The following is a 131,079-nucleotide window of genomic DNA, read 5'->3' as shown; positions in this document are numbered from 1 at the left end:
TTGTATGAGCTGTTAGGGTTTATTTTTGACATTTATATCTTATATTTAGAGTGGAAAGTGTAAGGAGACAGACCTTCTACTGCAGAGAGAGGAGAGAACCCCAGAGCAGAGAGAGGAGAGAACTTGCAAGAAGAGACTTGCGAGAATTGCAAGTTGGATTCAAGCTCGAATCTTTGGGATTCACAAAGCATGCTCTAGCTGTGTGAGCCACCAGGTACTGATGCACAGAATTAACATGATATTGCAATTGTATAACATCTGCAGGGCTCTTTTTACACAACTAACACGACTAACAAAAGTGTAATCTCTGGATCTATTGTACTTAGTAGAATCCTTCATCTTTCATTTGTAATTTTTATGCCATTCAGGAGATTGCCCATTCTGCTCACCCTTGGCCTGAACAGTATGAGCAGTGGCTCCAGTTTCAGCGCCAACAAGATTAAGTCTTCAGCCCGGCTTTCCTGCGTAAGGGAAGCAGGTCCAAGAGTGAGTATCCATAAAAAACTCAATCGACTATTCCACATTTTTCACATCTTTTGAAGTTAAAAAAATTAATAATAGACAATCTACAAGCTCACAATGTTTCACATCGCGGCGCGTTGTGACATTGTAGATCGGCTATTTTCAAATGTCTTAATTGATTGATTTAAAGTGGTTGAACAGATTTTTATGCTATATTAACAAGTTTTGCTGGGGTCCCACTCATCTCTGTAGGCTCAAAGTACTTCAGTACGTCTGAAGAGAACCTGCTGACGGCCCAGTGTGACATAAGTGCCCTCCGAACCTCATGGAGCAGCCAGACGTCCGACGGAGCCCAGGAGTTCAGCGGAGGATCCTCCAGAGCATCTACTACTCCTCTGAGCCTGCCATCATAGTGGCCAAGCCTCCGTTGGGGGTCAGCCTTCCTTCCCAAAACGCTGTGATGTGCCTCCAGAGCAGCGAGGCCTCCATCACCGAAGTGCACCCCCGGAACGGTCCGACTCTTCTAAAGATCAAGGTGGCCTTGACACAACCCGCTGGGGACCTGCGAGCTGTCACACAGGACCACAACGGCCGCTGTGGGAGGAAACATACTGTACCAAACCCTCTGAGACTGTATTAATGCCACCGCCAGAGACTCCTATACAGTACAGTTCAGTCTGTGGACACAGAGACGTCTGCTGTCCCTACACGACAGAAGCAAATACCAAAACATCACATTTGGCCAAATTGAAATTGCCCAGTTGTCCCCTTTGCATATGGACAGTGCACTATTCCACATGGGCGCATTTTGCAGTACGTTTATGAATGGCGATCAATCCTCCCTCTGCGCTGTTGTTGTCAGCAGCCATAATGATAATGACTCTGTAGCCGGACAGACGGGGGATGAGATTGAGAATGTGAACAGCAGCAGACTGATAGATGCCTTGGATATCCAGAGTCCTGCTCACTTCATACTGGCCGTCTCGGTCAGGCCAGTCCACTCCATGCAGGCCGGGCCCGGAACTCGCCGATGACCTTGCCACGCCTTCTCCTCTGAACCCTCTCAGTCAAACGAGACTGCTGTCTGCCATGATGCTCAACAAGATGATGCCCTGTCTGAAGGCCTCTGTCTGAAGGATTACCAAACACTTGCTGAACAATCCTCAGTAGAAACTACAGGACAACTCTCAGTGCATGACGATGTTTCATCAGAGAATCAACTCATTACGAGCACCAGGATACAGGGAGAGTGGGCACCGAAACATTGTGGGCACCTTAATGTTAAATTGGATTTTTTTTGCTAAATGTTAAAATAAAGAATTTGGAAAATGGTCTAAAGTAATGTAAAGTATAGAGGATCTGAACATGCTTGAACATTTGACATTTAAGGCCTAATACTTCTATAATTGCAACAAACCTGTGACCAGCCAATCACATGGGCAAAAACCAGAAGACTTTAGGTCTGATAATGATGTACCGTGCATGTTCAAATCATGTATACTTCACATTACTTTCAGACCATTTTCCAAATTCTTCATTTTATACATTTTGGAAAAAGATAGTCAATTTAATATTGAGGTGCCCACAATGTTAGATGCCTACTCATCCTGTTACCCTTCTTCATGCTCGTCTGGACTGATTTACAGTCATATAAATCAGTCCATTTCTTTTTTCTTATAAATATCTTTATTTTGTATCACGTATCACATTGTTTCTTTTTCTCCCCTTCCCCTATCTCTCCCCCACATTGTTATTGCTGTCATATTTTCCTTTCCAAAAAGAAATCAGTCCATTTCTAATCAGTTGTATGTATATATTGTTGTGTATATATATATTATCTATTATTGTATTGTATATAGTTTTCTCTTTCATTAAATATAGAACTGACATTTTGGAGTCATAGTGAATTTATTCACATTAATATATCCCAACATAATTAATATATTGTAAGATCTAAGATACAAGCAATCAGTGAAGTAAAAAAGATCTAGCATACCTCACAGCATGTGAATTGCAAAAATCGTAGTAGGAGAGATCAGACATACTCTTCCATACTAGTGAAATAGAGAAGGCCAGATTACAATGGAACCTTATGACAATCTATTACTGGCCTTTATAGGTTGCAATTCAGTTAAACGTACACAAATTGTTTTGGGTACATTCATACTGAGAATATAAGTTTTGCAAAGAAATAATAATGCAGAACAATCATACAAGTACTAAGGGAACATTACAAAATGAGAGGAGTAGAGGGGAATGAGTTTGAATGACCAACTATAAACATTAAGCTCTACAAGCTGTCAAAGAAAAGGTCTCAAATCTAAATCTATGTTAAGGCCATTAGGGGCAAGGGTGTTGAGAGTGGAGATCCAGTAGGCCTCTCTCTTCAGAAGTGCTCTGTCAAGATCCTCACCCGCTCTTCTGTTATGTTGTTAAAATTATTCACACATTTTCAAAGAACTTTGTAGATCAGCTATTTTCAAATAGCTGACAAAAGTGGATAAACTGATTTTGATGCTACATTAACTAATTTTGCTGCAGGACCCCCAATGGTCCCCACTTTGAGAACCACTGATGTACAGGATATATGCATACAATACCAATTGGTATGATTGAAGGAGAGGAATAATCGACCGAAATAATATTTCTGAACCTTTTTGAGGAGTTTATAACAACACTGTAGATAAAGTGTAGTATAGTGTTATACTGGTATTCAAATAAGATAGCTTGCTGATAAATGGGTAGATTTGTAAGGAGTCTATTTCCTTATTCTAAATCACAGGAGACCTGAGGCATACATTGGATTTGTCTGTTTTGGAATTCCTCTCAAATTTGACTAAACATACAGAACAAATGATATTACTTTCCTTTTCACACAGTAATCTGGCCAGGCCAATCTGAGCTTTGTACTGTGAAAATGTGGAGCTATTGAGAGATCATAATTATGTTATTATCTGAACAAAGTTAATTTACTGTTGGACAAACAATGCTATCACCTGACATAAATAAAATATATGTGCTTTAATATGAGACAGTTGGAATTAAATGTTTCACTTTCATTGCATCATAGTAGCCAACTTACTGTATGTCATAGATTGGCCTCACAATATTCTGACATTACATGTACCAACGATCAGAAGAGCTAATTGTTGCCATCTTGAGTTGTATTTATTTTTTTTTTATTATTTATCTAGATTGTTTTAATAGATTTGGGTCCAGATACCATTGTTTTGCTCTCCTCCCACTCAACACTCTGAGGCTTTGCAAAGACTATGTCATATGTCCAAATGTTAAATGTAAGTTTGTTAACACATAATTAACTTACCAAGTATTAAGAATAAATAAGGCAAGAACCTTATCATGGTGTCGTTGGTCAGAACACTGTGTGTCTGTGTTCAACAACTTTCCCCATCCAGTCTAGACTTTAAGTTAACTCAGCAGCCATATTGGACAGAAATAGGGCCTTTTCTTACTTCCTTCACAGATGTTACCGATACAATTGAGAGGGCTCTGTTCCATTCTGGTCAAACAGAGTCAGGGTGCTGATATTGTGCATGTTGGCTCACTGGAAACACTCTGCTACATCGGTTAACTTTGTCTCAAAATGTGGTCCAGGGACCTCATGGTTCCTGAGGGGGTTACATGGCCTCTTGCGGGTCCATTTGGTTCCATTTGTACACTCTCAGAGTTATGGGGGTCCTATCATGTCAGTATCATGATCAGTGCCATGGTCACTCAGTATCATGTCTGTGTCTAGCCTGGAAACCAGACGAATCTGAAATTGCAAAAAAAATAATTGCCCTCGGCCGATTTGGTCTGGCACCGCTCAGTTGGGATTTCGCTCCCTCTGGCAAATATTGTACTTTTACTCCACTACAATTATTTGAAAACTTGAGTTATACTAGTTACTTTGAAGATTTTGAATAGTATTACAAAACGTACATCAACCCTATATAATACTGGCTTGTAGATCTGCTATTTTCAAAATATTTTTGTATACATATTGAACTTGTGAAATGGAACATTCTGCATAATGAGTACTTTTACTTTTGGTACTTTAAGTATATTTGAATGCCAATACCTTTTTACTTTTACTCAAGTATGTTTTGGATACCAGACTTTTACTCGCAACAAAGTTGCCACATTGTGGTATTGATACTTTTACTTAAGTAAAATACTTCTTCCACCACTGTCTATTCTATAAAGTTGAAGTTGTCTCTCTGAGGGTCTGTCTGGATAAAATGGCCATATATGGACATGCCTGACATCACAGTACTACCATCGCAGTACTGACGTCATAGCTGACTGACATAGACTGGCCCCAAACTGCTGTCCACTACCCAGACAAACATGGATACTCACACATTAGTATGTTTCACATAGCCTGCTATTGTATGTTTGCACTGCATATTTTCACATAAATAGTTTGCAGGGGGCATCAGTGCTATATAGAATAGCACTAGGCCTATATACAATAGCACTAGGCCTATATGTGTGATTTCTATTTATGTTAGTAAGTAATAATAATGGATGACAGATGTATTGTATGTCTTTGGAAACCTATTAAGCACACGTTTAGATTATTTCTCGTTATGACCACAAGGCGGCAGTGTTGGTTAGGCCACTTTCTTCCACAGGCTGTCTTTGCTTGATATTTATATTCCTTCAGTCAACACAACTTCACATTCTATCTCTTTCTTTGATAAACCATCTTAACACTTCAGTTATTCGGGTGTCAAAGGGAGTATATGGTAGTCAGCTGACACTGACATCAATCTTGACCTTCACACTTCTGCTTCAAAACCTCACATTAACATATTAATTTAATTTGTAACATGTAGTCTATTCCACTATTTCACTCCCATACCCAGGCCTGCATGGAGGCAGTATGGTTAATAGTTGTTTTGTGTCATCAGTCAAACCTCAAGCCTGAAATAAAACCTTTCTAAATCTCAGACAGATATTTTTCTACACTTGATATCGCCAATCTTCAGTTACAGGAATGAAGAGCTTTGCATAGCTTATATTTCAACACTAAAGCCAAAGAGAAGAAAATAAAGAGATGAAGCTTGATATATGATTATCATATAAAATGCATTATTTATTACACAAGCTAGAACAAACTTAAACTGCTTCTTAAACATAGGTAAAAAAAACTTAACACTACAACAGTTATGGTCTATTTTAAAGAAAACATTGATCTATAAAACAATAAAACACTTAAGTAAGAAATAAAAGCTCAAACCATAGTCAATGTACAACAATATTATTTACAGAAATGATAAAAAAACGAAAAATAATTAATAATACTCAATTTGCAAAACAACACTTTCCCATTTACAAACAAAGATCATGAAAGCATTTTCTGTACAAAATAACATGACTATACCGTTGAAGTTTATTTAAAACAAAATATGAAAGCATTACTGTAAAATAAAACTACTCAAAGTAAAGGGTGACTGGTTGTCTAAGACTAGGACCCATCTCGCAGTGGCGTCCGATAAGAGCTTAACCGAAATATCTAACCTGTGTACTGAAGTAAATACTGAAGTATACAAAAGTGCAAATTACAAAGTAGATTCTCTTTTTAATACCAAAGCATGGCTGTATTTAAATATAGAACATCTCCCCAAAAAATGTAAAGAAACCAAAAAATACATTTTCAGAAATAGTGAAAATAGCAGATCAAAAGCTCCCAACGCGTTGTGAGCTTGTAGATCAGCCATTTTCACTAAGATTGAAAAAGGGCATAAATTGTCAATTCATAATATATTTTTGTATGATTGCTTCCTAGAAATGTAAAGGTATTGTAAAATTTCTATTTGAAATGTAGTGCAGTGAAAGTCAAGTGCTGGCAAATAAAAACGACTCCAAAAAAATGTATTGGGTACACTACTCAAGTAAAAGTCCTTTGTTACTGTCCATCAATGCCAGTGTGGCTGAAAAGTCCTGAAGTTCGCAGAAACGGTAGCTAGTTGGGAGATTCTGGAGGCACTTGGCAGACGACCTTCATCGTTGGCCGGGTCCAGGTCTCTTGGTGGCGAATCTGGCGATGCCTGATGGTCTCTGTGCATGGAGAAGAAACACAGGTGTTAGTATCAATGTCCAGCCCTTTCTCAACTACAACACGTAAATATCTTACTAATCAAAACCATATGAAAAAAGCATACATAGAGTAAGCATACATCGCCATAACTAAGATAGTTACTAGTTACATATTACGTATTCAAACAATATGTCACGAAATAAATAAATAATTATTCATTGATAACTGCAACACAACATTTATTTCACAACATTGTATCCTTGTTTTTATTTATTTTAATTTCATCAAGGTGGGAGCTTACCAATATGTACATATTGTACATAAGACTTGTGCAGATACAAGATGCAATACCCAACTATGATACTTATGGCTATCATATAATGATTTTGAGTTCAAATTAAGCTCGGTTTGATGCTTGTATACGTCAGTAAGCTCCCTCCTTAATTAAATTAAAATATAAAAATAAAAACAAGAATAATATTTCGCAATTTAATCTCGAGTTGTAGTGAATAACAAATTAGAACATTTGGTGATTTACACATTGTTTGAATACATAATTTGTGTACAATATAACAAGTTACTATATGTCACTTAAGGTGAAGTTACTATATGAACGTTTTGCCAACCCACCTTCCTCCGGATCATCCTGCGGTTGGTGGGAGCATCAACGACGATGCACGTCCTTCTGCTGGAGATGTAATCTTCATCGATCTGTTGGAGAAAATGTAGTGATTTGTAACTTGAGCTGATTTGCTTCATAAATTAAACAAAATAAACTTCAGACATAGTTTTAAGTGGAGGTAAATGTACACACATGCCACATCACTGGTCAATCGCTTTAATTCAACAGGCAACACTGTTTTTAACTATTTCACAATTACAGACAAACTCATGGATGCTTTTTTCCATGTCTCTGCTTGCCGCTTAACCACACATGAACTAAATTCAGAAACACAACAAATAGCGTTTGGGGCAACTGGGCAAGCATTCGGCAAAAATAGAAATTGTACATGCTCACAACGTGTCGCGTTGGGAACTTGTAGATTGGCTATTTTTGGCAAAGAGATTTAGTGCTTTAGAGGAGGAAAAGGAGGGGGGGGGGGGGGGGGGGGGGGGGGAGTACAGACCCCTAACTCCAACGTACGGTTGGTTAAAGGTTTGTTGAATGTGAGCTTAGCCTAGTTTAGCTCAACTCTTGGACTTGAGACCAAGAACCAACTCCAATCAATAGTAAGAAAATGCAACCTTAAAAGAGATAGTTCACCCAAAAATGACTTATTTTCTATCAATTACACACCCCATGAAGCCTTGAATTCATGAAGATTTTTTTGTCGCATTCCTAAGCTAATAATTTGATGACTGGCGGAAAGATGCTAATGTCTCGGTAGTTGACACTTTGAGTCTCCTAAATCTCCATGAATTCAAGTCTCCATGGCGTGTGTAACTATACCTTTAATTTTCTTCAAAGATGGATGACTGGTCTAACTAGACTAAACCATGTAACTGATGTATTTATCAATTAATTAATTTCTCTATTGTAGAGATCTGTAGTAAAGGTGTACTTACCAGAAGGTGGTGTCTGGCTAGTGGCCTTTCGCCTCTGCAGGCTACTCCTTGGCCGCAGTCTCCTTTGCAGTCTTCTCTTCCTCCGCAAATCCCTTCTGGCCTCGTGTTGTTGCCCGTGTTCTGAGAGTTGCATTTCTGCCGGAGGAAGCTTTGCATGCTCCTGCAAAAAGTGTGAGATGGGAATAAGCAGAGTAAGAACGAACTCCAGTCAATAAACAACAAGGTCACATACATAGAGTGCAGAGAGAACAATGTACTGTAGTGCCTCAAAGAAACTAGGATTCCAGGTAAACAATGAACCTAGCATCTGTGTATACCAAGGGTTCCCAAACCTTTCAGGCCACGACCCCCCCAAAATAATCATATTTGAACAGCCCACCCCACCCTGACAAGCACTTGGAATTGTAGGCAGTATACATTTAGTTTGACTAGGTTCCACAGATAAACTTTGTGAAAATAGCCGAACTATAAGCTCACAACGCCTCGCAGTGTGAGCTTGTAGATCGGCTATTTTCATAATGTTTGCCTCTTTCTTAGGTAATATTTGACAATTTGGCCAATTTCGTATTAGAAAGGTCTTAAAAGTCATTAAATAGAAACGTGCAGATACACTGTATATACTTATACTGCATGTTGGTTTGTTTACTGTTGAGTGAGAAAACAATGTTGCACATTAAGATAATCGGGGTCCCGACCCCCAGTTTGGGAACCACTGGTCTATACAACATGCTATAGTATCTAGATAACATTCTTAAACATTTGTGGTCAAGAAAAACAAATGTATTAAAAATAAAACAACAAAACCATGAGAACAAGTGACCAAAATGTATCTACATACTTGAACCAACCAGATCCAGTTCCTTGCTTCTTCTTGGCAACGGTAACCCTCTTCCTGGCGGTGACCTGTGGGGGAGGAGAAACAGAGGAGTCAGTTTCCGTGTCTGAATCGTCGGTTAAACACGGAAACCAACTCACCTGTGGCTGAGTGGTTGCTTCTCCCGGTGAGGCATCCTTCACTGGCACCCTCCTCAGTATCGCCCTGGGATTCTGGTCATCGACCACGGTGCACGTCCAGTTGTATTGAGCGTCCTGTGTGAGGAAATGCATACATTGGTAACTTGAGCTAATTTTCTTCAGGAAATTGAAGCCCATTGAATTTTGTTTTAAATAATAGTGTTTTTTGTGTAATGTTTCTTTCTACAGTTAAACTCGTGGATGCTTTCTTCAAGTCTCTGCTTATAGAGTTCCAAAAATAGGCAGTCTACAAGCTAATGTATACATTTTGTAATAATCTAAATCTACAAAGTAGTAACTAAAATGTAATAATTGTAGTAGAGTAAATATTATTTGGCTGTGAAACATGGTGGAGTAGAAGTATTAAAAAATGGACATACTCAAGTAAAGTAAAAAAGATTCCTCTGGGGCGCTGTTGAGCAAACCATGGAGTAAGACGTGGATTTGCGAGCTCCGCAGAACGTGTAATTAAATAATGATTTGAACGGCACAAAACTTAGTTCACTGCGACATACTAACTTTGTAAGCTTGAATAAGTACTTGGATTGTTTCTCAACCGAAAATATGGCTCAGAAGAGCACCAGACGACAGACTACACAGTCTACACTCATGGCGTCGCTGAGGCCTACTTCACCAGCTGTAGCCTCAGTCTCGAGTGATAAGGATGCCGGCTCGGGAGTCGCGGCTGCGGCTCTCAGCACGGAGGATTTCAAACGTGAGCTACTCTCTTCTCTTCGCTCAGACTTTGTAGATATGATGAAAACAGAGTTCAGAACGGTCTTAGAGAGCGAAATGGCGACGATTCGAAATGATGTTCATGCAATTAAGACAGGATTTGAAGAGTTTAAATCGGTAATTAATACTGATCTAGCCTCAGTGCGCAACACCCTTGGCGACGCTGAGCACAGCTGGTCAGGCTGCTCTGATGACATCACAGCACTGCAGGGTGAGATTAAACGACTGAATTCTGTGACTGACTCCTTGCTGAATAAATGTGACGACCTTGAGTCAAGGTCAAGACGACAGAACGTGAGGATACTGGGGGTACCAGAGGGTCCCCACAATAGCTCTCCTATCTTCGTGGCAGATCTACTACAGAAAGCATTCCAATTGGGGGACAAGGTGATGGTGGACCGCTCACACAGGACCTTCCAGCCGGTACCCAAGCCAGGTCAGCCGCCTAGAACCATCATAGCACGCCTCCACTACGCCGCTGACTGTGTTGAGATACTACGTCTTGCCAAGACACATCAGAGGCTTAAGGTAAATGACATGACTATTTCTGTCTTCCCTGACCTTCCTGCTCGGGTGGCCAAAGCCCGCGCTGCCTTCAATGATGTGAGGAATCTACTCAAAGGTCTACCCGGGGTCCGGTATGGCATCACCCATCCCGCCCGATTCCACATCACCTTCAACGGCGTGGAGAAGGTCTTCCTGGACTCCAGGGAGGCCCAGTCCTACACCATACAGACCATCATTCCTCAGACAACTCGAGCAGGCAACACTTCACCCCGAGCGAGCAGCACGTCACCTCGAGCGAGCAACACGTCACCCCGACCGGGCAACACGTCACCTCGAGCGAGCAACACATCACCCCGACCGGGAAGCACATCATCTCGAGCAGGCAACACGTCACCTGAGCCACCTCCATAGCTTATTTAGGCTTACATAAGAATAACCAGCACAAGCTGACTTTATTATTATTCCTTCATTCACCCCTTTTGCTACTTTGATACAGGTCTACTCAGTTAAGCCTCATACAGGAGAGGGGGCTCTTTAATATTGTAAATTTCCAAGGCTATTGTGTGTGTGTGTGTGTGTGTGTGTGTGTGTGTGTGTGTGTGTGTGTGTGTGTGTGTGTGTGTGTGTGTGTGTGTGTGTGTGTGTGTGTGTGTGTGTGTGTGTGTGTGTGTGTGTGTGTGTGTGTGTGTTGTGGTGTACTTTTTGTCTAGAATAGGCTTTTGTTTATTTTCATTTATATTATTTTGATCTCTATTTAGATATCTATCTTACTAGTTATGACCCTACAGCCAGTGGCTTTGTTATAAATATCTCATTTATCATAATTCTATTTTATTTGTATTATTCCTCTCCACTTCGGATGGTTGTATAATATACAATCTGAGAGCACTGTACACGACTTTCTTTTTTGAAAAGTTCCTACTCTTTTCCTTTATTTTAAAATATTTGGACATTGATCATTAGCGGTGCTCTCTAATGCTGTGAGTGGACATACATTTTTAGATATTTCTAAATCCTGATCATTGGACTGTCATTGTTCACGGCTTAATGCTCATCTTAAGGGTCTTTTATTTTATTCTATTTATTTATTTTCCTCCCTTCTGGGTGAGGCTGAGATCTCTGTATAGGGGTTGATTTTGTATTTATTTTTGTATTCATTTTTCTACTCAATGTTGACATTTTTCAGCTTTGTGATCTAATAGTTTTTGTGATCTATCTAAGATATATTCACCAATGTTTATCGCAGATTGGGCCTTTACAGTTTAATAAGAATTGTTCTTCGGACCGCGGTGGGTTCAGCAATCCTCCAGTTTTGCATAGCGGTTTCCCTGTTTTTCTAGCACTCATTATGTGCTTTTCCTTCTCTAGTGTAGAGAGGGATAGTGCGATCTCCCACGGATTGGGAGACCAGCACAGGGGTTTAGGTTCCCCTTTTTCCACCCGTTTTTTCTTTTTCTCCTTTTTGTCTTTTGCTAAATGTGTTTTTATTTTTTATATATGCCTTTTCACTTTTGAACGATTAAGCTTGAGGGTTACAGTCTATCTAGATTTGATGCACCTGATTTTATTACATAATTTAGAAACGCATTATGGTGTCTCCTAATGTTGGTACTCTAGGTTCAATTCGATTTATTAGTTGGAATATTAAGGGGATCCACCATCCAATTAAACGTACTCGTGTATTTACACATTTGAAATCTCTGGGTGCAGAAATTATGTTTTTGCAAGAAACCCATCTCCGTACATGTGATAACTCTAAACTTGAGAGGGGTTGGATAGGACAGATTTTTTGTTCTAAATATGGTGATAGATCTAGGGGTGCAGCCATACTGATTAAGAAGGGAGTTCCTTTTGTTCCAACTTCAGTGATTGCAGACAATAACGGCAGATACATAATTGTTTCTGGGAATCTTTTTGGCTCACAGGTTGTACTGGCTAATGTTTATGGACCCAATTGGGACAATCCACAGTTTTTCTCTCGTTTTATAGCAAAGCTACCAGACCTTCACACGCACTATCTGATCCAGGCCGGGGACTGGAACCTCGTGCAGAACCCAGGTTTAGATAAATCCAGACCTAGGCCCGGCAGTACAATTTCCAAATCCGGTAAGGTTGTTTTGTCATTTATGGACTCGTATAAACTTACAGATCCTTGGAGGAAGGCTAATCCCACAGCTAAACAATACTCATTTTTTTCACATGTTCACCGTTCATTCAGCCGAATCGATTTCTTTCTTCTCGATTGTGGGTCTCTCCCGTTTGTCACAAACTGCCAATATCACAATATAGTAATCTCTGATCATAGTCCAGTTCAAATGGATATGTGTTTCCCCAACAGTATAGCGCCACAGCGTACCTGGCGATTGGATCCTTTAATGCTGGCCAGTGATAATTTCATAAAATTTTTGACTGACCAAATAGATACCTATCTGAATATTAATACTACCCTGGGGATGTCTTTTACTGTTATATGGGAATCTCTGAAAGCTTATCTCAGAGGACAGATCATTTCTTATTCGGCTTATGACAAAAAGAAACGCACAAAACGTATTACAGAACTGACCACTCAAATGGCTGAATTAGACCAAACATTTTCTATTGACCCTGATCCTGAATTATATAAAGAACGTTTACTGCTCCAAACTGAATTTGACAACTTATCGATAAGACACACTGAACAGCTTTTATTTAAATCTAGGCAAACTTTTTATGAACATGGCGATAAGTCAGGTAAACTCCTATCCCACCAACTTAAACAGGCAGCGGCGAGTAGAGCTATTCCAGAGATACGTGTAGCACCTGGTGAGACTTCCACAAATCCCAAAATCATTAATGATCAGTTCAGAGAGTTCTACAGTAATCTTTATACATCAGAGTCCAATGTTGACTCGTCAGAGATTAATGCCTTTCTTGACAAAATTAACATTCCAGTAATTGATCCAGTGGCTCAAGTTGGCTTTGAGGCTGCCATATCGAATGAAGAAATCACTCTAGCTATTAATTCAATGCATAATGGCAAGGCAGCGGGGCCAGATGGGTTTCCCATAGAATTTTATAAAGCTTTTTCCACAAAATTGGCCCCCATACTAAGTTCAGTATACCAAGAAGCGCTCCTAGCCAAGAGGCTGCCAGAGACCATGACACAAGCAACTATTTCGGTTTTGCTTAAAAAGGGCAGAGATCCTCTGGACTGTGGTGCCTATCGGCCTATTAGTATTTTATGTTCTGATTACAAAATTCTCACCAAGATCCTCTCTCAAAGGATCGACACAGTGATCCCTAATATTATCGCACCCGATCAAACCGGTTTTGTACCAGGCAGACAATCCTTTTACAATATGCGGCGACTTTTCAATGTGCTCTACTCTTCTCATTCAACCCTCCGGGCGGAAGCGGTGCTCTCGCTCGATTGTGAGAAAGCTTTTGATAGAATTGAGTGGAAATACCTTATGGCGGTACTAGAAAAGTTTGGATTCGGCCCATCATTTATTGATTGGATCAGATTACTTTATACCGCTCCTAAAGCTTCAGTGATAACCAATTCTATACGCTCAGATTACTTCTCGCTTCACCGCTCTGTCAGGCAGGGTTGCAGTCTTTCGCCATATTTATTTAATATCGCTATTGAACCATTAGCTATAGCACTCAGAGAAGAGGACAGGGTGTCTGGTATTGAGAGAGGGGGCGCTATACACAAGGTTTCGCTTTATGCTGATGACCTGCTCATATATGTTTCGAGCCCAATTGAATCCGTCCCTCCGCTCATAGACATACTCAATCATTTTGGCAAACTTTCAGGCTATAAATTAAATTTTTCCAAAAGTTTGTTCTTCCCTATTAACCAATTGGCCCTAGATCTCAGTTATAACAACCTCCCGTTTAAGTTGGAACTTCAGTCTTTTACCTACCTGGGGGTCATTGTCACTCGATCCTATAAGGACCTATATGTGCGTAATTTTAAACAGCTGTTAGACCGCACCAAATCAGATCTTGAGAGATGGGCTTCATTACCCGTCTCTTTAGCAGGGAGGGTTAACACAATTAAAATGACAGTTTTACCCCGTTTTCTGTATCTATTCCAAATGATTCCATTGTTCTTACCTAAATCCATGTTCCGGGATCTCAACAGCTGTATCTCTACCTTTATTTGGAATAAAGCCCGTCCTCGAGCCAAAAAAGCTCTTCTAGAGTTACCAAGGTCATCAGGAGGACTGGGGTTGCCTAACTTTATGTTTTATTACTGGTCAGCAAATATCAAAAAAATGATTTACTGGGTATCAGTTCATGAAAACAAACGTGGCCCGACTTGGGCCCTCATGGAATCACTTTCTGATCCTAGGGTTTCTCCGGTGTCCATGCTGAGCTCTGCACTTCCGGGTGGTACTATTACACACATTAGTAATCAGGTGATAAAAAGCTCTCTCAAAATCTGGCGCCAATTTAGAAATCATTTTGGTTTTAAAAACATGTGTGGCCATATGCCCCTGACTAACAATCATCTTTTTCCTCCCTCCCGGACGGACACAGCTTTTAAGACATGGCACTCCAATGGCTTGATATTTTTTTGCGATTTATTTGTAGATGGTACATTTGCCTCTTTTGAAATCCTTCAACAGGACCACGAGTTACCAAAATCTCACTTTTTTAGATACCTCCAAGTACGTAGTTTTGCTAGGGAACATTTTCCATTTCCGACAATGCCAGATAAGAGTATACTAGACACCATACTAGATTGGGACCCATACACCAAAGGAAGCGTATCTAATATATATAAGGCCATACAGGAGATTAAACCGCCTCTCTTGGACAGAACAAAACTAGCCTGGGAACAGGACCTAGGTATTGAGCTGGATGAGGATATCTGGGAGCGCTCTTTAAGACGCATTAATACCACCTCCCTGTGTCTCAGACACTGCTTGATCCAATTTAAAATACTTCATCGTTTGCATTTCTCGAGAGAAAAACTGTCCAAAATTTATCCTGATATAGATTCTACCTGTATTAGATGTAATCTGGAACCAGCCACTGTTGGCCATATGTTTTGGGGATGCACATCCTTGACTCAGTTTTGGAATAATATCTTTAATGCCTTCTCAACCATTTGTCATATTATAATTGAGCCCAATCCAATAACTGCTATATTTGGAGTTCCCAATGATGATGTACCAATTACCTCTCCTCAGGCCAACTTCATAGCATTCTCTTCACTTATAGCTCGGAGGCTTATTCTCCGCAATTGGAAATCAGATAAACCTCCAACATTTACGAGTTGGGTCAAGGATGTGCTGTCCTTTATACCATTAGAAAAGCTCAGGTACAACAGATACAAGTCTCGCCGAAAATTCATAAAGGCCTGGTCCCCTTTTATTGAGTTCACCCTTACTCTGTCTTTTCCTACAACTACTGAAAGTGATACTGTATTTTGACTCAATAAGTGTTTTCATTTTGTTCCTGTTTACTGTGGTTTCTAGAAATGCTGGTCGCTTCTCTAACTGTACTTGGATGTGTGGTACCCTATATTTGCCAAATGCATTGCTAACTGTCTGGTCTGGTTATGCTAAACCCCCTTAAGCTTATTAAGAACTTTTCCTTTTAATTTCAATTTTATTTATTTTTTGTCTATTTTGTTTTCAACTCGAACTTCAATTATTTACTGCTCTCGTATTTATTTATTTTTTCTCCCCCATTTATAAATGTTGTTTTATTGTTGTAATTTTATTTTTGTGAGGGAACCAGGGAGGGTGGGGTATATGTGGGGTTGTATGTCCTTAAAACTGAAAATACCATAAATAAAGTTGTAAAAAAAAAAAAAAAAAGATTCCTCTAAATTGTGCTCAAGTACAGTAGCCTACTTGAATAAATGTACTTAGTTACTTTCCACCACTGGTAGTAAGGATGTACTTACTTGAAGGCGCTCGGTCCGAACCGTCTTCAGAACCACCCTGGTGTTCCAGGGGTTGTTGGGGTCCTGGATCAGGACAGAAGTCCAGGTGAAGCTGGCAGCTGCAGCATTCTGTGGGAGAAAATGTAGACATTTGTAAATTAAGCTTATTTCCTTCATACATTGAAGTGCAAGAAATAGAAGGCCGTTGCATATATCATATCGGTTTTTTTTAACAATTGATTTGAAAAATTGATAAATGAAACTTAGCCAGGAGCCACTGCTCCTTAACGTGGAAAAGGTTCAGGCATCTCGTACGGACGCTTCCTCTCTCCCAAGGGTGCTCCTCTGGGAACGTCCCACTGGGAGGAGGCCGAGAACCAGATATCCCCACGCTGGCCTTGGAACGCCTTAGGAAACCCCAGGATGAAGTGGCTAATGTTACTAGTAGGGAAAGGAAAGTCTGGAACTCTCTGCTGCTGGAGCTGTTGCCCCCTCAACCAGACTCCAGATAAGCGGTTGAAGATGTATGGATGGAAGATAATACAGTTATTTATTTCATATTTACACAGTAAAATCCTCAGTGTTCATTTGTAACTCTGAGAGTGAATGATTATACTGTTTATGGTCCCCAGCACAATATAGTATCAAAATCAGTTTAACCACTTTAACCCTATATACATTACATCAGCTTATTAAAATAGCCGATGTACAAGCTCACAATGTGTCACGGTGCAACGCGTGGTGAGCATGTAGATCAACTATTAAAAATAAACTATTTTAACAACACAAATCTTGTATGGGGGAAATAATTGGGGATCCCTCCTTGTCACAAAATATTTTCAGATGGGGGGTCCGTAGCCAAAGACATTAATTTGGAGGTCATTGACCAAAAAAATGTTTGAGAAGCACTTGAGCAGCATTTAAACAGTAACATCCTCAGTGTTAAATGGCCGTTTGTACGTATCTCTGTGAGTCAGCGAATGTAACCGTTTAACATTTGGGTACATAATATTTGAACCACTCTATTTGGCTAAATGTGTACAGTATCAGAGTTAAATTAACACCGAGTAATATAGGCCTATGGAACGAACAGCAACTCGTTTGAAAGATGCAGGACAATATAAAACGACTCCCATTATTACAATTTACATGAAGGCATTTAGCAGACGCTCATAATGTATCCACAGGCACAGCGACTCGAAAAAAGTGCAAAGTAAATGAATCCTATAGTCCAGTGGTTCTCAAAGTGGGGTCCGGGGACACCCTGGGGTCCTTGAGGGAGTTCCAGGGGGTCCCCAGCTAAATGATAGATAGTGACCAAATGAACCCTTATGGTTCTGTAACTCAGACAGTGTACAAATGGAACCAAATGGACCCTAACGGCTCCATTTGTACACTCTCAAGAGTTAAATTAACATTGATTTTACAATATAAATTGGGGTCCCAGAGATATAAATGTCATCACATGGGGGTCCGTAGTCTAATGGATGCATTTCAAACTGGGGGTCCTTGAAATTAAAACGGTTGAGAATCACTGCTAGAGAGCCGTAAAAAAATTCTCTTATGGGGGTCCCTGACACATCTTTTCAAATGGGGGTCCGCGGGCTAATAAGTGTCAATTTGAGGGTCCTTGACATGAAAACGTTTGAGAACCACATACGACATCGAACGAAACAATGCTAACTAGCGCTAACTGCTAACTAACGTTCAGATGAGCCTTCACCAGACAGGGCCTCAACAAACCGTCTTAAACGACGTGCTCTCAAGAACATTATAACACATTCACAGCCTCCATATTATATTAATAAAGATGTTAACATACCGTCTCCATGGTCTCAAGTAACGTCGTTGGTGTTGAAGTGAAGAAGAAGTTAGAAGTTAGTAGTCAGTCAACTGTCTGCTTGTGTCAGAAGGTCTCTCTCAACAAACGTCCAGCTCTCAGAGAAGATGTGACAGACTGAATGATGAACGTTACAGCATCATCACATCATCTGAGACACCTGCTGTCATACGTCACAGTCACAGCTGAAGACCCGCTGTGATTGGCCAGTCAAAACCCGTAACCGCCCTCTCGCATGCCGCGAGAACAGACGAGAGCAGATCTACAAGCTCGCAATGCGTAGCACCTGCAACGTGCTGTGAGTTTGTAGATCTGCCGTTGACGATGTTTATATTCAAAAAGCAACGCTCTGACGTTTCCCATATGCACAGAGCGGTACTTATCAACTGATGTCAGATCAACGTCTCACAACGTCTACAACATCAGCTGAGAGAACAACATTGAACTGAACTCCGAGTCTGACCAGAGGATTGTTTTCAATTGTTTAGCCGTTATTAATATTAGTAATAATACATCTTAAAATGTGTCTGTCCAAATCGGAACGTGAGCTAGCTGTACAGCAGCTCCAAACCGCCTACGGAATTAATACTAACTGGAAGAAAGCCAAAAGGACCAAGTCTAGATCTACCAAGAAGAACCAGGTGAGTGACTAGAAGAACACGGTTGTCATTACTTATGTGTCATTTTTTCACGTCGTGTCAGACTCTGAATCAACGGATTCAGGGGAGGGGGAGGGGGAGGGGGGGGGCATACTACTGATAGCATGTTGAGTTTTTAACTGAAATAGCTCTGGTCCATAGCGTTAGAAGGAGTTCTCCTTAACGCTATGTTACTTTCGAGCCGTTGTCAGCACACCCCCGGTAGCAGAAGCTGCGCAGCCTCTCGTCTGTAGTAAAAATAAAAAATACACTTTCGCTACTAACCAAATCAAAGACGGTTTTAAGATGTTGAAAGCCTACTTTCCTTAGTGGGGACACTCTTAGACCCCCACCTAACGTCTAAAATACACCTTTTGGCCAGAAAATGTAATATTTTGCCGGAAGGAAAAACATTTTTAGTTACTCCACTGCGCCCCCTACAGATCTGGTCAATTGAATTGTTCTATTGACAACGTTTTTTCCTTCCGGTGAAATATTTTCTTCTCTCGTCAAAAAGTGTATTTTAGACGTGAGGTGGGGGGGCTCCGAGTGTCCCCACTAAGGAAAGTAGGCTTTCAACATTTTAAAACCGTCTTTGATTTGGTTAGTAGCGAAAGTGTATTTTTTATTTTTACTACAGACGAGAGGCTGCGCAGCCTGCGCTACCGTGGGTGTGTTTGCAACGGCTCGAAAGTATCATAGAGTTAAGGAGAACTCCTTCTAATGCTATGGACCAGAGCTAGGATTCCCCCAGCCATGGTTCACATGACGCTCGTCTGTCACGACATGACAGTCATGTTTCAGGGCTAGGATTCCCCCCTATTGCTGGTTTTGAGCAGAGCTGCTGGTTTTCTAACCTATCAGGAAACGTATTACTATAGCCTATATGGTATATCCAGGACTTAAAGCATCTATTAAACATGGTTTAGGAAGTCTAAATTAATACTATCATTTATTAAGGGTTAATAACAGTGTGGGAATTTTTGCATTACAAACCGTGAGTAAGACTAGTTGTTGAACAATGATGATCACAGCATATTTTTTTACTAATAATGTTGAGTTTTTAAGAAATCTGCCAAAGTGGACCACTAGTAAGTACTGCTGGTTTTCTATCCTATCAGGAGGACCCATGTAGTAGTAGGGTACTGCTGGTTTTGAGCCAAGCTACTGCTGGTTTTCTATCCTATCAGGAACCTTACTACTACTACTATATTATATAATGTAGTATATAGAATATACTATCCTTATCCTATAATATTTTTAAAAGCACATGGACTGTTTTGGTAAAAACAAAATGTGAATCTCCACATAGGACTTGTTTTGTAAAATGACACCCACTGACATCCAGAGGGATGCTTAGCCCAACTGTCTATCCATTTGATTAAAAAATCAATAAAAAAAACATTTACACCTTGTTACCTGACAGCCTCTGGCAAAGGAAAGTCTAACCTTCACAGAGAACATTTCACTGCACAAACTAGTCTAAAACCTCTTGAATCTTAGAACTCCAAGCACACTCACTCATCCCAGATTAAAGATCACATGTTAGAGAGGGCTTGAGAGCAATGCACATTCAATCAATGTGATTGATTATATAATTTGTCCATTTGTCATGTGAAATAAAAAAAATCTGTTTTAATGTATTTTTCCTCACTTAGGTGAAGGTTTTCGGACGACCACTGGAGAGCCTACCTCAGTACAATACTGAACATGGAGCCGTACCAAGGTAAGTGGAGACAGCTTGTTAACCCATTTAGACCTGGAAGTATCTGTGTCATTTTAGATTTCTTTGGCTATTCAAAAATAGCAGAAAATGTGTGCAAAATCGTGAAAATGTATGCAAATGAATATATATTTTTTTAAAGCGAACATTTGTGAAATACATATATATATATATATTCAAAGATTTGCACAAATGATAAAAAAAAAAAGCAGATCTACAAGCTCGTAGCGCGGCACTAAGTGAACTTGTATATCTGCTATTTTGTAATAGCCCACAAGTATATAAAATAATGGTTATAGCAAAAAATCTAAAATGATACAGATCCCGTTCCCGGTCTTAAAAAGGCAGCAAATGATGTCAGTTAATGTTGTATTTCTTTGCTAATTTTCTTTCATCTGTGTGCTTTTTCAGGTTTCTTGTTGATGCCTGTACGATTCTATTGGAGCACGTAGACACAGAGGGTCTGTTCAGGAAGGCGAGTTCCATTGCTGCTCGAAAAGCTCTCAGGGTAAGTGATGAGTTACGTTGACCTTGCTTTCATTTGGCGACCTAATCTTTGCTCAAAAAGCCTAAAAGCCAAACGGAAATGTAATTTTTTTAATATTTCCAATGTTCAATACCATAACCACAATTAAATCGCAAATATTCTTATGACAATGAATCGACAAGTAAAATTCCATTATCGTGACAGCCCTGCCCCGCTGACACTGTTGAAGTATAAATAAACACAACTGGTTTGCATTGTTTCATCAGGTCAAGCTGGATGCAGGCGAGCAGTGTCTGTCCACGGCAAAGCCTCATCTTGTGGCCGAATTGGTGAAGCAGTTCTTTAGGGAGCTGCCAGAAGCCGTCTTGCCCACAAAGATGCAAGAAGCCTTCCTGAAAGCCCAGCAGCTGACCAGCCAGGCAGACCGCACCGCCGCCACATTGCTGCTGTCTTGCCTGCTGCCTGACAGAAACCTCAGCGTACTGAGCTACTTGTTTGACTTCCTCCACAGTGTGTCCAAGAGGTAAGTGTGTTCTCCAGCTTTTTAAATGAATGAATTGTTTTATTTCATGGCTTAATCTTATGGATGGAAAATGTAATATTAAACGCATACAAAATTATTATGTCCACACATTCCAGCTCCATAATATGCATTTCAATCTTTATTTGATGATAATGTTTCGTCCGTCTGACCTTCAAGAACAGATTCTTTCCTTCAAGAATCAGTTTTCTGATCTTGAAATTGAGATCTACAAGCGTACAACGTGTTTGTAGATCAGCTATTTCCGCTATTTTAACATTTAAAAAAAAGTTAGTGTCAGTTTCTTTGTATATTGAAGTTATTTGTCATATCTGCCCTTTGCAATTTTTGATTATGAAGCCTAATTCTTTTTTTATCCATAATGTTCCAAAGTTCAATGCCAAAACCACAATTAAATCGTTAATCGCAATTATTTGTATGACAATTAATCGTCAACTTAAGTTTGTAGTCGTGACAGGCCTATACATGACTTGTATATCATTTATATATATACGTCCCTGTTAACATTGCCTATACTGCAGTGCTCACACTTGGTCTGACCCAATTGTCAGCGTTGCTTTTATGCATATTATTAACTTTTGTATACCTTCATATTCTTCCAGATTTTGCTTATTTTTTCATGTGAGATCAATGCACCAAGTCAAATTCCCTAGCCAATAAATGGATTCAGATTGTAATTGTTGTACTCTGTGTTGCTGTTTGTGCCTACCCTAGGAGTGCAGAGAACTTGATGGACAGCTTTAACCTGTCTGTGGTCTTGACTCCCAACATCCTTCCCTCTGGAGAGGGAAGTGAGAACATGGCCACCACAGAACAACGCCTCAAGCTGCAGACAGCAGTCATCCAGTGCTACATAGAGAACTCTCAGGACTTTGGTACGACTCTAGACATCACAGTTCATTTCTAATCTATGCCATCAATTTAGACAACAGAATGACAGTTAACCACTTAAAAAATACCTATACTTCATTGACCTGGGTACCCCAGGGATCTGTACTTGGCCACCTCCTTTTTTCCCTCCACACCAAATCTCGTCACAAAAAATAGCTGATCTACAAGCTCCCAGTTGTGAGCTTGCAGATCGGCTATTTTCGCAGCGTATTATTGAATGTATATGCTATTAGGGCGAGGACAGTAAGGCCACAGCTTGTAATTTACGATAATCACCTGTTACTGTTGTCTCCACCAAGCTGTGGTGGAGAACGCATTTGATTTAAAAAATGTTGTTTGATTAGTATATGTCGATCAACTAATCAATGACCTTTTGTTCTGGTTTGTGTAATAGGTGTGTTACCACTGTTCCTCATGAAGAAAGTTCCAGCCGCGTTGGGCAGTGAGGCCAGCAATCTGTTGCCAGCTCAAGACGTAAGTGTGGTTGCCTGAAAAACATTCACATTTCTGATAAAGAAATGATATGTAATGTCACCTGTAATCTAACAAGTCATGACACATTTACTTTCTCAATCCTAATTGTTTAGATTTTACAATGTTATAAAATTCTAAATGAAAGAATGTAATATATTTGACACCAGATGGACTTAACTGAACTTGTCTACTTAGGTTGTATGAGCTGTTAGGGTTTATTTTTGACATTTATATCTTATATTTAGAGTGGAAAGTGTAAGGAGACAGACCTTCTACTGCAGAGAGAGGAGAGAACCCCAGAGCAGAGAGAGGAGAGAACTTGCAAGAAGAGACTTGCGAGAATTGCAAGTTGGATTCAAGCTCGAATCTTTGGGATTCACAAAGCATGCTCTAGCTGTGTGAGCCACCAGGTACTGATGCACAGAATTAACATGATATTGCAATTGTATAACATCTGCAGGGCTCTTTTTACACAACTAACACGACTAACAAAAGTGTAATCTCTGGATCTATTGTACTTAGTAGAATCCTTCATCTTTCATTTGTAATTTTTATGCCATTCAGGAGATTGCCCATTCTGCTCACCCTTGGCCTGAACAGTATGAGCAGTGGCTCCAGTTTCAGCGCCAACAAGATTAAGTCTTCAGCCCGGCTTTCCTGCGTAAGGGAAGCAGGTCCAAGAGTGAGTATCCATAAAAAACTCAATCGACTATTCCACATTTTTCACATCTTTTGAAGTTAAAAAAATTAATAATAGACAATCTACAAGCTCACAATGTTTCACATCGCGGCGCGTTGTGACATTGTAGATCGGCTATTTTCAAATGTCTTAATTGATTGATTTAAAGTGGTTGAACAGATTTTTATGCTATATTAACAAGTTTTGCTGGGGTCCCACTCATCTCTGTAGGCTCAAAGTACTTCAGTACGTCTGAAGAGAACCTGCTGACGGCCCAGTGTGACATAAGTGCCCTCCGAACCTCATGGAGCAGCCAGACGTCCGACGGAGCCCAGGAGTTCAGCGGAGGATCCTCCAGAGCATCTACTACTCCTCTGAGCCTGCCATCATAGTGGCCAAGCCTCCGTTGGGGGTCAGCCTTCCTTCCCAAAACGCTGTGATGTGCCTCCAGAGCAGCGAGGCCTCCATCACCGAAGTGCACCCCCGGAACGGTCCGACTCTTCTAAAGATCAAGGTGGCCTTGACACAACCCGCTGGGGACCTGCGAGCTGTCACACAGGACCACAACGGCCGCTGTGGGAGGAAACATACTGTACCAAACCCTCTGAGACTGTATTAATGCCACCGCCAGAGACTCCTATACAGTACAGTTCAGTCTGTGGACACAGAGACGTCTGCTGTCCCTACACGACAGAAGCAAATACCAAAACATCACATTTGGCCAAATTGAAATTGCCCAGTTGTCCCCTTTGCATATGGACAGTGCACTATTCCACATGGGCGCATTTTGCAGTACGTTTATGAATGGCGATCAATCCTCCCTCTGCGCTGTTGTTGTCAGCAGCCATAATGATAATAACTCTGTAGCCGGACAGACGGGGGATGAGATTGAGAATGTGAACAGCAGCAGACTGATAGATGCCTTGGATATCCAGAGTCCTGCTCACTTCATACTGGCCGTCTCGGTCAGGCCAGTCCACTCCATGCAGGCCGGGCCCGGAACTCGCCGATGACCTTGCCACGCCTTCTCCTCTGAACCCTCTCAGTCAAACGAGACTGCTGTCTGCCATGATGCTCAACAAGATGATGCCCTGTCTGAAGGCCTCTGTCTGAAGGATTACCAAACACTTGCTGAACAATCCTCATTAGAAACTACAGGACAACTCTCAGTGCATGACGATGTTTCATCAGAGAATCAACTCATTACGAGCACCAGGATACAGGGAGAGTGGGCACCGAAACATTGTGGGCACCTTAATGTTAAATTGGATTTTTTTTGCTAAATGTTAAAATAAAGAATTTGGAAAATGGTCTAAAGTAATGTAAAGTATAGAGGATCTGAACATGCTTGAACATTTGACATTTAAGGCCTAATACTTCTATAATTGCAACAAACCTGTGACCAGCCAATCACATGGGCAAAAACCAGAAGACTTTAGGTCTGATAATGATGTACCGTGCATGTTCAAATCATGTATACTTCACATTACTTTCAGACCATTTTCCAAATTCTTCATTTTATACATTTTGGAAAAAGATAGTCAATTTAATATTGAGGTGCCCACAATGTTAGATGCCTACTCATCCTGTTACCCTTCTTCATGCTCGTCTGGACTGATTTACAGTCATATAAATCAGTCCATTTCTTTTTTCTTATAAATATCTTTATTTTGTATCACGTATCACATTGTTTCTTTTTCTCCCCTTCCCCTATCTCTCCCCCACATTGTTATTGCTGTCATATTTTCCTTTCCAAAAAGAAATCAGTCCATTTCTAATCAGTTGTATGTATATATTGTTGTGTATATATATATTATCTATTATTGTATTGTATATAGTTTTCTCTTTCATTAAATATAGAACTGACATTTTGGAGTCATAGTGAATTTATTCACATTAATATATCCCAACATAATTAATATATTGTAAGATCTAAGATACAAGCAATCAGTGAAGTAAAAAAGATCTAGCATACCTCACAGCATGTGAATTGCAAAAATCGTAGTAGGAGAGATCAGACATACTCTTCCATACTAGTGAAATAGAGAAGGCCAGATTACAATGGAACCTTATGACAATCTATTACTGGCCTTTATAGGTTGCAATTCAGTTAAACGTACACAAATTGTTTTGGGTACATTCATACTGAGAATATAAGTTTTGCAAAGAAATAATAATGCAGAACAATCATACAAGTACTAAGGGAACATTACAAAATGAGAGGAGTAGAGGGAAATGAGTTTGAATGACCAACTATAAACATTAAGCTCTACAAGCTGTCAAAGAAAAGGTCTCAAATCTAAATCTATGTTAAGGCCATTAGGGGCAAGGGTGTTGAGAGTGGAGATCTAGTAGGCCTCTCTCTTCAGAAGTGCTCTGTCAAGATCCTCACCCGCTCTTCTGTTATGTTGTTAAAATTATTCACACATTTTCAAAGAACTTTGTAGATCAGCTATTTTCAAATAGCTGACAAAAGTGGATAAACTGATTTTGATGCTACATTAACTAATTTTGCTGCAGGACCCCCAATGGTCCCCACTTTGAGAACCACTGATGTACAGGATATATGCATACAATACCAATTGGTATGATTGAAGGAGAGGAATAATCGACCGAAATAATATTTCTGAACCTTTTTGAGGAGTTTATAACAACACTGTAGATAAAGTGTAGTATAGTGTTATACTGGTATTCAAATAAGATAGCTTGCTGATAAATGGGTAGATTTGTAAGGAGTCTATTTCCTTATTCTAAATCACAGGAGACCTGAGGCATACATTGGATTTGTCTGTTTTGGAATTCCTCTCAAATTTGACTAAACATACAGAACAAATGATATTACTTTCCTTTTCACACAGTAATCTGGCCAGGCCAATCTGAGCTTTGTACTGTGAAAATGTGGAGCTATTGAGAGATCATAATTATGTTATTATCTGAACAAAGTTAATTTACTGTTGGACAAACAATGCTATCACCTGACATAAATAAAATATATGTGCTTTAATATGAGACAGTTGGAATTAAATGTTTCACTTTCATTGCATCATAGTAGCCAACTTACTGTATGTCATAGATTGGCCTCACAATATTCTGACATTACATGTACCAACGATCAGAAGAGCTAATTGTTGCCATCTTGAGTTGTATTTAATTTTTTTTTATTATTTATCTAGATTGTTTTAATAGATTTGGGTCCAGATACCATTGTTTTGCTCTCCTCCCACTCAACACTCTGAGGCTTTGCAAAGACTATGTCATATGTCCAAATGTTAAATGTAAGTTTGTTAACACATAATTAACTTACCAAGTATTAAGAATAAATAAGGCAAGAACCTTATCATGGTGTCGTTGGTCAGAACACTGTGTGTCTGTGTTCAACAACTTTCCCCATCCAGTCTAGACTTTAAGTTAACTCAGCAGCCATATTGGACAGAAATAGGGCCTTTTCTTACTTCCTTCACAGATGTTACCGATACAATTGAGAGGGCTCTGTTCCATTCTGGTCAAACAGAGTCAGGGTGCTGATATTGTGCATGTTGGCTCACTGGAAACACTCTGCTACATCGGTTAACTTTGTCTCAAAATGTGGTCCAGGGACCTCATGGTTCCTGAGGGGGTTACATGGCCTCTTGCGGGTCTGTAAAATAGGGAATAGTCTGGATGCTAGTTCTTTCAGGTATATGCAATAACCAAAGATGGTGCATCGGTCAGGATGCAAAGAATGGATGAGGAGACGTGACTTGGTTTGTATCTGTATTTCCAGTACTTCACAGTAATATTTACAGCAGTTCTGTAATAACAAAATAGAATAAATCTATAATTAGGCATTGTCGTATATAAACAGTTAGTCCAAAATATACCATTCATAAATTACAAATGAGTATCCAAACATCTTTACAAAAGGTAACAATCACCCTTGAAGGCTCAATATTAATAATAGGACATCTGTAGACATTAGCAGTGCTTCTTATCATGCTTGAACTGAAGATTATAATTGACATACAAAGATGTCATTCACTTCCAGTCATGAACGAACTGTCCAGTTATCATTGAAAAAGAACGACCCCTAGTGGCCGAATAAGGGAACAGCAGAGAATGACGTTCACCAAATAAATACAACCTTGAATGAACTCAGCGAATTTGTCACTTTACAGGCACCATAAACGGTGATACAGTATTCTCTTGTCATAAAGAAATGGTTAGCAAAGCACCACGTTAGCTCCTCCAACCATATGAACATTATACAAATGACGTCAGGTATCTTTTCTTACAGCTTCTTACACAACAGGAATGGTGTATGACGAGGCATAAACACGACAATACAATAACCAGGCATGCACTTACTTTTTGTCATGGACTTATAAAACTTGTGAAGATATACTGGAACGTCAGACAATATAAACTGAGGTAATACTCGGTTGGTTTTAACGTAACTTGGCAAGGATAACAAAGGGCTGGAGGACACGCCCCCATTCTTCCCGGGCTTGAATCACGTAACGTGACTACGTCACAACCTGTTACTATGATAACCTGAGCATTTAAAGGTACATACACCCATTATGTCCTGGCCTTTTAAACAGCCGCCCCAAAATGTGCAGGGCTCATTTTCTACACAGTAAAAGGCTTCTTAGTCTGTTACAGAGGGTCTGGAGGTCAGAGGTATCGCCCTCCCGGGTCGTGGGGCAGCTTCTGCGGTCGAGCCACCGGTCGGGTGCAGGCATGTCCCCTGATGTCCACATCAGTTGCTCCGATGCACCCATTAGGAATCCTGACCACGTGTCCAACAGGGCACAGGGCCCAAGGCAGCTGCCTGATGAGGAGTATGGGCGTAGTGTGCCATCTCTGGCCGGTCTGTGGTTTGGAGGGGCACTCTGTTTCTACTAGGGGGCAGACTGCCTGGGGAGGCGATCCATCGGGCCGCCCCGTCAGCAGACTGTCTGGTGTCACGGGGGCAACACCAGCAACACCAGCAGGCACACACCCCAACAGGCTCACGTTGAGGACAGCTTCCACACCCGGGGGAAGTGTGTAAGGAATTCCATCATGGACAGGTTGGGCCCGCTGAGGAGCGACCGTCTCTGCTTGTTGGTAATTTCCAGCATTAGGTGGAGAGGGGGTCTGCCCTTGGGGTTCTTGGACGGGGACATCCTTGGTTTCCAGCCAGGGATAGTAGGCTTTGTCATCTAAGCTGGTGGGTGCAGGTGAGGTGACTGTGACTCCACAGAAGGTGGCTTCCTGGAGTTCCACCCTGTGTACGACCAGTTCTGTGCTGGGCCTCTCTGGCCAGATGTCTGGGCTCTGGAGAGGGAAGGGAGGTCTGTGTGACTGTTGGCTGGGTTCTGTAGGGGCTGCCAAGGTCTTTCTTCTCGTCAGGTCATCAGCCAGTGGCAGAGATGAGGTGAACATACACTGTACAGGTTGGACTGGCCGCCCCATGGACGGAACGGGGCCTTGAAGCGCCCACCCAAGCCTGGTGTGGACGGCTGCAGGGCCACCAGGAGGGCCAAGTCTAACTGGCCCGACAGGTGTTATCAGATGAGGCTGGTCAGAGCCTATGAGGAGTGTTGGCTTAGCTTCTCTTAAAGCAGGTAGGGGAAGACCACGTAGGTGTTTGAACTTCTTTTGAAGGTGGTCCATAGGGTAGGTATGTTGAGCTAAACTGAGGCGACCAGCTGTAAAGGCATTGTTGATCTTGTAGCTGGTCTTAGGGTCAGCAGCTGGGGACACACGGAAGGACACTGTGTGACCCTGCAGCACCTGGATGCCCTGGCAGACAGTGCGCAGAGGAAGAGCTTCAGGAGTGCCCTTTATGCCAAGTGACTTGGCTGCTGCTGGTAACAGCACTGTTCTCTCGGACCCATCATCAAGGATGGCAAAGGTTTTGAGGGTCCGCTCCCCGTACTGGACAACTACAGGAACGACCTTTAGCAGGACCTGCTTACCGGCTCCAGGTCGGTTGAGGTGGAGGGATTCAGAGGCAGAGTTGGTTAGGCAGTTCTCTTCTACAGCTGCTGCTTCACTTGCAGGTCTGGTGTTTATCTCATGCAGAGCCAGGAGGTGTTTTCCCTGACATAGGTTGCAGGGTTTCTTCAAAGTGCACTGGGCTGCCTGATGGCTTCGAGCGCAGCGCCAGCACCGTTTGTTAACCTGGATCCACTCTTTAAGCTGCTCTTTGGAGAGCTTGGCAACGTCACTGCACTGACTGAGATAATGTTCAGTGCTCTCACAGTAGGCACAGTAGGGTTTACTCTTGGCTTTCTTCTCTGAACTCCACTCGGGTGGTAGGAAGGCAGTCTCTGAGTGCTCTTCGGCACCATGCAGGACTGTCACTGTTTGTCTCCCAGAGCGACCATCGATCTTTGTGTTCTGCCTCTCGTTACTGCTCCATCTGGTGGCTTGGCTGTCGAAGCCCTGACACCACGACTCATAGCGGAGCCAATTTGACAGGTCATATAGAGTATGAGTAGCGCCGGGCTGCTTGAACTGATGCCGGCGGAAATCAGCTCGCTGTTCTGCAGGGAGCTTACTGAGCAGTCGAGCGACGTGTGAGCCACAGTTCAGTTCAATCTCCCCTGCAGGACCCAAGGTCTGCAGTAGGCCCACTAACGACTGGATTTGGAGAGAGAACTTCTGGAACGCTACGGTGTCTCCACGCTTGACTTCAGGTGCATCGAGGACACTTGCTATTTTCCTTAAGGCAAGCTGATGAGGCTGACCAAATATGTCGTGGAGGGCTGTCATCGTGTCCGTGTAGGGAGTCTGAGAGTTTAGGTAGGCGTCAGCTATAAGCTTAGCTTCCTCCAGCTTTAAATGGTCCACAAGTATTTGATACTTGAAAAGCTCTGTAGCTGTAGGTGGGAGCAGGTTCTCTAAGGCTATTCGAAGCCTCGCAAACTCACTGGGGTCCGGTTGGATGAACTTTGGAATAGTGGGTTTTGGGCCTCTATATACCTGTTCAGCTATTGGTGGCTGTATAGGGTGATAGGCTGGTGTAGGCACATAGGGCATAGTCACTGCTCGAGCTGGAATAGGGGCTGGGTGCCTCGGGTCTGCTTTGGCCGTAATAGGGGCTGAGTGCACTGGAGGGGCATAGGCCGGCATAGGGACTGAGGGCATTGAGCCTGCATATGCTAGAGTAGGGGCTGAGTACAGTGAATGGGCATAAGCTAGCATAGGGACGGAGGGCGTTGAGCCTGCATATGCTAGAGTAGGGGCTGAGTACAGTGAATGGGCATAAGCTAGCATAGGGACGGAGGGCGTTGAGCCTGCATAGGCTGGAATAGGAGCTGAGTGTGCGGAGCTTGGGTAGGCTGAAATACGGGCTGAGTGCACTGGACCTGTATATGCTGGCATAGGGACTGAGGGTGATGAGCCTGTATAGGCTGGAATACGGGCTGAGTGCACTGGACCTGCCTGATTGGGAATGGGGGCTGAGTGTGACTGAGAGGGTTGTGCAGGGGGGTACGATGAGATCCCTTTACTGGAGGCAGGGGGCAGGATTTGAGGATGCCTTTGTACAGGTGGTGGATTATAGGGTGGATATTTGATATCTATAGGGGCATAGTCTTCCTCAAACTCAAGGTTGCGCATGCGGTCGTGCAGGTCTTCATATTGTGCAGGTGGTGGTGGTGGAGGGGCAGGCCATTCCTCCTCTTCCTCTTCTAGTTGTCCTGCATCAGGGCAACTCTTTGGGGCTGTAGCACTGGCTTGTGAGGACTGGTGGGTGCTGCAGATTGATGCTGGACTACTTAGTCGACTTGTGCCTGCTCTCAGTGAACAGGCTACATTAATTAGCTCTTTAATCTCACTTCGTGCTTCGTTTAGCTGCTTTATTCCTGACTGGAAGGCCTGTTGCATTTGGAGCAGCTTAGCATTCTCCTCTTGAATAGCTCTGACTTCGTTGTGGAAATGGGAATCCAGGGGTGGGCTTTTCTGATATGAGGGTAAATGTTCAGGCAGGGCATAATCCTCCAGATATCTCCTCTGGGGGCAACCTGGGCCTAGCTGAGGAATCTCGTGGTGAGCAGCATTCCCATGGAAGCTACCAGAGTGAGGCTGAGGTGACTGGTAGGATGTTCTCTGAACTGAGGCCTCATGAGGAATAAACTCTCCCCTCTCTGCGGTACGAAGTGGTGGGTCCCACTGTGACAGGTCTCTCCGACGATATCCTGTGTAGTCTACTTCGAAGTCTTGAAGTTTAGTAGGTCGTTGTGTTTGCCTTTTAGGCCTCACATCAGGGTACATCACTCCATCCGACTCCATCTTGAATACTGCATTCGGCTTCGAAGGACCAATGTAAAATAGGGAATAGTCTGGATGCTAGTTCTTTCAGGTATATGCAATAACCAAAGATGGTGCATCGGTCAGGATGCAAAGAATGGATGAGGAGACGTGACTTGGTTTGTATCTGTATTTCCAGTACTTCACAGTAATATTTACAGCAGTTCTGTAATAACAAAATAGAATAAATCTATAATTAGGCATTGTCGTATATAAACAGTTAGTCCAAAATATACCATTCATAAATTACAAATGAGTATCCAAACATCTTTACAAAAGGTAACAATCACCCTTGAAGGCTCAATATTAATAATAGGACATCTGTAGACATTAGCAGTGCTTCTTATCATGCTTGAACTGAAGATTATAATTGACATACAAAGATGTCATTCACTTCCAGTCATGAACGAACTGTCCAGTTATCATTGAAAAAGAACGACCCCTAGTGGCCGAATAAGGGAACAGCAGAGAATGACGTTCACCAAATAAATACAACCTTGAATGAACTCAGCGAATTTGTCACTTTACAGGCACCATAAACGGTGATACAGTATTCTCTTGTCATAAAGAAATGGTTAGCAAAGCACCACGTTAGCTCCTCCAACCATATGAACATTATACAAATGACGTCAGGTATCTTTTCTTACAGCTTCTTACACAACAGGAATGGTGTATGACGAGGCATAAACACGACAATACAATAACCAGGCATGCACTTACTTTTTGTCATGGACTTATAAAACTTGTGAAGATATACTGGAACGTCAGACAATATAAACTGAGGTAATACTCGGTTGGTTTTAACGTAACTTGGCAAGGATAACAAAGGGCTGGAGGACACGCCCCCATTCTTCCCGGGCTTGAATCACGTAACGTGACTACGTCACAACCTGTTACTATGATAACCTGAGCATTTAAAGGTACATACACCCATTATGTCCTGGCCTTTTAAACAGGGTCCATTTGGTTCCATTTGTACACTCTCAGAGTTATGGGGGTCCTATCATGTCAGTATCATGATCAGTGCCATGGTCACTCAGTATCATGTCTGTGTCTAGCCTGGAAACCAGACGAATCTGAAATTGCAAAAAAAATAATTGCCCTCGGCCGATTTGGTCTGGCACCGCTCAGTTGGGATTTCGCTCCCTCTGGCAAATATTGTACTTTTACTCCACTACAATTATTTGAAAACTTGAGTTATACTAGTTACTTTGAAGATTTTGAATAGTATTACAAAACGTACATCAACCCTATATAATACTGGCTTGTAGATCTGCTATTTTCAAAATATTTTTGTATACATATTGAACTTGTGAAATGGAACATTCTGCATAATGAGTACTTTTACTTTTGGTACTTTAAGTATATTTGAATGCCAATACCTTTTTACTTTTACTCAAGTATGTTTTGGATACCAGACTTTTACTCGCAACAAAGTTGCCACATTGTGGTATTGATACTTTTACTTAAGTAAAATACTTCTTCCACCACTGTCTATTCTATAAAGTTGAAGTTGTCTCTCTGAGGGTCTGTCTGGATAAAATGGCCATATATGGACATGCCTGACATCACAGTACTACCATCGCAGTACTGACGTCATAGCTGACTGACATAGACTGGCCCCAAACTGCTGTCCACTACCCAGACAAACATGGATACTCACACATTAGTATGTTTCACATAGCCTGCTATTGTATGTTTGCACTGCATATTTTCACATAAATAGTTTGCAGGGGGCATCAGTGCTATATAGAATAGCACTAGGCCTATATACAATAGCACTAGGCCTATATGTGTGATTTCTATTTATGTTAGTAAGTAATAATAATGGATGACAGATGTATTGTATGTCTTTGGAAACCTATTAAGCACACGTTTAGATTATTTCTCGTTATGACCACAAGGCGGCAGTGTTGGTTAGGCCACTTTCTTCCACAGGCTGTCTTTGCTTGATATTTATATTCCTTCAGTCAACACAACTTCACATTCTATCTCTTTCTTTGATAAACCATCTTAACACTTCAGTTATTCGGGTGTCAAAGGGAGTATATGGTAGTCAGCTGACACTGACATCAATCTTGACCTTCACACTTCTGCTTCAAAACCTCACATTAACATATTAATTTACTTTGTAACATGTAGTCTATTCCACTAGTCTACTATTTCACTCCCATACCCAGGCCTGCATGGAGGCAGTATGGTTAATAGTTGTTTTGTGTCATCAGTCAAACCTCAAGCCTGAAATAAAACCTTTCTAAATCTCAGACAGATATTTTTCTACACTTGATATCGCCAATCTTCAGTTACAGGAATGAAGAGCTTTGCATAGCTTATATTTCAACACTAAAGCCAAAGAGAAGAAAATAAAGAGATGAAGCTTGATATATGATTATCATATAAAATGCATTATTTATTACACAAGCTAGAACAAACTTAAACTGCTTCTTAAACATAGGTAAAAAAAACTTAACACTACAACAGTTATGGTCTATTTTAAAGAAAACATTGATCTATAAAACAATAAAACACTTAAGTAAGAAATAAAAGCTCAAACCATAGTCAATGTACAACAATATTATTTACAGAAATGATAAAAAAACGAAAAATAATTAATAATACTCAATTTGCAAAACAACACTTTCCCATTTACAAACAAAGATCATGAAAGCATTTTCTGTACAAAATAACATGACTATACCGTTGAAGTTTATTTAAAACAAAATATGAAAGCATTACTGTAAAATAAAACTACTCAAAGGAAAGGGTGACTGGTTGTCTAAGACTAGGACCCATCTCGCAGTGGCGTCCGATAAGAGCTTAACCGAAATATCTAACCTGTGTACTGAAGTAAATACTGAAGTATACAAAAGTGCAAATTACAAAGTAGATTCTCTTTTTAATACCAAAGCATGGCTGTATTTAAATATAGAACATCTCCCCAAAAAATGTAAAGAAACCAAAAAATACATTTTCAGAAATAGTGAAAATAGCAGATCAAAAGCTCCCAACGCGTCGTGAGCTTGTAGATCAGCCATTTTCACTAAGATTGAAAAAGGGCATAAATTGTCAATTCATAATATATTTTTGTATGATTGCTTCCTAGAAATGTAAAGGTATTGTAAAATTTCTATTTGAAATGTAGTGCAGTGAAAGTCAAGTGCTGGCAAATAAAAACGACTCCAAAAAAATGTACTTGGGTACACTACTCAAGTAAAAGTCCTTTGTTACTGTCCATCAATGCCAGTGTGGCTGAAAAGTCCTGAAGTTCGCAGAAACGGTAGCTAGTTGGGAGATTCTGGAGGCACTTGGCAGACGACCTTCATCGTTGGCCGGGTCCAGGTCTCTTGGTGGCGAATCTGGCGATGCCTGATGGTCTCTGTGCATGGAGAAGAAACACAGGTGTTAGTATCAATGTCCAGCCCTTTCTCAACTACAACACGTAAATATCTTACTAATCAAAACCATATGAAAAAAGCATACATAGAGTAAGCATACATCGCCATAACTAAGATAGTTACTAGTTACATATTACGTATTCAAACAATATAAGTCACGAAATAAATAAATAATTATTCATTGATAACTGCAACACAACATTTATTTCACAACATTGTATCCTTGTTTTTATTTATTTTAATTTCATCAAGGTGGGAGCTTACCAATATGTACATATTGTACATAAGACTTGTGCAGATACAAGATGCAATACCCAACTATGATACTTATGGCTATCATATAGTGATTTTGAGTTCAAATTAAGCTCGGTTTGATGCTTGTATACGTCAGTAAGCTCCCTCCTTAATTAAATTAAAATATAAAAATAAAAACAAGAATAATATTTCGCAATTTAATCTCGAGTTGTAGTGAATAACAAATTAGAACATTTGGTGATTTACACATTGTTTGAATACATAATTTGTGTACAATATAACAAGTTACTATATGTCACTTAAGGTGAAGTTACTATATGAACGTTTTGCCAACCCACCTTCCTCCGGATCATCCTGCGGTTGGTGGGAGCATCAACGACGATGCACGTCCTTCTGCTGGAGATGTAATCTTCATCGATCTGTTGGAGAAAATGTAGTGATTTGTAACTTGAGCTGATTTGCTTCATAAATTAAACAAAATAAACTTCAGACATAGTTTTAAGTGGAGGTAAATGTACACACATGCCACATCACTGGTCAATCGCTTTAATTCAACAGGCAACACTGTTTTTAACTATTTCACAATTACAGACAAACTCATGGATGCTTTTTTCCATGTCTCTGCTTGCCGCTTAACCACACATGAACTAAATTCAGAAACACAACAAATAGCGTTTGGGGCAACTGGGCAAGCATTCGGCAAAAATAGAAATTGTACATGCTCACAACGTGTCGCGTTGGGAACTTGTAGATTGGCTATTTTTGGCAAAGAGATTTAGTGCTTTAGAGGAGGAAAAGGAGGGGGGGGGGGGGGGGGGAGTACAGACCCCTAACTCCAACGTACGGTTGGTTAAAGGTTTGTTGAATGTGAGCTTAGCCTAGTTTAGCTCAACTCTTGGACTTGAGACCAAGAACCAACTCCAATCAATAGTAAGAAAATGCAACCTTAAAAGAGATAGTTCACCCAAAAATGACTTATTTTCTATCAATTACACACCCCATGAAGCCTTGAATTCATGAAGATTTTTTTGTCGCATTCCTAAGCTAATAATTTGATGACTGGCGGAAAGATGCTAATGTCTCGGTAGTTGACACTTTGAGTCTCCTAAATCTCCATGAATTCAAGTCTCCATGGCGTGTGTAACTATACCTTTAATTTTCTTCAAAGATGGATGACTGGTCTAACTAGACTAAACCATGTAACTGATGTATTTATCAATTAATTAATTTCTCTATTGTAGAGATCTGTAGTAAAGGTGTACTTACCAGAAGGTGGTGTCTGGCTAGTGGCCTTTCGCCTCTGCAGGCTACTCCTTGGCCGCAGTCTCCTTTGCAGTCTTCTCTTCCTCCGCAAATCCCTTCTGGCCTCGTGTTGTTGCCCGTGTTCTGAGAGTTGCATTTCTGCCGGAGGAAGCTTTGCATGCTCCTGCAAAAAGTGTGAGATGGGAATAAGCAGAGTAAGAACGAACTCCAGTCAATAAACAACAAGGTCACATACATAGAGTGCAGAGAGAACAATGTACTGTAGTGCCTCAAAGAAACTAGGATTCCAGGTAAACAATGAACCTAGCATCTGTGTATACCAAGGGTTCCCAAACCTTTCAGGCCACGACCCCCCCAAAATAATCATATTTGAACAGCCCACCCCACCCTGACAAGCACTTGGAATTGTAGGCAGTATACATTTAGTTTGACTAGGTTCCACAGATAAACTTTGTGAAAATAGCCGAACTATAAGCTCACAACGCCTCGCAGTGTGAGCTTGTAGATCGGCTATTTTCATAATGTTTGCCTCTTTCTTAGGTAATATTTGACAATTTGGCCAATTTCGTATTAGAAAGGTCTTAAAAGTCATTAAATAGAAACGTGCAGATACACTGTATATACTTATACTGCATGTTGGTTTGTTTACTGTTGAGTGAGAAAACAATGTTGCACATTAAGATAATCGGGGTCCCGACCCCCAGTTTGGGAACCACTGGTCTATACAACATGCTATAGTATCTAGATAACATTCTTAAACATTTGTGGTCAAGAAAAACAAATGTATTAAAAATAAAACAACAAAACCATGAGAACAAGTGACCAAAATGTATCTACATACTTGAACCAACCAGATCCAGTTCCTTGCTTCTTCTTGGCAACGGTAACCCTCTTCCTGGCGGTGACCTGTGGGGGAGGAGAAACAGAGGAGTCAGTTTCCGTGTCTGAATCGTCGGTTAAACACGGAAACCAACTCACCTGTGGCTGAGTGGTTGCTTCTCCCGGTGAGGCATCCTTCACTGGCACCCTCCTCAGTATCGCCCTGGGATTCTGGTCATCGACCACGGTGCACGTCCAGTTGTATTGAGCGTCCTGTGTGAGGAAATGCATACATTGGTAACTTGAGCTAATTTTCTTCAGGAAATTGAAGCCCATTGAATTTTGTTTTAAATAATAGTGTTTTTTGTGTAATGTTTCTTTCTACAGTTAAACTCGTGGATGCTTTCTTCAAGTCTCTGCTTATAGAGTTCCAAAAATAGGCAGTCTACAAGCTAATGTATACATTTTGTAATAATCTAAATCTACAAAGTAGTAACTAAAATGTAATAATTGTAGTAGAGTAAATATTATTTGGCTGTGAAACATGGTGGAGTAGAAGTATTAAAAAATTGACATACTCAAGTAAAGTAAAAAAGATTCCTCTAAATTGTGCTCAAGTACAGTAGCCTACTTGAATAAATGTACTTAGTTACTTTCCACCACTGGTAGTAAGGATGTACTTACTTGAAGGCGCTCGGTCCGAACCGTCTTCAGAACCACCCTGGTGTTCCAGGGGTTGTTGGGGTCCTGGATCAGGACAGAAGTCCAGGTGAAGCTGGCAGCTGCAGCATTCTGTGGGAGAAAATGTAGACATTTGTAAATTAAGCTTATTTCCTTCATACATTGAAGTGCAAGAAATAGAAGGCCGTTGCATATATCATATCGTTTTTTTTTAACAATTGATTTGAAAAATTGATAAATGAAACTTAGCCAGGAGCCACTGCTCCTTAACGTGGAAAAGGTTCAGGCATCTCGTACGGACGCTTCCTCTCTCCCAAGGGTGCTCCTCTGGGAACGTCCCACTGGGAGGAGGCCGAGAACCAGATATCCCCACGCTGGCCTTGGAACGCCTTAGGAAACCCCAGGATGAAGTGGCTAATGTTACTAGTAGGGAAAGGAAAGTCTGGAACTCTCTGCTGCTGGAGCTGTTGCCCCCTCAACCAGACTCCAGATAAGCGGTTGAAGATGTATGGATGGAAGATAATACAGTTATTTATTTCATATTTACACAGTAAAATCCTCAGTGTTCATTTGTAACTCTGAGAGTGAATGATTATACTGTTTATGGTCCCCAGCACAATATAGTATCAAAATCAGTTTAACCACTTTAACCCTATATACATTACATCAGCTTATTAAAATAGCCGATGTACAAGCTCACAATGTGTCACGGTGCAACGCGTGGTGAGCATGTAGATCAACTATTAAAAATAAACTATTTTAACAACACAAATCTTGTATGGGGGAAATAATTGGGGATCCCTCCTTGTCACAAAATATTTTCAGATGGGGGGTAGCCAAAGACATTAATTTGGAGGTCATTGACAAAAAAAATGTTTGAGAAGCACTTGAGCAGCATTTAAACAGTAACATCCTCAGTGTTAAATGGCCGTTTGTACGTATCTCTGTGAGTCAGCGAATGTAACCGTTTAACATTTGGGTACATAATATTTGAACCACTCTATTTGGCTAAATGTGTACAGTATCAGAGTTAAATTAACACCGAGTAATATAGGCCTATGGAACGAACAGCAACTCGTTTGAAAGATGCAGGACAATATAAAACGACTCCCATTATTACAATTTACATGAAGGCATTTAGCAGACGCTCATAATGTATCCACAGGCACAGCGACTCGAAAAAAGTGCAAAGTAAATGAATCCTATAGTCCAGTGGTTCTCAAAGTGGGGTCCGGGGACACCCTGGGGTCCTTGAGGGAGTTCCAGGGGGTCCCCAGCTAAATGATAGATAGTGACCAAATGAACCCTTATGGTTCTGTAACTCAGACAGTGTACAAATGGAACCAAATGGACCCTAACGGCTCCATTTGTACACTCTCAAGAGTTAAATTAACATTGATTTTACAATATAAATTGGGGTCCCAGAGATATAAATGTCATTACATGGGGGTCCGTAGTCTAATGGATGCATTTCAAACTGGGGGTCCTTGAAATTAAAACGGTTGAGAATCACTGCTAGAGAGCCGTAAAAAAATTCTCTTATGGGGGTCCCTGACACATCTTTTCAAATGGGGGTCCGCGGGCTAATAAGTGTCAATTTGAGGGTCCTTGACATGAAAACGTTTGAGAACCACATACGACATCGAACGAAACAATGCTAACTAGCGCTAACTGCTAACTAACGTTCAGATGAGCCTTCACCAGACAGGGCCTCAACAAACCGTCTTAAACGACGTGCTCTCAAGAACATTATAACACATTCACAGCCTCCATATTATATTAATAAAGATGTTAACATACCGTCTCCATGGTCTCAAGTAACGTCGTTGGTGTTGAAGTGAAGAAGAAGTTAGAAGTTAGTAGTCAGTCAACTGTCTGCTTGTGTCAGAAGGTCTCTCTCAACAAACGTCCAGCTCTCAGAGAAGATGCGACAGACTGAATGATGAACGTTACAGCATCATCACATCATCTGAGACACCTGCTGTCATACGTCACAGTCACAGCTGAAGACCCGCTGTGATTGGCCAGTCAAAACCCGTAACCGCCCTCTCGCATGCCGCGAGAACAGACGAGAGCAGATCTACAAGCTCGCAATGCGTAGCACCTGCAACGTGCTGTGAGTTTGTAGATCTGCCGTTGACGATGTATATTTTCAAAAAGCAACGCTCTGACGTTTCCCATATGCACAGAGCGGTACTTATCAACTGATGTCAGATCAACGTCTCACAACGTCTACAACATCAGCTGAGAGAACAACATTGAACTGAACTCCGAGTCTGACCAGAGGATTGTTTTCAATTGTTTAGCCGTTATTAATATTAGTAATAATACATCTTAAAATGTGTCTGTCCAAATCGGAACGTGAGCTAGCTGTACAGCAGCTCCAAACCGCCTACGGAATTAATACTAACTGGAAGAAAGCCAAAAGGACCAAGTCTAGATCTACCAAGAAGAACCAGGTGAGTGACTAGAAGAACACGGTTGTCATTACTTATGTGTCATTTTTTCACGTCGTGTCAGACTCTGAATCAACGGATTCAGGGGAGGGGGAGGGGGGGGGCATACTACTGATAGCATGTTGAGTTTTTAACTGAAATAGCTCTGGTCCATAGCGTTAGAAGGAGTTCTCCTTAACGCTATGTTACTTTCGAGCCGTTGTCAGCACACCCCCGGTAGCAGAAGCTGCGCAGCCTCTCGTCTGTAGTAAAAATAAAAAATACACTTTCGCTACTAACCAAATCAAAGACGGTTTTAAGATGTTGAAAGCCTACTTTCCTTAGTGGGGACACTCTTAGACCCCCACCTAACGTCTAAAATACACCTTTTGGCCAGAAAATGTAATATTTTGCCGGAAGGAAAAACATTTTTAGTTACTCCACTGCGCCCCCTACAGATCTGGTCAATTGAATTGTTCTATTGACAACGTTTTTTCCTTCCGGTGAAATATTTTCTTCTCTCGTCAAAAAGTGTATTTTAGACGTGAGGTGGGGGGCTCCGAGTGTCCCCACTAAGGAAAGTAGGCTTTCAACATTTTAAAACCGTCTTTGATTTGGTTAGTAGCGAAAGTGTATTTTTTATTTTTACTACAGACGAGAGGCTGCGCAGCCTGCGCTACCGTGGGTGTGTTTGCAACGGCTCGAAAGTATCATAGAGTTAAGGAGAACTCCTTCTAATGCTATGGACCAGAGCTAGGATTCCCCCAGCCATGGTTCACATGACGCTCGTCTGTCACGACATGACAGTCATGTTTCAGGGCTAGGATTCCCCCCTATTGCTGGTTTTGAGCAGAGCTGCTGGTTTTCTAACCTATCAGGAAACGTATTACTATAGCCTACTACTATATGAATTACTATAGCCTCTTATACTAGCTCTGGTCCATAGCTTTAGAAGGAGGAGAACTCATTCTAACGCTATGGACCAGAGCTTCTACAATCCTATAATATTTTGAAATGTGCATATCCACATTTTAGGACTTGTTTTGTAAAATGACACCCACTGACATCCAGAGATGGGATACTTAGCCCAACTGTCTATCCATTTGATTAAAAAAGAAAACATTTACACCTTGTGACCTGACAGCCTCTGGCAAAGGAAAGTCTAACCTTCACAGAGAACATTTCACTGCACAAACTAGTCTAAAACCTCTTGAATCTTAGAGAACTCCAAGCACACTCACTCATCCCAGATTAAAGATCACATGTTAGAGAGGGCTTGAGAGCAATGCACATTCAATCAATGTGATTGATTATATAATTTGTCCATTTGTCTTGTGAAATCAAAAATTCAGTTTTAATGTATTTTTCCTCACTTAGGTGAAGGTTTTCGGACGACCACTGGAGAGCCTACCTCAGTACAATACTGAACATGGAGCCGTACCAAGGTAAGTGGAGACAGCTTGTTTAACCCATTTAGACCCGGGAAAGTATCTGTGTCATTTTAGATTTCTTTGGCTATTCAAAAATAGCAGAAAATGTGTGCAAAATGTGTGCAAATTAATATATATATTTTAAAGCGAACATTTGTAAAATATGTTGTTCCAGGGACCACCAGAAGCAAAGCTTTGAGTAAAAAATGTTGTTTAAAAATGTAATATTCAAAGATTTGCACAAATGTTCAAGATTTAAAGAAAAATAGCAGATCTATCTGCTATTTTTTAATTGCCCAAAGTATAAGATTATGGTTATAGCAAAAAATCTAAAATGTCAAAGATGCGTTCCCGGTCTTAAAAAGGCAGCAAATGATGTCAGTTAATGTTGTATTTCTTTGCTAATTTTCTTTCATGTGTGTGCGCTTTTTCAGGTTTCTCGTTGATGCCTGCACGATTCTATTGGAGCACGTAGACACAGAGGGTCTGTTCAGGAAGGCGAGTTCCATTGCTGCTCGAAAAGCTTTCAGGGTAAGTGATGGGTTACGTTGACCTTGCTTTCATTTGGCGACCTAATCTTTGCTTATAAAGCCTAAAAGCCAAACGGAAATGTAATTTTTCTAATATGTTCCAATGTTCAATACCATAACCACAATTAAATCGCAAATATTTTTATGACAATGAATCGACAAGTAAAATTCCATTGTCGTGACAGCCCTGCCCCGCTGACACTGTTGAAGTATAAATAAACACAACTGGTTTGCATTGTTTCATCAGGTCAAGCTGGATGCAGGCGAGCAGTGTCTGTCCACGGCAAAGCCTCATCTTGTGGCCGAATTGGTGAAGCAGTTCTTTAGGGAGCTGCCAGAAGCCGTCTTGCCCACAAAGATGCAAGAAGCCTTCCTGAAAGCCCAGCAGCTGACCAGCCAGGCAGACCGCACCGCCGCCACATTGCTGCTGTCTTGCCTGCTGCCTGACAGAAACCTCAGCGTACTGAGCTACTTGTTTGACTTCCTCCACAGTGTGTCCAAGAGGTAAGTGTGTTCTCCAGCTTTTTAAATGAATGAATTGTTTTATTTCATGGCTTAAAGGGATACTTCACTTTCGGGCCGGGGACACATTTAAAAAAAATATTAAAAATAAATGAAAAAAGTTATGGAAAATTCATGGCCCCCTCACGACACGCAGTGTCCTACTAATGTGTGACACTTTCATGTGTTATTTTCCATAACTTTTTTCATTTATTTTTAATATTTTTTTTAAATGTGTCCCCGGCCCGAAAGTGAAGTATCCCTTTAATCTTATGGATAGAAAATGTAATATTAAACACATGAAAAAATATTATGTCCACACATTCCAGCTCCATAATATGCACTTGAATCTTTATTTGATGATGTTTCGTCCGTCTGACATTCAAGAACAGACTGTTTTCTGATCTTGAAGGAGGGCAGATCAAATAAAGACGAATGTATGTTGAACTGAACTCATTCTTACATGACTAGGCCTGTCTATCGCCTAATTGCAATTATTTGAGATAATCGCAATTATTTTACATAATCGTCATATTCATTTCCATGTTGAAAAAGGTTCATACATTTTCAAACATTTTCCAAAGTCAGCAGAAATAGCAGATCTACAAGCGTACAACGTGTTGTAAGCTTGTAGATCAGCTATTTCTGCTATTTTAACATTAAAAAAAAAGTAATATGTGTTAGCGTCAGTTTCTTTGTATATTTAAGTTATTTGTCATATCTGCCCTGTGCAATTTTTGATTATGAAGCCTAATTCTTTTTTTTATTCATAATGTTCCAAAGTTCAATGCCAAAACCACAATTAAATCATTAATCGCAATTATTTGTATGACAATTAATCGTCAACTTAAGTTTGTAATCGTGACAGGCCTATACATGACTTGTATATCATTTATATATATACGTCCCTGTTAACATTGCCTATACTGCAGTGCTCACACTTGGTCTGACCCAATTGTCAGCGTTGCTTTTATGTATATTATTTACTTTTTTATACCTTCATATTCTTCCAGATGTTGCTTATTTTTTTATGTGAGATCAATGCACCATGTCAAATTTCCTAGCCAATAAATGGATTCAGATTGTAATTGTTGTACTCTGTGTTGCTGTTTGTGCCTACCCTAGGAGTGCAGAGAACTTGATGGACAGCTTTAACCTGTCTGTGGTCTTAACTCCCAACATCCTTCCCTCTGGAGAGGGAAGTGAGAACATGGCCACCACAGAACAACGCCTCAAGCTGCAGACAGCAGTCATCCAGTGCTACATAGAGAACTCTCAGGACTTTGGTACGACTCTAGACGTCACAGTTCATTTCTAATCTATGCCATCAATTTAGACAACAGAATGACAGTTAACCACTTAAACCCTATACTTCATTGACCAGGGTACCCCAGGGATCTGTTCTTGGCCCCCTCCTTTTTTCCCTGTACACCAAATCTCGTCACAAAAAATAGCCAATCTACAAGCTCACAGTTGTGAGCTTGTAGATCGGCTATTCTCGCAGCGTATTATTGATTAACCTAACGCATTTGATTTCAAAAATGTTGTTTGATTAATATGTGTCAATCAACTAATCAATGACCTTTTGTGCTGGTTTGTGTAATAGGTGTGTTACCACTGTTCCTCATGAAGAAAGTTCCAGCCGCGTTGGGCAGTGAGGCCAGCAATCTGTTGCCAGCTCAAGACGTAAGTGTGGTTGCCTGAAAAACATTCACATTTCTGATAAAGAAATGATATGTAATGTCACCTGTAATCGAACAAGTCATGACACATTTACTTTCTCAATCCTAATTGTTCAGATTTTACAATGTTATAAAATTCTAAATGAAAGAATGTAATATATTTGACACCAGATGGACTTAACTGAGCTTGCCTACTTAGGTTGCATGAGCTGTTAGGGTTTATTTTTGGCATTTATATCCTTTATTTAGAGTGGAAAGTGTAAGGAGACAGACCATCTACTGCAGAGAGAGGAGAGAACCCCAGAGCAGAGAGAGGAGAGCACTTGCAAGAAGAGACTTGCGAGAATTGCAAGTTGGATTCAAGCTCGAATCCTTGGGATTCACAAAGCATGCTCCAGCTGTGTGAGCCACCAGGTACTGATGCAGAGAATTAACATGATATTGCACTTGTATAACATCTGCAGGGCTCTTTTTACACAACTAACACGACTAACAAAAGTGTAATCTCTGGATCTATTGTACTTAGTAGAATCCTTCATCTTTCATGTGTCATTTTTATGCCATTCAGGAGATTGCCCATTCTGCTCACCCTTGGTCTGAACAGTATGAGCAGTGGTTCCAGTTTCAGCGCCAACAAGACTAATACTTCAGCCCGGCTTTCCTGCGTAAGGGAAGCGAGTCCAAGAGTGAGTATCTATAAAAAACGTAATCGACTATTCCACATTTTTCACATCTTTTGAAGATAAAAAATGTTTCACATCGCGGCGCGTTGTGACCTTGTAGATCGGCTATTTTCAATTAGCCAATGTATTAGATTTAAAGGGGTTGAACAGATTTTTATGCTATATTAACAAGTTTTGCTGGGGATCCCATGGAAGCCCCTTAAGGACCCCTTTGAGAACCACTGAATTAGAGGTTCAACATAATGCTGCAAATGATCCTAGACTGACCCTACTGTCCCACTCATCTCTGTAGGCTCAAAGTACTTCACTACGTCTGAAGAGAACCTGTTGACGCCCCAGAGTGACATCAGCGCCCTCCGGACCTCATGGAGCGGCCAGACGTCCGACGGAGCCCAGGAGTTCAGCGGAGGATCCTCCAGAGCATCTACTACTCCTCTGAGCCTGCCATCATAGTGGCCAAGCCTCCGTTGGGGGTCAGCCTTCCTTCCCAAAACGCTGTGCTGTGCCTCCAGAGCAGCGAGGCCTCCATCACCACAGTGCACCCCCGGAACGGTCCGACTCTTCTAAAGATCAAGGTGGCCTTGACACAACCCGCTGGGGACCTGCGAGCTGTCACACAGGACCACAACGGCCGCTGTGGGAGGAAACATACTGTACCAAACCCTCTGAGACTGTATTAATGCCACCGCCAGAGACTCCTATACAGTACAGTTCAGTCTGTGGACACAGAGACGTCTGCTGTCCCTACACGACGGAAGCAAATACCAAAACATCACATTTGGCCAGATTGAAATTGCCCAGTTGTCCCCTTTGCATATGGACAGTGCACTATTCCACATGGGCGCATTTTGCAGTACGTTTATGAATGGCGATCAATCCTCCCTCTGCGCTGTTGTTGTCAGCAGCCATAATGATAATGACTCTGTAGCCGGACAGACGGGGGATGAGATTGAGAATGTGAACAGCAGCAGACTGATCGATGCCTTGGATATCCAGAGTCCTGCTCACTTCATACTGGCCGTCTCGGTCAGGCCAGTCCACTCCATGCAGGCCGGGCCCGGAACTCGCCGATGACCTTGCCACGCCTTCTCCTCTGAACCCTCTCAGTCAAACGAGACTGCTGTCTGCCATGATGCTCAACAAGATGATGCCCTGTCTGAAGGCCTCTGTCTGAAGGATTACCAAACACTTGCTGAACAATCCTCAGTAGAAACTACAGGACAACTCTCAGTGCATGACGATGTTTCATCAGAGAATCAACTCATTACGAGCACCAGGATACAGGGAGAGTGGGCACCGAAACATTGTGGGCACCTTAATGTTAAAGGTAGGGTAAGTGATTTGCAATTATTCAAATAATTGCAAAATGGGTCTATGTTCTGATAGAGCTCGTTACTATAGAGTGTCCTGTCCAGAGTACGCGGACGACACGACAGTGATAGGCCGAATCGTCAACAACGACGAGTCTGACTACAGAGAGGAGATCAAATCACTAGCACGCTGGTGCCGGGAGAACAACCTCTCTCTTAACGTCGACAAGACCAAAGAACTGATCGTGGACTTCAGGAGGCCGCGGAGAGACCATGCGCCCATCCTCATCGACGGTGCTGCAGTGGAAAGGGTCAGCGAGTTCAAGTTCCTCGGAGTACACATCGAGGAGGACCTCAAATGGGAGACGCACTCCACACACGTGAGGAAAAAGGCTCAGCAGCGACTGTACTGGCTCCGCCGCCTGAAGAAGCTCGGAGTAGGACGTCGCATCCTCAGGCTGTACTACAACAGTTCTGTCGAAGGCATCCTAACAGGCTGTGTCACGGCCTGGTACGGGAACTGCACTGCCCGAGAAAAGATCAGCCTACAACGAGTAGTGCGATCGGCAGAGCGGATAATGGGAATCGAGCTCCCAGCGCTCCAGGAACTGTACAAAAAGCGGTGCGTGCTCAAAGCCAAGCGCATCATCAAGGACAAGCACCACCCAAGTCACAGACTGTTCAACCCCCTACAACGACCGCGACCGGGCAAGGGGCTCTACCGCAGTATCAAGAGTTCCACCACCAGGTATTGGTGTAGTTTCAATCCGGCTGCTGTCAGAATGCTGAATGGGGAATAAGCCTGGATGAGGCATAGGCCTTGTTCAGCAGCCTTTTTCTTTTCTGGCTCTTCCTGAACACACACCTGTGGATTATACCAGGGACAATGACTTGGACTTTAGCCCCCCCTCGGACACACCTGTGGACTACACCAGGTACAAATGACTTTTTGTTGCACTCTCTCATGGAGCTACTTGCGGATTATACTAGGGTCAGTCCACTCTAGGTGGACACGCACTGACCTTTTGCACCTTAATCCCTTGTATAACGCACTGACTTTTTTTTGGTCTTTTTATTGTGCTCCTTTTCCTCTAAGCACCTTAACGTCCATTGTCTATCATGCACAGTATAAGTATAACATGCACAGTATACAATACATTGCTGCTATGCTCAGGCACCTTAGTTTAGTTTTTTTTAGTTTTTATTATCTCAGGTAATTTGTAAATATGTAGATAACTTGTCTGGCCTTCTGTTGCTCTCTTGTTTTGATCTCCTTCCCACTTACCCCCCCACCCTCTTCTTCTCCCCCCCCCCCTCTTCTTTCTATGGAAACTAACGTTGCGATGGGAACGATGTACAAAAAAGAATTTCACCCACTCTTTTACCTTGTAAACCTGTGATGTGACAATAAAACTGATTCTGATTCTGATTCTGATTCATATAAAGAGTCTCCATGTCTCTCCAGCTCTTTATAAAACAGAAAATGTATTTTGTAGTTTTTTTTTTAGAGTTTCATTTCCAATTTTATCCAACCAGGACAGAGAACTCAATCAGGATATAGATTAAACAAGTGAAATTGGAAGTGATGACACTAAGAAATGAGCAGACAAAATTTTAACTGGAACACTATACAAATTAAGCTTAAAAATGGGTACCGAAAAATGTATTTTCTGTTTATTAAAGAGCTGGAGAGACAGGGAGACATCTGTTACTGAACAAACACTCTATAGCAATGATTACTATCAGAATATAGTATTTTAACCTTTTAACAAAATACTTTTTGTTTTAACCAAAAAATATCACTTACCCTACCTTTAAATTGGCAATTTTTTTCTAAATGTTAAAATAAATCATTTTTAAAATGGAAGTAATGTAAAGTATAGAGGATCTGAACATGCTTGAACATTTGACATTTAAGGCCTAATACTTCTATCATTGCAACAAACCTGTGACCAGCCAATCACATGGGCAAAAAACAGAAGACTTTAGGTCTGATAACGATGTACCATGCATGTTCAAATCATGTATACTTCACATTACTTTCAGACCAAATTCTTCATTTTTTACATTTTGGAAAAAGGTAGTCAATTTAACATTGAGGTGCCCACAATGTTTAGTTGCCTACTCTTCATGCTCGTCTGGAATGATTTACAGTCATATAAATCAGTAAAAAAAACGATATTTTTCTTTTTCTCCCCTTCCCCATCCCTCCCCCACATATTGTTATTGCTGTCATATTTTCCTTTCCAAAAAGAATTCAGTCCATTTCTAATCAGTTGTATGTATATATTGTTGTGTATATATATATATTATCTATTATTGTATTGTTGTATATAGTTTTCTCTTTCATTAAATATATAACTAACATTTTGGAGTCAAAGTGAATTTAATCACATTAATATATCCCAACATAAATAATATATTGTAAGATCTAAGATACAAGCAATCAGTGTGCTGTTATTTTAGTAGTGCAAGTATTAACTAGGGTCTTCCAGCCTTAACTTCTTGGATTAAAAACATCAAGTTATGTTTCACTGTAGTACCACAAGTGCATGTTATGATATGAAGGTTTCAGCATAATAATCTACATTTATTAGAGGTGACAGGCAATTTATATCTGATCTCTGGTAACCTTGAGCAGGCAAGAATCATGCATTGACAATTATATCAAGGTTTGGTACATAATCCATAATACACAAACATATTTACAAAACCCATGATGTGCAACAATATTTAAAATGCATTTGAGGCTAAATCTGGATAGCCTAAAACAGAGAACAGCAAAAAGATCTAGCATACCTCACAGCACTATGTGAATTGCAAAAATCGGAGTAGGAGAGATCAGACAGGTGAGTTCCATACTAGTGAAATAGAGAAGGCCAGATTACAATGGAACCTTATGACAATCTATTATACTGACCTATATAGGTTGCAATTCAGTTAAATGTACAGAAACTGTTTTGTGTACATTCATACTGAGAATATAAGTTTTGCAAAGAAATTATAATGCAGAACAATCATACAAGTACTAAGGGAACATTACAAAATGAGAGGAGTAGAGGGAAATGAGTTTGAATGACCAACTATAAACGTTAAGCTCTAAAAGCTGTCAAAGAAAAGGTCTCAAATCAAAATCTATGTTAAGGCCATTAGGGGCAAGGGTGTTGAGAGTGGAGATCCAGTAGGCCTCTCTCTTCAGAAGTGCTCTGTCAAGATCATCACCAGCTCTTCTGCTGACAGAGACTTTTTCAATGCATGTATAACAGAGCAAAAATGTTGTTAAAATTATTCACAAATTCTCAAATCACTCTTTTTGAGGAGTTTATAACAACACTGTAGATTAAGTGTAGTATAGTGTTATACTGGTATTCAAATAAGATAGCTTGCTGATAAATGGGTAGATTTGTAAGTAGTCTATATTCTTACTCTAAATCACGGGAGAGCTGAGGCATAAATTGGATTTGTCCATTTTGGAATTCCTCTCAAATTTGTCTAAACATACAGAACAAATTATATTGTTAATGACAACTTCCTTTTTCACACAGTAATCTGGCCAGGACAATCTGAGCTTTGTACTGTGAAAATTTTGCCTGGGACCAGACGAATCTGCGAGTGCAAAAAACAATTGCACTCTGTGATATAGTCTAGCTACGCCAGGCTAGTGAAAATGTGGACCTATTGAGAGATCATATGTTATTATCTGAACAAAGTTAATTTATTGTTGGACAACAATGCTATCACCTGACCTGACATAAATAAAATAATATGTGCTATAATATGAGACAGTTGGAATTAAATGTTTCACTTTCATTGCATCAAGTGGCGCCATGTTCTTTTATATTTATATAGTATGTATAATGGAGGTCAAAGGCAGTGGGAACAGGCTGAAACTTTGCCCAAATATGGAGTCATATAGCCTATACGTCATAGATAATGTCATAGATTTCAATTAATTTCATGTGTTTAAACAAGTATAATAATATTAGTATTACATTATAATTCTAGCTCATTTGTTTGCTGTTAAATATCAGTCGGTTTCTCCCTATAATGTTGACAGGTGAATTGCCAGTCTCGTGCTGCCCAGACAGAAACTCTGCTCTTTAGATAGCTCAATAAATTGTATAGTGTGCACATCGAAAAAGAAGTGATCAGAAAATGTGTGATCTCTTTTTTCTCCCTGAACCAATTATCTGACAAAGTTTATCATTCAAAATAGTGTATTCATACACTTGTCCTAACTTCAATGTATTCCATCAACCTCCAGTACTGATGACTGAAATTGTGGATTTGCGTGTAGCATTACAAGGACAGGTGAATAAAAATGGCTGCCAAAGGAATACCAGAGGAAATGTTGATGAATGCTAAACTGGTCAATGACTTGGTGACAGTGGCAAAAGATGCAGCTCTTATACATGGAGTCTTAATGCGTACCAAAGAGAGCCCCAACTCCTCAGAGATGGTGACTTATGCTCCTTTCACACTCTTCCCTTCCCCTGTGTCCAAAGCTGTGTTTTTGCAGGCTCTGGCAGTGCAGACACACTTCAATTTGCTGGTGGACAAAATCAGCCAGGACTCTGGGTTTCTGGGAGAGGCTCTTGCCAGCACCATCGCAGTCGATGATTTTACTGGAAGGTTGTTCAGTATCTATCAACAGATTCAGAAAGAAGGAAGATCTCAGTCTATTGTGTTGGGTCTGAATCGGTCTGACTACATGTTGGACCAGAGAGAGGAAAGAATTTCATCTCTGAAGCAAATTGAGATAAACACCATTGCTGCAAGTTTTGGGGGTCTCTCCTCACGGACACCCGATGTCCATCGGCATATTCTTAGAGTGGCTGGTCGGCTAGAGGAGAGCAGACGTGTTTTAGACAACAACCCAGCAGCAGGTCTGGTCAGGGGGATAGAGAAGGCCTGGGAGCTCTATGGATCAGAGACAGCGCTTGTCATGTTCTTGGTTGAAGAGGCTCAAAGAAACATCTTTGATCATCGGTACATTGAGAATGAGCTGTGGAAGAAAAATATTCCTACAATTAGAAGACGTTTTGAAGATGTATGTATGACGGCATCCCTTGACCAGGACAAGAGACTACTCGTAGATGGACAGGAGGTTGCAGTGGTGTATTTCAGGAGCGGTTACATGCCTCAGGACTACACCTCTGAACAGAGTTGGGAAGCTCGTCTGCTGATGGAGCGCTCTCTAGCTGTAAAGTGTCCAGACATCTCAACCCACCTGGCTGGAACCAAGAAGGTCCAGCAGGAGCTGGCCAGACACGGAGTCCTGGAGAGGTTCTTCCCTCGGCAGCCCCGGGTGGTGGAGCAGATCAGAGCCACCTTCACTGGCCTCTACACACTCGATATGGGCCCCGAGGGAGACCAAACGGTGGCAATGGCTTTGTCTCAACCAGACCAGTTTGTCCTGAAGCCCCAGAGGGAAGGAGGCGGTAACAATGTCTACGGATCAGACATCTGCCAGGTACTGGAGCGAGTGAAGGAGAGTAATGAGAGGACAGCGTACATTCTCATGGATAGGATCCGACCAAGTCCTGTGCACAACTACCTGCTGAGGCCAGGCTCACCTATCGAGCTCAGCAGCTGTGTCAGTGAACTGGGAGTGTTTGGAGCTTATGTTAGGCAGGGCAAAGACATGGTAATGAATGAATGTGTGGGTCATCTGCTGAGGACAAAGAGTACTGAACATGCCGATGGAGGCGTGGCAGCCGGAGTGTCTGTGCTGGACAATCCTCTCCTAGTTTGATAACTCACGCTGGCTCCTGTCCTGTTGGCCTCCTCTGGACTCTGTTGGAGCTGCACAACAGGATCATTTTTGAAGTCTCACTCAATTACTTTCTATCGATTACATTTTCGATTAATTGAATTATAGAACAGGTAATTTAGTTTTAGCACTATATTATACTTAGTCACACAGCGGTGTTGTGCAAAGTCAATGATAGTAAACATAACAGATGTACAAGCTCACTACGCTTCACATCATGATGCATAGTGAGCTTGTAGATCTGCCCAAAATACATGAATTCATTATTAATCACATCAAACTCAAAAGATGAGTTTGATTAACTGTTGCATCCCTATGTTAAAGAAGAGAAAACAAGCTAAAATATTCCGTGTCTTCCAAATCTTTGGCGTGTAAATGAATAAATAAATCATTTACTTTTGGCTACTCCTTGGATATATCCCACTCATACCAGCCATAGAGTTAAAAAAAATAAGGATACCAGCACATACCACCAGAGGGCGACTCACCAGGGCTGCCATGTCGGCTTATTATAAGCGACTTTCGGCTTGTTTTTCTGTAAAGTCGCCTCGTAAATATTAAATATTGGTAGTTGCCAAGTTGCGGGTTGCAGTTTTTTGGGCTTGTTTTTAAGTGTAGTTGCTTATTTGGCTTGCTTCCTAATGTTGTTTAAACCAGTGGTTCTTAAACATCTTCATGTCAAGGACCCCCAAATTAATTATGTCTTTGTCAATATTGTGCCAGGACCCCCCCCCCCCGCCCCCATACAACATTTGTGATGTTAAAATGTTTCAAGTTTCATGTTTGTTTGTTTTTTCAAGATTCTTTTTTATATTTTAAAAGAAAATAGCCGTAGCCTAGTCGCTTCTTTTGGGCTGTTTTCATAGACCTGGCTGCTTATTTCTCACACAAAATCTGGCAACCCTGAGGGCGACTCACTTTCCATTCTAAATCGTTTTTGCGACTGTCGTTTCGCGACGTTACGCGAACGACTTACGACTGTTTTGGAGGCTTATTCAAAATGGAGTAATAATAATACCATAAGCTGCTAAACAACAACACTCACAATCAATCGCACGATCTCCTCCACACACCAGACAAGTTTATTTGAACACAGCATCGTCTGAATACTCAATAGGCTCCAAGTAACAACACGATGACTGACGAAAACAAGTCGGACTCTTTCCGTTTCTTCTCGGGCTACGACGATCTGAGTGACAGCAGCAGCGACTCGGACGAGGAGCAGAAGTCAACCGAGAGATCCAAGTCGAATCCCCAACAACAAGGGACCAAGCGGACCGCCAGTGGTCTCTCCTCCGGTGGTCCCTCCCTGCCCAAACCCGACGATCTGTTCCGATCCGTGTCCAAACCCGCCTTCCTGTACAACCCGCTGAACAAGCAGATCGACTGGGAGAGTCGCACAGTGAAGGCTCCTGAAGAGGTAAAAAAAAAAAACGGTGGTAGAAAGTAACTAAGTACATTTACTCAAGTACTGTTCTTATAAGTACAATTCTGAGGATTTTTTACTTTACTGGATTATTTAAAGGCTCCTGAAGAGGTCAAACTAATGTAGGCAACGTTAGTTGTAGCGCCCCAGGGGTCTTCAACAGGGGGTCCCAAGACCCAGCCCTAGGGGGTCCTCAGAGTTACTACAAGGAGTCCACCAAGTCTTTGTGTGATGGGGAACATGCTATTTCCCAAGAGTTTGTAGAGGAGAAAAAGAGCAGACCAAGTACACAGACAAAGGTGAAGTTGACTAAATATTGAGGGTTTAAAAGATTAACTCTCTGAAAATACACATGAACGTGAATCCAACATTTTAAATGTGTAAACAAATCAAACAAAAACACGTGAATTGACACAACACTGATGATAGGGCTGTCAAACGACTGTCTATGAAGCCATCTACATATGAAATCTATGAAAAAGTTTAATCTCAACACAAATGTATACAATATGTACTGGGGGGGTCCCTGCTTCATCTCTCGCAGCTAAGGGGTCCTTCCTTGGGCTGAAAAATGTTGAAGACCCCTGATGTAGCCAGTGGTAACGTGCTGAGATAACTAAACATAGTCAACTAGCCCTAGAATGGCAGATATTCTATACTGTGTATAAGTTTATTATATCCCCACCCATTCCACGTAACAATACACTCGATATTTTCCTGAAGGGATTATTCATGTCGGTGGTGGCATTCTAATTTGTAACGCTCCGTGTGTACTCTCATCTCGTGGAAAAGTGGCGATTTTTCATTAAATATAATATACATATATAATATATAGGACAGATGGGGGGGGGTTAGAAAACTACAGTAAAGTACAGTACTGTGTATGGATAGTCTTGACAAAAAATGGACGTTAGAGCAGCAGAGTAAAAAATAACCCCCAAATAGTCCAAGAGCAAAAACACCACCGTTATTAGACACTAGTACCAATAACAATAGCAAAACAGTAACAGAACCCCAAAAAGTCCAGCTGAACAAACTCAACCGTTCTGAGACATTAGTCCTGTCGCTGCATTGAAAAGCCTCAGGGCTGCCGGCATGAAGGACTAACCAGGTCCTTTTGTTGTTCTCTGGGGAGGATGAATCTTCAGTACCCCTGGGGCTAAGCCAACCAACCCGCTATCCTTCTGGAGGGGGTGGGAAGGGTATAGGAAGGTCTCCACTCTCCAACTTCTTACTCATTGTCACCTCTGCCTCCACCTCTCCACACTGTCCGTTTTAGCTCTGATGACAGAGCCAGCTTGTTCATGCAACTGGAAGAGAAGAGGGCACTAGCCATTACAGTCTGGTAGAACGGTGGTTCTCAAACTTTTTCATGTCAAGGACCCCCAAAATTCCATGTATTTGGCTCCGGACCCCCATCTCAAAATATTTTGTTCCAGGGACCCCCAAAAGCAAAGATTAGAGTTACAAATGTTGGCTTTAAAAAAGATGTATTCAAAGGTTTGGGGATCTTGGGGAAATGATCTCCCAGAGTCCCCAAGAATATCACTGCAAGAATACCGCACAAATCACCGCAACCAGGTTGCATTCTAACTACAACTACCCAATAATAAAGATCCTGGTCATAGGAACCACTATCCTTGGTCTTATATTACCTATGTTACCCTTAGGATCACTGCCTGCTACACCAGTTCAGTTCGGGTGAGTCCACTCTGGATTATCTTCAGACTAGCTCCCCCACAGTGACAATTACACTGGTGCTACCACCACCGTTGCTTGATATTCGTAAGCCTACAACTTACAAGTACAGTTAACCCTCGCAGTTAGAACACGAGGCGACTCGTACGTATGAACAACCCAGGTAACAGCACGAGGCGGCAAGGACAGAAACTGTCATAGATGCAGATACCTACCGGAAGCCGAGTTAACGCTCTTAAAGCAAGTCCAACTAGACCGTTCCCCGGAGGAACTAGTAATCATCTAGCAAAGCAAAGCAAAGATTTAATAAAGGTTCACATTCGCTTCAATCCTACCGCAGCACCTCACATGGGTGGATCCTGGGGACGAGAAGGGAGGAGGGTGAAGTCAGCCCTCAGAACCGCCCTAAGAGACCAGATAGCAACTCATGAAGTACTAGAAACGACTCTAGCTGAGAACACCTAACATTGGTCAGTTTCACGTGACATCACAATATGTAATATAAATATATAAATAGCTTAGACAGGAGAGGCTGAGATCACACAATGAAACTAACTCCCATTACGCAAACTGAAGAAGCAGCAAATCAATCATCATCTGAAACCTGATGAAGAAGCAAAGGCGCAGAAGGCCAAAGCTAAGAAACAGAGAGAAAGAACACTAAACAGAGACAAAGAATCCCTAAATGACAAAAAACGAAGACGAGCCACAAATGCTGACAACATGACACAGCAAAGATTGCTACAATCTCTGTTTAACTAAAAGATATATCTTTTACCCTACTGTATCTCATTAGATACAGTAGATACATTTTCTATTTTAAGTAAGAATTAGAACATTCCTAGAGAACTATGGTTAAAGATAGGGTAAGTGATTTCATTTGATTAAAATAGCACGGGTCTGCTGGCGGAGACTTGTGCTCCGAGGAGCACATTTTCTAGTTTATATTTGAAAATTACAACATGGAAACTATTATGACGATTTAGCAAAAATAATAGCGATTATCTCAAATAATTGCGATTAGACGATTATTTAATAGTTGTGACAGGCCTATGTGCGTGTTGTCCCCTGTGATGCGGCTGACAATGACGGTGTCATCGGACAACTTCTGAAGGTGACACATTTCTGAGTTGAACCAGGAAGGGTGACCACACTCTGCACCCATAACAGCACACTAGCACATCTGACTGGCTGAATACATGCAGTGTGTGGAATATCAGCCATTCTAGAGCTAATATTCAATATGGTGTTCTCACTGTCGCAGTCGTTTAATTGTTGATTTAGTTGTTGTTTTTTCTTGTTGTGTTGCTGACATATTACTGCAACACAACAAGAATGAACGCGATAACACACCACCCACCCATTCATTCTAATCTTGTCTTCATTCCTCTACTCTCTGCAGCCTGCCAGAGAGTTTAAGCCGTGGAAGACCAATGCAGTGCCCCCTCCCCAGAGCTATGCCACAGAACCAGAAAAGAAAAAGGGAGCCCCCCCAGGGATGGACATGGCCATAAAGTGGTCCAATGTCTATGAGGACAATGGAGAGGACGCACCACAGCCTCACACTGGCAATGCCCAATTCCTGCCAGAAGAGGAGCAACCCTCTGACTCAGGTTAGAACTGCAGGGCCTTCAAAGTGGGATATATTCTTATTTCAGTAGTCAGCCTGATTATTACAAAAAGTCAGCTTTGTTCTGGCGTGGGCTGTGTTCAATGTGAAAACGTTGAGCCATTGATTTAGTTATGTGTAACATTACATTAAGGTAATTTATACCTGGCGCTAAGGTAAAAGTGCAATAATCAGCTACCTACTTTCTTAAACAGATGAGACAAATAGGAAAATCAAATGAGCAAGAGATAAAACCAATAAGTGTATCAGAAATAAACAAGATCCAATAAAACAAGAGCTCGCACAAATAATTGACAACAAGTAGGCAAGGCTAAGTGGAAGGCGTCAGGGTAGTGTTTCCTGAAGAGGTGGGTTTTCAGCCTGTGTAAGAGACCAACACTGACACACTGACATTCATGTGATTTGATTTGATTTGATTTGAAAATTTTATTGGAGGATAAACCCCTTGAGATGCAGCATCTCGTCTTCCAGGGGGTCCTCAGGCACAACACACAAACATTGATACAAAACAATCACATAACATTCAACAACAACAACAACAACAAAACATACACATAAGGGCTCTCACACCATCCCAGACCAGTCTACATCTGTTATGCTATAATAAAGATAAAAAATGAAAAAATAAAATAAAATAATAAAACAATCAATTATGAAAAATATAAATCAAAAGCAAGAACAGTTAGTTTCTTAAAGCATGCACAGGCTCAGACCTAAGATGCCGTTTTCTTTTTGAATTAATCTGATCAGGCATGAGCAGTCTTTAGGATTTAATAGAATAGATTCATTTCATTCATTGAAAGTGGTTAAGTCTGACACACTGCTCCCCTGTTTTCCCCTGCCTTGGACTTTAGATGAGGAAGATAAGGCAGCGTCTGCAAAGAAACGCAGAGTGGAGACCTTCCAGCAGAAGGAGAAGAGAAAGAGAGACCTGGGACAAGCCACCTCTGACAAGAGCTTTGTAGAGGAAGAGAAGAGAATCCTCAGGCAGCAGGCAGAGTGAAGCCTGCTTTCAACAAAGCATCAGTTGCTAACATAAACAAACATTTTTATGTTAGTGAAGAAATTTAAACAGACATTGGCAAATGGACTAGTGAGGTGGTACATGATGGCATCTACAATATGATGTGCCCTTTTGGCTATGGGGTGCCATGATTTGTAAAATTGTGCTGATAATATGCCCACAAATCAATGTTACCACACTAGATAAATTATGTTTGCTTTAAATGTATCCAGATATTGAATGGAATGTTCAATTATTCAGTTAGTGGCATCTTGGCTGGTCATTCGGCCTTTTAAGTAGGGCTTATTTTTGAAAACATCCATATCGATGATGTGACGATGTGTTTTCAGCAGATCTTTACACACAACATTTTGAGAAACGACCATAGTATAATAATAGTGTGGTTAAAACACATTCATTTCACTCGGCTAGAACAGACTTGCTGGTGCTGGCTAGTTCACAAAATGTTATCACTTTATTGTAATGCAGCTTTTAAGACGAGGAGAAAACAACGTCTAATCTGTATTGCAATATTACGATAAACAAATTCCAGGTGATATCTAGTCTTTCATCACAATATCGATATATTTATAATATTGCTCAGCTCTAACTTAAAGGGCAACTTTTCTGATTTTAAACCTCAATCCTATCGTTATAATACTGTGAGCAGGTCATGTGAAAATCTGTCATTATACTTTTCAATGCGTTCTCAATGTTCTTTGTATTGAGAGCTCGCTCTCTGGTGCTGAAAAATTGCTGCCAGTATATGTAAAAATGTATCGAACAAATCCTTAGATTTAGGTTAAAGTTACCCTTTAATTGTGAGGGGTTTACTTTAAATTAGCTTATTTTGATTGGCCCCCAAAACATTTCTCAGACTATCGGACTGACATGATTATCAAAAGGCTGAAGCCTAAAATAAACAAATACTGAAATAATATCCAAGTGATAAATGGACATGGAAGGACCTTAAATTGCACCCAAAGAAACAATATATGCACCCTATTCCCCAGTCTATTGAGACAGTATATTTTTTATGTAAGGCGCTCTTTTAGATTGACAGAGTTCATGAATATTTCGCTTATTTTTTAATTACAGTTTTGACGTGTCTTTCCTGCCTATGGCCACTAGATGTCACATGTAGCTCATACTTTGTCTTGAAAGGTTTTATGACTGTGGCTTCCCCTCTGTGTAATGGCACACACAACAACAAAGGACCCTGTGCTTAGTGTTCTTCATATGTTCACATTAGTTCCTTCCAGGTCAACTGACATGACTGTGTGCTTACTAGTCTCATGTTCACATTTTAGTGAGACGCTCCACCAGCCTCAACATGATATTTAAATAGATTACATCAAAAATGTGAAGGTAATCATTGCTTTCATTCCCACTATTTCAACGTAAGAGGACGTTGTTTTTTCTGTGTTTGGGAGTGAAGCTCTCAGAATCTTCAAATCTGTACCCGTTTGAACAACAGTATACTGATTGATGTTTTAATTAAAATAATACCTGTCATACACCATAGATGCAATAAACTGTGTATTTCTTATTGATGGTGAGTTTCTGATCTAATCTTTTATTGTAATGTAGAGACCTTCTGTTTAATTCAAAAAATAAATACAGAATCTCATTAAGAAATGCACCCCTTTGTGTGGATAAGAGAGAGATGCCAACATTTTACTTGACTGAAATTGGCTTGTTGCTTGTCTTGGCCGCATAACAGATCTTAAATGTATTTGAAATGGGATTATTTTATGCACCCCTGAGAATCTCTGGCTCAAACATACATACTCTCCTTTGAAAACAAATCCGAGAGCAATGGAGCAAATCAAGCAATTTCAAGAAGAAAAAGTACATTTCCATAACTCTTACTTCGCAACAGTTTAGTGATCACAGGAATTCCTGGCCTATCTGTCATCATGGGTTGACAAGAAATAATGGTAAATATGCTTCTGATAAAATTCCAGCTTCCAGGTATGTGCCTGGCCTTGTCTGAGATGCTTACCTGGCCCTGCACAGCCGCAGCAGACTGATTTTATCAGCCATATTTACGAACAACAACTCCTCTTTCTGACTAATTTCATGAGAATTGGACAGTGGAGTCATATCTTCTTCAAGAATGATTCACACCACCAGTTTTGGAGATGAAGACATTTCCCAGAAAATAAATGTTCTCACTCTTGGAATGGCATTGTGTCACTTGAAAATATAAAATGTCAGTGTTTGTTTTGTTGAATTATTTTAGCCTAGCTGTTTTCTTGTGATATATCTACAGTGTAAAGCTTTTTTCTGGATTTTTTTGTATTACCACTTACCAGCTGGAAAGGCATGTTTTCTCCCCACTCAGACATGACTATCCTGATCTTCACACAATACATGAAAAAGAGAATATCTCTGCCTATAATTACATGAAATATGCTCACACGATCCTCCACTCATGTTTGTCTCTATAAGTCTACATTGTAGAGTAGACTGAACCCTATGAGGTACATAATGCTATATGAGCTATACTGCACTTGAAGTCTTGAATACATCTTGTAGATATGCTATCCTATTACAAATGTCCTTCATTTTCAAGTTGGACACTGCGGTGTTAAAGGTCATTATTAATCCCTTATATGGCTGTATGCTAAATCATGCAAAGAAGTGTATTTTTTTTAGGTAAACCTTGCTGTGAGCTGAGAACATTGTATGTTCACAGCATCTTTATGTCAAGTAAACATAGAAACATTACATACAGATGTGTCTTTCCTTCATTATTGTCAGTCTTGCAGAGCAGCCATGCAGATCTGTTGGCAAGCGACGCCATCGTACGACAGGCTATGAATTAAGCTGTAACATCCTGGCTCCCTGCATTTCCACTGGCTTGTTGACTTCCTCAAAATGTCTGTCATCCTTACAATCTTCAGCCTAGCCAGGGACTATATTTACCCCCGAGAGGCCTGTTGCTAAGTGCCAGGATAGGGAGCTGTCAATGTGGCTCGCAGAGAATGTTGGCTGCTGGGAGGCACACTGTTCATGTCTTCTATCACCCGCTCTGCCAGCAGCTGGGGCCACATGCAGATGTTTTCTAGAAGCAAACAGTTGCTTTTCACACCAGCAAACTGACCAACAGTGTGAAACAGATGTTTCAAGGGAAAACCCCTCTCTAGAACTGGTTAAAGGTTTCATGACATTCAGTTTTACAACACATTAAAAGTATTTATCATAGTCCTTCAAACGTGTATTCAAAGTTTTAACTGAAAAATCCACTCCAGTGATCCATGGCAGGATTTTTTCTCTCTGATTTCTAAAGCCTTTTCAACTGCAATGAAAATAATTATCTTTGCCTGCGGGTGTCGCTGTTGAGGGATTTTGACTGTCAATCATCGCCTCTGCTCCGCCCCCCCCCCCAAGGAATGGATAGGGGGAGGAGGGGCGGAGAGGAGAGGGGGCGGGATTAATGGACTGTGACATTAAAGTCCAGGGGCCAATCACAGATTACTTTTCAGCCTAAGTATTCAGAAAACCCCAGACCACAGAAAATCCACTGAATGTTCAAAGTTAATTGAGGTCATAAAACCCCCCAAAAACATTTAAAAATAAATAAAGTGAAAATGAATGTCATAGAACCTTTAAGGACATGGGATTCTGGAATCTGTCATTTTCGATTTATGTTAAAGATATGTAGCATATTAATTATGTTATTTATCTAAGTAAAGTGTGGTGCTGTAAAGTAGCCTAATAAACATTATTATCTTTTTTAAGTGAGAGGAAAAAATCAGAACTACACGCAGTTGCTCAAAACGTTTTCATCACAAAGTTTAAACATCAGGCAAGAGTGCTTAGACAGCGCTGTAAAGCAGTGGAATTTTCCAAGCCAGCGTCAGAAAGTAACACGATATTGGAGTTTGTGGTAATACTGTGGTAATGGCAGCTGATGGCACCTAACACAGTCAAACAATTTCCCCTATATGGAATATACCTAAAGAAAAGTTCCATCTCTCTCCTCCTACCCAATAACTACTGAAAATGTGCACTACATGTCCAGAAATAAAGTCAGTGGAAGATAGATCTCAGTCAAAACCCCACATGTCTGGTCGGGGCTTGTTTCCCAGTGGCACCAATAGCAATAATATGGTCTTGATTAAAGCGAAAAATAAACTTCTGTTTCAGGGACAAAAAAACTAATATTTAGATGCTGTGGCAAATGAAAAGATACGTCAGTGTTTACAGAAAATGAAACCCTCTTGTTAATACTGAGAACCAGGGGAAAGGTAACAACTAAAATTCCTCCTGGGTTAACAAAGGGTCAACTGCTATGAAGACTGACAGAAATGTTAACATGTTGTTAATCTTCTTTTCCCTCAGAAGAAAACGGACAATTCTCTTGAAATTAACAACGTTTAACAGATCTTCCAAATGACACAATTGCAAGAAGATAAAGAAACATGTTTACCTCTTTTTTTATATTGAACAAAAAAAAGTCTGAATAAGTCTGAATACAGCAATGGACATTTAAGTGGACAATGGTGAAGCACAGTAGCAGGAGACGAGGAGTCTGACCTCTATCATGATAAACATGTCAGAGACTTGATAAAGATAGAGAGCAGACACAAAGACAGGCCAGGTGTGTGTGTGTGTGTGTGTGTGTGTGTGTGTGTGTGTGTGTGTGTGTGTGTGTGTGTGTGTGTGTGTGTGTGTGTGTGTGTGTGTGTGTGTGTGTGTGTGTGTGTGTGTGTGTGTGCGCGCGCGTGCGTGTGCGCGTGTGTGTGTGTGTGTGTGTGTGTGTGTGTGTGTGTGTGTGTGTTGGTGTGTGTCCCTGTATGTCTGTTTAAAGAGAAAGAGATGAGCCAGATACAGGGCTACTGACCTGGCTACTGGTTAGTAGCCCAGTTAGAGATGGTATCAGTCTGTAACACACACACACACACACACACACACACACACACACACACACACACACACACACACACACACACACACACACACACACACACACACACACACACACACACACACACACACACACACACACACACACACACACACACACAGGCCTTTACATGGACTGGTCACCAATGGTTACAGGAGATGCTTTGCCATCTTGGAAGAGGTGAGTCAGCCTGTTGATTTGAATACCTACCATGTAAAACGCTTGGGAATGAGAATCACACTTTTCAAATGCTGGACATTTTCTGGAAATTTGGAAAGCAAAAGTGATGGAGAAACTTTATTTGAATTACAAGAACAGCTTTTCATTATTCCTGTCAGCTGGCAGTGATGACTTTTTAAGATAAATGTTGCATACATCTAATTTGGCAACATTATTTTAGTGGAACTGATCAAAACACTGGGTACGAACTGTTTATCATGTAATGTTTATTGAGTGGCTGGTTTTCATTCACACCATTTCACATTTGTAGAAATGTATTACAAAGACTAGGCTACTTTGGCTAAATGGACACATCACAATAAAATGGCTACAAGCGAGACCTCTAATTTACTGTTAAAGCAAGGAATCAAGCATTGTCAGCCTGGCTGTTACTGTGTTTTACTCTTTATAACATCCTTGGTAGTTGGTACAAAGAACCAATCTTTGTACTTCAAGTCATTGCTGTAAGAGTCCCATATCCCACAATATAAAGAATAGAATAGATATCTTATCTGGATTCTTGCTTGTCGTGGTGTCTGTAAAAGTTATATCTTGGTTACCTGAAAAAAATAAGAGATAAATAGGGGATGATTGAATAATTAAATATCCATTAGCAGTACTTTGATGCATGTAAGGACACTTAGGGTATAAAGTTTAGAAACAATAGGTTTCCTGTGCTATTTTTCTTTTTTCTTCCAATAGTAACATATGAGTGAATAGCTATGAAGTAAATGTGATTCTCTGGAGCGTAAAGTAGGAGGCCCTTGGCAAAGCTGCTCTGACAGGGATCGCCAGTCTAATTTATGCTCTGAGAAAGGCTGCAGGTCCAAGGACATAAATTTAGTTGCGGTGTGCATTGAGAAAAGGGGAAGGCCCATAAACCAGCCAGGGACAGAGAGAGAGAGAGAGGGAGAGAGAGCGAGAGAGAGAGAGAGAGAGAGAGAGGACCTGGAACAATGGCCAGCCATCATGAGGAGAACCCCGACAGCTGCAAGGCCTTGTATCCCAACACACACTCTCAGACATAGACACACACATGGACGCATGCACGCAAGCACGTACACACACACACACACACACACACACACACACACACACACACACACACACACACACACACACACACACACACACACACACACACACACACACACACACACACACACACACACACACACACACACACACACACACACACACACACTCACACACACACACACACACACACACACACACACACACACACACACACACACACACACACACACACACACACACACACACACACACACACACACACACCACACTTTTTTCCCTCTCTCATCCACTCCCTGGCCAGGCCATCTGAAAGGGGGCCAGCCAAGCAGATGTTCTTCCTCTGCCATCACAAAAAGGGCAAGTGACTAGTTGACGCAAAGAAAGACAAGAGAAATGGAGACAAGCTTCCTCATTTTCCCAGCAGGCTGAAATTGCTGAGACAGCTTCCAGAGCAAATTGAAAAGTGCTTCTTTTGTATGAACTGCGTTTCTTTGCATTAATTTAAAAAAACAAAAACAATATTTTGCATTAAATGAGTCTTATGCAGTCATTAGTGTTTAGCAAATATAAGACAGTAAGCCAATCAAACATTCTTGATGGCTGCTGTGGTGTGGTCAATTTCCAGGACAAGACATGTTTTTGCCTAAAGTCTCACAACAAGCCATGTCCCATGCATTGAACAGTTGTGTCTCCTCTGTGTGGACAGACAAAAGGCTTTTAACCTTCCTTATTAATACATCTGTACTTTTCTCTCTGTCAATATCTCTTGTCTCTCTTCTACACACACACACACACACACACACACACAGACGCACACGCACACGCACACACACACACACACACACACACACACACACACACACACACACACACACACACACACACACACACACAGGGCATGGTGCCTGCAGGCTGTGACCTGTGAATATCTGCCCAGACAGGGTCTAGTCAGTGAGGGCGTCAGGGCCCACACGGCTCCTCAGGAGTAATAACAGATGCTTATCATGTTTTACTGAAGGAGGGGCCGCGTGGCTGGAGGAGGATGGTGGCAGGAATGACTCGGCGCTGACAAGAAATGCCCTCAGTCATGGGCTCTTCAGGTGTGTTCGAAAGGGAAACTTATCCAGTCAGTGCCTGGATGCTATGTGTCCGTTTGTAGAGAGAAAGAGGGGGGGGGGGGGGGCACACACACACACACACACACACACACACACACACACACACACACACACACACACACACACACACACACACACACACACACACACACACACACACACACACACACACACACACACACACACACACTGGAGCTTTCAGCAACTCTTATCCTCTCGCACATTCCAAGTAAAGACAACAGCAAACAAGTGGCTTAAGGTTCAAGTGATGTATGTTTCATTCCTTTCCCTGCTTGTCTTGCCCATTAATGCCCTGGTTTGTGCTGCAGGGGGGTGGTGGGTTCATGGGTTGGATGGGAGGTCAAAGAGGAAAGATTAATCAAGATACACTTTAGATAAAAATGTCAGTCCAATAAGCTTTGGTGATCTATCAATTGTGGAACATGCACATAGTACATTTTGGCCTCAGACACGTTTTCTCTAAAATGCTTTCACAGCTATCAGTGAAGGTGATGATTTGAATTCAATTAGTTTAATTCATATTGAGGGGTAATGAATGAAATACAGCCAGAGAGACAGACAGACAGACAGACAGACAGACAGACAGACAGACAGACAGACAGACAGACAGACAGACAGACAGACAGACAGACAGACAGACAGACAGATAGATAGATAGATAGATAGATAGATAGATAGATAGATAGATAGATAGATAGATAGATAGATAGATAGATAGACAGATAGACAGATAGACAGATAGATAGATAGATAGATAGACAGATAGATAGATAGATAGATAGATAGATAGATAGATAGATAGATAGATAGATAGATATGATAGACATAGTAATTAAAAATGACATAGGCCTAATTATTCTACTAAGAAACTTTGCACATGAGTTTGTGCACAAGATCTCTCACCCCGCCAGAAAATATTCCAAATATTTTTTTGCTGCAAGTCAAGATCGTGAGAGAGCGGCGCTAGAGAGAGAGAGAGAAAAACAAAGAGCAGAGAGAGAAAAAGAGAGAGGGGGGAGACTGAGAGAGAGAGAGAGAGAGAGAGAGAGAGAGAGAGAGAGAGAGAGAGAGAGAGAGAGAGAGAGAGAGAGAGAGAGCGAGAGAGAGAGAGAGCGAGCGAGACGACGTGGTTAGGTAGAGCGACAGAGTGTCAGTGACAGACAGACAGAATGGAGATCAGGGCTCCGGACGGCCGGCGAGTTTTGCCCGCGGTGAGCGAGTCTAGGACGAACCCAGTCTCTTCCCTCTGAAGAGAAGCAGCGCTGAAACACTGGAGGATCGCCTGGCTGGACAGGAATGGCTGATCCTCTGCGGAGGACTTTACTAGCGAAACTTCGGGGGAAGAAATCCAAGAAAGGCACGACAGCCTTGGCTGGTGGAGGAGGAGGATACGGCGCTGCTGCCACTGCGGCGAATGGGGGCCGAGAAGGTAAAGAAAAAGTTTTGCAAATGCAGCGATCAGACAGCGAGGTTCACCCGGTAGTGTTGCTGGATTGCATGGCAATGGCGAGGATGAGCACGTACGAGAATTATCATGTTGTTGACGGGGCGCTCGTAGAGATAGAGGGCTTTCTGGTCCGGGAGAGACGCTCCGTGTTGGAGGCTACTCGCACCACCACCACCACGCACATAAACACCGGCCGATCAGGGGGAGACGTGGTGGTGGTGGGCAGCGGCGGCGGGGCTCCTAGGGGGGATCATAGGGGTCGGGTTAACGAGCAGCTCCTGGGGGTCTCACTTCAAAGAGAGATCGGGTTTGGGGGGCGAAATGTTAGGGAGAGCGACGGGGTCCTCCAGCAGCAGCAGGGACCCCCACGCTCTGCCGGAGGAGCGCCGCATCCTCCTCCTCCGCAGCAGCACAGACACTTCGTCACTATCCCACGGCAGTTCAGTATTGGGGATTCGATCGGGTTCGGGGACAGTTATGATCGCATCGTGTACCACGCTGCGCAGGTGGGCTCAAACAGCGGGGTAGCTATAATAAACCCGGCAGATGTGCAGGTTTCTTCCCCCAATAATAACAATGGGACGACGGCGAGCCTTATTGTTAGAGATGAGAGAGGTCGACCCCGACACATGACAGAGGATGAGCTGGCTGCGAATGAACACACACGTAGACCTAACACTGACCGCAGCCATGCAGCACAAGAGACGCACTCTAAAACATTTGTGTTTAAAAACACTACCAGCCTCCCCGGCTGCCGCTTAGCCGGCTGCAACACGGAGGAAAACATTGTGATCAGAAACATTGAGAGTTATGGGATCTCCCCCGAGTGTTACAGGGTGACCAGCCTTCAGAGCCCGACGTTTTTCCCCACGGAGTTAGAAATATGCGACATAAACATGGCATCTCTGTGCGCCAGGGAGGGATCACTCAGACACCATTCTTTAGACAGCGAAGACGACGATTACTATGATAACGAAATTCTCCCATTTTATGAATCTATAAAAGCTGGTGCTAATAATGACAGGAAAGCCGACGAGGTGGAGGTGACACAGGCCAGCATAGATAGAGGACAGCTGAGCGACAGCAGTGCCCAAGAGACAGACAGGCTCAGGAGCCAGCTGAAAGAGGCTTACTACCTTCTTATTAATGCCATGCAAGATATCAAACTCGATGTCCAGCAACTTAGCGTCGGTTTGATCGACCAGCAGGCCACGTCCTGCAGCAGCAGCCACTCCTGGGATAGCCTGTGCTCTCGGCTGTCCACCAAGAACATCGATAGTGACTCGTGGTCCTCGGGAGGAGACCACAGCCAACAGCAGGTGTCTGACACCGATTCACTGCTGTTGTGCCTCAGTGGGAACCTGGAGTCAAGCCTCTGTGGCAGGCTGAACAGTAAGAGCATGGTGAGCCTGTCCGTGGCCAAGATAAGACCCACTTTACAGCGCTCCGCCAGTGACGGAGCTATCAGGTATCCCGGTGGGCACTTGTTGTGTAGCGAGGCCACCGGAGGCCAGAGCTCAGAGGTTTGTGAAGAGACAAAAGTGGGGAAAGAGGCTGACCGGGTTAAAGGGTCCGTTTATGACGCCACCAGCAGCGATGAGCTGCTTCAGGACACCGGCGGGGAGGATGACCGCGGCGAGCGGCTGCACGAGAGCAGCGGCTCGGTCAACAGCCTCACGGGTTCTTCAGACAACAACGCCGATGCACCCACTGCTCAGGGCCACGAAAACGTACAGGAGGCAATCAGCACAGCCTGCTGGGTGCCAGAGGCGGCCGCCGGCTGCTCCAGCAAGGGCCACGGGGTGACCGTCAACAAGATGCAGGAGTGGATGCACAAGGGTCGCCTGCTGTCTTCAGAGATGAAGCAGCGCATCGAGGGCTCCCCGTCCTCATCGCCTCGTGGGGCGCAAAGCCCGGAAAAAGGTGGCGCTCAGGCCAACCCTGGAGGGTCTAAAGCAGGGGCACAGAGTCTGACCCTCAGCCATGGTGCTCGTGGAGGGAAATCTGCCAAGGTCAAGTCACTGAGTCCAAGTCATGGGGGGAAATCTGCCACCAAGGTTCCGTGGCAGTTTGATCCATCATCACAACAACAGCCAGGTAGGAAGGCTAAACGGAGTGGCAACAAACCACTGTGGATCCATTAAAGTTGGGAACTCTCACCCTCCTTCCTGCCGTCTGATTATTGTCATCCTCCTTCACTCATAGTAATCTGATCTCCGTCTGGTGCTGGTCCTCACTCCCCTACTCATCTTCTGGATGCAAAGCAAAGGGACGGGTCCTCTCAACTCTCTTTGCTTTCCTTTTCAAGATTTTCTAACCGGTGGCGGGTCCTCTCCTTCACACTAATTTAGGTGCATTTTAACACTAAGAGTGTAGTACTTTCGATTGTAGGATCACTCACAGTATAGTAAAATAACAACTAACTCACTTCTCTTCTTCTAGCTGCAAATCAAGTTTTCTTATTGTGGTGGTGGTGGTGGTGGTGGTGTTGTTGGTGGTGGGGTTCTATGCATGATTGAAGTGATTATACTGTATGTGAATGTGCACTAAAACATCTGTATCATGAAACATTTGAAAACATGAAAGACAATTATCTGTATGTACTCCATTTGACATTGTTTTGGTGTTTTGGTGTAGTATCTTGTGTTAATGTAGCATGGAGATGAGCACAAAGAAATGTAATTTAGGCAGCAGTTGTCTATAAAAGATCATAGCAGGGCAGTTAGACAGGGACAGAGGAAACTGGAAAATTTGTGGTATTAAAATTAAAGTAGTTAAACAGGCCATGGCAGTGGTTCCAACTTTGTAGGCGGTAGACTAACATAAAATCCCCCTGAGTGTTATTTTTAATCTGAAAGTGTAGTCTAATTTACCCATAAGGGTCCATTCAGTTAAATCATATAAACATTTTATTATGTTTTTTTTAATGGTGTGTGTTTACATGTGCATGCACACTCATGTGTCTGTGTGTGTGTGTGTGTGTGTGTGTGTGTGACGTCACCGTCACCGTCACCGTCAGCCTCAGTTTTAATCTATCCATTTGTAACTCAGAAAGCGTACAACTACAAATGTGACCAAATGGGTCCATTTGGTATATATTTGTACACTCTCCAAGTTAAAAGAACATGGAGGACTTTACAGTGTATGTGTGGTGGTTTGACAGTGTGTTCCAGAGCAAACAGCCAGCAGGCCACATGTGCAGGCTCTTGTTGACTCTCCGTGTGCTGTGCTGCTAGAAATAGAGTGTGAACTCTGATGTCGGAGAGCGGAAGGCCTCTACGTTTGTTGTTCACATTGCACAGCTCTTTCTGTGTTCGCTCAGCCTGGTTCTTCACACTTTCTTCCCTTATTGACCCTCTCTTTCACTCTATCTCTTCTCTTCCTCAGTCCTCCTCTTGTTATTAACTGATGGTTTCTTTCCTCCTGTATAAAAAAAACCTGATTCTCTTCTTTCTCTCCTCTTTCCTTCGCTAATTTGTTCACCCTCAATTTTCCTTTTCCGTGCTTTTCCCCCCTTTGTGTCCCCACTGAACTTTTCCACAGCTGTAGCCAATGGAATCCTAAGCAATAGAGAAGCCACTGCATTTTCTCTGTGGTGAGAGAGAGGGAGAGAGAAACTGTGTGTGTGTGTGTGTGTGTGTGTGTGTGTGTGTGTGTGTGTGTGTGTGTGTGTGTGTGTGTGTGTGTGTGTGTGTGTGTGTGTGTGTGTGTGTGTGTGTGTGTGTGTGTGTGTGTGTGTGTGTGTGTGTGTGTGTGTGTGTGTGTGTGTGTGTGTGTGTGTGTGTGTGTGTGTGTGTGTGTGCGCCCGTGCATAAGTAGTGGTGGAAGGAGTACTCAGTTCTTTAACTTATGTAAAAGTAGCAATACCATGACTGTAACTGTTACAAGTATAAGGCCTGTATTTAAAAGTACTCATTATGAATGGCCCATTTCACCATCTTAAAAATGTGTCACCCTCTTTCGAATGTAGCAGATCTAGCTCAGAACGCGTCGTGTGTTGTGAGTTTGTAGATCAGCCATTTTTGAGCAAAAGTATAAAATAGGGCTTAAAATGGTTAATGTATGTTTTGTAATAATCTAAATCTGCAAAGTTACTAGTAACTAAAGCTGTCAAATAATTGCAGTGGACTAAAAGGTACAATACTTGCTTCTGAGATGTTGTGGAGTAGAAGTATAAAGTATACATAAGCAAAGTAAAAGTACCTCACAATTGTACTTAAGTACAGTACAGAGTAAATTTACTTAGTAAGTGTGTGTGTGTGTGTGTGTGTGTGTGTGTGTGTGTGTGTGTGTGTGTGTGTGTGTGTGTGTGTGTGTGTGTGTGTGTGTGTGTGTGTGTGTGTGTGTGTGTGTGCGTGTGGGGGGGTTGGGCTGTCATGTTGCCCTCCTCCTCTCTAGTTTGCTCTGGTAGGCTCCATGGTAACTGGCATTTTAAAAAGACCTGGGAGTGAATATTTAGAATGCCATTCCTGTTGTTTAACTTGTTTGCACCATGTTATTTAATTCCTCACCATGAATGAACAAAATGAAGGGCGATTAAGTATTTATTAAGGTCAGCCCTGGGCTTATCTTGCCCCTATGGGCCTCTCACTGCCGCACAAAGAGCCATTTAAAAAAAAGAAACGCCATGGCTCTCAAAAGGGCCAATGAATTACTACTCCCAGCTTGAAGCTCCCTTCATAGTGTTTATGGGTCTTGTCTTAATTTATGCAGATATTTACACACTTATAGCTCACTAAAAGGGAACCATTTTTTGGGGCTGTGATTGTTAAATTTGCTTGAAAATGTAACTTCACTTTGAAGTCACTGTGTGGGATTTATATTCCAAATTTGAAATGTTTGCTGAATAAGTTTTGAGTTAGCCTAAGATTTCTCTCTACACTGACTTGTTCTCTAATTGGGAGTAGGAAAAAAGTGTTGAAAACTCTGGCTCGATATGCATGCCTCTTTTACTTAGATAGATTACGTTTCGGCCCTCGGGTGTTCTTCAATATAACAATAATAATGTTCTTTATCGCAGTACAAAAAGCCATGTTGATGATCACCCAGAGGTGTGAGTGGATAGGAATGCTAGCTGCAATTGAGAAGTTATACATTGTCAGAAGTATTAGGGCAGTCTTCTTGTGGCGGTATGGGTATTGCTTTGCGTGAGTTCATGCGTGCATACACACATGCTCTTCTGCGCAACTATGCCTGTTGTTTGCTGTCAATTGGATTTATGGATTGATAAATTGATATATAGTTAGATATTTTATTGATCCCAAACGATATTCCATAAATGTTCATTACTTCTGTACACATTTACAAATATATGTTGATAGCTGTAGGAGCCAGTATCGCATTTTTGCTCTGTGGTAGAATGCGAAAGTGCAGACAGGTATTCAATAGCGTTATGTTTTGTCTAGACTTGAAATGGAATCAATTCCAGTGTTAAACCATGAATTGGAAGTTTGAGAGATCCCTATACTCATGAGAGTGGGCTAGTTTGTTCTGAAGGAGAGCCGACCGAGACAAAAGTATATTAGACATATTTGAACTACTCAAAGTGCACTTGCAGTACCTGTGGTAAACAATTGGCTAAACAGCCTCAAAAGTAGAACATTCCCAAAAATATGAATGAAGCTTGTCTTGTTTTTTTTTCCCCCCAAGTGACCTAGATGTATTCAGCAATTTTTCTGGATTGAGTCTCATTGCTATATGAATCAGGTTTATACTGTAGTATTGCTTAACATTTTGAGGAAAGTGATCCCTTGTTGAGTGAATTTGAATATAGCGAGGTAGACATGAGAAGGCAGAAAACATGTAATCTTACCCCTGTAGGCTGTTGTCAGGTCATGTCAGGACGCTGTGGCATTAGGTGTCCAAATCATGCCAAAACCTTATTACCGAGTTGCCATGGTTGTTTTTGTACATAAACACACAATGCGTATAGTGGAGGTACAATACTAGCTCTTGTCTTGTGTGTCTGCACTTGGACAGATTTATGGAGGATGTTAGCACTAAAAGACGGATCAGATGATGGAGGAGGCATCACTCTAGGCATCAGGGCAGCACACCACGATAGTTTATGAATCGTATGACTCACATGAAATCCTCTAAGCGTATGCAATAATACAGGCAAGCACCAGCATCTCATTTTCCTGAAGGAATGGATATGATTAGCCAAGTTCTGCTTGCCGGCTTGACTGTTGGCCTATTTGTGATGTGGCAACATGGCAACAAGACTGCAAAATGGCTAAAATCTTACTGGAGATTGGGTGTTTACAAGCGATATGGCATCAAAAGCTTAATTAGAGTGCCCCTTTTCTACTCCCCTCAAGTATTATTTATTATTTGAAATAACAGATACAGTGGAGAAAGTGCAAGGGTAGGGAGGACTGTGACGCCACGGCACAATTTGGGATTGAATCCGACAGTCGTGGAGGAAGTGGTGTTTAGTAGACTGAGCCACCAGGATGTGATTCAAGTGTTGATGCATGCAACCCTGTACGATTTTCCTTGGCTTAAAAAAAAGAAAAATCTCCCCCAATTACCATATGAATGAGAAGCTATTGGAATGTATGGTACGCCAAAGGTTCTCCATTAAAGGGGGGCTCTGTATACACAACACAAGTGTCACTTGTGTTGTGTATACAGACTGTGTGTCTGTACGGGCCAGAAAATAAACTGGTGTATCTTATCAAAACAAGAACCTCTTTATAAAAGCATTACAGGAAATAAAGGAAAGAGCTATGGGAAAGTGGATCAAGTATTTTGTCTTGTGTTTGGAGTTAGGAGGAGGTAGTAGGATAATGAGATGTAGAATTGCTGCAGTTTAGCAGGATTTCTATGATGTGGAATCGTGGATCATCCAGGCAGCTTGATGCACGCTATACAGTTACAGAACTATAGGGTTCATTCAGCTCATGATCTGTATCACATCACATCCTTATTCTCAAGCCCCTTCCTCTCATCTCTCTAATAATTCCTCAATGCCTTAAAAATCTATCTTTAATTTGCACACTATCATGCCATTACATCCAGTGCTTCCTTTTTCTAAATGTACACACACACACACACACACACACACACACACACACACACACACACACACACACACACACACACACACACACACACACACACACACACACACACACACACACACACACACACACACACACACACACACACACACACACACACACACACACACACACACACATAAGCACACCCACCCACAAACATGCAAGGACACCCCCACAGATGTACACCCCCATGTTATGTGCTCTGACCATCTGTTACCTTCCGGTCAGGGGTGTGTGTTTGCTGGACTCCAGGCTGTACGGGAGCACAGGGAGGCAGGAAGTGAGACAGGTAGCACTCACTCACTGGTCTGCTGCTCAGTGCACTGCTCTCTGTGTAGTAGATATTGGTGAAGGTCACTGGTCTCTCTCTCACGCCAAAGCCAAAAGGCCATGGTTTGGGACTTGGCAGGCATGCAGGTTCAGTCATTCTTAGTGCACAGGTACGAGGGTGAGAGAGAGGTGAGAGGTGGAGACCAGTGGTCACTCACTCACTCACTCACTCACTTACACACACACACGCACGCACGCACGCACGCACGCACACAATGCGTGCATGCGTTGTCAGCTTGTAGATTGGCTATTTTCGCAATACCTTGAACAACAAAGTATATGATAGCACTAGTCATTTCTTTTGTTACTGATCTGAGCCTACAGTATATCAAATTAGATGGAGAAAAAAGATGTTTGTCACAAAGGACCATACCAGTAATACTACATGTCATTGTCTGATCAATTACATGTTTACCTTAATAATGACCATTTCCCCCCAAATTGCTTACTTTAAAAAAAAATCTCCGCCAGGCCGATAGGCCGGGAGGTGAAGATTATGTTTTCATCCTCGGTTGGACAATAACGTTGTGAATATACATTTACTTCTGGGAGCAGTGTGCCATCGATATGCACAAACACTACTAGGCTGCTAGGCTAAGTGCTATCACAACGAGAGACGTGCCTGAGGGAGAGAGAGAGAAATGCAAGTGATTAAAAACTCACGCAGTATTTTGAAAGCAGACATCTGGCCACATCTCTGTTTTACTACACCGTCAAATCCTCAGTTAATTTAACTAGAAAGTTCAATGGCGATCAACAACGCACTCGGACACAGAGCTGACTAGGCCAGTTAAGTTCTCAAACCTTTTCGTGCCAAGGACCCCCAAATTGATATTTTGGCCGCGGACCCCCATCTGAAAATGTTTTGTACCATGGACCCCTAGAAGAGAAGATCTTTTAAAATATTCAAAAATAGCAGATGTATAAGCTCGCAGCACGTGGCACGAAGTGACACGCTGTGAGCATGTATCTGCTATTTTTGTACGGACAAATCTTGCTGGGGACATCCTGGAACACCCCCAGGGACACCTGGGGGTCCCCAGACCACACTTTGAGAACAACTGGACTAGGCCACCCAGCCTGGCTAAGACATGCGCTCCGAGGAGCGCCGTTCTTTTCTAGTTCTTCATCAATTAAATGGCATGATTTGGGTCAAAAGGGTGAATTACCTTGACCTAGCAACTTTAAATTGAGTGTTTTCCCACACCGTTGAACACCTGAATAGCAGTAACTGAGCTTTAAAAATGTAGGCCTACATGATCTACTCATGTATACACTCATGTATTAACTCTATACATCAGCTATTTGAAAATAGCCGATCTACAAGCTCACAACGTGTCGTGATGCGACAAGTTGTGACTGTGAGCTTGTAGATCTGCTTCACAAAATCTGGATTTTTTTTTTTAAGAATTTGGAATATTTTAGAAAAATGTAACACCACACATCCCTGTACCGTATGTGGGTTCCTGACACAATATTTTCCGATGGGGGTCTGTGGCCAAATACATATTAATTTGGGGGGTCCTTGACATATTTTGTTTGGTCTTTTCCTTTGCCCAATGTTAGTCATCTTTGACAGTTTTCTGGATCAAATAATGGCAAATTTAAGTTATTCATTTAATTTACAGGTGTTTTAGTACAGTATTCCAGTGTTTAGTAGACATCATCTCTTCAGGGCGGTAGATGGTAGCGTGTACCATCACACAGGATGTGTTATAATGAAGGAGAAATACATTTTATATTAGTAAAAAATACCAATTTAACTGGTCACAATCTTGCGTATAAAATGTGGCTGCTGGCATCTAGCTAGGGTGTTCTAGGAAGTGTGTGAGGCTGGGGGGGAAGGGGAGCACTGTAAATCTGGAGCTGAGGTATGGAATGCTGTACATGTTAGAGCCTGCTTCCTCTGTCAGTTATGAAAGACCCCTTACAGGAGACAGGAAGCTTGACAACAGCACGTAGAGCAGTCTCTAGGTAGACTTGTGTGAAAGACCTCCAAAATGCCGCCAGATACTTTGGAATGAAATCTGGGGTCAGACTGGATGTCTAGTGGATTAGCCCGTTGGCTACAACATCGAACACGAGTTATGCACACTTAAGTGTTTTTTAGCTAGTTGCCCAATGCCTGTATAGTAAAAGAACAACAACAAAAACAACAACAAAAAGTGCACAGTGGATGCACAGGATGCAGCCACCTAACCAGAACAATTCCACACAAGTTATAGTAAAATATTATTATTTAGCTTGTCGGCTAGGGCCCACACACACTAGCTCATGGTAAAGCTAAAGCTAACATACCATTCCCCTCCCCTCAGTAGTCAGCAGATGCTAAACCTACAGAGCTCTTTGCCCTCAAAGAGAACATCAGTCTAATCCAGGCTAATGTAAACACACCGTTGGCTCGGTTCATGCTAACACGTTTCTGGCTGGCACTGTGTAATTTAAACACAGTTTAGAGTGAAGAGTAGAGTGGCAGAAGTACTTAAAAGATATGCTTTCTATCCTGACTGTTTAAATTAAATTGTAACAGGAGTCCGAGAGGTATGGCGGCATCTTGAATTTCACTCTTTGTAAGGACTGGGAGTTTTTTCTCTATGGAGATTAGGGTAGGAGGAGTGTGTATTAAAAAGTGGCTTCTGTTCTAACCATGAAATATGTTGTACGTTACTCGTATCTTATATAAGTGGCTGAAGGCTGGGGCTACTACATCCACAGCAGAGTCATTTTCATCCCACTTTGTAGCCTATCATGTTTCTCAAGTAATCACAAGAGATGGGGCCAAAAAATCAAGCTGAATGGGTTCTCTATAAAGTGGGGAAATCAACTCGGTTCAAGACTCCGTCTATTGTGGTGTGAGGAACTCAGAGGCCAGGGTTTAAAGGATTCTGTGGCTGCGGAGATGGCTGCATTTATTGCAAGTCAACAGTTACTCTCTTGAAGCGTTAATAAAGTTGCCTTACAGATCACAAGAAAGCCGAGCCTACAGCTCAGAGGGATTGGTTGACTTTCAGGGAAAGACTAATCCCAGCGGAGCCCTCGCACCACCGAATCTTGTGCTCTCTGTGCTTTCAGGGCCTGTGTCAATAAAGCAACCAAGCAAAAAAGCACCTTAGTCCCAATCTACTGAGTAACGCTTATGCGATGCTAAATAGCCATGTGATTCTTTTTCTGTGTTCAATTCCGTTACTTCAATTGAAAAAGGACTATATACTATAGTTATTATTGTTTATTCTGACTTATTTTGTACGAGGTTTTTAAATTCTGTTTACACACAGTCACTGACTCAGTCACACACACACACACACACACACACACACACACACACACACACACACACACACACACACACACACACACACACACACACACACACACACACACACACACACACACACACACACACACACACACACTGGACATCCGATGTATTTTTCTTTCATGAAGTGAAAATATTCCCAAGAAGGAGTCTGTAATTTAGTGGATGTAGCCGGGCTTACATGTAGATGCATTTCCTAGAGGAAAGGAGAAGTTATCATTATAGCATGTGGAGGGGGGCTCGTCTGGGAGCCGAGGATCAAAACAGTCTTTTACACAGGCCTGTTGTGCATGTTACAGCAAGACCCTGCCCTCAGCGCCTCTCGCAAGCACAGGGCTTGTTTTTCTCTCTCTCGGCGTCTGCTCATCAACCCACGGCTCGTCAGCACTGTATGGGGGGGAAAAAAGGGCACGCAGAAGACTGTATCGCTTACTTTGTGATTTGTAGAAAATGATTGTTGTTTTTTTGCCATCTGTTTCTGTTATCTTTTGGGTAAACGACACGCACACACACATACTGTACACGCTGTGGCACACGCACACGAACAGAGCGGAATTGTTTTGACTTGGGACTTCTATGGAGTCTTTGAAAAAAGGCATGGCTCCACGTCACCACCTCTATTATTCGGCCCTTTTTTGAATGCACACGCTTATCGCCAGTGGCTGTACTTATTGTCAACCCCCCTGCTCCCTCCTCTCCTTGCTCTATTTTCACAGCTGTGAATACCCTGTGATATGGCTAATTCGTGCTTCGTCGTACGGCGGTGTGCCGCCGCACACCGAAAAATGGCAAATCTACAAGCTCACACGCATGGGTGTGCGACACCGTCGTGCAAACAACGTATAAATCAGGCTATAATTATTTTTAACCCTCCATATTCCACAAACCGACATTACCAGGATGGGAAGTCATCGGAGAGTAACGTGTCAGAGCAGAGAGCAGAGAGGTCATGTATTCCAGGGGCTCGTTCGTGGTGGTAGAATAATTGAAAGTTTGTCTTTGGTCGGCAGAAAGCTGAGACAGAGGAAAAGCAACATCATGGTTCACACTGTGGCAGATGATGAAGACAGCCAGTGTGTGCGTTCTTTTGTGTGTGTGTGTGTGTGTGTGTGTGTGCGTGTGCGTGTGTGTGTGCGTGTGGGCGTGTGTGTGAGAATTCTTTGCATGTCTGACTGAAAGAGCATAGAAATCTGAGAAAACAAAACGGATTGATACCGTTATAAGAAGACTTGTAATGCCACTGCCAATGTCTGGTTTCATGATACGGATGTTTGATTCAGGTGACATAAAAGCCATTATTACCCCTAATGGGAATAATAGCTTGATTTGACTTGGTACTTGACACTAAACAGTACACTTTAAAATCCTCAGCATTAATTTAATTCTGGGAGTGTGCAAATGTGACAAAATTGACCCATAAGGGTGTTCATATTTTCACTCTCAGTTACGCTGAGGATTTCACTGTATTGTAGTAAGTCGAGGTGAAGAGATGTTAGCATCTTTTCTGGCTCTCTCAGTGTCAGACTTAACCCTCTCCTGCCTTCTGTTTCTCTCTTTACCTCGGTCCCTATCTTCCCTCACTCCCAGCATTCATTGAGAATGTGCAAGGGCCCTACCACCCGAACAGCCACCACGACGCGGGCAGGGCCAACGAGCCGTCGTTCTGGCGGCCGCCGCTCAACACCATCACCGTCTCCAAGAAACGCAACTGGCTGCAGCAGAGCTCCCTCGGGAAGACCCACCACGGTGCCAAGGATGAGCCCCAGGGAATGCTGGGAGCTGAGGAAGAGAGCGGGCAGGGCCCTCACCAGCCTCCTCCTCCCAGTCCATCCCCAGATCATCTGAGAGCCCCTGGAGGAGGCCCACCGCCCCTACGGCCACTTAGGTTGCACTTGCCCCAGGTTAGTGTCCCAACGTTTTTTTTCCTGTGTGGAAGCCTGGGTCATGTTTTTGCAGAGGTAACTGTTGTGCAGTGGTGGAAAAAGTACTACATTTTCATTTACTTAACTAAAAGTATCAATACCGCAATGTTAGTAAAGTAAAAGTCTGGGATTCTAAATTTACTTGAGTAAAAGTACAAAAGTATTGGCATCAAAATGTACTTGGAGTACCAAAAGTAGAAAGTTCTCATTATGAGTTTTCAAGTTTTCAAATGTATAGAGTGTATAAAAATCTTAGTTACAAGCTGTGAGCTTGTAGATCGGCTATTTTCAAATGGCCAAAATGTATGTTAATGTATGTTTTGTAATAATAATCCAAATCTTAAGTAACTGGTAACTAAAGTTTAAAAGTACAGTAATTTCCTCTGAGTTAAAGTACAATAATTTCCTCTGAGATGTAGTGGAGTATATGTGTAGTTGGAAATACTCCAGTAAAGTAATAATACCTCAAAATCGTACTTAAGTACTTTACTTGAGTAAATGTACTTGGTTACTTTACACCACTGCTGCTGTGATCAGTCTTGCTGAACACTGTGGCTCCTTCTAGCTGTTTAACGCCACATCATGGTTTTGTTTATGTTTTGTTTGTTTCCTCAAAGTTTGAATGTGGGTTCTTAAAGGGACACCTCGCTGATTTTGTGTGTTTTACTCGTCACGTGTAACAGCATGTTACGTTTTTTTAAACTATTCCGTCCTCACAGCGAGCAGTGGAAACGTATCCACATGACCTCATTCAGGTGCTCTGATTCGAGGCAGAACATGCTTTAAATGCTATGTTATACTGATCATTTACGAACCATCCACAGTGAGTGTAGTGAGCATTAGTGAGGACCCATATGATGGAGTTGAGGTTAGAAAACAGCATTGTTCCTTTAAATACAATCTTGGCACCAAGTGGCAGCCCCACAAGGGATGAATATTCACCCTATGGCAAAGAGATGATTTTAATGTACCTTTTTGTCGTACTTCGAAACATCAATATTTCATCACATTTAGAGGCCCTCAGTTGTGGAGCTCGCTAGATGCATCACTTAAGTCTTCACTATCCTACCCAATATTTAAGAAACATTTGAAACAATATCTCATTTCTACCTTACTGTAGTCCAATCTTTACCAAAAAATATTTGTTTTGTCTTTTTCTTCTTTTGAGCAGTTTTTGTGTTTTTATTTCTTTATTTGCACCTCTGCTCCCCTTGGAAACTTGTATTATTTTGTATTGTTCTTATTGAACTTTTAATCCTGTTGTTTAATGACTTCTCCCATGAAGGAAAGGATTCCAAATAAGCCAGCTGGCTTCTTCCTTTCCTTGCACAGCAACTTGTCATTTAATATGTATTGTTTCTATATTTTCTATAGCAATGTGCTAATAAACTAAACAAAAAATAAACTAAACGTTGATGATCCTCTGTTGAATTGCTTCTAGGTGAGCGTCGTCGGCCAGACCAGGGTGGCCCCCCAGCCTCGCTGCGTGGACCCGGCGGAGGAGAACGACGCCGACGACGAAGGGGAGATCTGGTACAACCCCATCCCAGAGGACGAGGAACCGCAAACGGCCCACCACCGTCGGCCCACCGCCGTCAGACTGCTGGTTCCACCACCGCGGCAGGAGTCGTCGTCGTCTCAGGCCCCCCAGAGGCGACCCAGCAGGGGCGGAGGAGACGCGAGTCAGCGTGGCGGCAGGGCCTCCGAGAGCTCCAGCAGTGCTGGACTGGAGGGGCCGGCGGGGGAAAGCCTGGGGGGCGGAGGAGGAGATGGGAGTCAGGGGAATGCCACGCATTCCTCAGAGGCAGTACATCTGCACAGACAGATGCTCGCGTGCAAGCCTCAAGAGGAGGGGGGCCCCTCCTCCGGTAGAGCTACAGGTAAGGCAACAAAAAAAACCACCTTATGCTTCCTTTTTTTATTTCACCTTCACTCCTCCTCTTTCCCTCGTTCATCATCCCAGCCTCCCTTTGTGGTCTTTAAAAAAAAAATGTTATTATGATCTATTTTAACAACCCCTTTTCTCTGGATTTCTGCTCCAGGGCCAGTTGTTATGTCTTTCAGCCAGTCTGTCTAGGGCAGATGTTTGTGGTTTCAGCGCACTCCACGAGCGCTAATTACTGCTGATGTTGATTGGTGTCACTCATCAAAGGATCAGCTGGCATATTTACCTCTCAGTCATTTTGGGCTCACTCTTATTATTATTTTTGACATGCTATACATGTTAAAATGTGTCTGCTGAAAACGATCACAGGCTAGAGTGATAATTGTATTTCTCTGTTTGATAATTCAAAGCAAAGCTCTCAAGAAACATTGTCATGTCATGGACCCCCTAAATAGACATTCATTAGGCCATGGGTCCCCTTGAGCTAAAACGTTAAGGAGCCGCTGATTGACACCAGTGGTCTCCACATTGGAAAACAACCGCTCTATAGCTTGAGCCGGTGGTCATGTTCATGGTGAGTGTGATAGGAGCAGACAGGAGCCCTGGCTGTTTGATCATATCACTCCAGCTCAGTGTCACTCATTAGCCAAACTCAGACAGACATTAGCCAGGTGGAATTTAGAGTTGGCAATCCTGGAGGGGGGAAAAAAACACACAGCTTTTACTTGTTACTGGAGCTTGCACAGTGGTGTAAAGTAACTAAGTACATTTACTCAAGTACTGTACTTAGGTACAATTCTGAGGTACTTTTACTTTACTGGAGTATTTCCAATTGTCTATACTTTTACTTCTACTCCACTACATCTCAGAGGCAAATATTGTTTACTTTAGTTACTAGTTACTTTGCAGATATAAATGATTAAAAAACGTACATTAACCACTTAAGCCCTATATTATACCTAGGCTATTGTGACGCGTTGTGAGCTTGTAGATCTGCTATTTTGAAACATTTTAGTACTTTTACTTTTGGTACTTTAAGTACATTTGGATACCAATACTTTTGCACTAAATACATTTTGAATTCCGGACTTTTACGTGTAACAGGGTACTTTGCAGTATTGATACTTTTACTTAAGTAAAACATTTGAGTACCTTTTCCACCACTGGAGGTTGCACATCAGTAGTACTTTTTAAGTCCCAAATTGAACCAATTTTTTTTTTTTAATCTCTGTCTCAGAGTGGCTGTGGGGGCCTGGCTCACTAAAACAGTGCTCTTACTGTGTGCTGATTCAAAAGAAGCAGAGCCATGGCACGTAGAGTTAAAGCAACAGTACAGCATCTGTGTATGCTTGAAGGTTGTTGGGGAGTGCGGTCTTGGAAGCACTATGAGCTTGTAGATCTGCAATTTTTTTTGAAAAATTGTGGAAAATGTATCTCTGATCTTTGAATATCTATATAATATCTTTAAAGCGATTTTTTAAAACTCCGATCTGTGTTTCTGGGGGTCCCTGGAACAACGTATTTTGAGATGGGGGGTCCGCGGCCAAATACGTATAATTTTGACATGGAAAAGTTGGAGCACCGCTGATATATAGCAACATACCCCCATCTCAAAGTGTTTTGTTCCAGGGACCCCCCAGAAGCAAAGATTTGAGTTACAAATGTTCGCTTTAAAAATATATATATATTCAAAGATTTTCGCATACATTTTCAAGATAAAAAAAAAATAGCAGATCTACAAGCTATGAGCTTGTAGATCTGCAATTTTTTTAATAGCCAAATAAATCTTAAAATGACACAGATGCGTTCCCCGGCCTTAATGGCTTAATAAGCGTTGTTTGTTTCCATGTACCTCCTCCGTTTTGTCCTCTCTGATGTGGCAACGCGCTAGTTTGGATCGCTCGGCACATCTTCTAGCTGAGCCCATAATTACAACTTTTCACAGCTCCTCTCTAGTGGCACGCAACAGTCATTTCTGCTGGTTTGAACACAAAGCGAGGCTGAATACCTTTGGTTATACTTCAATTACTTCATTCAAATCTTTTTTTTGTTGCATCAACACTTTCACCGTGGCAGCCATGGCCACTGTACCAATCCAATTAACCCTTTAAGAACGGGAAAGCAGCATCTGTGTAATTTTTTGATTTCTTTGGCTATTCAAAAATAGCAGATCTACAAGCTTGTAGATCTTCTATTTTTTGAAAAATCATGAAAAGTTGTGCAAGTATTTGATTTTTTTTCATTTGTAACTCAAATCTTTGCTTCTGGGGGTTCCTGCCTGGAACTAAATATTTGACAAATGTTTGCTTTAAAAAATATATAAACCAAGATTTTGCCACGAATTTTCACGATCTTTCAAAAATAGCAGATATACAAGCTCATAGCACGGCACTCGGTGCCGCGCTATGAGCTTGTATATCTGCTATTTTTGAATAGCCAAAAGAAATCTAAAAATGACACACAGATGCGTACCCGCACTACCCGGTCTTAAAGGGTTAATTTGAAGAAATGGTGCAATTAAAAAGTATAACTTAAAGCAGTGGTTCTCAACCGTTTCTGGACCAGTCGCGGCCCACCCATCTGACCACTTAACACGGCGTGTTAAGCGGTCAGATGGGTGGGCCGCATGCATTCTCAGAGCATGTTGGATGCTCTGAGAAGTGCTCTGAAACTAACGTAGTGTACTTTAACTTTAGCTCACGTTTCAAGGGTTTAAAGAAAAAATTCCAGTCAATAAAGTTATATTATTAAAATCTTAGTGTTTGGCCAATTATTTGGGGGCCCACTTGCAATATCCTCACAGGCCCCCAGCCCACAGGTTGAGAACCACTGATTTAACCCATTAAGACCGGAAACGCATCTGTGTCATTTTAGATTTCTTTGGCTAATCAACATTTTGTTTTGAAAAATAATGAAAATTTGTGCAAATATTGTTTTACATTTGTAACTCAAATCTTTGCTTCTAGGGGTCCCTGGAATATGTTTTAAAAATGTTTCTTAGGACTTAGAAAACATCGGCCTCAGGTCTTTAATGGGTTAAAGCCAAGCACTGGCGATACCCATCTCTCATGATGACGTGTCACTGGTATGAGACTGATAAAGGACCATCATATAGTGTGTTACATCATCAGGGAAAGGAGAGTCGGCCTTGTTAATCGTGTGAATGGCATTGATAAGGACAAAGGCTTGATTGACAGCTGGTAAACAGCTCCGAGCTCATTGATAGGCCACAAAGCCACAGCTCTTGGTGACATCACGTGTGGTTGTGGCAAAAGTTCTCCGTTGTGAAAAGACTTTCCATGTGGGATTAGGATTTAAATAGGCCTCAGGGAATCTTAGTGTAATAGCCCAGGGGGGGAACAGAAACATTATTTGCCATATTTGCTAATAAAATTTAAGGTCATTTCCTTACGCATTGAGCTTATAAAAAGGGCTTATAACAGCATACAGTATCACTCTGAGTCTGAATGGAACAACATTTAAATGAGAAAGATACTACTACTATGCTACTACCTAATGGTTAAAAGAAATCAACAGAGAAAATGATGAGAAACAGTTCAGGAAAATAAAATAGACTATATAACACTGATAAGGATAAAGATTGATATCATAGCTATATACATATACATATACATATACATATACATATACATATACATATACATTATTATTATTACTGTATATATATATATATTTATTGCCTGATTAACAGAGTAACAGTGGATGGAGTGGGCTGAGTTTTCTGACAGCGCCTCATGGCCGCTGTGAAAACGAGAAGACAGAACAGTGTTTTGTTTTTTTGCCCTCCTGCTCCGGAACTGCACCGTCCCCCTTGTTGACTTTGAGGTTGACTCCTGTGGGGGCTTGGCTACGCCATTTGCACAGTTCACCCCAACAAAAAGCAAGCTCATCTGCGTGTCATCACAAGGCTGAGCGTACACACTGAGCGTACACACACACACACACACACACACACACACACACACACACACACACACACACACACACACACACACACACACACACACACACACACACACACACACACACACACACACACACACACACACACACACACTCACACACTCACACACACACATGTGGGTTCGTAGCAGCTAGTAATAGTCGCAGTACAAGCAGCTTTTGATTGAAACCAGGAGTGTACAAATGGAACCAAATGGACCGTAAGGGTTCATTTGGTTTCATTTGTACACTCTTTGAGTTACAGTACAAATGGACTAAATGACTGGATAAATGAACACTGATTATTTGGCTGTGTATCTTCCTGACCGCCAGTCAATCAGATAAACCTGGACTGACACGTCAGTGTCTGGATGCTGCGCGAGTGATCCTATTACACGGCTCTCCCTCTCTGTGTGTGTGTGTGTGTGTGTGTGTGTGTGTGTGTGTGTGTGTGTGTGTGTGTGTGTGTGTGTGTGTGTGTGTGTGTGTGTGTGTGTGTGTGTGTGTGTGTGTGTGTGTGTGTGTGTGTGTGTGTGTGTGTGTGTGTGTGTGTGTGTGTGTGTGTGTGTGTGTGTGTGTGTGGGGGGGGGGGGGGTGAGAGAGATAGAGATAGATTGTGTCACGACTAGGCTGTTGTCTAGCGGCTTGACTGTAGCCAGTGTGTCAGAATCCGGTGGATGAGATTGAGAATGCCATCAGACCAGCCCCTCATGTACAGTTGGGACTGGGGACTGGGAGGGTTGGGGGATGGTGGGCTGGAGTTGAAAGAACAAGGGAACTTCTATGTCACTTAACTCCATCTAGCGTTCTGTAGTCCGGTCTCCTGGAGGTCTATAGAGCCAAACCGGAATAGCCAGGGCTTACTAACCCACTACAGCAGTGGTTCTCAAACCTTTTCATGTCAAGGACCCCCAAAAGGATATGTATTTGGCCGCGGACCCTCTTCTCAAATATTTTGTTCCAGGGACCCCCCGGAAGCAAAGATTTGAGTTCCGAATGTTCGCTTAAAAATATATATATATTCAAAGGTTTGCACATATTTTCAATATTTTTCAAAAATAGCAGATCTACAAGCTCATAGTGCGGCACTCGGTGCAGCGCTATGAGCTTGTAGATCTGCTATTTTTGAATAGCCAAAGTATAAAAGGTTACAATTATTGTGACGCTATATTAACACATTTTGCTGGGGACCCCCTGGTACCCCCCCAAGGACCCCTGGGGGTCCCCGGACCCCACTTTGAGAACCAATGCACTACAGGTTCAAACAGGGCCAGCCACGGCTTACTAGTTATTTGCATCGCGCACTTTGACCCGCAAACAACACATTTGTTATACTGTATGTATTATGTTTTCTTGCTGATGAATGTAAACCCTTGAACATGGCTTTGAATGAACTGCAACAGAAGGCTGTTGTCTGACTATTTTAGGTGGATGATATTCCTCTTTCTTCCTGTCCTGCTGTCCAGATGTTCCCTCTTTGTGAAGACGGGGCTGCACAGAGTAGTCCCCGCTTTATTTTCAGTGCTAAAAATGGATGAATCCTTGGTTCTTTGACTGTGAAACAGAGAGTCTGCTGAATTAAAATGGATGAATCTTTGGTTCTTTGACTGTGAATCAGAGAGTCTGCTGAATTAATGAGGCAGTGCAGATCTATGCAGATGATGGACTTCCTCTGTCCGGCTGGCTGCTTCTTTTTCCCTAGCCGGATGCACCACAGACTCCTCATGTGCTGCTATTGACCAGCTTTTTGTTCATCCGAATGCTCAATTTGTATGGAGAATAATGACCGATGGACTGTGGGGTGTGCTGAGCGTTTAGAATCCAAGTGCATCTTCAGTTTTCGTGGCTATTTGAGCGGTATGACTTGGTCATTGCTCATAAATGCCATCACGGCTATTTCTGGGGTTGTTTTGATCAGTGCTGTGAAGTGAAGAGGCTGCCCTAGCTGTTCTAGGATTAGCCATGACGTTAGAGTGATATGGGAGCTCTCAGGTCTGTGTTGTAATGTAATCTGAAATGGGAGATTACACATTCGATTTTCGATGGACGGGGCAGCTCAGTGAGCTGACACCTGTAGTTTGCCTTGCCCTTTACCAGCTGTGATGTTCAGTTCACATGCACTGATCGTTGTTTTACGCCGGCCCTTGTTTTCACGACATTACAAGAACAGTTCTAAAGTAGACAAAAGAGAGACCTGTGAATGGTCTTTGAATTAATATCATATGGCTCTAGAGTCAGTATTCAGTTTTTAGTGTAGTTTAGTATAGTTACTTTAGTTTAGTTTAGTTTAGTTACTTTAGTTTAGTTTGGTTTGGTTTAGTTTAGTTTAGTTTAGTTTAGTTTAGTTTAGTTTAGTTTAGTTTAGTTTAGTTTAGTTTAGTTTAGTTTAGTTTAGTTTAGTTTAGTTTGGTTTGGTTTGGTTTGGTTTGGTTTGGTTTAGGTTGGTTTAGTTTAGTTTAGTTTGTGTCCACATCCACACATTTAAATGAACAAACCTTATTCACGGTGTGCTGCCTGGACGACGAGACGGGCAGGCAGTGCAAATTGCACATCTATCCATGCTATTTTTGGTGGTTGTTTTGATCTGGATAGTGCATGGAGGCCATTCTGGCCGCAGGGTGTTGTAGAATTAGCTGACACTCTGTTGCTAGAGTTACAGGGAAGCTGGAATGCCTGTAGCAGTAGGCTAGCGAGGCTACATGAGGCCTGCGCTGGCAGGGGGCCATGTTGTGCTAGCGAGAGGACCTGCATGCCTGGCTATATTAGCAGGGGTTTTGTAACCATTGTAATGAAACGCCTGGGCTCCTGTGGCCTCTGAAAGGCCTTCCAGTGTTTAATGATTTAGAGCCAAAGGAGGGGAACCAATACAGTGCTGGCTGGGCCTTGGTCATGGAGAGGAGAAACCATGGGACAAGTATGCCATTCAACCATTTATGTGCCCTCCTCCTGTTTGTTTGCCAATGCTCCCTGGGCCTTCCTCTCATGTTTAATGTGCAAAGTTGCAAGCACACACGCGCGCATGCACGTACGTACGCACGCACGCATGCACACACGCACACTTTATTCAGTACAGGGGTAATCAAGGACAGCAGATTATTATTATTATGTCTCCACCAAAGCTTTTTGCTAAAACTTCTCTCTATCTTTCTCTGACACACACACACACACACACACACACACACACACACACACACACACACACACACACACACACACACACACACACACACACACACACACACACACACACACACTCATTCAATGTCATTCGTTATTGACCACTGACTATTACTCATGTTGTACAATCCCTGTGCATTCTACAAATACAAAACACTAAATAGTCATGCACACAACAGAGCAGAACCTACGCACGCACGCACGCACACGAGCGCAGACACGCCCTCCTTCTGCACCTGTCGGGTTTCAGTATTAAGAAGAGCAATCAACAGTGGTAAATTCCTGGGCTTTGTTGAGAGGTGTCAGAGGGAGAGTGCACAGGGTGGGCCTTGAGGGTCAGGGAGTGTGTGTGTGTGTGTGTGTGTGTGTGTGTGTGTGTGTGTGTGTGTGTGTGTGTGTGTGTGTGTGTGTGTGTGTGTGTGTGTGTGTGTGTGTGTGTGTGTGTGTGTGTGTGTGTGTGTGTGTGTGTGTGTGTGTGTGTGTGTGTGTGTGTGTGTGTGTGTGTGTGTGTGTACGCGCGTGTGTGTGTGTGTGTGTACGCGCGTGTGTGTGTGCATGTTTCTGAATATCTTTATGGTAGCCGACTTATATTTCTGGTTCTGCACTTGTGTGTGTGTGTGTAATGTGTTCAGATATCTGTGTGTGTGCGTGCCTGTGAGAGTGTTATGAGATGGGGCTGGACATGGTGTCCCAGCTCAGGTGTCACCCAGTGGAATGCAGGCCTTTTGCCCTTTGACCCAGGGACATGGCCCCTGAGGGTTGGGTGTCAAACCATCGGCCCTGAACCTCAGCTAGTGGGGTGTCGGGTGACCCTCCTGACTGCTGCCACAAGGTACAATGCCAAAGGCTACAGAGGACACAGCTCTGTGTGCGTGTGTGTGTGCGTGTGTGTGTGTTGAACTTCGGAGGACAACATGAGCAACAGTCATTAGCTTTGTCAAAGGTGTCTGTTCTGTAATGGGATCTGTCTCGCAAGGCCTAAGCATGAAAAATTGACTATTGCCCTGGTTGATATTACATACATGCTTAAGTCACAGGACATGACATAATCAATAAATCACAACTTTTTTACCAGCACTTAAGATGTGATAATTATTGGAAGTGGATGCTGGTCTGGTCTGTGAGACTGAGACAGCTGTGCTACCACCGTGGGCTGACCACTTGACGTCCCGCTTTGGCCAGGATTGTCCCCGATTTCAAACTTTGTGTGGTTGTTTTCAGCGGTTGCATAGATGTTTATCATGTTCTGCTCACGTATGCTCAGTTAAACATGAACAGTGCATTGCGTGTCTGACTTCAGCGCTGATGTGTGTCGATCAGTCGTTGCCTGTATGTAACGACTATGGTGCGTACACATGTGCGCGTGCATGAATGGGTGTGCACATTCATTTAAGGGTCCCGGTTTGGGGGGCTGAAAAATATAGTCACACTATATCAGTGCTAACCTCAGTTAGCTATGCTACAGAACGGCTTTGTCATGTTTGACCTGTTATTCACATTATCTTTCATTACATTATTAAAATGTGCACTTTTTATCCCCATTGGCTTAAAAGACAGCCAATGATCGAAAACATGTCGAGAATCTGTTGAGAATCTGTCCAACACATGTTGACTATTGGTCAGTCTCTTCTTAGACCAGCTCGCAAGCTGGTAATAATATCCTAAATATATACAACCTCACTCACAAGAATCACTTCATACCATTTAGAACATAAGTTAGTTTGTTGCACACGGTGAAGACACAGAAAACATGGTTTGACCCAGCCTCTCTGCCTACGTGGCCCTCCCCCCAGATGTTGTTTGATGTTTTTAACACCTTCAACCCACTCCACCCATTTTCACCTTCTCAGAGAGTCTCTCTGTGTCTATTATTGGCAGGAAGCAGTGAGAGGGAATTCTACTCGGCTAAAGGGAAATGAGGCTAAACACGGTTTGGCATGGAATGTCAGAGACCAGCCCAGTTTGGTCGTACACTGGCCAGCCATCAAGCCAGTCAGCCAACCAGCCAGCCAGACATCTGAGTCCCAGGACAAGGGGTGCCTTTGTCCCCCATCTCTCTCTGCTATTCCCTGCCCTGCTTCTGCCCCCCATCTTACCCCTTTACTCTCCATCCTGTTGCGGCTCCTCTGCCTCCTCCCTCTCTCTCTCTCTCTCAGCCCCTCACTCCAGAATAGCACAGCAGGCCCCCTCTGAAAATAGAGCTGGTGATGTTGGCAGGTCAAGCACTCTCTCTCTCTCTCTCTTTCCCCCCTGAGTTTCTCCCTCAATCTCTCCTTTGTTTCAGTGGTTGAATTCATAAGAAACAGTTAGCCAATGTAAATGCTAAATGCAATTATATAATTATACATGATGAAGTAAGAAATGCAAAATGAACTTAAGTTCGTTTGTGTATTCTTTCTATGGCTAAATAGCCCATCCGTCTTAAACCAAGTCCCAAGAAAGCATTTAGTGTGATTTGCCTTAACACTAGGCGGTTTATGGCACCCAGGGCCTGGCCAAAGATTGGCGACAGCCAATTCCTCCTCCCTGCCAAGTCACGTGGTCCTCCAGCCCCCATGTCCTACAGCAGTCCATGCGGCGAGGAATTCCCTGTAATGTGTAAAAAAGGCAGGTTAGTCAAGGAGGAAATCTTATTAGCAGAGAGCTGGAGGAGCTAAAGTTCTGTTCTTTCAGTTTGAAATAGGTTTAGAGTAGCAGGACGCCCATCATTTGACAAATTCCACCTTAATCATCCGAACTGTGGCTGGCTCCAGTTCTATTTCTCTCTCTCTCTCTCTCTCTCTCTCTCTCTCTCTCTCTCTCTCTCTCTCTCTCTCTCTCTCTCTCTCTCTCTCTCTCTCTCTCTCTCTCTCTCTCCCCCTCCCTCCCTCCCTCCCTCTTTTCTCTCTTGTATCTCTCTTTCTGGTGGACAGATGGATTAAGTGAACTTGCTAACTTCCGAAGCCAAAGTCCAGCCCACAGACATATATACACTGTAGTTTGGAGCCACAATTAATTGGAAAAGAAAGCTTCCAAATGTTGGTTAAACTGTTCATAATATAAGAAATGGAGGAAATGTGTAGATTTTGCTGTTGATAAATGAAACACTAGTCTTGTATCTATGCGTGATGCCTGCTTGGCAAGTTGAAAGACTCGAAGTGGAGCCCGTGAAAGAGGCTGTTTGGGGAAACGACCTGCAAAAATAACATAGATAGAGTTTTCAAGAGTGGTATTCACAATTCAATCTTGTGTAGACTAAACAATGGCATGTCATTACACCTTACAACTTTGCACCCTGCCATTTCACAAGGTAGACATCTAGTTAGAGTAGAACCGCCTGCGAGGTCCACTCCAAATGGATATTTTTACAACACGAATAATGTCTACGAGTAATACTAGCTCCTAACGCCTCAAGCCATGGTGTCCATCTCCATGCAGAGGTCTGCTTTCCCAGAGGCCCCGTTCTAACTTTGCTAATGACATTCCAGGTGATTTTAGCTGCTATTTAATTGAATGAAGCCCATTTTGAGACTAAGCTAAAGGCGTGGAGGCTGGTATAGAATTAGCACATTGTAAAAAAAATAATCCATGAAAAGCTTGCGGCATCAGTGAGACAGATCTACCTTCAGGTGTGGATTGCAACTGGAGTATCTGTTAAACCTGACTGAAAACTAGTCAGATTCTTGCAATAGAATAACTGTCTAATAACAATGGTCTTTAAACTTAAGTTAAAACACCTTTTGTCTTGTACGTTCATGCCCTTTGTGTGAGTAGTCTTACTAGTCACTGCCAATAGATAATGGACACATAGCATGACAATATATGGCAAGAAAAACCCATATAAAGAAATTGCTAATCTTCAAATCATAGCTCATAATTTTGTCTCTTTTTCCTTGTCAACCCTGCAGATGGTCCTGAGCTCCTGCCCTCTCTGTCGGGCTTCTCTCCTCCCTCCAGTCCCAACCCTGCCAAGAAGAGCAGCTCCATCAACTGGTCCTTCCCAGACAAGATCAAGTCCCCGCGCACCGTCAGGAAACTCTCCATGAAGATGAAGAAGCTTCCGGAGCTTAGTCGAAAACTCAGTATCAAGGGGATGCCGAGTAGCAACAACAGCAACAATGGCAACGGAGGCAGCCAATCGGAGCCCAGGGCGCACTCTCCCAAAACCAATAGCAACGCAGCGGAGGCCGTGCAGCAACGCATAGGCCCTCGATTGCCGGCCTCTGGCGGCGGTCAGACGGCGGCGGCCAGCCGTAACGTGATCTCACGCTACCACCTGGACAGCAGCGTGTCCACCCAGCACAGCTTCAGCAAGAAGAAGAGCAACGGAGGCTCCAAGTCGGCCAGCAAAGGTGGCTACCTCAGCGACGGTGACTCCCCGGAACTGGTGGCCAAGTCCGGGAAGCACGGCTCTACGGAGGGCAAGGGAGGGAAAGGGAAGGAGGTGGTTCCGGGTGGCGGAGGAGGAGAGAGGACAGGAGGTGCCGGAGGAGGAGGAGGCGGGGGAGGAGGAGGAGGCGGCGGAGCGAGCCCCAAGCTCCACGGTACGGAGCTGGACATCGACGCCTTCAGGCACTACAGCTTCACGGAGCAGCCCAAGTGTACCCAGTACATCTCCGGCCTGATGAGCCTGCATTTCTACGGCGCGGAGGACCTCAAGCCGCCGCGCGTCGACTCGCGCGACGTTTTCTGTGCCATCCAGGTGGACTCCGTGAACAAGGCGCGGACGGCGCTCCTCACGTGCCGGACCACCTTCCTGGACATGGACCACACCTTCAACATCGAGCTGGAGAACGCGCAGCACCTGAAGCTGGTGGTGTTCAGCTGGGAGCCGACGCCGAGGCGCAACCGCGTCTGCTGTCACGGGACGGTGGTGCTGCCGGCGCTCTTCAGGGTGACGCGCTCCCACCAGCTGGCGGTGAAGCTGGAGCCGCGGGGGCTGATCTACGTCAAGCTGAACCTGATGGAGCAGTGGCAGAACTCGTTGGACGGCGGCCCGGACGGAGACAGGGAGCCCCACGTGTTCGGGGTGGAGGCTTGGAGGGTGGTGGAGCGGGAGACCACAGGACTCATGGTTCCGCTGCTCATAGAGAACTGCATCACGGAGATCGAAAAGAGAGGCTGTCAGGTGGGTACATCCGCCTGTGGCTCATTGATTTTTTGCTGAATGTCTGCCCAAAGATAACGTGATAGCAGGGTGTTTATTTATACAACTGATACACTTTGATGCTTTGTGGCTGTCTGACCAGATACAGTTCCCTACTCCGTAGTACTCTGTCACTCTCTCTTTCACACACAGACACATTAAGCCTAAGAGACATAGTGTATGCAGCATATAATTGACAAAATGCTAAGGAATACATCTGGAAATACAGTAAGTATGACATGAACCAGTTGTATAATATTTTGGTAGAATACATTGAAAACCTACACAAGACACCAATGACGTCAAAAAACTCTTAACTTCAGGGAGACTGGCTTTTGTATTCAGCAGAGAAAATGGAAAAAAGGAGTAGAGGGAAAGAACGAAAGGACAGAGAGGAAAGTGTAAATAATTATGACAAGATGGAATGGAGAGGGCAGGGCTCCAGCGACTAACACAGGTGTAAAGTGTTTGAGTTAATGGCAATAGCACATCCTTTGGTTGCACAAATAATTTGCGACAACACACAACTGGGTGATTGCATCTTAGCTTTTTTGGAGGATTCTTTTAGGAAATCAAAGTACGTACAAGAAATGTTAAAACAGTAATAAGGTACAAACAGTTTCTGTTGGGTCTGGTGGTCTAACCTCAGGTGGTCGGACATTTTATGTACACTTGTACACTTCATAATTCATAATGTTTTGTGACCGCCAATGATGACCTGTACAACCTGAAGGCTCTAGGTTGATACTTTGTGTGCGGGAGAAGGCTTTCATAGTATGCTATACCGTGCGAGCGACAAAGAAAGAAATGCCAACAGCGGGTGGAGGATAATAAATAATAAAAAAATTGGCCAACTGTTGTTTACTAATAATAACAATTATTATTATTATTATTATTATTATTATTATTATAAATCATCACCATCCTAATTTTTCAATCTGTTTCATTTTAGATTTCTTTGGCTATTCAAAAATAGCAGATATACAAGTTCATAGCCCGGCACTGAGTTCTGTGCTATGAGGGGTTAAGATAAATGGTGCATGAAGAGGTATCATACATAATAACTATAAACGCTCAAAATATGTCACTCTGTGCCAATGCACACAACACGTGCTGACAGCACACTGACCTTTGTTTTGGGGGGGAAGGCTGGCAGCCAAACCCTGGCTCCTGTCTCTCTCCTCAAGACCATCTATCAGTGGAACTCAAGAGGGGGGCCGTCCAGATCACCACATGGCCACACTCACTTGACTACTGTCTCCATGGTCCAGCTAGCACTCTGTTCACTCACTGCTAGGTTTAACCACTTATAAACCTTGTACTTGGTTGACTGGAGCAGTGGTGGGGAAAAGTACTCAAATGTTTTACTTTAAGTAAAAGTATCAATACTGCAATGTAGAAATACTCTGCTGCAAGTGAAAGGCCTGTGTTCAAAATGTTACTTGAGTAAAAGTACAACATTATTGGCATCAAAATGTACTTAAAATAACAAAAGTAAAAGTACTAAAATGTTTGAAAATAGCAGATCTACAAGCTCACAACGCGTCGCGATGCGACGCGTTGTGAGCTTGTAGATCGGCTATTTTCAAATAGCCTATGTATAAGATAGGGCTGAAGTGGTAATAATTTCTGCAAAGTAACTAGTAACTAAAGTTTTCAAATAATTGTAGCGGAGTAAAAGTGCAATATTTGCCTCTGAGATGTTGTGGAGTAGAAGTAAAAGTATTGAAAATTGGAAATACTCCAGTAAAGCAAAAGTATACCTCAAAATTGTGCTTAAGTACAGTACTTGAGTAAATGTACTTAGTTACTTTACACCACTGGACCGGAGTCCCTTCGGGGCTCTATCCTATAGTGGAAATTAAATATCTTTGCTGACAATAGCCGATACGATACTATACGAGCTCACAATGCGTCGCGTTCGTTGTGTGGATGCTGGGCTTTAAATGGTTAAAAAAATGACAATCCATCAGCTCAGCTGAGAGTCTGTGTAGCACTTGATCTGTGTCATCTCCTATCTGTTGTTTCTATAGCTTGTGTTTTTCTGTTTCATTTCCCCAGCGTGTCTCTTTTTGGCAACCTCTCTCTTTCTCTAAATCGTATGTACTTCTTTGTCATTCTCTCTCTCTCTCTCTCTCTCTCTCTCTGTCCTATTTGCTGACGTTGGGCAGGCTGTCAGTGTAGTATCCTGCGTTGAGCTTCCTCCAGGTACAGAGCAGTATAGTGGGCTCGACACTAGATCCCTGAGGAATTTAACCAGGCTGTTAACTGAGGCACGCATGGCCAGGCGTGTAGCAGTATGCCTTTACAAATGATTATTATGGATCTTTAATGGAAAGACCCTTTTTTGAGCCTCTCAGAATTCCATGTCCCGAGGGAGGGTTCCTCCGAGCTTTTAAGATGCTGGATGATTGTGGCTGTTTTGAAAAGACCACGGATAATGTTTGTGCCAGAGACGGTGTTATGTACAGTTTGTACTATGTATGTATGCTCTTTGTGCTTGTTAAAGAGACAGGAACACTCTCAGAAAGCAGTTGTAGTGTTATGACCCGCTACCACCCATAATAAGACATCTGAAACAGCAGATATTATTTTGCAGACCGCTTGCCTTCCTGCTTGCGTTATTTATTGTCATTTTAAGATTTCTTTGGCTTTTTTAAAATAGCAGATCTAAAAGCTCATAGCACGGCGCTGCGCTATGAGCTTGTAGATCTGCTGTTTTTGAAAGAATCGTGAAAGTTTGTGCAAATCTTTTGAATATATGTAATTTTTTTAAAGCAATTTTTTTTACTCAAATCTTTGCTTCTGTGGGTTCTACAAATGTCTTCTAAATCCTAACAGTTCTTTTGAAAAACGTATGTTTCTATATCAGTGGTTCTCAAACTTTTTCATGTCAAGGACTCCCAAAATAATTTGTATTTGGCCGCGGACCCCCATCTGAAAATATTTTCAGTCAAAAATGTGCCATTTAAAAATATATATATTCAAAGATTTGCACAAATCTTCAGGGTTTTTCAAAAATAGCAGATCTATTAGCGCAGCACCGTGCTATGAGCTTGTATATCTGCTATTTTTGAACCACCAAACAAATCTAAAATGACAGAGATGCGTTCCCGGATTGAATAGTTAAATTGAGGAGTCAAGTAGCCATTATTATAGTTGTTGGTCTCTTTGTTACCAAAGTGTAAGCGATTTAATATGTACACTGAACTTGTACGCATGTGTTTATGTGCTTGTCGTGTATTGTTTGCGCTCTAACATGCATCACCTTTCTGTCATTAGAAATGACGTTGAGGACAGATCACCTGTTTACAGACTGGTGACTTCGGCCAGCTATTAGACGGTCAAATCAAGTTTACAGGACATAGACACTCACACATTTCAGTGGGCTGACTTGGGGCCGGTCTTCAAAGAACATTAAATCATTTTAAGTGTGCTGTTTTTCTCTGTTTGGGTACTTTGATATTTTGAATCAAAAACTAGAAAAGCGTGCTCCTCGGAGCACAGGTCCCGCAAACTTTGGAAGGCAGTCAATTGGAATGGGATCTGACAAATCGGACTGATACATCTTGATCACATGACCCCAGAGATAATGTGTACCGATTCTGTACGCTTTAGACAAAATCTGTAGGAGTGGTTGCACTATGGCAGAAAATGTAATTTGGCACAAACGGGGCCTATAAGTTGCTTCGTGATCCAAGGAATCCAGGGGAAAAAATGTGTTGATTGTATGACCTACGCTTCAAGAGTTATAGGCCAAAACATGAAGTCGGCTGTTGTAGCGCTACCATGAGGACATTTGAAAAAATCGGGCAATTGGGATGGCATAGTGGGAATGTGCGTGCAAAGTTTCCCAGCAATCGGGCGCTGCATTCACGATGTGTGACATTTTGTGCAAAACTGGCCACCCCCGCAAACTTTGGAAGCCGATCATAGCCAATCAGAATGAAATATGAGAAATGTGACATATACATCTTGATCACATGACTACAGAGAATAATGTATGCCGATTTGCGTGAGGTTTGGACAAAATCTGTAGGAGTAGTAACACAAAAATGATATGTCTCATGGTGACGCTATAACGGGACGATTTGAAAAACAATTGGGTGGAGATTCTTCCTTGGCCTGCTGGGAGTGTGCGTGCAAAGTTTCCAGCCGATCGGTCCAGCAATGCTTATAGCATTTCATGCAAAACGATCCCCCCCAGTAATGAAAGCCAATCGCGGTCAATCGGAATAGAATTCGAAAACTTGGCTAATCCCAGCAGAAAAAAGTTTGTTGTATGTGCTTTCCATACAGTCGCTTAATGTCATTACTGTTGAGGTCACTTGACTGTTTTGGTGCCATTATGCAATGGATTGTTTGTTGCCAATACAGATTGTAAGGAGCTAAAAGTTACAATCAAAATATTTTGCCAAGAGAGATTCAGATTTGCTCAAAAATGCGACAGTCACCAATAGGTTTAGTGAACAGCACTTTATTAGTCTCTCAAAATGTATGAAACAAGAATAAGATATCTAATACAAACCTCTAATAAATAACATTATAACAAACTTTGACATCAACTCTGAAACGAGAGCAAATCCAGTGAAATATCCAAACATCCAATCAAATAAAACTTTTACTCCTCAGGAATTGTTTAGGGATTAGGAAGAATAGAAATACCAGCAGCAAATAAAACAATCCTCTTACCAATAACATTCTTCAAAATAAATTACATGGGTTAGGGTTAGCAGCTTTGAAATGAGCAAACTAGTGCAAAAGTATAATATTCTAATAATAAATAATATATTTTGATACGTTATACAAGCTCATACTTTATACAAGCTCATTGATACGTTATACAAGTTCATAGCACGGCACTGAGTGCCGTGCTATGAACTTGTAGATCTGCTATTTTAGAAAAATATTGAAAGCGGACATTTTTAACTCCGATCTATGCTTCTGGGGGTCCCTGGAACATCATATTTTGAGATGGGGGTTCGCGGCCAAATACATATCATTTTGGGGGTCCTTGACATGGAAAAGTTGGAGCACCACTGATATAGCAACATACGTTTTTTTCAAAAAAAAATTTTGGATTTAGAACACATTTGTAGAATACACATTCAAAGATTTGCAAAAGAAAATCAAAAATAGCAGATCTACAAGCTCATAGCGCGGCACCGAGTGCCGCGCTGTGAGCTTGTATATCCGCTATTTTTTAATAGCCAAAGAAAATCTAAAATGACACAGATGCATTCCCGGGATTGAACCTCAACATACAGGGCTCAGCTGGTGCTGTGGGTTGCCTAGACTGCGGCGGCATGGCCGACAAGGGCAAGCCCACTTTCTCTAACAGCTGTTCCCTGCCTGCACTGGGCCGCTCTCACCCCCCCCCCCCCCCCCCAAAGAAAGGCTCTTTTTTTTTTTCTGAATGGACTTGTTGTTCATTGTGCCCACAGTGACTTCTGTTTACTCTCACACAAAGCCAAATCCCTCTAATCTGTCCTCCTCTCTGCCTCTCTCGTGTGAGGTTTTGAAAACAGTACTCAACGACACGGAGAGAGATCTCACAAATAGTTTACTACTAGGTCCTTATGGCTGGTCCTTATACGCTGGAGCCTGTGTGTGTCTTTGTCTGTCTGTCTGTCTGTCTGTCTGTCTGTTTGTCTGTCTGTCTGTCTGTCTGTCTGTCTGTCTGTCTGTCTGTCTGTCTGTCTGTCTGTCTGTCTGTCTGTCTGTCTGTCTGTCTGTCTGTCTGTCTGTCTGTCTGTCTGTCTGTCTGTCTGTCTGTCTGTCTGTCTGTCTGTCTGTCTGTCTGTCTGTCTGTCTGTCTGTGTGTGTGTGTGTGTGTGCTCGCGCAAACGGCTCACCATTTACAGCCCACTGACTTAATGTGTTGCCAGGGTAACCACAACAGTTGGCCCGGTATGCTACATACCAGACAGACACATGTAGGAGAAATTATGGGATGTCTTTAGCTGAGCCTAATCCCAACATAACAAGGAGACCATTAAGCCTAATTTATACTTTGTCGCATGAGGCCAACAACGCAATCCATGGCGTCGTGTTGTTAGCCTGAAAATCACCTCAGAAGTCATGTCCAGCGAGTGACACCATCGTGCGACAAAGTATAAATTAAGCTGCAGAGCAGGCCCTCCATCCCAGTAGTTCTCAAACGTTTTCATGTCGAGGACCGCGGACCCCCATCTGAACAGGTTTTGTGCCAGGGACGCCCAGAAGAGACGATTTGTGTTAAAACATTCAATCCGGGAACGCATCTGTGTCATTTTAGATTTCTTTGGGCTATTCAAAAATAGCAGATATACAAGCTCACAGAGTGCCGCGCTATAGCGCTTGTAGATCTTTTCTTTTTAAATCTTTTAGCAAAACTTAAATATATACATTTTTAAGCAAACATTTGTTAAATATTTTGTTCCAGGGACCCCCAGAAGCAAAGATTTGAGTTACAAATGTTCGCTTTAAAAAATATATATATTCAAAGATTTTCACGATAAAAAAAAAAAAAAGCTGATCTACAAGCTCATAGCGCGCACTCGGTGCCGTGCTATGAGCTCGTAGATCTGCTATTTTTGAATAGCAAAAAAAATTAAAATGACAGAGAAGCGTTCCCGGATTGAATGGGTTAAAACATTCGTAATAGTTTCAAGATTATTTTAGCTGATGTACAAGCGTGCGAGCTGGTGAGCTTGTAAATCCTGCTTATTTTTTAATACCCAACGTATACAATTTGGATGAAGTGGTTAAAAATGATTGTGATGTTGAATTAACAAATTTAGCTGGGAACCCCCTGGAACCTTAGCCTGGTAAACCAATCCGGTCGCGGAAATCGCATTTCGGAATGCGATTTCCGCGACCGGGGTGGTATACCAGGCTACTGGAAACCCCCCCCCCACACCAAGGACCCCTGGGGGTCCCCGGACCCTCTTCACGTATCAGATATCAACTTGCAAAACGTATTTCGAGAGGAAATTGTCATTTTGTTAAAGAGTTCCTTTAGGTCAACCTGCGGTCTTGTGCCGTGCCGAGGGCCTATAAATGGTTAACTGCTTGTTAACTCTACTCTGTCAGTATAGAGGACATTATGGACACGTGTCCCGTCACCCCTGGACAGGATGCGTGTCATTTTCAACACGCCTGTATTATTTGTGACAACACAGATGACTGGGCTGCTTCTTAGTATGCATTTAAGACGTGTTAAAAACAACACGTTAAAAACAACACAATGCGTCGCATCGCGACGCATTGTGAGCTTGTAGATCGGCTGTTTTCAAATGGCCGAATTGTATATAGGGCTGAAGTGGTTAATGTATTTTACAAAGTATTTTTTATTTTGTAATAATAATCCAAATCTACAAAGTAACTAAAGTTTTCAAATAATTGTAGTGGAGTAGTACAAAAAGTACAATATTTGTAGCGGAGTAGAAGTAAAAGTACTTAAAAGTGCTAATACTCCAGTAAAGTAAAAAAAAAATACCTCAAAATTGTCCTTAAGCCCAGTACTTGAGTAAATGTACTTTACAGCACTGATAAATAGCACATTCGGGTAGATATTTCGTGTAGAGAGAGCAAATAACAGAAGAGCCAGCTGTGGGACTTCAGGCCAACCAAGTCAAGGGTTTTAAGTGTCTTGAGTTGTTAAAGCTACAAACCCTACATTTCATGTCTGTCTGTTGTCGTCTCCCTCTCGCAATGGAGAGACGATGCCCAAACTCCAATAAAGACAGTGGCACGTCCGTCCAGTGTCCAATCCGCTGCACAGTTTGCTTCAAATAATAAATGCTTCTTTATTGACGTCGTCAACAAAGGAGGTGTCAAGTAGGTGTCCTACCCGACACCAGGGTCCAAGTTTCTCAATGTAAGAGTAGTGAGAGACACATGCTAGTTATATTGTATTGACATACTAGGCCGTACAGATTGGTTCAAATCAAATAAATGTGTTTTAAGCACACAGTTGCCTGTTGAAAAGGGTCTGTGGTGTGTGTGGTTGGTCTCCAGCTGTGAAGAACAGCCAGTTTGTCAGCACATTGTTTCTATTAGATAGGACAGTGGTTCTCAAAGTGGGGTCCGGGGACCCCCAGGGGTCCTTAGGGGGGTGTTCTAGGGTATGGGTTCTCAACCTGTGGGTCGGGACCCCCCCCCCCCACATGATGACAGTGAAGAGACAATTTAAGGATTTTTAAGACCTTTCTAATACCTAAAAGAAGAAGAAAATAAAATGAATTGAAAAAAGACCATTACTGCATTAAAAGTCAACAAACTATACTAAATTGTCAAATAATATAAGAAAGAGGCAAAAGAGGCCTCAACTCCTACAATTCCAAGTGCTTGTCAGGGTGGGGGGTCAAATATGATTGTTTGGGGGGGGGTCCCCAGTTCAAATAATTATTTTGGGGGCAGGGCCGGACTGGGACCAAAATTCAGCCGTGGCATTTTGGTCCGAACCGGCCCACCACCCCCCGGGCCGTTTTGTGGGGGTTTCACTGTTTCAGCCCAGCCCTGCACATGAACTCTGCAGCCGCACTGAGGCCCCTGCTGGAAAGCATCCCAGCCCAAACATTAACGTAACTAATAATTGGGCCGCGCGACCCGGAAATGACCGTAATAATCCTAAAACGGGCCCAGCGGCCCACCGGGCAAATGCCCGGTACGCCAAATGGCCAGTCCGCCCCTGTTTGGGGGGTTGCGGACTGAAAAGGTTGAGAACCACTCTTCTAGGGGGTCCCAAGGAAAAGTAGTTAATGTAGCATCACAATAATTTTATGCATTTAAATTTTGTTTAGTATTAGCAACAGCTCGTGACTTAACAATGTGGATCCATTGAAACATTTTCTTTTAAAGACCCCATGTTTTTTTCAATTTCCTGAAAAGTAACCGTTCTGAACTTGGTTGATTTTGAGGTTTGATAATTAGCTAAAGTGAAAGATTCCTGCTGCTGTTCTGCTGACAATAATGCTACATTGTGTGTGTTTATTCATCAAACAGACAGTATCACCCTACCATATTGCCTAGGATTGTCGAGCTCTGATAAACATGAATTGGGAGACCTGCACGTTGACTCTGCAGTAGTGTTGGCTGCCTTCCAGCTACACATTGTTTGGATAGACGTAGCATTTGATCGATAGGGGTTGTAAAAATGTCTGCCTCTCAGTTGAGTTGACTGCTTGACTCTTTGGGTGCGAGTTTATTTGACCTACTTGTGTTGTGTGTGTGTGTGTTGTGCGTGTATGCGTTTCCAGGTGGTGGGTCTCTACCGTCTGTGTGGTTCTGCAGCTGTAAAGAAAGAGCTACGCGAGGCCTTTGAGAGGGACAGCTACACCGTGGAGCTGTGTGAAAACACCTATCCGGACATCAATGTCATCACAGGTAAACTCACACACAACATTATGAACCGAGAGATCTGTGTCACACACAATTTAACCACTTAAGGCCTATAATATAGGCTGTTCGTCATTCGACTAAGTATATAAACGCCTGTATACTTCGTCGTTTGATGAAAAACGAAAATAGCCAAGCTACAAACTCACAACGTGTCGCAGTGTGGCGCGTTCTGAGCTTATGGATCAGCTATTTTACTTTTTCCCAGCTTTCAAAGCTGGTCTCTGAAGAGACCGAGCACTAGTCAACATGTGTTCGACATGTTTTCGATCATTGGCTGTCCTTTGAGCCAATGGGGAGACTTCCCATACTTTCCCATACTCTGAACGGCGGTCTCGTCCTCCCAAGCTATGGTATCATAACCCTACTAGCAGTGTTGCCTGATTCTGCGAGAGAAATAAGCAACCAGGTCTATGGAAAAAAATATATATGACTGCGTCATTTCTTGTTTTATGTTTAAAATGTTGACATTTTTCCAAAATCTTTGAAACTTCTTGAACATGTTCTCCTATAATGACGTGCCCTACTTGGGGGGCTGATTGGGAAGCCCCCCCTCCTCACATGGTCAATTGGCCATTTCCCCCATTGACACACATACGTGTAACTTTCACATCCGTATGTATGTCATCAAGCAGGTCAGGGTTCAGGGTGGGCTCAGGCACAGATAGGTGGTTCAGTATTATGCTAAAGGATCTTTGACAGACTGGGCAGAAACCTCTTATCTCCATATATTAACTTTTTTGTGTTTCTTTTTTGTAAATTAACACCCTACTTGATCATAGGTCTCACAAAAGCATCAAAAGTAGCGGATCTACAAGCTCGTTTTGAGCTTGTAGATCTGCTACTTTTGATGCTTTTGTGTGATGATACACTCTGTCCCAAATATTGGGAACACTTGCTTTTCGTAGAGACAGAATGATGGGGGTGAATCCAGGTGACAGCTCAGGTTATACCATATGAATGTCACATTTTGAGATGAGCTGGAAGGGATGTAGATGATCGAGAGAGTGGAGCTATGAAAGATCTGCACCTTTCTTTACATGTACAAGATATATTTTACACTTGAAAGTACACGTGAAATACATTTTTGTACAAGCTCCCAACATTTTTGCATTTTCAAAAATAGCCCTAAGAGTTGAGAAAGAAAACCAAGTCAACTAACAGGACACAGTGTCAAATATACAAATAATCCTCGAATGACACATTGTTTTCCTTCAATAAACAAGCCTGAATGCAGGCACCCGTATTATCCTCTCTGTAATGTTCTTTATCTGGAGATAGGTCAGAACATGTGTGTGTGTGTGTCCTTGCATGGGTGCAAGGGTGTGTGTGTGTGTGTGTGTGTGTGTGTGTGTGTGTGTGTGTGTGTGTGTGTGTGTGTGTGTGTGTGTGTGTGTGTGTGTGTGTGTGTGTGTGTGTGTGTGTGTGTGTGTGTGTGTGTGTGTGTGTGTGTGTGTGTGTGTGTGTGTGTGTGTGTGTGTGTGTGTGTGTGTGTGTGTGTGTGTGTGTGTGTGTGTGTGTGCAACATACCAGTATAGGCCAGTGCCTGAGGGAAGCACACACACGCAAACCAGGCCATGTTGTACATTCAGGTCATTCTTTCTGTCCAGGTCCCTGGTTGAGACATGCTCTCTACTGTTTCCTAGAATGAGGACCACAGGCTTAGTTGAGACAGAAAGGCTGGTTTGAAAATGTAAACAATGTTGTTGAAGGATACTGACTCTAAACTTTAAGCCTCACAGCAGTCTGGCCTTGATTTATCACACGTTTCTCTCCAAAAAAGCACTGTCCCTGCCGCTTCAATTCAGCTAATGTTTACAACTTAACACATTGTGTGCCAGAGGTTTATTAAAATAGGGTACGTTCAGTGCCTGCATATCTTCCATCCACTTACGTTGATATGTTTCGTGCTGTAGAAGCCCCGACGCGGAAGTGCATGTAAACAAAGCGTGCGTGCGAGACGGCGGAGGGTCCCGACTAACGCCTGGAACAATAATATTTCTAACGCGATCCTCCATTGCAGAGTGATCGCCGATCGAAAACGGCTCACTTCCACCACGTTAAAAAGAAATGGAGATATTAAGCTTTTAGTCAAGGAGTTAACATTGGAGTGGCCGACCTGAAGGATTTTTGACATGGATCCACATCCGGCCTCTCCTTCTTAGAGACTCCTTGGATGATCCCAAAGTTTCGTTAGAGCGCCCCACGTGGGCCCCACGTATAAAAAAAAAATGACGCATGGATTCTCAAAAACGGTCCGGACCGTTTATGGCACTCAATGTGTTAAATCCACATACATTGCACCTTCTTTATTTTCTATTGCTTTGACAGTGAAATGGTGAACGGGCCTTGAGTTGTATCAGTATAGCTGACTGGTTTCTGCATGACCACAACATCTCTGGTTTGATTCTGAAAAACAAAACACAAAACAAAAACAAACACAATGATTAGGGCATGATGTTTTTTTTGCCCAATCTCTGTTTCTGCTTCGGCAAGTCAAAATGACCTACAGCCGATAGTTACTCTTTAGCCCATTGGTTCTCAAGTGGGGTCCGTGGGGGGATTGATTCCAGGGGGTCCCCAGCAAAATTAGTTAATAAAGTGTCACAATCATTTTAACCCCTTCATCCATATTTTCTACTTTGGCTATTCAAAAATAGCAGATATACAAGCTCATAGCGCGGCACCGAGTGCCGCGCTATGAGCTTGTAGATCTGCTATTTTTGAAAAATCTTGAAAATGTGTGCATACCGGTATCTTTAAGTCATTCTTTTTTTTAAAAAGGCGAACATTTTTAACACAAATCTTTGCTTCTGGGGGGTCCCTGGCACAACATATTTTCAGGTGGGGGGTCCGCGGCCACATACATATCAATTTGGGGGTCCTTGGCACGAAAAAGTTTGAGAACCACCGCTTTAGCCTACATACAACAACAGCTGTGTCATTGATTGAAACTTATTTCGATGCTGTGGCACATGTGGGAGGTGGGTGGAGGGGGGTGGGGGGGGGGTTACTTGGTCAAAAATTACTTGGTCATGATTTTTTTTTCTCCCACAAAAAGAGGAAGACCATGGAAGCCCCTGGGCATTGTGGGAGCTGCTGTTGGTTTTGGGAAGAGGCCCCATATAGGCATCCTCCTATCATGCCTGCTTTGATCCGCATGCATTTGCATTGCGGGGCAAAGAACACAGTTAACAGTTGAGCGGGTTAGAAAAAAAGGGCCAGCACCAACGTGGCTTGTTGGTTTTTGCTTGCTGTCTAAATTTGCTCTGCCAAGCGAGTGGGTTGTTGCAGATGGAACCAAGTGAGTGAGTGAGTGAGTGAGTGAGTGAGTGAGTGAGTGAGTGAGTGAGTGAGTGAGTGAGTGAGTGAGTGAGTGTGAGTAGGTGGACTGGACAGAGAGACTGGTGGTTTCTGTGTACCACAAAGCAAAGTCAACTAATACAGTGGTTCTCAAACATTTTCATGTCAAGGACCCCCAAATAGACACTTATTAGCCTGTGGACCCCCCATTTGAAAAGATATGCCAAAGACCCCCATAAGAGAAGATTTTTTACAGCTCGAGCAGTGATTTTCAACCATTTTAATTTCAAGGACCCCCATAAGAAAAGAGTCTAGGGTCCATTTGGTTCCATTTGTACACTCTCTGAGTTACATACAGACCCATAAGTGTCAATTTGGTTCCTAACTATATCATTTAGATGGGGACCCCATGGAACTCCCTCAAGGACCACTGGCCACTTTGAGAACCAATTAACTAATACACAAGTAATACAAGAAATTTGATTCCAGATTTAGTACATACAACTTCCTTTCTTGAAGCAAGTGAAAAAGTAAAAGGCTACGGTACCTGTTTATGCTTAGATGTATGTATCTTTTTACCCCTATGCGTATCTGTCCTGTGTTTCATACTGCGGTGCTGCTGTGACAACTCCATTTCCCTCACGGGATTAATAAAAGTCTATCCATCTACCAAGATGTTTAAACGATATGAATAAACAGCTGAATACGTGATTTACAAGTTAAAAACGCGACATGTCGCGCGATTAGCTTGCAAATGAGTAATTTCTTTGGCAAAGTAACACCATTGTGCGACAGAGTATAATGAATTAGGCTTAAAAAGCAGGCCAAACAGATGAGTTAAGAGGGCTGGCGTGTCACACGGCTAATTTTAAAAGCAGAGGTAGTGAAAGGGATTATCCGGGGGGTCAAAGGTCAATCCCAAAGCTTGCAAAACATGCTCAGTGCGTGGCCTTCCATTATGAGGGATCACAATCCTTTTGTTTCAAATCACAATCCACTCAAATGAACCACACAAAGTCTGCTAAAACTTGACCGCCGCACTCTGAATGATAAAGACGAAACAACATGATCTTCTTCACTCAGCAGTTGCTTCTGTTCTGTGCTGTTCTTTGACTACTAAACATGCCAGCTTATTTATACCGGTGGTGGAAAAAAGTACTCAAATTCTTCACATAAGTAAAAGTACCAATACTGCAATATAGAAATACTCTTGTTACAATTAAAAGTCCAGAATTCAAGATTTACTTGAGTGAAAGTACAAAAGCATTGGCATCAAAATGTACTTAAAGTACCAAAAGTAAAAGCACTAAAATGTTTGAAAATAGCAGATCCACAAGCTCACAACGTTGTGAGCTTGTAGATCTGCTATTTTCAAATAGCCTAGGTATAAAACAAGGCTAAAGTGATTAATTCAATGTATGTTTTATAATATAATAATTTATATCTGCAAAGTAACTAGTAACTAAAGTTTTCAAATAACTGTAGTGGAGTAAAAGTACAATATTTGCCTCTGAGATGTAGTGGAGTAAGAGTATAGAAAATTGGAAATACTCCAGTAAAGTAAAAGTATCTCAATATTGCACTCAAGTACAGTACTTGAGTAAATGTACTTGGTTACTTTACAGCACTGATCTTCACCCAGCAGTTACTTCTGTTCTGTGCTGTTCTTTGACTACATCTTGTACTAAACATGCCAGAGCTTATTTATACCGCGTGTCGCTCGCCGAAAATAACTGATTTTTTCATCAATCTGTTATTTTAGGCCAGTCGTATGACATAAGTATAAATTAGGTTTCAGTGGCGCAGCATAAAATTGGTCCCAGAGTGACTTTATGAAGCTTGTGCTGCATGCAACAGTGCAGCTGGGATGAAATGTTTTGCCTTTAATCAAAGGAACTTACTTTTCACAAATATTCCTCTGTCTGGGTTGGTTTATCTGTAACATAATTGTGCTGCAGAAGCTGCATATAGTTGCTGTCGGGCAGAAACCAGCTAACCTCCGCTTTTGCATTTATTTCCATAAATCAGTGTTATTGAACACCCTTTATGTCTGTGTGTTGTTTAATGTTTTTTTGAACCAATGAAAAGTATGAAAAAGTGCTTCTGACAAAACCAGCTAACTCCATTGGATCCTCAAACTTTCTGCTAAACCAGCTAAGTCCACCAAAGGGGGGTGGAGTTAGCTGGTTTTGCTGACTCCAGGCTCCACCCCCTTTTGACCTCCACCTCATAACCTCAAACCTCCTAACTCCACTTTTTGTTTTGTTGTTGTCATTTCCTGAACATTTTACATTTTGGAGTTGGCTGGTTTCTGCCCGACAGCAAAGATATCTAACCTTGGTAGCAGAGACAGTGAGAACTTTGAGATGAATACCCTTTGGTACAATATATATTCATATTGTTGTGCTAAGCATAGTAGTAACAATTAGTCATTTTCAGGGCTTGTTTTCTTGGCTTGAGCCAACATTAGAGCGTTTGCCTCTGTCTCGGTCAGCGGTGCCGGGTGACACTGTGTTTGCAGTGTTTGCTATTCTCATAACATGGGAATGTAATCTGTATCTCTAGAGAGGAATACGTCTCTATTCCTCTCTGATTTCCAGTTTAAACGGCCTCTGTAGGTTTGTGTTTAGAGAGTCGACACAGTAAGGTCCTCCAGAGTTTAACTAACCCATTCAATCCGGGAACGCATCTGTGTCATTTTAAGATTTCTTTGGCTATTCAAAAATAGCAGATATACAAGCTCGTAGCGCGGCACCGAGTGCCGTGCTACGAGCTTGTAGATCTGCTATAACATAAGTTTTGTACCACTGCAACATAAGTTTTTTTTTTATACTGTTAGGTTTTAGAAGACATTTGTTGAATCCCCCAGAAGATCTACAAGCTATGAGCTTGTAGATCTGCTATTCTTTCAATACCCAAAGAAATCTAAAAAATGACACACAGATGCTGGGTTCAGAAATATTATCATGTTCTATTTTATATGTTTTGATTACCCCTACTTATACGGCATAGATCCTACTAGATCCCACTGTGACTCACAGGTTTATTTTGTGGTCAAACTGATTGACATTAAAGTATGATCAAGTCTCGGCTAAAACCCGCTTGGCCTTGATGTGGAAACAAGACACTCCATGACTTTCAAATGAAACAGAGCAAAGGCTTGACGGGAAATCAGTTGAGACGCGTGTCCTCTGCAGGATGAAAGGAACCGTGTGTGTCTCCAGACCAGTGAGTGAAGCTGGTGGAAGTTTTCCAGTGGTGTAAAGTAACTAAGTACGGTGCAATCGAGTACCGTACTTAAGTATGATTTTGAGGTATTTTTACTGGAGTACTTCCAATTTTCAATACTTTTACTTCTACTCCACTACATCTCAGATCCCAAATATTGTACTTTAACTCCGCTGCAGTTATTTGAAAACTAATAGTTACTAGTTATTTTGACATTATTACAAAACATACATTAACCACTTCAGCACTTTATATACTTTTGGCTATTTGAAAATAGCAGATCTACAAGCTCACAACGCGTCGCGACGCGTTGTGAGCTTGTAGATCTGCTGTTTTCAAAAGATTTCTAATACATTTCGAAAACTCTCGAAATGGGACATTCTGCGTAACAACAAAGTACTTTTACTTTTGGTACTTTAACCATATTTTGATGCCAATACTTTTGTACTTTTAAGCAAGTCAAATTTGAATACCCAGACTTTTACTTGCAACAGAGTATTTCCGCATGTGTGATATTGATACTTTTACTCAAGTAAATAATTTGAGTACTTCTTCCACCACCACTGGAAGTTTCAGGCTGTTCAGCAGCGCGGTTATTGATCCTAACTTTGCACAGGTCTGTAACTTTACTTTGCTGACATGCCTTTTCCGTGGCTTGCCCCGCCCCCTACCCCCCCCAACCCGGCTGTGCGTTACACAGCCTTGCCCCAGTGAAGACATGGAAAGTCATTAACAAGTGCCCCCTTTGTTGCCGAACAAACACAGATGGTATTTGGCTCACGCATGGGGGATTAGCTGAACTTTGGGCCTGCTAGTGAAGCAGGCTAGAGGCTAGGCTCCGCACAACAACAACATAAAAAGCTTCAGGCCGTGTGTGTGTGTGTGTGTGTGTGTGTGTGTGTGTGTGTGTGTGTGTGTGTGTGTGTGTGTGTGTGTGTGTGTGTGTGTGTGTGTGTGTGTGTGTGTGTGTGTGTGTGTGTGTGTGTGTGTGTGTGTGTGTGTGTGTGTGTGTGTGTGTGTGTGCAGCATTTCATTCTTCTTTTGTTTTTATGATTATTCGCTGCGGTCGTTTCTGCTCTTACTACTTACAGTGACAGGACAGCATATAGAGAGAGAGACGGGGAAAGCAAAAGGGGTGGAGAGAGAGAGAGAGAGGTGGTGACACGCACAAAAAACACGATCTGGAGACCTGGAATCGAACCAGAAAGAGCGTGACCACATGGTTATACCGCTCTATAACCGTGAGCGCCCCCCCTGAGCAGCACTTCCTCAAATAATGGGTTCGGGATCAGGCCTGTTTGTGGGCGAGTACCAAAGTACTCATTATGCAGAATGTCCCATTTCAAGTATTCAAATGTATAAAAATCTTTTGAAATAGCAGATCTACTAGCTCACAATGCGTTGCATCGTGAGCAAGTAGATCGGCTATTTTCAAATGGACGAAATGTATATAGGGCTGAAGTGGCTAATGTATGTTTTTTTATAATTAATTACAATTACAATTTAGGCATTTAGTAGACGCTCGTACCCAGAGCGACATACAAGGGGCGAGCTCAGAGTGAGCAGAGTAAAGAGTAAAGCATGGATCCTGTAGTCAACAAACAACAGGGTAAACTGTCACACTGCAGAGTGCAGAGAGAACAATGCAGCGCCTCAAGGAAACTAGCATACCAGGTAAACAATGGACCCAGTATCTGTTCAACAACCACAGTGCTGTCTAAATAACATTCTTAACATTGTGTTGGTCAAGAACAAACAAATCTAAATAACCAAAAAAACATGAAAACAACACATTTTCTGCATGGTAAACTAGCATCTATTTGAGGAACATGTGAAAAGAATATAGTAAGTAGTAGTATAGTAAGACCTCCATGGCAAGGCTGAATCTACTCATCGGGTTTTGGTGCTAAAACGTAGTTTGGACTACACCAGTGGTGTAAAGTAACTAAGTACATGTACTCAAGTACTGTACTTAAGTACAATTTTGAGTATTTTTTTTTACTTTACTGGAGTATTTCCAATTACTTTACCAAGTACTTTTACTGTACTTCTACTCCACTACATCTCAAAGGCAAATATTGTACTTTTACTCCACTACAATTATTTGAAAACGTTACTTAATAGTTACTTTGTAGATTTTGATTATTATTACAAAACCACTTCAGCCCTATATACATTTCGGCCATTTGAAAATAGCCGATCTACAAGCTCACAATGCGTCGATCGAGTTTGTAGATCGGCTATTTTCAAAAGATTTTTATGCATTTTATACATTTGAAAACTTTGTGAAATGGGACATTCTGTTGTACTTTTACTCAAGTAAATTTTGAATTCCGGACTTTTACTTGCAACAGAGTATTTCTACATTGCAGTATTGATACTTTTACTCAAAGGTAGGGTAAGTGATTTACTTTGGTTAAAATAAGTGTTAAATAGCTCTATATTCTGATAGTACTCATTGTTATAGAGTGTATGTTCAGTAAAAGTAATCTCCCATGTCTCTCCAGCTCTTTATTAAACAGAAAATGCATTTTCAGTGCTCTCTCCTGATTGGCTTAAATTTTGTCACCTGCCTGAAAATGTACTATGTATGTTCTGTTTACTAAAGAGCTGGAGAGACCTCTATGACCCAACAAACGCTCTGTAGCAATGATTACTATCAGAATATAGTACTTTAACCTTTTAACAAAACAAATATATATATATATACTTAACCTACCTTTAAGTAAAACAAAATAGTACTTTTTACAGCACTGTGACTACACCGTGTCACAGTGCAAGACAGATACCCTGCCCTTACCCACCCACATGGGTTCCTCTATAGTCTAGTGCTGTGAGGGTGTGCAGACTAGCGGATTGGCATGGAGGAGGAGGGGCTGGGTGGTCCTGGAAGAAGAGATGAAAAAGAACAAAGTCCCCATTTGTTCTTTGGGGCGAGGCACTGGGCTGCAGCACCGACAAGAGGACTGACCTACGGCTTTGTCTGAACACGGAGGTCAAAGGTAGAGCCGTGCCCTGTTGCATTGTGTGCCTTGTAGTGTTTGGTGGCACATTTTTGGGATGTAGAAGAAAGCAGTGTAAAGTAACCAAGTACGTTTACTCAAGTACTTGAGTACAATTTTGAGATATTTTTACTTTACTGGAGTATTTCCAGTTATTATCAGTACTTTTACTTCTACTCCACTACATCTCTGAGGAAAATATTATACTTTTCACTCCACTACATTATTTGAAAACTTTAGTTACTAGTTACTTTGTAGATTTTGATTATTATTTAAAAATGCATTAACCACTTCAGCCCTATTTACATTTTGGCCATTTGAAAATAGCAGATCTACAAGCTCACAAAAAGAAATCGTGAAAATCTGTGCGAATCTATATATTTTTTAAAGCGAACGTTTGTAACTCAAATCTTTGCTTCTGGGGGTCCCTGGGACACAATATTTGAGATGGGGGTGTGCAGCCAAATACATATAATTTTGGGGGTCCTTGACATGAAAAGGTTTGAGAACTACTGGTCTAAATCAGTGATTATCAATCTTTTTAATTGACAAGAACCCCCTGTTTGATATGCATTAGGCCATGGACCCCCATTTGATATGTTTTTTAAATCTCTATGACCTTGGACTCCAGTGGTCTAAATGCAGATGCAGTGATAATGGTGAAGGACAGTTACTGACTGTTTGGGTGCAGCACACACAGACACTCACAGTGTGTTCGTTGTTGTCAGCTCGGCTGTGAAAATAAGTGCACTAGTAAAATTCTGAGTGCTACATTAACTGACAGTGTGCAGCAAATGGTCTCTTTTGGGTCCTTTTTGCACACCTTTCAGGATTTTTACAGCGTGGAGCACCTGCTACCACCTATTCACTCCCGAGTCCAATGACCATGACCATGGCTGTGTGGTGTGTGTGTGTGTGTGTGTGTGTGTGTGTGTGTGTGTGTGTGTGTGTGTGTGTGTGTGCGGCCCTGTGCGCGCTCGTGTGTGCGCGCTTGTGTGTGCGTGCATGCACACATGCGCATGGGTGTGTGTAATGCTGGGTGTCTGAGAGACAGCAGGTTGTCCTGATATAGTAAATTAAAGCAATAAGCCACATGAGGCCGTAGTTTACCACGGTTAAGGGGCTGCGTTGGGCCTAAAACCCCCTTAGCTGTTTTGAAATAATGAAGAGGAGGAAAAAAAGCCTTGCGTGGCTAATTGCTTTTCTAAAATGGTTAACAAATATGGCAACATGATTTAATAAGATTCATTTCTACAAGAAAGTAGACCCTGCAACTGCCTCAAACGAGGAAGTCGTCGTGCAAACGCATGGAAGCGCTCCTCTTACCTTGCAGTGGGCAAAACAACATTGCGTGACTAACTGTTAGTATTGTAAACAAGACGTTGGTGGAGCGATGCTGATCCATGCGGTTCTAGGTGTGTGTTTGTCGAATATTTTACAACAGGACTTTTTTACAAAGTCAACCAGTGGAACGATCCGTTTTAAGAATAAACAGAACTCGTTTTGTATAGTTGTATACGGTTACAGTTGCACTGCAATAATAATGTGTGGTTGTCACAAAATCCCAAGGCACACCTGGACTTGTCTCACGGAACACCAGTGTGCATTTGGCACGCTGTTTGGGAACCGCTGGGTTAATTTACTAAAGTCAACACAGGCGCTGACTCATAGCAGGCTAATGATTTACCTCAATGGCTGTATTCTCCTCACCTTAGAGCTACACACACACACACACACACACACACACACACACACACACACACACACACACACACACACACACACACACACACACACACACACACACACACACACACACACACACACAGGCACTGTTGGACCATTGGACCGCTGTGTTTATAAAAACATGGAAATAGAAAGAGCCTACTATGCACGCATGTTGTGAATGAGGTCGTATGTGTACGCATAATTAGGCTGTGTTGTTTCATCAAACAATTTGACTTTATTAAAACAGGTGTGCGTTCTGTGATTTGGGCTGGCCTGGCTCCCACTATCTGTAAACTCACAGCACTTAAGCACTTTTACCCTGCTGTTCCTATTTTGGGCACAGGCAGAGGCATTAAAATAAATAAAAAATGTAACCGTTCAAATTATTTTCAAACAATTTCAAAACCGTTTAAAAAAATGTCAAAGAATTACATGGTGTTTTCTACATTACAAAAACATGGGGGAAAAAGTTGATATACAAGCTCAGCATTGAGTTTGTAGATCGACAATTTCGCTATTCGCCGCACGACGGCGTACATATAGGGCTTATGTGAAGGTCACTGAGGTCCACCATGCTTGACTTTCCATTTGTAGAAAATACAAGTCAAGTGGCAGCTCTTGGCATTTTATTTACACACACACTGCTAAAACCTGACTGTTACAGGTCATTTTATACACCCTGAGAGTTAAATGAACACTCAGTTATTTACAGTGCACTGCCAGGGGCCAAGGTAACCCTTTGCTTTTGCACCACGATAAGACACAACGTACTACAGTATTTTGCATCCAGGTAATTTTGCTTCCAGCGACGAAATGACCTGATTACAGTTATCTCAATAGGGTCACAATAGATTGATAACGGGACGCCGAGTGATTCTCATAAAGCATTTTTGCCTTATCTTGTTTTGGAAAATCAGCATGTCCTCAAGAGGCTTTGAGAGGAGTCTTCTGTAAAGACCTTATCTTGTGTTTATCTCGTCCACATCACGTTCTGAGCATACCAAACTCTCCTTAAGATAAATATGTAGCGTATGTATGTATTCAAGAAAAACTAAATGTAATGCAACTTTTTGGGGCCCGCACACCCACCCACCTACTACCTGCAAACCAAATAAACATCTGTGTCTAGTATCAGTGGTTTTCATCTGGGTACACGCTGAACCCATAGAGCCGGCATTGTGAATTCAGCTGACACAGAGCGGGCTTGCTCACTGCCTGCCCTGATTGCTTGACACAACACAACAGACAGACGTAGTTGTTTGGCTTTCCTTTTTTTTCTCCTCTTCTTTTTTTTTTAAGCCACCACCAGTAGCCTTAGGAATGCACCTCTCTCTCTGCTGTCTCTCGCTCTGCTGTCTCTCTCTCTCTCTCTCTCTCTCTCTCTCTCTCTCTCTGCCTCGCTATCTCTCTCGCTCTCTCTGTCTGTCTGCTGTGCGTTGCTTTGTTGAAACGTGTTGAGTCTTGAGAAGGGTTGGGGTTGGGGGGGGGGTCCATAGTGCTGAGCAGAAAAACAGAGCTGCTGTTGGCCCTGTTAAGTGGAGATTGTCACGGACACTGGCTTTTATGACACTGTATGTGGGTCAGACGGAAGAAAGAGGAGGAGTTATTAGAAAAACACCTTTTGACACAGAAATATAACAGAAATGTGTAGAAAGTTCAATACTAATGCCATAACCGCTCATGCAATTGCATGAGTTTTGAATGATTCTACCTGTGTTGTTGTTTCATTGTTAAATACTTTTACGGCATTGAGTTAGATGATTCTTTAGTTAAGACATACTAGAATTGAAGTGACATAAAACAAAACAGAACTTTGAACTGAACTAAAGCTAACCTGAGACTTGGGAATTGTAACAATGAACTGAACTTAGATCCCCCTTTCAACACACACATCCCAGTCCCACATTCAGTGGCTTCCAACGCCAATCTACTTGTTTACAAGGAGAGGAAATGTGGGTTATTTTCTTGCCACCCAAGAAGCACCATAATCTCAGGGCTAATTTTCAAGTCTTCGCTTTGTCTCGTTTTTCTGCCAAGATTAATGGGCAAGGGGTATCACACAATGCCAGATAGAAATAGACTAGAAAGCGCTACACCTCAGACTCCCTTAGGAGAGGAGAGTGGGGGATTAGGGGGATTAAAAAGTGAGCGTGTTAAGTTTTGCCCTCGGCTCTCCTTACCCAGACGTAAGGGGATGTCAACAGGCCTGTAGTGAGTCATATACTGTAGCCTGCTGTAAATAGCAAGCATGGGACTAACTTGTAAATCGTCCTGGGATTGTTCAGGGCTCAGCGATGTGCAAGTCATTATGAAGCAGCTCCCATTGACCAAAATCACACACGCTGGGCATTTTGCTCTTACATCATACGCTGGGGGGACATTACTTAACCCATTAAGACCCCGGAACGCATCTGTGTGTCATTTTTGGCTATTCAAAAATAGCAGATGTACAAGCTCTATGATGTAGATCTACTATTTATTCATTTTTTATCGTGAAAATTTGAATATATATATATTTTTTCAAGCGAACATCTTTAACTTAAATCTTTGCTACTGGGGGTCCCTGGAACAAAATATTTTCAGATGGGGGTCCGCAGCCAAATAGCCTACATATTATTTTGGGGGTCCTTGAGCACCACTGATATTAAAGCAACATACGTTTAAAAAAAAACTGATTTAGTATCTCCAGAAGCAAAGATTCGAGTTACAATTGTTCGCCTTAAAATATTTCTTCAAACATTTGCACACATTTTCACAATTTTTCAAAAATAGCAGATCTACAAGCTGAGTGCCGTGCTATGAGCTTGTATATCTGCTATTTTTTTAAATAGTCAAAGAAATCTTAAAACTACACAGATGCGTTCCCGGTCTTAATGGGTTAAGTGCAAAATAGTCTAGCTCTGAAAACTTGGGTCATCTTCAGGCGAAGTTCACCACAAAGGATTGTCACGCCGCCAAGGGCTTTTATTGTTCCCTTAACAAACATGGCAGTAATATTTTTGGAGGATTAGCGGCGGTGATAGTATGGGTTTCATGTTCGTCTGGTCCACGGGACGCTGGAGACTCCGGTGTGAAATCACACTCGCACAGTGAGGCCCATCAACACTCTGAAGCCTAATGTTAGACTTCATCCTATGACTCTGGCTGCCGTGTTACGCCCCGCTCCCATCAGATGCCACAAACTGTTGAACCCCTGCTATGACAATAGGGCTTCTCTTGGCAGCTATCCAGCAGAAAGAAGCATTTTATATCTCAATAGCTACACTGACATTATTAACCTATTCAATCCGGGAACGCGTCTACAAATGTCTTCTAAATCCCAACAGGTTTCTGAAAAACCTATGTTGCTATGCTAAATATCAGTGGTGCTCAAACCTTTTCATGTCGAGGACCTCCAAAATTATATGTATTTTGGCCGCCGACCCCCATCGGAAAATACTTAGTTACCAGAAGCAAAATATTTGAGTAAAAAAAATTAGCTTTAAAAAATATGTACTCTTGGGTCTCTTTTAATCTCGTCTCGCTCTCTCTCTCCAGGTGTGTTGAAGGACTACCTGCGAGAACTACCCTTCCCTCTCATCGATAAGCAGTTATACGAGGCCGTGTTGGAGTCCATGTCCAGGAGGCCTCTGAGGATCGGTCCAGGGGGCTGTGAGAATGACCAGTCGGACACGGAGACCACCGTCAGCTTACTGGACATCCTACCGGAGGTGGAGAAGGTGAGGAAGCAGCACTAGTGTTAATTTTTTTTCCCCTGGTTTGGCTATTCAAAAATAGCAGATCTACAAGCTCATAGCGCGGCACCGAGTGCCGCGCTATGAGCTTGTAGATCTGCTATTTTTGAAAAATAGTGAACATTTGTGCAAATCTTTGAATATATATATTTTTAAAGCGAACATTTGTAACTCAAATCTTTGCTCCTGGGGTCCCTGGAACAAAATATTTTACAAATGTTCGCTTTAAAAAAAAATAATCTAATATTGCCTAATACAGTCGCATGACTTTGTTGCTTGCTGAGAAGATCTGATCCTAGAGCCAATACGGCGTTGCATGTATTTTTGATCTTCATGGTTATTACGACAGCTAAAATACTAACAAATAGTTTCTTCTTCTGCTACTAAAACTACTAATGCTAACAATAATAACATTGGTGTGGGTTTTTATTTATGTGTGCTTCAAGGCAACGCTGCGGAAGCTTCTGGACCACTTGAAGCTGGTGGCGTCGTACCAGGAAGTGAACAAGATGACCTGCCAGAACCTGGCGGTGTGCTTCGGCCCCGTGCTGCTCAGCCAACGCCAGGAGGCCTCGTGTCACACCAACCGGGTCTTCATCGACTCCGAGGAGCTGGCCAGCGCCCTGCACTTCAAAAAGCACATCGAGGTTCTGCACTACCTGCTTCAGCTATGGCCCGGTGAGTCTAATTCTGTGGTCCTCAAACTTTTTCAATTCCAATTACAGTGTACAAATGGAACCAAATGGACCCGTAAAGGTTCAATTGGTTTCAGTTGTACACTCTCAGAATTACAGAACTGTAAGGGTGCATTTGGAACCCCCCCCAAGGAACCCTGCGGGTCCCTGGATCCCATTTTGGGGGAGTTTTGAGTCATTAACTGAATATTGTTTTGCACACTTACCAACATTACAATGTAGCTGTTCAGCACACAGCATATGCCCCTCCCACACCGCTCTCCGCCAGAGGGTATATCGTGCAAATTGCTACCACCAGCTCTGTGGGCTTACTGTATAGCTCCACGCCGAACCTTGAAAGGGCCGTGTGGGGGTGCTTTGATCCCCTGAGGTTACCCACCACTGGCACGAGCACAGCAGATAGCCAGCCAATGGCCGCCATCTGTTGATCCGGTACAGATGAGACTTGCCGCAGTGTGCTTCATCATGGCAAAGCCACAAAAGGGCATGAGCCAATCAGAGCCAAGCGAGTAAAAGCCCTGCTATTAAACCAAACCTCTGAGGTGTGGCCCCTCTTGTTTGGACAAATCACCAGCCAGGGACCGATATCCCAGAGCCAGCTATCCTCGGTGCTATAGTAGTCATCTGTCTGTCCGTCTGTCCAACAGTTGTATGCTGGCTATACAGCTGTCCCTTGCAGTTGCTCATTGAAATGCAGTGGTGGAAAAAGTACTCACATTTTTTACTTGAATAAAAGTAGCAATACTACATTATGAAAATACTAAATGTTTTTGAAAATGTGTTCAAAATGTTACTTGAGTAAAAGTACAAAAGTATTGGCATCAAAATATACTTAAAGTACCAAAAGTAAAAGTTCTAAAATGTAGCGAAAATAGCAGCTCACAACGCGTCGCGATGCGACGCGTTGTGAGCTTGTAGATCGGCTGTTTTCAAATAGCCTATGTATTAAATAGGGCTAAAGTGGTTAATGTCTGTTTTATAATATAATAATTTATATCTGCAAAGTAACTAGTAACGGAGATTTTTAAATAATTGTAGTGGAGTAAAATTACAATATTTGCCCTCTGAGATGTAGTGGAGTAGAAGTAAAAGTATTGAAGATACTAAATTGGAAATACTCCGGTAAAGTAAAAAATAGTAATACCTAAGAATTGTACTTAAGTACAGTACTTGAGTAAATGTACTTTGTTGCTTTACACCACTGTTGAGAAATAACTAACCAGTCTGGGATGAATTATGAGAGATGACACCTAGAGGGGAGCGGTCAGAAGCATTAAGCGTGTTCCTCATGTAAAACCCTTTTGTCGTATGAACGTTGCTGTTCATCTGTCACATACTATATACACATTCTATACATGTTCAACTGTATTCATTCACCCTCCAGTCACCCCTTAATGAGTGTGTTAACTGTCACTGTCAGGGTGTGCTTCAGTGGATGTTAAGTGTTACTGAGGTCTATGGAGGGAGAAAGCACATTTATACCCAAACCTCAGACCCTTTGGAAATGACTGTGTACAGTACAGGCAGACTGAGCATAAAGATGTGACTGTGTGAAGTATTTTTTTCTCTTGACTGAGTTTGCTAAAAGTGGGTTTTTGTAGAATTTTCTAAATGTGCAAAGAAAGCAAGGCATGGCTATTTGTTGGTCAAGAATTTTATTTTATAGTCATAACAGCTATTAGGAAAAAAACATATAAACAAGCTTCTACTGAGTATTATTTTTAATTTCTTTGCTCATCATCACAAAAATCACTGTCTCTAACCAACTAGTGAAATTGTTCCTCCATTAAAAACTGAGTGTTGAAATGGAGGGGCTAACAATGGTACAAGTGTAAAACATACAAACAAACAGACGTTTCTGATCTTACCTAAAAAAAACGAAGCCTCCCTTCCAGTACTGTGGAAACCCTACAAGTTTAAAGCTCCTTACACACCGGGGGCGAATTTTCCATGCGAATAATACGTTTTGTTTTAAAAACCGTTAAAGTCAATGCAAGCTTCCACGGAGCGAAAAAGCGAAGCGAAAAAGCGTCTTTAAATTATTCGGAACGAGTCCGAATTTTGCGTATATTCACATAATCGCCGGTGTGTAATGACCTTTACACCTACAGCAAGGAGGGATGAGACACAGAACAGCTTTTACACAGGAGCTGAATGAGTCAGCATTCATAAGTCTCATAATAGCTGGTAGCCTTAGTAATGGGTATAAGTACAAGTGGGGTTGTGCAAAATGAGACAGACAGGGCTATAGTATGTATGTAAAAAGGGAGAGGTGTTTATTTATTTTTTATGGTAGGAGTCGGTCTATAGCAGTGGTTTTCTAAGTGTTTGCGCTCAAGGCACACCAATGGACAGGCCAAAATCTGTATTCATAGTGAAAATAGCCAACTAATTTTGAACGTTTGTGGAAAGAATAAATAAATAGAAAATCCTTCACCTATCATGACATGCCCAAAATAGGGATGCCAGTTTGAAAGTGGTTAATATATAGACCTATATATTTTAGGCTATAAAATGTGATTCTTTTTTGTGCATAGTTGTATATATATTGCAATAATAATGTGTGGTTGTCACACCGTTAGGGGTATTGGTGTAAAGTAACTAAGTACATTTACTCAAGTACTGTACTTAAGTACTATTTTGAAGTATTTTTTTTTACTTTACTGGAGTATTTCCAATTTTCAATACTTTTACTTCTACTCCACTACATCTCAGAGGAAAATATTGTACTTTTACTCTACTCTTTTTTTTACACTACAATTATTTGAAAACTTTAGTTACTAGTTACTTTGCAGATATAAATTATTATATTATAAAACATACGTTAACCACTTTAGCCCTATTTTATACATAGGCTATTCGAAAATAGCCGATCTACAACGCGACGCGTTGTGAGCTTGTAGATCTGCTATTTTGAAACTTTTACTCTTGGTAGTTTAAGTATATTTTGATGCCAATACGTTTGTACTTTTACTCAAGTAACATTTTGAACACAGGCCTTTTACTTGTAGAGCAGAGTATTTTTATAATGTTGTATTGCTACTTTTACTTACAGTAAGTAAAAAAATTGAGTACTTTTTCCATCACTGGCTGGCTAGTGTGGCTAATGACCCGGTCTTGTGAGAAATCCTAACCTTGATCAGACGTTTCATGCGTGGCTTCAAGGCAATGTTTCCCCTCTGTTAGCTCCTTTCAGTCCACTTCCCCTGCTCAGGAGCGTAGGATGTCTGGGCTATAATTAAAGACATTCCTGGCCTAACCTTAGCCCTCAGCCTCTCTCTAAACTTCACCCTAACATTTTCACGGCCATTATGGGATATTTTCATCCGCCTCTTCACACCCCACACACACGCATACCCCGGCCGTCCACTGACTGCATTGTTGTCGCTTTGGGCCTCAAAAAAGGCTGTGCGCCGCCGTGTGTCTTTGGGACGAGCGCGAGGATATACTGTACATGACAGCAGTGGTGGAGAAAAAGTACTCAAATTCTTTACTTAAGTAAAAGTACCAATACTGCAATATAGAAATGCTCTGTTACAAGTGAAAAGTCTGAATTCAAAATGTACTTGAGTAAAAGTACAAAAGTATTGGCATCAAAATGTACTTAAAGTACCAAAAGTGAAAAGTACTAAAATATTTGAAAATAGCAGATCAACAAGCTCACAACGCATCGCGATGCGACGCGTTGTGAGCTTGTAGATCGGCTATTTTCAAATAGCCTAGGTATAAAATAGGGCTAAAGTGGTTAATGTGTGTTTCATAATATCCTAATTTATATTTGAAAAGTAGTAAACTAAAGTTTTCAAATAATTGTAGTGGAGTAAAAGTACAATATTTGCCTCTGAGATGTAGTGAAGTAGAAGTAAAAGTATTGGAAATTGGAGATACTCAAGTTTTACTTAAGTACAGTACTTGTGCTTAGTTACTTTCCACCACTGCATGACAGATGTGCTTTCTGTCAGGTCAAGGGGCTCTTTATGTTTGTGTGTAACCGCCATCGTGTCTTGGTATTTGATGAATTTTATAAGGAGGCATCACACGTGGAGAGTGTGTGTGTGTGTGTCATGTGCTTCACCAACTGTGTTCTGAGTGGTCGCTGTTCAGCAGGTGGTCATGGATGGATCACACGATGGCAGTGTGCGATAGCATGTGGTGGAGGACATGTGTGTGTGTGTGTGTGTGTGTGTGTGTGTGTGTGTGGCGTGTGCGTGTGCGTGCAGTGGTGGAAAAAGTACTTGCATGTTTTACGTAAAAGTATCAACGCTGCAATGTAGAAATACTCTGCTTCAAGTGAAAGTTCGGAATTAAAAATGTACTTGAGTAAAAGTACAAAAGTATTGGTATCAAAATATACATAAAGTACCAAAAGTAGAAAGTACTCATTATGCAGAATGTTCCAATTCACAAGTTTTGAAAATAGTAGATCTACAAGCTCACAATGCGACGCATTATGAGCTTGTAGATCGGCTATTTTCAAATGGACGAAATTTATATAGGGCTGAAGTGGTTAATGTATGTTTTGTAATAATAATCAAAATCTACAAAGTAACTAGTAACTAAAGTTTTCAAATAATTGTAGTGGAGTAAAAGTACAATATTTGCCTTTTGAGATTTAGTGGAATAGAAGTAAATGTACAGAAAATTGGAAATACTCCAGTAAATTACAAATATCTCAAAATTGTACAAAAAAAGTGCAGTACTTGAGTAAATGTACTTAGTTACTTTACACCACCGTGTGTGTGTGTGCGTGTTCGTGCGCGCGCACGCGCGTGTGTGTGTGCGTGCCATAGGTGCGTGCGCATGTGCGTGTGTTTGGTATTTTGAAGTGGTGGCTTTAACACAAAAGTGTTAAACCAACCTTGGGAATGAAATCACACACCAGTACCATGTGGTATTATATGTCTTTTGAAAACAGTACAGAGACTCAGGAGCATGGAACATGCATGTGATGTTCATAAAAGGCACGTTGTGCCTTTTGTCACTTACAGTACAACATAAGTCACACTGAAATAACAAAAGGAACCACAGTGCTGCTTGCTCCTGACTGTGTGAATATGACTTCATAAAAATCAGGAAGCATCCGTTGTACTTTGAAACGTTCTTGTTGGCAGTGTCTAAAATGTTTTAAAGGTAGGGTAAGTGATTAATTTACTTTGGTTAAAATAAGTGTTAAATAGCTCTATATTATGATAGTACTCATTGCTATAAAGTGTTTGTTCAGTAAAAGGAGTCTCCCATGTCTCTCCTGCTCTTTATTAAACAGAAAATGCTTTTTCAGTGCTCTCTCCTGATTGGCTTAAATGTTGTCACCTACCTGAAAATGTACTATATTCTGTTTACTAAAGAGCTGGAGAGACCCCTGTGACCGAACAAACACTCTGTAGCAATGATTACTATGAGAATATAGTACTTTAACCTTTTTAACAAAAAATACCCAAAAATATCACTTACCCTACCTTTAATTTCTGAATGACTATAAAGGTCTAACAGGCTTACCGCTTAATGCTTTTTGCTTTCTGTTCCCTTCTGATCCAGTAAAAGACAGCTATAGCTGTGTCGAAGTGTAGATACACAGAGAGAAATAAGAGAGAGTGACAGGTAACCGAGTTGTGTTGGAGTTGGTTTTGTTGAAGTGTTTTTACAATTCATTTTTCTAGTACTGTATATCCACCTTACTCTCTTGTCCAAAGAGGGATTAAGTCGTCTTTATTAGCGTGGTTTAATTTCCCTTAGTTTAAACAGGAGTGAAAAACCAAGGACCCAAGAAGAAAATAAAGGCTAGCTAAACCTCAGAGACAAAAGTCAGAGAAGTTTCAGGAGTGTGTGTTGGAGTGAATTCAGCATGCATACTTGTCTTAAGCATGGCATAACATGAGCATGGCATGGCATGTTGTCTGAGATCCCACCTGGGAACAATTTGTGTTATTTATGCTACAGCATTGGTTCTCAAAGTGGGGTCCGAGGACCCCCAGGGGTCCTTAGGGGGGTTCCAGGGGGTCCCCAGCAAAATGTGTTAATATAGCATCACAATAATTGTAACCACTTTAAACTTTTATACTTTGGCTTTTCAAAAATAGCAGATCTACAAGCTCATAGCGCAGCACCAAATGCCGCGCTATGAGCTTGTATATCTGCTATTTTTGCAATTTTTACATTTATGCAAACCTTTTGAATGTATTGTTTTTCAAGCAAACATTTGTAACTCAAATCTTTGCTTCTGGGGGGTCCCTGGAGCAAAATATTTTGAGATGGAGGTCCACGGCCAAATACATATAATTTTGGGGGTCCTTGACATGAAAAAGTTTGAGAACCACCACGACCTTGTGTGCTCACTCACGTGGTCATATTTCACTCAAGCTGTTGGATCTCAGTCCAGTGGCGGAGCTGGAAGGATGGCGGTGTCGTGTCGGACCGTCTGGCCGTCTGGCCGTCTCCGTCTGGACGTCCATGCATCTGTCAACCCCTTTGGTTCCCAACAAAATGTGACAAACAAACAAAACCACTGGCTCGATTGCCAGGGAATTTTGCTGTGCACCTTCATGATCCCTGTATAGGACAAACCCTAGTGATTTTGATGATCCCATGGCGTTTCCTCTACCACCACCCTTACAATCTAATAAGCCAGGACCCTATGATCTTAAAACTTCGGAGACTCGCTCAGTTCACTATATGGTCCATCTCATCATCATTATTATTAGCACGGGGTCAAAATGAACGTCAAAATGATTTTGTTCCGTTAACAACGAACATTTGTGGTGCTCATATTGTTAAGGCTTGTTTTTGTTTTAAGGCATGTTTTGATGTTAAATGATAGTGTGATTATAATAATCACACACAAATAATAATCAATGATCAAATAGCTAACCTTCACTTTCTGACTTTGTCCCATGTCTTCCTGACTGTGTTTACAGTACCGGACCCATACAGCCAACGCTCTTCCCCTACTCCCACCGAAGCTCTCGCCGCCGCCACTGACCTGCTGACCGCCCCGCCTCTCCGGCGGAGGAAAGAGCGCCCGCAGGTGCTGAACCTGAGCGACGCGGAGATGGCGGGCGTCCTGAGGCCCAGGCCGGGCCGCCTGGACAGCCCCAGTAACCGCTACGCCGGCGACTGGAGCGGCTGCGGCGAGGGCTACTTCCCCACCGAACTCACGCTGCTGCTCCCCAGCAAGGAGGAGGAGGCGGACTACGACGACGTGGCGTCCGAGGACACGGAGGGCGCCGGCGAGGAAGAGCAGGAGAAGGCGGAGGAGGAGGGAGGAGGAGAGGACGAGAACGCAGACAAAGGACAAGATATCAAAGGACAGGAGAGGGAACGGGACATCCCGACGCCTGCGTCGTTTGACTCCCCCGAAAAGGAGGAAGACGAGGAGGCGGTGGTGCATGGGCCAGCGGAGGAGGAGGAGGAGAAGGAGGAGAAGGAGGAGAAGGAGGGAAAGGAGGAAGAGGTGGTGGAGGAAGGGCCGGGCGAGAGCGATGGTTCACGCAACAGTCAGCCCAGGGAGGAAGAGGAGGAGGTGGTGGAGGAGGAGGAGGAGGAGGAGGAGGAGGAGGAGGAGGATGACGACAGGGTGTGCGACCACATCCTCCCGCCGCACCTTCCCAAAGAGCACACCTACCAGGCCTACATGAAGATCCAGGATATCAGTCCGGTGCTCAGCAACAGGGTGAACCTCAGAGACCTGCAGGAGAGCATAGACACTCTGATAGGCAACCTGGAGAGGGAGCTGAACAAGAATAAGCTCAACGTAGGGTACTGACTCGTACCACACATGAACACTAAAGGGTGCACACACACACACACACAACACATAAGGTACAGGAAGAAAAAAATGTGTGTGTGTGTGTGTGTCGGGGGGGAGGGGGGGGGTGTATCTGGGGGCAGGTCCGACTTACCCAATCACGGTGCTTCAGGAGTGTTTCCATGGAGATCCTGTGATGATACCATGGTGTATGGTGCTGTATATTCCTGCACAAATCAAGTGGATGAGTTGAAAAGATAATGTAAAGGGGCACTTCTGTTTTTTTTTTTGTATCAGTGTCATTTTGTACTTTAACCCCTAGACATTCCGCTTTTTTTTTTTTTTTGTCAGCTATTTGTTGTTTTTGTTGTGTTTTGGTCCAGATCTGTGTTTTTGTTTTGTTATTGTTGCTTCTCTTCTTATTAGAAGAACCCATTGACCCCCAGGGGTGTAAAAGGTGCCTTAATTGTGTGAAGGTGGTACATTAAGGGGACAATCCACCCTATAACATTATTCACATACTGTAATGCCAGTCTCGTGATCTTGGGTCAGTCTTAGGAGGCAAAAAAACCCAAGTTGTTGATCAACATCGTCGTGAAGATGCAAAACCTGCAGGGGCTTCTCTTGTGACAGTAAATTGAAGGCCGACTTTGTGAACATGAACAGAATAGTGGAATGTGCTCTATTGCATTATAGAATGAACATGTTCAATCCAGAAAATGTTACTGATTACTGTCTCGCCCACAAAGTCAGTCTCCTATTCACTGTGTTGGCAATGCATTCCCAGCAGTTGTCCCTCGATGACAAGTCAAGAGTTAAGAGTTAACTCTTGAAGATCATAGAAATAACCTATGTTAATTCTGCATTAGAGTGGATTTCCCCTTAAAGGCAGCAGAAAGCTTTTCTATTGAGGTACGAAACTCAAAATGTTGTACAACAATAATGCACTTATGAGGCAGGCGGTAGTGTAGATTGTCATTGTAGTGCAGCAATATGTTGGCTGTGGACTGAATGACGGAATAACAGCCACTCAAACCTCCTCTTAGGGTACTGGAGAGCCTGGGAAACTACACGTACACACACACACACACACACACACACACACACACACACACACACACACACACACACACACACACACACACACACACACACACCTAAGTACATTTACTCAAGTACTGTAGTTAAGTACAACAGATATAAATTATTACATTCTAAAACATAATGCTATTTGAAAATAGCCGATCTACAAGCTCACAATTGTGAGCTTGTAGATCTGCTATTTAAAAAAAATCACACACACACACACACACACACACACACACACACACACACACACACACACACACACACACACACACACACACACACACACACACACACCTGCCCCCATTGGGATGGGAGACGTTGTGTGGTTAGATTGTCTCTGCTTGCACAAGCATGCACACTAGATATACGGTACACTTCATCTTATGCAGGCAACTAAAGAGAGACTAAAGTGCATTTTTATGTGATGTAATATCGACCTGACAAGTGAAAAGGCTTAAAGACCAGCACTTTTCTGCTCTTCCCAACAACAACCCCACCTTTTGGCATGGTGTGCGTTAAACCATGAAAGAGACAAAAGCCAAATGTGAAACACAAACTGCAGAGCAGCAGTTAAAATGGTTACTGCAGAGGCCCTTCGGCTAATATGAGTTTGCTGCCTAAATAGTCAAAAGTACATTTTCAGCAATCCAGGGATTCAGAATGATCAGTATTTAACATATATATGTATATAAATGTATTTGGAGTATATTATTTTTTACAGCTTATGTTTCCATGGTGTATTTAAATGCTCCCAATTGATCTTCTAGTGTTGACTCGTAGTAACAGTTGCATTTCTTCCCTTCATGCTACCTGTTCACATTTTAATGTGCTGGACTAATGGTACAAATTTTAGCTGTAAAATATATGATAAAAAAATGTTCTTGCAGAAAGAGATATTGTTATTTTTGTTATATTGTGTATATATTTGACATCTGTTTGTTGTCTCTGGTGGACTAAGCTGTGTTCATTTTTGGTGTTTTGTTTTTTTAAGGTACTGAACGTTGCATGGTCAAAAGCTTTACTGACATAAGATTATTTCCCATCTGCCTTGGTTATTGATATTTATGTGTATCGAACACTATTGTTATGTAAAGTATGCACACCTATTCACCTGGTTCATATGGATGATGCATATTGGTCAAGCATTGCTCCAGAGCAGTGGTTCTCAAACCTTTTTTTTTAATGTCAAGGACCCCCATAACTCTGAAAGACCTGTAAGGGTCTATTTGGAACCCCCTCGAGGAACTCTGAGGGTCCCTATAGACCCCAACTTTTTGAGAACCATTTCTCCAGAGGACTGAAAGGCAGACAGTGTCAAACTCAGTTCCTTGAAGTCGGCTAGACTGTCAGTATACAAGGCTGTGTTGTAGAGGTCAGACTCGTGCTCAAAATGAGTGCCAACGTTGGTTCAACTCCTTTTGCCCTAAAAACTAGACTCAATTCATGAAAAACAATATACTGAGCATAAAATTCAATCAAAACAACGTTAGAATATACGTATAGAGTATGACATTTAAATATATCCAATGCATAATTGCCAAAATTCTACCCCGTTCATCTCCATCCTATGACAATTGTATTATTAGGTGCAGAGATGTCCTTTTATACCTCCACTAATAGCTGTGAACGGTCCTGCTCCACAGTCTATCTGTCCCTTATGCTCCATGGCCTCTATACTCTGTCACTTCTGCCCCTCGAGGTCTGCGGAGGACTTGTGAAAATGACTGTCACCAGGGTGCCTTTCAAACCATCTGTCTGCCCGTTCAACTGGGAAGACAGAAACGCAAAGGACGCCACTTCATCCTCAACTTGAAATTTCCATATTAGATTTTGGTTAGCGATATTAACAGTTATGTCTGTAGATTTGTATTTTTTACACATTACTAAAGATCTTGTATGAACATAGAGCACAATGGTCCTTCAACCCTTACTGACGTTTACACCACAGGTCTTTGTCACTGATTTGTCACATGTACCCCATATGGTACTTTCAGTATTGCCTTGATATTACACGGAATCAGATGTCTCATTTCAAACGGCGCAACAAATCTCTGCCAGATTAAAAGGGGGGAGAAAAAAAGAAGGAAAAAAAACAAAACCTGTAAACCTGTGCTGTGATTCGGCTTATGCTAGTCTTGCATGAATAGCATAAATCAACCTTGCATGGCTGATTTTGCCAATCATGTCTAATCAGTTACTTCAAGGAAGGGAGGAACGCGGTCAAGTGTTAACCTCTGGCTCCTTGCAATGTGTGAGCTTCTTTTCCTGTTTGTCAATCAATGCATTCCCTGTCTTTTATTATCCAAAAAAAACCAGGCCATTTCTCCTCTATGCCTATCACATGTCAGCATGTCGTATACACAGTATGTGTACACGTGGACACAGTGTGTCGTATTGTTGATTAAACTTCCCGTGCCGTCTGTCCCCTGGAGAAAAAAACAAAGCAACAAGGAAAGCATCACCGAGCAGAATATTACTTTGTACTGATCCTGACAAATGTATGGTCATATTAAAGTATATTATTTCACGTTCACATGCAGTCTCCTCATCTTCCTGCACAATTCACCATGCAGTGCCTCTTGACTCGGCTATATACTTTATACCACCTGCCAATACAAGACTACATTTTATACGTTTAGATATCGTCTCTGTCCAAAAACTGTTACCTTAAAGGATTCAAATTAAAAAAATGTAGCAGCAAAAGTAGCAGATCTACAAGCTTAAAATACGGTGCGGTTTCAAGCTTGTGGATCGGCTACTTTTGATGCTTTTGTGTGACGCTGTAGTATGATCAAGTAGGTTGTTAAAACGATAAAACAAAACGTTTGAATATGGAGATGGGAAGTTTCTGCCCGACAGCAACGATATGTTGTAGATGTTTATTGGTGATTATTATAGTCTAGATGCTACTTTAGAGAAAGTGAACTCAAGAAGAATTAATATGAGGATAAAGCTTGTCAAAATGGACATTCAAAATGTTTTGCATATCAAGAATAACAAATTTAATAGTTGGTACCTCAAAACAAAAAACCTATATTATAATTGGGTGTGGGAGTGGTAAGGAACCTGGATATCGGATAGGGGGGTACTGGCCCAACAAAGGTTGAGAAACATTGATTTAAACAATTCAAATCCAATCTTGAGTTCCAGAAGGTCTATTTCAAATGCATAAGTCATAGATTATGACAGAACTACTCAACAGAGTCACATTACACGCTCACAGCTCGTAGATCTACTATTTTTGCTATTTAAAAAAATAAAATGAATGAATGGGATATAGATGATAACATTAGAGTGGAAGCTGGACTCAACTTTTCAGATGTCCTTTGTAATGGAAGAGCAGCTGAAACCCAG

The 131,079-nt window shown here is 42.1% G+C and overlaps 4 protein-coding genes across 4 annotated transcripts; all 4 read left to right on the top strand.

Moving 5' to 3' along the window:
* Window positions 1–18,575: 18,575 nt before the first annotated feature.
* Window positions 18,576–22,826, top strand: LOC308086991 (rho GTPase-activating protein 11A-like; the record flags this gene model as incomplete). The annotated part of the gene is made up of 6 exons (XM_080430630.1): window positions 18,576–18,695; window positions 20,351–20,418; window positions 20,827–20,923; window positions 21,169–21,425; window positions 22,158–22,318; window positions 22,729–22,826. 6 exons carry the CDS (start codon window positions 18,576–18,578, stop codon window positions 22,824–22,826), a joined length of 801 nt encoding a protein of 266 aa, XP_080286756.1.
* Window positions 22,827–51,072: 28,246 nt separating this feature from the next.
* Window positions 51,073–52,506, top strand: LOC308087117 (glutathione synthetase-like; the record flags this gene model as incomplete). Its single annotated transcript, XM_080430818.1, has 1 exon — window positions 51,073–52,506. One exon carries the CDS (start codon window positions 51,073–51,075, stop codon window positions 52,504–52,506), a length of 1,434 nt encoding a protein of 477 aa, XP_080286944.1.
* Window positions 52,507–53,492: 986 nt separating this feature from the next.
* cUnh1orf52 (chromosome Un C1orf52 homolog) lies at window positions 53,493–59,834 on the top strand. Its single transcript, XM_080430696.1, has 3 exons — window positions 53,493–53,944; window positions 57,051–57,261; window positions 58,133–59,834. Exons 1-3 carry the CDS (start codon window positions 53,660–53,662, stop codon window positions 58,279–58,281), a joined length of 645 nt encoding a protein of 214 aa, XP_080286822.1. The 5' UTR covers window positions 53,493–53,659; the 3' UTR covers window positions 58,282–59,834.
* Window positions 59,835–66,698: 6,864 nt separating this feature from the next.
* Window positions 66,699–126,654, top strand: syde2 (synapse defective 1, Rho GTPase, homolog 2 (C. elegans); the record flags this gene model as incomplete). The annotated part of the gene is made up of 8 exons (XM_080430629.1): window positions 66,699–69,136; window positions 79,340–79,653; window positions 81,116–81,554; window positions 92,587–93,806; window positions 103,067–103,193; window positions 118,004–118,185; window positions 118,647–118,878; window positions 125,807–126,654. The coding sequence occupies exons 1-8, from the start codon at window positions 66,889–66,891 to the stop codon at window positions 126,652–126,654; spliced, it is 5,610 nt and encodes a 1,869-aa protein (XP_080286755.1). The 5' UTR covers window positions 66,699–66,888.
* Window positions 126,655–131,079: the final 4,425 nt, after the last annotated feature.

Source organism: Gymnoscopelus braueri, assembly GCF_963280865.1.
Source record: "Gymnoscopelus braueri genome assembly, chromosome: 6".
Classification (NCBI taxonomy): domain Eukaryota; kingdom Metazoa; phylum Chordata; class Actinopteri; order Myctophiformes; family Myctophidae; genus Gymnoscopelus; species Gymnoscopelus braueri.
Note: the sequence above shows the minus strand (reverse complement) of the source record. Positions and strands in the feature narration are given on the sequence as shown.

What these genes read in the sequence shown, in the direction of transcription:
- cUnh1orf52 (XM_080430696.1), top strand. Translation starts at nt 53,660, where the DNA reads ATGACTGACGAAAACAAGTCGGACTCTTTCCGTTTCTTCTCGGGCTAC. An exon ending in CAGTGAAGGCTCCTGAAGAG is followed by an intron (nt 53,945 to 57,050) that starts GTAAAAAAAAAA and finishes TACTCTCTGCAG; the next exon opens with CCTGCCAGAGAGTTTAAGCC. An exon ending in GGAGCAACCCTCTGACTCAG is followed by an intron (nt 57,262 to 58,132) that starts GTTAGAACTGCA and finishes CTTGGACTTTAG; the next exon opens with ATGAGGAAGATAAGGCAGCG.